Genomic DNA, 144,179 nt, shown 5'->3' with positions numbered 1-144,179 from the left:
GGTGTACGCGTGCAGCTAGTTTTGTGTATGGGGTGTGGGTGTGTCGGGTGTGGCTTGTGCGTGTGTATGTCACTCTTGTTTTCCACTCTCCCTCCCTCCGCCGTGTGCTAGGCGGCTGTACTCACCGTCATCGTCTTCGTCAGAGTTGGTGTTCCAGGTGGAGTATAACGTAGAAGATCATTGGGAAGACTTGCAGTTCGGGTTACATGGAGACAGGGGGGCATATTTATACTCCGTTTGCGCCAAATTTGCGTCGTTTTTTTCGACGCAAATTCGGCACAAAACTAACGCCATATTTATACTTTGGCGTTAGACGCGTCTAGCGCCAAAGTATGAGGAAAGAGCGTCATTTTTTTGCGTGAACGCCTTCCTTGCGTTAATGAGATGCAAGGTAGGCGTTCCCGTCCAAAAAAATGACTGCGACACAAATGCGTTGTATTTATACTCCTGGGCAAAAATCACGCCCGGGAGTGGGTGGGGCAAAAAACCCCGCATTTGCGCCTGTTTTTAACGCCTGGTCAGGGCAGGCGTTAAGGGACCTGTGGGCTCAAAATGAGCCCACAGCTGCCCTCCCATGCCCCCAGGGACCCCCCCTGCCACCCTTGCCCACCCCAGGAGGACACCCAAGGATGGAGGGACCCATCCCAGGGACATTCAGGTATGTTCAGGTAAGTATAATTATTTTTATTTTTTTATTTTTTTTTGTCATAGGGGGGCCTGATTTGTGCCCCCCTATATGCCTCAATGCCCAATGACCATGCCCAGGGGACATAAGTCCCCTGGGCATGGCCATTGGGCAAGGGGGCATGACTCTTGTCTTTACTAAGACAAGAGTCATGTAAATGGCGTCTGGGCATCGTTAAAAATGGCGCAAATCGGGTGGAGGCGATTTTTTTGCGTCAACCTGACTTGCACCATTTTAAGACGCCCTAACGCCATTTTCCCCAACGCCGGCGCTGCCTGGTGTACGTGGTTTTTTTCCACGCACACCAGGCAGCGCCGGTCTGCTAGCGCCGGCTAACGCCATTCAATAAATACGGCGCCCGCATGGCGCTTCAGAATGGCGTTAGCCGGCGCTAAACTTTTTGACGCTAAACTGCGTTAACGCAGTTTAGCGTCAAAAAGTATAAATACGGGCCCGGGTTCTTCCATGTGTTTCAAATGGTGAGTCCTTTCACTTCTGAGCTCGGTTTCTGCCAGGCTTTTGTTGGCGTTGGTACTGCCCCGGAAAAGGTGGTGGATTGCAGTATCATCATATAATGGGTGGTACTTTGTCTCCACTCTGGCTGTTGGCGGCTACCGCCGTGGTGGCTGTTGTTTCCGCCTTTGCGGTTGGTGTGGTACATTGGCTGTCTATGGGAGTTATCACCACCATGGTCATAATTTGGCAGTACTTACCGCCAGCCTGTTGGCAGTATTACTGCCACTTTATCACCCACCGTCAGGGTCATAATGTGGGCCATAGTTACTTCCTCTCAATAATATGAAGTGAGTGCTTCTTTATTTGGTACAGATGTGTCATATTCCTCTTTATCACAAATGCATGTGGGGCCTTTTGATAAGCTGTCCATCAAATTGGAAAAAGGCGGGAAGACCGATGCATGCCACGAAGGTATACCGGAAGGGGCCAAACAAATGGAGCTTTAAGGTCATTTTGTGTATTTGCATACTGGTAGTAATTGAAGGGATGAAGGATGGACTCTGCTCTCACCAGGAGAGCACAGGAAAGATCCCGCTCATCACAGTCACCACAGAAGAGATTGTGCTCCAATAGAACAAGGATGCATGAGCTTCAGTGCCAGAATCGATACCCAACTGATTATTTATCCACAAAGAGTCCACAGTTGTGTGCAAAACTGTGGACTCTTATATACCACAGGGGGGCCTCAATTCCACAGTAGTTCCATTGAAACTGAAGAAATACTGCTGTCTGTGTGTTTGACAGCGGGCAGGAAAGCAGATTAAAAGTCCGTTCCTAGCAGGCGGGAGCAGTTCTCCTGCTCTCGCCTACTGGCAGCAGACTTACAGTTTGATCTTGCTTGGCAGGAGCTGTCATAGCTCCCGCCAAGCGACAGCACACTACTATGTCCCAAGGTTGTGCACCACAGGACATAGGAAGCTGGTCATTAGGGGAAGAGGTCCCCATGGCCATTAATGGATCCAGGAGAGTTGTGGCGTGGCCCGCTCCTTTGCTATCCCAGGGCCTGCACTAGAGAGGTGGTGGTACCTGGGTCAAGAACGGCCCAGAAGGGGGTCTACCTTGCCCACCCTCCCCTTTCAAAATATGGCCAAGCCCTGGGGAGGTGGTGGTCACCGGGGCCATAAATGGCCCAGGAGGGGGGCTGCATGGCCTCCCTCAAACTTTATCTTCAATGAGCCTCACCCCAATGAGGCAGAGGTCCCCGGGGTCATAAAGGGCCAAGAAGGGGGGCCGGGTTTCCCCCTCCTAAATGTTAAATTTCTTTGCCGTGCCCCCGGGAGGTAGTGGTCCTCAAGGCCTTAAAAGGTCCACAGAGGAGGCCATGCAGGCCCCCTTCTTATAATTGCATGTTGGCCTGGACCTGGCAAGGTGGGGCTCCTGCAGGGCCCATATTGGACGGGAGCGAGTTATGGTTACCTTAGGGCACAAGTTATAGTTACTTGAAATAGTGCTATCTATAACAGCTGAATTCCAATGGTTTTGTGTGTGTACATTCTGAATCTAACAATAACATCCTTATAATCTTTATTTTTTTTAGGTAAATTTCTAAGGTTTTTTAAATGTTAATTCCTAACTATAACGTCCCTGTAACCTTATTTTTTCTCAGTGAAATAGAACCTTAGAAATTCATTGAAAAAAGCAAAGGTTAAAATAACGTTATAGTTAGGTGAATATGTCAGTAACAATACTAATGTTTTGAACTAAAAAAACACAGAACGTCAGAAGTTAGCAGAGCTAACTATAACTTGCACCATGCCATGCACTGTCTATGATGTCACATATTACATCACTCATGACATATTTAATGACATCATTTGTGACATAACAATTGACATCTCAAATGGCATAATTGATGACACAATTGATGGCATCATTGATTACATCATCCAAGTTCTTTTGTACATATCACTCTATATATAAGAGGTCCGTAGAGCTATGAAAGTAAGTGCAAAATAGTTTAGAATAATATGAAACATCATTACCGCTATTATGCATACAACCCATGTAGGTAAAGCAAGCTTTTGTTATGTTCAACATTCCCCCTAAACTATACACTTCATGGGTAGCAAAGTTCATGTTGACTGTGAACCACAGATGAAGGGGTAACCTATCCTGCACATGCTGTTCAATTTGTATACAACCATTCAGTGAAAAACAATTTCTTCCACATACTCAAGCCCTGTTACATAACAAGTGCCCTCCTATAGACAGTCTTTACCTGTATCAACTCCAAAATCAATGGACCTACATTCAGAAAATACGTTGATATAAGTTGAAAAGTAGGTACTCTAAACAGGGCTCACTCTGTAGAGTTAGTTTACTCTGTACCACACTGTTTGCAGACAGTGAAACTCCCATGAGAAATATACTACAGAGTATTATAAAGTATCTACTAACAACAGTGTACACTCTATGCAACACTTGGCAAAAAAGACACTATTCACTTAAAATTGCCAAGGTCTAAAGGTGTTAATGATGATACTGACTGCAGCCTTCACATGGTGTTGAATTTTTTACAGATAGCCCATCGTCTGAAGCAAAAGAAGCACAGGTAGATAGGTTAATACCTTGTGCACACAGTCTTCTGTCTTACCTACAAACTGTCATGCTTCGAAACCGGCACCATCCTCTGACCCCATGGCACTGATCGCGACACTCCAAAGCCGACGCCTCGCATCTTGACCTGCTGGATTCATCGACCTTGCCTTGTTGTAAGGAACCAGCAAGTCGCCGCCAGCGCCTCATCACCTCCTCTGCAATAATAAGGAACCAATGCAGAGGGTAGCAATAGGGAACCGATGCCTCACCTCCCCGGTGGCAATAAGGAACTGGCACCGCACCAGCTCCAGTGACGCCTCACCTCCCTGACTTTGTGCAACATCTTTATTTCCTCATCATTTTTGAAGGTACTGTAACCAGGGTCTACACAGGAGTTATCTTAACTGTGTGTATCCCTTACTTTGACTAGAGTGAGGGTCCCTACTTGGACGAGGTGGAAGCCACTGACAACTAGAGACCCCATTCCTAACATTGGTGATCAACGGTGAGGATTGTATTTGTTCTTTACATACAGTGATTGATCACACTACTTCCATATCGCAGACCATCACACCCATCGTACTGGTTTAATTTTTTTCTCTTTTCAACTTTTGAGTTTTATTCTCAATCATGTCTCAGCCTGGTGTGCCATCAGTTGGAGCTGCAGATTTGAGCCCGGATTTATACTTTTTGACGCAAACATGTTCAAATGCAGTTTTGTGTCAAAAGGTTTAGTGCTGGCTTGCACCATTTTTTAGCGCCATCCGGGTGTCATATTTATATTATGATGCACGATGGCGCTAAGAAATGGTTAGAGTCCAAAAATTTGACATAAACTCTTGCACCGTGTTGTAATGCAAATCGACGTTAATGCAAGACTGACTCTATCCCGTTTTTCAGCACACGGATGTGCACCATTTTAGCCCCACATTTGCGTCAACTTCAGATGCTAAAGCAGGAAATGTTTCAAAGCAGAGGGAAGATTGAAGCACCAGGCCAGGAGAGACCCCAGGGTGACCCCATATATCCAAGAACCAGCCAGGAGGAGTCACAGAAGTCTCAGGGGAAGGAAAAGAAAAAGCGCAAGTGTCGGTTTACAAGGGAGATGAGATCCTTGTGAGAGAAGGTGATGGAGCACCAATACCAGCTATTTGTCACCTCCAAATTGCCGATTGACAAGAGAGAGGCAATATGGCAGCAAATAGTGGACAAAGTCAACGGTCTGGCAGAGGTAAAGCAAACTGTCACCGAGTGCAAGAAACTCTGGCATGACTGTAAGCAAAGAACTAAAGAGAAAATAGCCCGGAACAGAAAGGCGGCACTGCAAACTGGAGGTGGAAGTCCTGCACCACAGGAGGACCTGGATCAGATGGAGTAGGTAGTTGCAGTAAGTTGTATGGGGGAAATAGCTGCAAATTTTACAGATGCTGGAAGAAGGAGGCACATTGGACACAGTCAGTACATTTGCAATACATACACAATCTGGACATACGTCAATCACCAGGGCTATTTACCAAGATGTATATATGGAGCACATAGGATGGAAGGCATGTCTAATTACTGTCCCCTTTGCTGTGCAATTCCAACACCTCCTGCAGACATTCAGACCCACCCTTCCCACACAACTGAGACATCAAAGACTAGGAAGTCAGTCAATACCACTCCTGGAGTAACATCATGGTGGTGTCTCTTGAAGAAACACTTCACAACTGCCATGTCCCATTGCCAAAACACATGTGTACTGCAACTTACAGCACACATTAAAATGGCACCTTAGCTAAAATTACTCCGACATGCGCAGGAACCAACACCACCCTGCACATAAACATCAAAACATCAAATCCTCATAAGGCAGCCACTTCTCCATCATGCAGCAAGAATGCTTGTCTGGGTGCAGGGAAAACTAATCTGTGCAGCTGCTGGGGGAATTGCAGGGTGGTCCTGTATCACAAGAATCATGGCACTACCCTGTGTAACTAACCTGGTGCAGTGTGGAGCCACACATATTGACGCTGATCAGAACTGTGCCACTAGAGAACATATGCACTACAGATTGCAATCTGTAGAACACATAGAGGCTAAGCCCACAACAACTCTGATACAATCATATGAGCCCCATAGGAATGGGGAAACAATCACACAAACACAACATATGGTGTGTGTCTGTGAACATCACGGTGCAGAGTGTCATATTGAAGGGCGGGGATGGGGGATGGGCAAGTCTGGCGTTGGTAAGACTGCTAGTGCAGTTTACCCTCTGTGGTTGGCAGTATGAGTTACACGCTGGGATGGCGAGTGGAAATCTGTCTCCTCATGTCAGCTCTGTGGGGCAGTTACCACAAAATTGTTTCTGAATCAAATAGAGCCAGCACCAACCTTGGGGTGCAATGGGTGTGACAGCACACATTGCACTTGTCACTGCAAATCAGGCTGTGGAAAGTGCAAAGGGTCTGGTCATGGAGCCCCCTGCACTGCCCATGCCAGCTGCATGGGATGTGCAGGGGCACCCAGGGGCACACCACACCACATAACCAATAACCTTTGCATGGGGGTTGGACCGCCATGCAAAGGCTGGCTGAAAAGTGGTAACATACCTGGAGGGTAGCGTTTATTATAATGCTGGGCTGTTGTCACAAGACAGGTGGCATTGCCAGTCTGTATCTGCCAGCAACCTGCCAGTGCCAGGCCATTGCCCCAGGGGGCATTCCCCATGGTCAACATGTTCCACTTCCACCTGCGCTGTTGGTGGTCATATTGCCAATGGCAGTCTGGTGGTCAGAGGACTGTCAGACTTGTAATGAGGGTCCATGCATGCACCAGTACAACTAGCTGCATCAAACTAGCTTGAGGCCCTGATCAAAGTTGAAAACAAGTCAACTGGCTGTGTCCATAATTTGGTGGCATCAGGCACTGTCATGTAGAAAATGATGTTCAGATCAACAAATTATACCCCTGCTGGCCATCCCTGGGTTCACCCTTCTGCGAGTGTTAAATTAGCTGCACTGCCACAATGCTACATCCCTTGCACCATAGTGCAAGTTTGGCTGCATTGAGGGGGAGACATTAGTAATGTCGGAGGAGCACCTTCCAGCAAAACCAGAAACTCAAATGGCAATCTGCTAGGTCCATGTGTGCTGTGGAGTGTAGCACACATACCCATGCATCAACATGAGGAGCAATCAAAGGAAACTACAATATTGTGCCTTGGTAATGCCATCCCTTGGGTGGTATAAGGTTTTTGTGCCACCCTGGTGTATGAGAAACACGTACAACTGGGACAGAGGCAAATACAATGTGTGTTGGTGTGGCATGACAACTGCAGCACCCATTTCAAGGCCCTACCATGCAAATTGATGCATAGGAAGGGGCTACAATAACAAGATGGTATAAAGCCACCAAAAAGAAATACATCACACCTTGTAAATATGACGCAGCCAATTGTACCACCTCCGCTTCCCTTTACGTGACACTCAGGTGGGGCAAAGGGCTGATAAATTGTACCCATAATGTAGAAGAACACTATTTGGGATGTAAGTTGTCACTGAGCCTCCAATAGCAATTCAATGACATGACGTGCCAACTGCCACAACATAGAAGACTGATTTTACACAATCTCATTGCAGAGGATAATGAATCTCCTGCTGATCTGCCTGTTCTCCTATGACCTTGATGGCCAGATGACAACGATCAGCCAACAGACTCTCCAGGTTGTCCTGGTAACCCTCCAGAAAACCACCTCCAGTTGCAAGGAGGACAACCAATGTAGCAGCCATCCCATGTGACCCACCCAACACCCAAAATGTACAACCTGCCAGTACAGATGCAGCCCAGAACTCTGAGGACCCAGGGACACGCTTCCAGAGGACAGTGGTAGGAGTCTGGCGGGAGCTGGCCAAGCAGGTGCGGGTGGGGATGGAGACTGTGTCAGCCAGCTTACAGGGAATGCGCACGTGCCTGTCAACCGAGGCACACACTCTCCTCTGTGTGGAGTCCACCAGTGTCTGATGGACATAGCTGCTGCCATGAGGGAGATGCTACAATAACTGCCTTCTGAAACTGTCAACAGCATGATACAAGCTGGACTCCATTCAGCGTGACGTGGCCTCTCTCAGGAAAGACACAGCTGCCTACCACCGGGATGTTGCTGCTATCATTTAAAATCAACAGTTCTTCCATGCTGCAGTGATGCCATATGTTATGCAACAAATGGCAACTTCCGGGAATTGGGACTCCACATCTTCAACCACTTAAGTGTGTGTGGCGCCTCTACCTCCCCACCACCACCACCAATGGCACAGGAGACACCACACACATCGGAGGATGAAGATGTGGAACAGATCACCTTTACTCCAAAGATTACCCGGTAGCACCAGTATATGCCACATAGGCAGTGTTCTCCTTAGTTCTGTACTAAATATCATGCCAGTGTTGTCGAATGATAACTCTTCCGGTTTCTGCACACCTGTTCACTCCTGTGGGGGGGACCAAAGCCACATGGGTCCCATCAATGGCACCTATGATGTTGGGGATATGTCGCAGGGCATAGAAATCACCTTTCACTGTAGGTAAATCCTCCACCTGAGGGAAAACGATGTAGCTCCGCATGTGTTTCAGCAGGGCAACACTCTGGACAACACGTTGGAAAACATAGGCTGGGACATCCCTGATGCTATGGCCACTGTTGTTTGAAATGACCCACTTGCAAAGAAATGGAGCACTGACAGCACCTGCACTTGAGTGGGGATTCCTGTGGGATGGCGGATAGCTGACATCAGGTCTGGCTCCAGCTGGGTACACAGTTCCTGGATTGTGGCACGGTCAAGCCTGTAGGTGATGATCACATGTCTTTCCTCCATTGTCGACAGGTCCACCAATGGTGTGTACACCGGAGGATGCCGCCATCTCCTCACATGTCCTAGCGGACGGTGCCTATGAAGGACAACAGCGAGCACAGAGTCAAACAACTCAGAGGTACGTACCCACAGCTTACATAGAACACCAATCATAATCCAAAAATTGGCCTGTATGTGTGTTGAGTCTAGGCCTAGGTATGTGTGATGCAGTTAAAAATGAAGCCATGTGGGCCCATGAAATGGCGGCTGCCTGAACTGTAAAGTGGGGCAATGGGATTTGAGGTAACTGCGCTGGCGTTGTACACCGTCGCGGTAGGCGGTCGAAGACAGCGGCGCAATGCTGCATCGGTTAACATTGGACCCTATGGGTCCCAGGAGCCAATGACGATGTACGCCAACGGTAGCTGTAATGCATCCACTCAACATGTCTTTCTTCTGTCGTTCCCTCCCTTTTTGTGGTCTCCCTGTTCTTGTGTGCATTAGCATCATCAGGCGGAGGAGCAGTGGCACCGGAGCAGGAGGGAGCTGCATCCCACATGGTACTGGAGGGCGAAACTACGGACTCGGAGTTCACCAGTGAGACGGAGGGCGAGGGGAGCTCCACAGCGGGGACAGGAGCTGACACCAGCAACACAGACTCGTCCTCTGATGGGAGCTCCCTTGTGGTGGCGGCAACATCTGTGCCCCCTGCATCTACAGGTATAGCCTCCACCCCCCCTACAAGCACCGCCCTCCCAGCAGCCTCTCAGCCTTTGCCCCGTGCCCGCTCACCCAGGAGGGTGGGCATCACCTTCGCCCCAGGCACCTCAGGCCCTGCCCCAGTCACCCCTGCTGCCCTCAGTGAGGAGGCCATTGACCTCCTCAGCTCCCTCACTGTTGGGCAGACTACCATTTTGAATGCCATCTAAGGTGTAGAAAGGCAGTTGCAACAAACAAATGCATTCCTGGAGGGCATTCATTCTGGTCAGACGGCCCTTCAGCGAGCTTTTCAGACTCTGGCCTCAGCACTGATGGCAGCCATTGTCCTTGTGTCCAGCCTCCCCTCTCCAACTTCCACTACATGACCCAATCCCCTCTACCTCACCCTATCCCAAGCGCACCTTCAGAGCATCATGCACACACCTCAACACACAAGGGAAGCTCAGGCAGACATAAGCACCACACATCCCACAGGCACTCACGCAAGCATCACACACATTCAGACACACCAACATCCACTGCCTCCACTGTGTCCCCCTCCTTCTCATCTCCCTCTTCCCTCCCAGTCTCATCTCTACTCACACCTGCATGCACTACATCTACAGCCACTACTGCCATCACCAGCACACGCACCAACACACCCCGCTCAGGTGCAGTCACCACCCCCATTACCATTCACACGTCCCCTGTGTCCTCTCCCAGTGTGTCGGTGACGCCACCTCCCAAGTTACTCAAACGCAGGCACACACCCACCCAACAGCCATCCACCTCACGACAGCCTCCAGCGCATGCACCTTCACCCAAAGTCGCCAAACGAACACCTCTTACAACCACAGCCTCTTCCTCCACTCCCAAACCCCCTCCAGCTCCCCGTCCCAGTGTCTCCAAAAATCTTTTCCTGTCCAACCTTGACCTCTTTCCCACACCTCCCCCACCCCGTCCGTCTCCTAGGTCCCGAACTAGTACCTCAGCCACAACATCTCCGGGACCAGTGGTGCCTGTAGTCACCGGAATCTGTAGTGCACCGGCCACCAGGGCAGCCAGTGTGGCACGGAGCCACAGCACTGACAGTCCCCCACCTGTGAAGCATCAAAAGTTGGCCAGTGCCCAGCGGGAGAGGGGGAAGACTCCAGCCACCAAAGCCGCTCCCAGGGGTCCCGGTGGGAGTGTGGAGTCAGCTGCGACACCTTCCAAGGTCGGGAAGGGCCACAAGAAACAAGGAAAGTCTGGGAAGAGCAGCACGGCAGAGGAGACCGCCATCATCCCCGCTGCCCAGGAGGCCACAGCCGTCATCCCCGCTGCCCAGGAGGCCACAGCCATCATCCCCGCTGCCCAGGAGGCCACCGCCATCATCCCTGCTGGGACAGAGAGTACTGCCAGCACAACCCCCGCTGCGCCAGAGAGGACCGCCAGCATAAGCCCCGCTGGGCTAGAGAGGACCGCCAGCACAAGCCCAGCTGGGCCAGAGAGGACCGCCAGCACAAGCCCCGCTGGGCTAGAGAGGACCGCCAGCACAATCCCCACTGGGACAGAGAGAACCGCCAGCACAAGCCCCCCTGGGACAGAGAGGACTGCCAGCACAAGCCCTGCGGGGCTAGAGAGGACCGCCAGCACAAGCCCCCCTGGGACAGAGAGGACCGCCAGCACAAGCCCCGCTGGGACAGAGAGGACCACCAGCACAAGCCCTGCTGGGCCAGAGAGGACCGCCAGCACAAGCCCCGCTGGGCCAGAGAGGACCGCCAGCACAAGCCCCTCTGGGCTAGTGAGGAGCACCAGCACAAGCCCCGCTGGGCTAGAGAGGACCGCCAGCACAATCCCCACTGGGACAGAGAGAACCGCCAGCACAAGCCCCGCTGGGACAGAGAGGACTGCCAGCACAAGCCCTGCGGGGCTAGAGAGGACCGCCAGCACAAGCCCCCCTGGGACAGAGAGGACCGCCAGCACAAGCCCCGCTGGGACAGAGAGGACCACCAGCACAAGCCCTGCTGGGCCAGAGAGGACCGCCAGCACAAGCCCCGCTGGGCCAGAGAGGACCGCCAGCACAAGCCCCTCTGGGCTAGTGAGGAGCACCAGCACAAGCCCCGCTGGGCTAGAGAGGACCGCCAGCACAATCCCCACTGGGACAGAGAGAACCGCCAGCACAAGCCCCGCTGGGACAGAGAGGACTGCCAGCACAAGCCCTGCGGGGCTAGAGAGGACCGCCAGCACAAGCCCCCCTGGGACAGAGAGGACCGCCAGCACAAGCCCCGCTGGGACAGAGAGGACCACCAGCACAAGCCCCGCTGGGACAGAGAGGACCGCCAGCAGCTGAGTCACTGCAAAGGAGCCCGCCGCCTCAAGAACCGCTGAACAGGGCACCGCTGCCACAAGCACCGCTGAACAGGGCACCGCCGCTCCAAGCACCACTGAACAGGGCACCGCCGCTCCAAGCACCGCTGCCTCAAGCACCGCTGAACAGGGCACCGCTGCTCCAAGCACCGCTGAACAGGGCACTGCCTCCTCAAGCACTGCTGAACAGGGCACCGCCACTCCAAGCACCACTGAACAGGGCACTGCAGTTCCAAGCACCGCTGAACAGGGCACAGCCGCCTCAAGCACAGCTGAAGAGGGCACCGCCACTCCAAGCACCGCTGAACAGGGCACCGCCGCCTCAAGCACCGCTGAACAGGGCCCCGCCGCCTCAAGCACCGCTGAGCAGGGCACCACCGCTCCAAGCACCGCTGAACAGGACACCGCCACCTCAAGCACCGCTGGCCCATGAGCACCAAGGGCACTGACACTACTGAGTCCGTCACGGGCAGGGTGAAGCACTCTGGGCACAAAGCCCCCTCCAGAACCAGTGGAGAGATAGATCCACTACCTCTGTCCTTAGCAGGATGAAGCACTCTGGGCACAAAACCGCTCCAGAACCAGTGGAGAGATACATCCACTACCTCAGTCCTTGGCAGGATGAAGTACTCTGGGCACAATGCCTCCTCCAGAACCAGTGGAGAGATAGATCCACTACGTCTGTCCTTACCAGGATGAAGCACTCTGGGCACAAAGCCCCCTCCAGAACCAGTGGAGAGATACATCCACTACCTCAGTCCTTAGCAGGATGAAGTACTCTGGGCACAATGCCTCCTCCAGAACCAGTAGAGACTGTTATCCACTTGAGAGACTGTGGCTTTGCACTCCCCATGATTGAACAGTGGGCAACCCACCCACTGTAGAGACTTGAGAGACTGTGGCTTTGCACTCCCCAGGATGGAACAGTGGGCAAACCACCCACTGTAGAGACTTCAGAGACTGTGGCTTTGTACTCCCCAGGATGGCACAGTGGGCAAACCACCCACTGTAGAGACTTGAGAGACTGTGGCTTTGCACTCCCCAGGATGGAAAAGTGGGCAACCCACCCACTGTAGAGACTTGAGAGACTGTGGCTTTGCACTCCCCAGGATTGAACAGTGGGCAAGCCACCCACTGTAGAGACTTGAGAGACTGTGGCTTTGCACTCCCCAGGATGTAACAGTGGGCATGTGGCCCTCTCGTGGATATGGCATTTTGCACTCAACCGGCTGAGGTGTCCCCCCTTCCCCCCTGAGGTGCCTGTTTTCTTGCTCTCTGATACCCCTGCAGTGTTCTCTCCATCATGGTCGGGGATCTTGTGTGGGCCTCGCCCATACCGTGTGGGCCCAGTGTTCCACTGACTTATTTGGAGCACTACCTGGACTACTATGCTTGGTGCATATTTTGTTTATGGTGTATATATATATTTATGCCTACTTGATTTTAATATATTACAATGGTTACACTCATTTCCTTTTGTTTTTGCATTCTTCCGGTGGGGGTTGGGGGGGTGTAACTATCATGTATTAATATGTATTAGTGTGTGTGTTGTAGTGGGTGATGGTGGGGGTGTTGCATGTGTGTGTCCCTGTTGTTTTCCTCCCCCCTCCCCTGTGTCGTAGGTGCAGTACTCACTGTGGTCTTTGCCGCCGGCGTTCGTGCTCCTGGTAGAGGAGCAGGAAGACTATCGCAGGGAGAATTTGGAGTTCCGTCTCCATGGTGTCCTAGTTTCTCGTGGGGTGTGTAGAGGTGAGCGTTTTCCCTTCGGAATCCTGTTTCCGCCGTGTTGTTATCTGCGGTGAATCCGCCCCGGAAAAGGTTGCGGATTGGCCTGTTGTGATACTGTGGGCGGTACTTTGTCCTCCGCCTGTCTGTTGGCGGTGACCGCCACGCTGTTTGTACTGCCGTGGCTGTCGGAGTGTTAAAGTGGCTGTCTTTGTTGGCAGTTTCCGCCACGGTCGTAATTGCAATTTTTTTACTGCCGGCCTGTTGGCGGTCTTACCGCTGCTTTAACATCGACCGCCAGGGTTGTAATGGCCACCTATCTTTGCTGTGCTGTGTGTAAACTCACCCAAATAGGATCACTTACGATGCCTAAAGAATAGTGAATGGTCCATTCTTGACTCAAATGTGAGGTACACTAACACTTATCCATAGGCCTCTTACAAAGCAACATATACCTTTGAATACTGCTAGACAATACCTACATCATCTATTCAACTCATCATAATGGTAACAACTCTTAAAGATGAAATGATGAAAAACCGGTGACAATATAAATAAATGTAGTACTATAAAATCCATCTAAGCAACCTACAACTACCTAGCCTACACTAACTAACCTCAACACTAGAGTAAAATATTTTAACTCATCTTAAACTATTATAAGCACTATACATAAATGTATATTGTTTTGATATTTTTGCTTTTTATTTTTTTATAAACTAAAAGTCAACACCCCACCCACCTAAAAACCTCAAACTAATAAAACAAATTTATAAAAAAAAGAACCTATTAAAATATGTAAAAACTAAAACCTCATTACACTATACCTATACAAAAACTGAAGTAACATTATGCTTAATAACAATCCAATAAAAACAACAGAAAAAAGGGAAGGGTAATGTACAGAGGGAGAGTTCACACTAGTTCGGAAACCTGCACCATGGCATCTTGGATGTTCAGTACAAGTTCTCTTAGGCTGGCCTGCTCCTGTTGTATGTTGTCGATCCTCTTATTGATTTTCCTGTATTCTCCCAGAATGAAATATTTCAACACTAATCGTCGGGCTCTTTTTGGTCTCCTGGGCTGTGCAGATGGTAGCTGGAAAGCAGCAGATGTCCCTGGTGTGGCCTGGGGTTGGGATGGTGGCTGATGTAAAAGTGAAGTTACATTGAAATCCCTGGATGCTGTCTGTGGGCTTGCCTGTCACCCTTCCAGGACCCCACCGCCTTGGCCCTCTGGTGGTTTGCTCATCTCTCGGAAGGCCTTGGAACTGTGTCTAATGTGGTGATAGCAAACCTCACAAATTTCAAAAGTTTTCACCTGGTCAGCTGCCATGTTATCAAGAGAGGTATATTAAAAAATGTTTAGCTCAATCTGTAAATGTACATGATGTGTGTAAAAAAAGGCAGACATTGTTAAACAATCATCTGTTTCTGTCCAGACAACCCTCAAAATGATGAGAAAGAGATATGGACAATATACCTTCAGTACAAAGACATCCCCTACTCAGTCAAGTGTGGTCAGTGTAGGAGCACAATATGGAAATTTAGTCACAATATGATCACAACCATATCATTCAGACCAATGAGTCACACTAATGACGATGTGTTTATTTGAAATCAGACACATAGCACACAAACTGAAATTTTGGGTCTTGGTATTGCATCATACAAGTGGGCTGAAATTTGCATTTCATAATTCATCATGAGTCACACAAGAAAGCACACATTGTAGACATTACTTACTCAGTGTCAGGTAACCAAAACATGGATAGGAGTCGTGGTTTATCTTGTACAAAAAATTACTTGCATACATTTCACCAATTTAGCCTCAGGCAAGTGGTTTATATCTGACATTGGGCTTCTGGTATACACTTGTACCAAATCATGTGACTTTTACTTATTCATATTTCAGTACGCCGATTCTCCCAGGGATGCCTTCATCTGCACACATTTTAAATAAAACAATGCATCTCAGTAGTGTGTGTATGCATGCTGGAGTACTCACTTATCTGTACAAGAACTTTGTGGCATATAATGCAGGGAACCTTGCACCATGATGCAGTTTGACTAGATTTGTGCTTTCCAGTCTAACGTAGCCGACCAGTATGTGAACTCTTGCATGTGAACTTTTGCACAGTGCAGCAACATTACGATATATCCCTTGCATGAATCCCTCCAAGAAATTGGACATAAGGGACATACAGGACATGAGTTTGGCATTACAATCCCAGTCCATGTGTAGATTAGTGCATTTGGCCATCTGGCAACGCAATGCCAATTAGACTGAATCAATGATTTACAGCCTACTGACACTCCCTAGGTTTTACAGCAACGTCAATAGAAGAAAGTGCTTAAAAAATACACACTGCACAGAGCTCTGAAGGCTGACATACAGTTAAGACCTGCCAAACAATTTCACCAAAAACCTGTCATCTGTACATCCACACTCACAATGTGCATCAGTCAGTCATTCTGGTAATAATTTAGACAACACCATGGTTACCTGGAGTAGCAGGCCTACAACTGTACAGTCTCATGGGCATATGTGTAAATGTTCCTTTCTCCCCCATTTCACATAGTGATGATATGACCTACTCCAAGGGAGGCCCAATCACCCCTGAGGCTGGATTACAACAGTCATATCCTGGTTTAGTTTGAGAATTTGAATTTTTTTAAGTTTGTAAGATAATGTACTAAACCCTTACAGAACACGCTGCCATGCATTTATTTTCTGTCATTGCTCAAATCTATGATTTGGATTAATTTAGCCTTATCACAACAACATTTTCAGCATTTATCATAGACCAAGTGAATTGAGTTTGATGGCTACCCTGTTGACAATGTCCCGCATGATTTTATAATTAGGTTTTTGATTTGACACACAGCTACAGGGGCAGGTCTGTCTCTAAGTGTCAGTGTTCCACACCAGGTATCTTTAGCCACACCTATGGTCAGTCACACTAGAATAATGTTGCAGGAGAGGTCAAATTAATGCAGCACTTATGAGCTTAGTATGCTGCAAGATGAAGGAATATATGTGGCATATTAACTCACATTTTGTATTAGTCTGATTTTGTGATATCTTCCTTTTCACACTTGCTAATCATATTTATGTATTAATATTGCACATCATCAGCACCTGTTCATGCCATTTGTGGTACAACCCAATTTGTATGTGTTGACCCCTGCAGAGTATGCACCAGTTGATAGTTCCTGTGCCAAAAGCATCAAGACTATGGATGTGCTAGCATCACCACAGATGTAAAGATGTTTGTATGTTGTGGGCCTTCTTACATTGACTCTATATTCACAATGGCATGCATCTTTGTTCATTCCGAATGATTATGTGGCCAAATTCTGTTGTGTTGCCGCAGTGACTGTAAATTGGTTGTAGGTAACTGATACATCCCAAAACACATCACAATCTTACAATTCACATAGCTCACACACAGAGGTCAAAAAGCTACATACTTGTGCTTTTTACACTTACTGGTAGCATTGGGGTCCCTGAAGCTGTCCTTCTCACCCTGATTGTATGAGACCACTTAAAAGGCCACTTAGAAGGCAAAAGTTGGAACATTGCATTGTGAATAGTAGACTTACACAGAGTCAAAATTAAATGTCAAAACTATGTCATCCAAGTATTTCAGATATATCCAACACGCTTGACACACATATGTATGCATTGTATCAATATAGGATGAAGCTAGTCAGCTTGCAGGGCTGAGGTGGCTCGATGATGAAGGCCAGAGGTATTTATAATCACATTCCTGAAGCATGCCTCAGGTATGTGATGTTTTCAGTATTGCTGGTCAGCATCATGTCAGGCCCTATTATCCCATGACACATGGGTGATATGAATGGCCCTGGGCAGAACAAAGTAGTGCTGTGATGGGACAGGTATACAACCCAGGTGAAATTGCAAATGCCATATTAGATTTTTAAAGGCACTGGGCCACTGAGTGCTGACAAGCAGCAATGCATGCTACCTTGCAACATGGTGCAAGGGTTCAAGGCTTGTAAGCTGGTTTATTTTGTGTTTTCTTGTGTTAATATTGGAGTAATCGATGTTTATGCACAAAACAATACTTTCATATACAGGAACAAAGTTGCATCACCATAATCAGATTTCCCTGTCAGGAACACTCTGTCAATCCCATCTACAAGGTATGTGGTCAGGCAGGCTCTGAGACCTGGGCCTGAGGTGACTGACTGGCAAGTCACAGGTGGGGTGACACGTAGCTGGCAGGCACACGTGCTAACAGGAACCTTAGATCAAATCCCATTGATAGGCACAGCAACACCACAACAGTCCCAGGAGATTGGCACCAATAAAACACACATGTCCAGAGGTGTGCGTGCATTCCTTAAAACACCATAAAGATGGATGCCTCTTGTAGTTAGGAACACTTAGCCAATCAGAACACAACACACACAGCACACGCAGTGACCACATCCCCTCAAGCCTGACATCTGGACACATACTCACTGGCTCACATTGTGTCCACGCAAGGTCAAGGCCCACCTGCGTTTGTTATATGGACCTTATTTATCACTTCATGACAAGTGTTAGCATTCTTAACCAAGAAAGGAATGTTTTCTAATGGTCCACAGAGAGATGTATAAAACCTCACTGCAAACTGATGTACATTGAGAAACAGTCTTCAGACCCCGGTTCTGTAACTGCTCTCCCAGCCATAATGTTTAATTAAACATACTTTTCCTTTTTTGCCAGGTGAATTCATGTTCAAGCAACACTTGGAAGGCCTGCATTTCTGCTCATTTACATTTGTCTGAGGCATATAAAACTATGTACAAGTGCAGCACAAAATATCACACATGGAATGTTTAACGTAAATGGATATTAAACATATATTTTCTACTTAGTCGTCAGCGGTGGAACTCTGGCATTTTGGGAGCATTCTATTGTCATTGACGTATGTTAAATAGGGGAATGCTCATAACGCAATGCATTTTCATTGTATACAACCACCCACAACCATTTGATCAGACTCTTGTGCCCAAGTGTGGCAAAGCCGCAAAAGCCTCTGTGGTGCTTTACGCTGGCATAATGTAGCTACTCTGATGCACACAAAGTTCCCATAGGAAGCTTAATTTCTTTACATTAATTCATCACAATGCACATGTTGAATGATGAAATGTGAAAATACAACAATTCAAAAAATGGCCCTTAAATGTTTACATTTGGGATGACTGCTATTGCTACATTACTACATGCAGATGGTACACACATACATACCTACTGGATCTCCAATCTCCAGTCAAAGCAGGTCCACAAGATATACCTCCTTTACCCCACCATCAGCCCAACAATGTTAACCGCCTGATCCTAGCCAAAGAACTTATTGATTTGCCAGCACACATGATCCCTCTTGTCCTTCCTGTTCTTGGGTGAGTACCTGTGGCTGACCCTACCCCCAGATGCCAGCATCCTGGGCAAATAGTGTACTGTGAGCCATAGGAGGCCACCCAACTCTTCCTCTGAAAAACCTTTCCCCCATCCCTTCCTGATATCCCTATCCATCCCTGACAAACAAAACACCAAAGAAACACCCCTGTACTTACCCCTAATTTATAAAAGCTCTAAAAAGATGTGCACCCAGTAATTCAAAGTTAAATATTTATACAATATAATATTAAAAGGCACAAATGATATACAAATCACATAAGACAGGGGTAGATCAAAAAACAAAATATGTTCAAAACCACAGACACTCTCAAAAACACTTCCATCACCAGCACTAACTAACAGACTGTAAAATAAAGTGAACCTAACTTGCACACTTCCTAGTATGTAGCCTGCCACACCCATTATGCAATTTTCTGGGTGTATCCTGCATCTTTCTAACAATTCCATTCATTTTTCTGACACATTGCTAGGCAAATGAACATTGTGTGATGGGTACACTGCACAGTAGCACTTCTGCAGTACAGTTAGTTACATGCATTGGTGGTGATGCATGGAATCAGACTTGCAGAACATGGGCAATGCGAGGGTTTCAACCCGCTCTACATGGGTGATGTGCAGGTTCAGCCCTGCACAACATGGGCGAGGCGCAAGTTTGGAGTTGTGCAACAGGGGAAATGCGAGGGTTTTGAGCCATGCAACAGGGAGAATGTGCTCGCTCTAGAGTAAAAGCATGGCATCTGCTTGATCATAAACCTCAGGACCAGTTCCATAGTTCCTGGACTAGGGTGGCCCAACTTGGTAGGTCAGAGTGACAGATGGCAGTGTCCAGGTGATGAAGGAGGGTGGTTTGTATTTCTCTCATATACGTGACACTAAGGGGAATATTTATAAGTGACTTTGCATTGCTCTTGCATGGCGCAAGATGGAGCAAGAGCAGCACCAGTCCTAAGAGAGATTCATGAAGGCACATAAGGCCACTGTGTGTGGCCCTGAGTGGTGACATAAATCAGGATAGATGCAATGTAGCGCAAATCTTGGTAATGCCTCTTTCTTCCCTGCAAAGGAGTTCCATTGGTGTTGCATGGTTATTCCCACACATCTCTCATGGTTATAGACACATTCCAAAATTACCCAGTACTGGTAGACCTGAAATGTGCAAGAAAATTATGCTTTCCAGGAGAGGTGTAAAAAGGAGTAATAATGTAAACATCCTTGTTACTTTCTCTATCAATGTGTGGTGCATTCAGCCGCACATGTAGCTCAAGAAATATGCCTATTGGGATTCTAAATATGCTTGAAGGTGGCACCTCATGCACAAAAAGCATTCCTGCATGCAAAACAAGCACCCTTGGACCATGGTGCACGGGTGTCTAAGTTTGCACTAGGCAGCCATAAAAGCACCAGGGGGAAAAGCAGGTATAGACAATAATATTTCAAATATAGTATATAGTGTACATTTATGATGAAGACAGGTGTTTTTGTGGCCAGCATAGGCCATGTAGATTGTAGTCATTAAAACAGCATCTTCCCTGTTCCCCTTTGGGTATATACCAGAGTTGGTGAGCCACACAACTATGCAATTCTAACCTCAGGGAAGGACAGGCATTGAGAAATGGACAGGTGTGGAGAAGGATGTATAGGTTTGGATATTGGTTTTGCGGACAAACGGAATGATGAAAGATAAAATGCTAGATGAAAGAATGAATGAATGACAGAATGTAAAGGTGACATTGTGGATATTAGCAGGTGGATGGAAGGATAAATAGATAAATGCCTTGATGGAAGAGACAAGAAAGCTCTTCTGGGGAGGGTTGTGTTGACTTGGTTTGTTTGCTTGGTGCCATAAGAGTGTTGGCTCAAAGTGGGGTATTTTAAATTCTCTGACAACTCCTGTGAGATCAAGGGTACAGTACTCTTAACATGCTGGGGTAATTACATACCCTGCATGTGTATGTTCACATGCATTTGTACTTGAATTTTGACATAGACCCTTCACACATTTACCTTCTCGTTATTCTTGAGGTGATGTAATGTTTGGCAAACATCTCTCTTGTCTTATTTCTCTGGTTAATGGAAGACATGGTTACTTCATCTGGGTATTGTGTTATGTCAGAAGCCTTGGAGCCTGATTGCATTGCTGAGCAAAGCATAGCAAATTAGTGTTTTGCCAACTGTGGTAAAATTATGGCCTTAACGTCAATCTGCCCTGGAAAGGTGTAACTTATTTAATGTTTAGTGGATCGCCAACCATATATGTATGCCTTCTTTACATATGACATTTTAACAGTGACACCTGGGACTACGCCTCTGTCCATGACAACTGTCACTCATGATCAGTGATGGTATCTGCGACAACATTTGCTTCTGCAAAGTGCTGATATTCTCCAAACTAGTCCTTTGGTGAGACAAAACATAATGAGGGTTTTGCCTCAGGCACTAATATTTTGAGAGATTTGTGTTCCATCATTCACAGAGTGGCATGTGAAACACACATTACTGCTGCAGAACACAGCAAGACTGCTAGCTGTGCTGTACCACACTGCTTACTTGCATAATGACAGAAATGGACCATTAATACGTAGCTATTTGGCAATCCTTCCCTGTCCCTTTCATGCAGCACACTGCATCACAATGGGTTGCTGCATTGATTAAATGATGAGAGTTACAATCCCCATATTGACCAATAGCTCAGGTAACAGGATTGCTACATGCTGAGGCCTGCATCTAGTTGAGGAGGTGTGAGTGACTTGATATTTACATTGACTTTCATATTGAGACTACACAGTGCAGTGAGCTCACAAATTTATGTGTATGTTGATAAGTTTACATAATTTCTTTCCTTTGCCATTTGGTGATTTGTTTAGCTAAAGAAATTAGCCATAATCTGGTCACGTCTTCGCTGACAGACCAATGTGTGCTGGATGTCACCTTTGTTCTCTTCATCCTCATCCATTTCCTAACCTGTGTAAATGACTGAGACATATGTGTACTTTGTACTGTTGGTTTTAAACATGTACCTGGAATTGGCATTTACACATAATTTTGGACTATACCTCCCGAGGTCAATAAGGAAAATGCACTGCCAGACACATGCTCTCTCCTCCTTTGCTGCCTGCGTGGTGGTGGCGGTCTCCTCACTACTCCCACTTGCAGAACAACAACCTCCATGTGTAGGTGCATTTGAGCTTGCCAACGTGTTTTGTGATGTTCAAGTTTTTACACCAGAGCCACTGTGTCATTTCCTACACCTGGTTTTCCGATAAGCAGTAATTCTGACGCATTTCAGGTTTTGTGTCGCGCTTCCCTGAGATGAGTGGCGCAGTGATCCTTGCCCACCAGGAAGTAAAAGTAGCCAAGGTAAAGGGCCTGTAGGTTTCCATATTCATCCACAAATTATGGATGTACGCAACAGAAAAAAATCAACATTTGTAGCTGTCAGCCCAGAAGCAGATAGGCCATTGGAAAGGAGTTACAGATAGCAGGGCTGACTGAGGCTTCACTGTCTGTAACTTGGCAACTACTTCACCTTTAATAAGTCAGGGGAGCTGTGAGTGTGGTGGAACAGGATAGCTGCCACTTTACGGCACAAGCCCCATTCTGTTGCACTCTAAATAGGACTCAATGGGGGTTATTCTAACTTTGGAGGAGGTGTTAATCCGTCCCAAAAGTGACGGAAAAGTGACGGATTTACCACCAGCCGTATTACGAGTCCATTATATCCTATGGAACTCGTATTACGGCTGGTGGTATATCCGTCACTTTACCGTCACTTTTGGGACGGATTAACACTCCTCCAAAGTTAGAATAACCCCCAATGTCTTGAGTTCAAAATGTACTACAACAACATAAACTGTGATCTGTCTGTTTCTAATAATTCTGGGATGATCTAAAGTACAGGAACAGTCTTTCCACACTCCACCACTCAGTCTGTTCCTCACAATCTATCTTCTTGTAAAAATGTATTGCTATATTCCATGGTAAAAAAAAAAAAAAAGGAAATATTTGTTTTTCAGTAGAAACCAGAAAACATGGGATTTTGGTGAGATTTCACTGCTTTGGCATCCTGCGATGTCAAACAGTATAAATGCAGACCCTACGTCTAACTACTTTTCTGTGATGGTTGATCCGGCTATGGCCAACTTGAGACATGGTAAGACACTAAGGCCTTCATTACGAAGATCAGACCGCCGGGCGGCCACCAATGCAACCGCACCCCTGCCGCGGCCATTTGGAGATCCCCGCTAGGCTGGCGGGAACCTAGTTTCCGCCGGCCGGCCCAGCGGGGATCTCGGGCGCAACACAGGAGCCAGCTCCAAATGGAGCCGACGGTGTTGCAGCCGTGTGACGCATAGCAGACAGTGAAAAGCTGCACGGGCCCTGTCAGGGGGCCTGCGACTCCCCGTACTGCCAGCCTTTTCCTGGCAGTTCAAACCGCCAGGAAACAGCTGGCGGTAGGGGGACTCGTAATCCCCTGGGAAGCGCTGCAAGCAGTGCTGCCCTGGCGGATTACCACCGCCAGGGTCATTGTGGCGGGAAACCCATGGGAAGCACCGCCAGCCTGTTGGCGGTGCTTCCTCCGAAACAGCCCTGGCGGTCTTGGACCACCAGGGTTGTAATGAGGGCCTTGATATGCCCTTCTGGACATCTGCAAGAACCTCTGGGACTGGCTTCCACTTCCAGTTTGGAAGATTAGTTCACATCAAATAGCTTCAAATCTCTGTTCACTGAATGTTGATGGATAGGTGCCGGAAGGTCTACTGCTGAACTCTCAGCAATATCTCAGTGCATTCTTTCATACAAAAATGTTCAGAGCCATATCAACTTCCATTCCTACTGCTTCTATGTCAAAAACAATCTTGATACTTATGGTGCCGAAACATAGTTTGACCTGTGGAAACATCACCTATGTGAAATACAAGGACAACCTCTAATGGAAACATATTGAATTATGCTTGTTCTTTCTCCCAAGATCTAAAATGCACTGTAACGATGCACACTGCACAATATGCAAAAGTAAAGTACCTTGAGCAACTGTCACAAATCCACAGCAGGAAAGGAACGCGATCCTCGCACTACTTTATAAAACAAAGATCTACTTACATGCTTGGTGAAAATTAATGCTTACAGGTGCTCAAATGAACAAAGTTCCACAGATATGGCCCAACAATCTAAAATGAACTGCACATGGAAATAACCTAAGGCATCCTGTAGGTAATGAAGAATTTTGACTGCCTTAGCAGCTTCTTTATTCAGTAGCACAGTTTGCAGTAACCAAAGACCCTACAGCTAACAGTATGGATGTAATAATTTCTTAGCCCACTTCTCGCCTGTGACTAGGTAGTGCAGGAATCAGCCCGAGAAGACAGTAACAATACATATGTTATCTCAGTTGTTTCTTGACATCTATAGGCAAAGAACATTACAGAACGACATTGGATTGAGCACGGGTACCCCACAATCTCAAATCTAGAGGGTCATTACAACCCTGGCGGTCCAAGACCGCCAGGGCTGTTCTGACGGAAGCACCGCCAACAGGCTGGCGGTGCTTCCCATGGTATCACGACCGCGGCGGAAGTGCCGCGGTCGCACCGCCGGGGCCGGCGGTTTCCCGCCACAATGGCCCCGGCGGTTGTAATCCGCCAGGGCAGTGCTGCTTGCAGGCTGCCCAGGGGATTACGAGTCCCCCCACCGCCAGCCTTTTCCTGGCAGTTTGAACCGCCAGGAAAAGGCTGGCGGAACGGGGAGTCGTGGGGCCCCTGGAGGCCCCGTGCAGCTTTTCACTGTCTGCTATGTAGACAGTGAAAAGCGCGACGGTACAACTGCACCCGTCGCACAGCCGCAATACCGCCGGCTCCATTGGGAGCCGGCTCCTGTGTTGCGGCCGAGATCCCCACTGGGCTGGAAACTTCAGCCGCCCGCCAAGGTCATAATGAGGGCCCTAATGTCCTAAGTAAAAACTCTTAATTCAGCAAATCTTTGCTGTTTATACAAAGAACAGAACAGCAGGAAGGTGTGTTCAATGTCCACCATTGTATCTGTGCTGCTACAATCAATTATTAATTAGATGTAAACACACCCTCATTTTGCACTCTCTTGATAATTTGGTGGTAATGGACTGAATCAAAGAATAAAAACTGGGATTTTAGACAGGGAGGGAGGTGATGGGAATAATGAAAGATTACTTAAAGAGCAAATGTTAAGAAAGGGTACAACTATGAAAGATAGGAATGGGAAAACATGTAGGAATAATTGACATGAAGAATGAATGGAGAAAGGAAGGATATTAAACAAGATTTCCCTGTAAGCACTGGAAAAACACCATCCCCATGATTATGTCCAGAATAAAAATCAATAAACACTGATACATATTGACTTTTATAATTGTTAAAAATAACACTGTAAATCATTGAAAAAACCTACCAGAATTTGCAACAATACATACTGAAAACAGGAAAGCCTGCTACGTTCCTAATTTAAAGAATATTTTAGCTGATGCCTTGCCTTGTCGTGGTGCTCCTATTTGGAGCTGTTTTTCTTACTTAGACTGGATTAAAATGCTATGGATCCATAGGAGTTAGAGGATCTTCATCTTAAAACACCCCTAGTTTTACAAAAATTAATTGTATTTCAGTAACTAAGCTATTTTTGTCCCTACTAATGAACTGATTGAAGTGGTGAGACTATGTCAGTAGTCATCTGTTTGTGGTCATGAAGGAGCTATATTTACTTTAGATATAGTTTCATTATCTTTTTCATGGTCAAATTTGTTCTACTTTTGTAGGAATTTTGCCTTTTCTGGTAGTCTCCCCAGATCTTTCACCTTTTTCTGGACCCTGTTATGCTGGCATTAGATGCCAGTGCACTTTACCCCTACTAACCAGGAGTAAAGTGCCTATGCTTCTCCTTTAACACATGTAAAAATGGCTTAATCCTGTTTGGTGCCATAACCTTTCTTATAAGGTCACATTTTCCCATTGCATATGGTGCAGAAATACCTTGGCATGGAATGTTAAACGCTACAAATAAATTACAGCATCTATTGTGGCATCCACTACAGTTGCAGAGAAAACTGTTGCTCGATTGTAAATTTACCCTGAAAAAGCAAAAGACAAGAGGTGTTTGGCAAAACCGGAACAGTTGGTTTAATTAAACACTACAGCTGGGAGAAAAGTTACAGAAAAGGGGTCTGAGGACTGTCTCAAAGACCAGTCGATCTGAATGGTGTTTTATACATTGCTCCAGGCACCATAAAACAATTTCAGCATTTCCTTTTAGGTAAAGAATGTGGGCCTTTGTCTTGGAGTTGTAAGTAAAGTCCCTGTTAACAAATGCAGGTGGGTCTCAACCTTGCGAAGACACAATGGGGACCAGAAGATAAAGTGTCCAGATTTCCGCCCTGAGGGACGCATGATTGCTGCGTGCTCTGTTCTGATTGGCTGAGTGTTCCTAATTTCATGTGGCATCCGACTTTATGGTGGTTTGGGAATGCCCATGCCCCTCTGGCCATGTGTTCTTTATTAGGGTCAATTTCCTTGGACCATTGTGGTGCCACGGCGCCTATCTGCAGGATTGATCTGTGTTTACTGGTTGCAACCTGTCAATCAGTAACTTCAGGTCTAGGTCTCAGAGCCTGCCTGACCACATATTTCTGAGTCGGGTTGATGGAGACTTCATGATGGTTGAATTTGATATTAGTGGTGCAATTTTGTTTGTATACATGAACGTATATCATTGGGCACATTGACATCAACTTTTTCAATATTAACATTTCAAGGCTTCAGGCCTATCATCTGCAGCCAGATAAAAGCAGCTCGAACCCTGCTGCCTATGCCTGTCAAAAACACCCTTTAGACAGGTAGGAAAACATGATATTAAATATTAAATAAGCTATACCTAAGTGCACCTTTCTGCCCACAATGTAGTGTGTATAATATTTAATAGTGGTAAATGGATGACATTAAAATGGCATGTTCCTCCACTGATGGTCTAAAACAACATTGAAAGTGGTAAGTCTGTAAATGGCAGAAGGTAAAAGACATAGGGGGTCATTATGACCCCGGAGGTAAAAACTGCCTACTGCCGCGGCGACGGCCACCAGAAGACCATTGCCGCGGCTACCAGCCTTCTGCCGGATTATGACCACAGCCAGACTTCCACCAGAAGGATGGCGGAAATCTGGCTGTGGCCATGCAGGCGGATGGGGGTAAGGTGCGAGGCTGCCAAACCGCCGCCGGCCGTATTATGAGAATAATACTGCCTGGCGGTGTTCTGCTGGTGGTCGCTGCTGCTGACAGGTAAGTCAGGTGCTCCAACAGGGGAGGGGGTGGAGGGTGTTGTGTGTGTGTTTGGGAGGGTGTGTGTGTATGTCTGTGCGTGCATGAATGCAGGTGTGTGTTGCGTTTTGTATGTGTGTGCATGGTTGGCGGTGTGAGTGCATGTATGTTGAGTTGTGTGAATGCGTGTGTGCATGTATGTATGTAAGTGTGTGCGGTGTGTGTGAATGGATGTATGCATGCGTGGATGAATGTTGGAATGGGTGTGTGTATGAGGGTGTGTGTGTGTGAAGGGGGTGTGTATGGAGGGGATTTGGAGAGGAAGGGGGCATGGGGGAACCTGGGGAGGGGGCAGGGAAGACCCCTATCAGTGACAGGGAAAGGATTCCCTGTCACTGATAGTGCCTACCACCATGGTTTTCGTGGTGGTAAGGATGCCACGAAAACCATGGTGGTAAGTGGGGGTCATAATCCCACAGGCAGGCAAGTGACGGCCACTGGGCTGGAGATTGAAATATCCAGCCTGGAAGTCATTACCGCTGTGGTGGTCGGTGTGGTACATTGGCTGTTTGGCTTCAGCCAAACCACCAATGTCATAATATGGAGGAGAGTACCGCCAGCCTGTTGGCAGTACTTTCCTCCATATTAACGCCGACCGCCGGGGTCATAATGACCCCCATAGTATAGATTATATGATTTAGTCTACAACTTTTGACCTGTACCAGCTAGACACCAAAGAATTATTTTTATATTTAATAGAAATCTAATCGAATGGTAAACCTTATTGCCAAAACATGGTTTGGCTACCTAAGATTATGTAGTATAATGTACAAAATAAATGAACCAATGAAAGAACCAATAAAATAATGTACAATAAAGTAAGTGTAATAATACATTTCTTGACTATACTATACCAATACTATTCTAAATCATTCACAAAAGAACTTTGGAATATAACGTGAGGATGATAGCATTCTTACACAAAAGTGATTTGTTCACTATGGAGTCATGGGCACAACATATATCCTCTTGTTCTAAGGTTTGTCAATATATACACTCATTACCAGTGTCTTCTGAACTGTGGCACATTAGTTCTATAAATTCTGTAGAAGTTTTTTGTCTTCAGAAGGATACTATGTAATAATGGTTATAGGGGACACTTTTACTAACATTTTCTCCTTTATGCAGAAACCTCATCTGGCCCAATATCTCCTCTGAAACTGGAGCAATTGCACACCTTTCATTAGTTTCAAAATCAGCATTCCCAAAAATCCTCTGTGGCACTATTCCGGTAATGCCAAGCTCAGGGCATGATTCTATGGGTTTCCATTTTCTTGGCAACCACAACAGTTCTCCTGCTGCTCCTATGCATCTGAATCCCAGTAATCCTGTGAGATTTCAAGCAAGAGCTCAGTTCTTATGTGAAACTGTGGCCATTTTGGGTTCAGCTCTAATTGGAATGTACCCAGGGGCTCATTGAGCACCTTATCAATATCAAAATCCAAAGGTAAGTAACTGAAAAGGGAAAAAAATGTCCTTTCTTTACAATAAGAAGAGAAGAAGCCTTTGCATCCTTTTCAGTTACTAATGTTTGAGTTCTGATCTTGAATCCTTGTTCACCAATGGAGCTCTTCAATCTCAGAACTTTAAACTCTACACCAGTCACCCAGTTATGGGAAGGGACAGTTGATCTTCTCTTCATATCCTATCACACTGTATAGGAACAGTAGAATTAATAAATATGTACTGCTTTTGATCTAGAACCATAAGACCATAGTTGTAGATGAATGCAAAGCACTTGTATCCCAAATTGTAACACACGTATTTTGGTTACCTGTTCTATTTTTTGGTATTGTAGGAACTATCCCTCTGTGAGTGCAGTCGCAGTGGAGGTGGCATTGACTATGACATGGACAACCCTCTTTAAATGCATCATATTTCATCTCTTCCCTTCCCTGTGTTTCGCTACTGTAGTGGATCATTGCCATAGAAAGGTAGTCCACAGCACAAAGGGAGAAATTAACAGGGTACAAGGCATTCCAGCAGGAGTCCAGGATTTCACAGGTTAGTTGTACTTGAGAGAAAGCTAAGTCCAGGAAAGACTTGTTGTGTGAAGGACAGAGATCAAGTTTCAGATAACTAAATCAATATGGAAGTCTTGACCAATTTCCTCAGCAATAGAGTTTCATTCCTACATGATATATACATATATTCTGTATATTCTGGTTGTAATTAAGGTTACATAATATATGATTAGGCAATTGAGTCTCCAGCTTAGAACTGAGATAAAAAGAAATTGGACTTGTTAGGATCATTGGCCTGGCTGCCACCTAGGGAACTCTGAAACCAAAAACTATTCTACAGCCCACATATTTTGAAGTCCCTACCATTTTTCCCATCTTGTCTACTACTTCAGAGCTCCCTAGACTTCTACTCATAGCAGTCACTGTTCTGGCCCCCACACCTGTGCCCCTGGCTCCCACAGAAAGGCTTCTGGATATAGTTCAAATTTATTGATATTCATGAACTAATGTCATCTATAATTTTTTATGTCACCAAACAGCATTTCTAGATTATTCTTACAAGGTAGTGTTTATATTTCAGTACCAAGGGAGTCCATGCCTCCATGTGAATCATTCTGTTAGATGACAGAAACATCACTGTTTTGTATAACCTCCCAACTTTTTTTGATAGCCGAATATTATTGAGTTTATTGCAAGAGAGGAATAATAACAAAAGAAAAAAAACGTCACATGCACATTACTATTCCGGCCAGGTAAAAGTTAACAGGCAATAGCAAAACAAGAATGAGAGACATTTTTCTGCCACTAAGACACCGATATATTTTAATAAGAGCACCACCTCACCCAGATCTTTTCATGTTTTTGTTGGCATCACTGTGCCTAATACACCAGTTCCTCCGGATTGATATACCAGTCCATTGCTGCTATCCATTCACCTTGCGAGGAGGCTTGGGTAGACTTCCAGCTCTTAGCAATGTCTTGTTTGGCCACAGTAATCCCAGTATTCATTAATATTTGTTCTTCTTTGAGCACTCCCCAATCATCCAGAATCCCCAGAAGTGTTACTTATGAAGAGCAACCAACTGGGAGTTCTATGATCCTAGATAATGTGCAGAAGATATTTGTCCAGTAACATGCACTGATAGAGAATTTCTGAGACCATTTGGAAGAATCTGCATTCTTCGGCTGAGCATCTGGTCAAGTGGCCCTCATAAGTATCCCCTTATTTTTAAGGTGCCGAGGAGTAGAGAAGGCATTATGGAGGTACTTCAATGCAATGAGATGGAGGTGGAAAGACATGAGCAGTTCTTTCAAAGCTATCTTCACATCCCACCCAGTCCTCCCATCACACCATGGGACGACAATGATGTTTGGAGCATTAGTTATTAGAGATCTATAGATCAAGGAGATGGCTTTCTGGCCCAATGAGCAAAAGTAATTTTAGGTTCTGTGGGGTTGTGTTCTTGTAGGTTGGTCAGTGTGGGCCAATCTGTCATTATTGTGCACCGTAGTTGTAGGTATTTGAAAAATTGGGATCTGTGGAGTATAAATTTCACCTGTAGTTCTGTTAAGGATTTCATTTGAGAGTCAGACAACATATCTCCCAGTTTCGAAATGGCAAAAAAATTCCAGCGGCTGAAGCCCTCTAGTTGGGCTTTTTTTGTCAAAGTCCATTTGCCATGCCACCACTGGGAGAGTGGCAAGGGGGAGATCATTCATGAGGAGGTGAGTAGGTTTGCATTGGGCATGCTCCGCTTGATATGGTCATTCAAACCATTCCTAATCCAGGCCATCACTGTGAATTCAGCCATGTGGGCCATGGGGAAGGTGGGTGTATGCAAGGCTGAGAGGAGGGAGCTCCTTCAGTCCATCAGTGGTGTCTTTAATGTGGCCCAGCTAGGCCCTGTGGGCTCTGTGTATGTGTTGCTGTATGTGTGTAATGTGTGGGATTTGTGAACAATAACTTAGAATACAGTAACATTGAATTCAAACAACCAAAACAATTCATAATGCTCCCCAACTTCCCCCACCCCACACTTCCCACCCTTGAGGCATCTGTCACCCAAACAAACCCTAGCAATATAGTTATGAAACAAAAGTACAGGAAGTGGAAGGGAAGGGATCCTTTATTATCCTGGCTCCTCTGAGAATAGGATCTCTCATTCTGCTCGAGGATCTTGGTGATGACAAGCACCATTTGCTTCACAGAAAAAATATGGCCCAAACTTCATGTATCCTACCTTTCTGCTCATGATTACTCTTACCCATAAGTATTACTGGTACATGCTAGAGAAGTGGGCATCATTTAAACATAATCTTATTGTTCCTCTGTGGTGTAGTGGTCAAACCTTAAAATAAAGGCGAAAGTCACTGAGGGGCATATTTATACTCTGTTTGCGCCGGAATTGCGTCGTTTTTTTTGACGCAATTCCGAAGCAAAACTAACTCCATATTTATACTTTGGCGTTAGACGCGTCTAGCACCAAAGTCCATGGAGTTTGCGTCATTTTTTAGCTTGGACACCTACTTTGCGTTAATGATATGCAAGGCAGGCGTTCACGTCTAAAAAATTGACTCCGAGGCATGTGCGCCGTATTTACACTCCCGGGCAAAATTCACGCCCGGGAGTGGGCGGGTCAAAAAAAATTACCTACGGCCGCTTTTGCGCAGTTTTTTAGCGCCTGCAAAAGGCAGGCGTTAAGGGTCCTGTGGGCTCTGAAGGAGCCCAGAGGTGCCCTCCCATGCCCCCTGGGACACCCCCTGTCACCCTTGCCCACCCCAGGAGGACACCCAAGGCTGGAGGGACCCATCCCAGGGACATTAAGGTAGGTTCAGGTAAGTAATTATTTTTTTTTTTTATGTGGCATAGGGGGGCCTGATTTGTGCCCCCCTACATTCCACTATGCCCAATGGCCATGCCCAGGGGACATAAGTCCCCTGGGCATGGCCATTGGGCAAGGGGGCATGACTCCTGTCTTTGCTAAGACAGGAGTCATTTCTATGGGGGTTGGGAGTCGAAAAAAATGGCGCAAATCGGGTTGAGGCGAAAAATTTGCCTCAACCTGACTTGCCCCATTTTTTGACGCCCAAGCCCCATATCCCCCTACGCCGGCGTTGCCTGGTGTACGTCGTTTTTTTCCACGCACACCAGGCAGCGCCGGCGGCTAACGCCGGCTAACGTCATTGATTAAATACGGCGCCCGCATGGCGCTTCAGAATGGCGTTAGCCGGCGCTAATTTTTTTGACGCAAAACTGCGTTAGCACAGTTTTGCGTCAAAAAGTATAAATATGGCCCTGAGTGTATTAATGCTTCTCTGTGATCACCCGTACATTGTACCCTTGTAATGTACAGAATTCTTAGTAACCCTTGTGCATGTCATCAGACATGGATTGCCACTAGAAGTGTCTTTTTGCTCTTTGGTAAGTTTTAAGGAATCCAGGTTGTGTGGTTAACAGAGTATCGTGAATCAATCTTATTGTTGTTGTTTATAATTCTTCACTTGGTACAAAAATTTGGGGCCAGATGTACGACCCTGAGTTTTGCGACTCGCAATATGCAACTCATTTGCGAGTCTCAAATTGCGATCCACCAAACCGTATGTACAAAAGTTTACTTTACACTGTTTGCGATTCGCAATAGGGTCACAAATTACCTATCTCATGAATATTCATGAGTTTGCAACCCCATTGGGAATGGCTGCCCTCACAGGGATGGTGGCCTGCTGGAGACAGCAGACCAACATGTCTGTGACTGCTTTTAAATAAAAGCATTTTTTTTTTTTTTAATGCATCCCATTTTCCTTAAAGGAAAATGAGATGCATTTAAAAAAAAAAAAAAAAAGGTTATCTTTTTATTGCACCCCCACAGCAATACCCATTGCACGCGCAGTCCACACACAGTACTGGGTGGGAAGGGGCCGTATTTACAAGGTGACGTTAAGCCACAAAAAGTGGCTTAACGTCACCTTGTAAAATTGGTGCAGAGCTTAGTGCCACAGGAAGGTCAGTTGTGCTCCCGTGGCCCTGGGGGCATATAAATACACCCCTCAATGTCTGATACGTCATATCTAGGGGCTGGGTTCTCTGTTTGCATGGAGGCCAACATGGTAGCAATGTCCTAAAGAGCAGTGGTTTATGCCTCCATATCCATCTGGGTGAGAGACAGGGAAGAGTACCTGGTTTGAAGAAGAAACCCACCACACCAGAGGAGGTATATATGAATGCTGGAGGTGGCTGAGATATCCTGAAACCTAGACAGTTCCAAGTCCAGTCACGATGTAGCACTGACTACCCTCCAGAATGGGTGGATGGTGGGGCAATCACAGAGGATCTAGGCCAGTTGCAGTGTTTATTGTCACATCCCCAGCAGTTGGAATGGGGGTAACAGTCCAGCCATCCGTAGCTTCATTGGGGTCCAGTGCTGTTCGTGGAGGGACTTAATGAGGCAATGTTTTGGCTGTGCTTCCCTGGCCCCTCGGTCCAATGCTTCCAGCTGTTCCACCCAGTCTTCCGGCTCATACTCCACCTGTCAGCAGGTCTGACAATTGACATGAAGACTGTCCACCAGGGGCAGAGAGTAGAGGTGATGCACCAACAGGCAGAAGAAGCCAGACATCACCCTTCGGTAGCGGTCACTAGTCCTCAAGGAGAAGGGGGTTTGGCAAGAGAAAAAGAGAAAATATCAGCTTCTGCTTCGTGGACCGCAGAATCAGACTGCTCGACCCTGGACTGGATGTCGTGTTGGGCGTCAGGACTTCTGATTTCTTTAAATACTGTTTTTTTTTTTGGATTTTGGGCTGCAAAAGAATTACTTCCTTAATATATTGAATTTGCATAAACTATTGTGGAATTGCACATTGCACAATGTTAGTTATTGTTGACACATAGTGCGTTCTTTACATGTGTTTCTATAAGGCTGAACAAGTCTCTTGCTCTTTTTACAATAGTTTCGCAGAGTCTCTGAAGCAATATCCAAACTCAGAAGCAATCAACTCGACTAAAGGGCATTTTTGTGTTCTAGCATAATCTCCTGCCAATGATAGTTTAATAAACTTGATCTATTTCGGGTCTCCTAAGTGTCAGGGGAGTGCCTGGTACAGGAAATACATCTTTCCTTAATGCCTGTGTAGTGGTATCTTGGATTCCCACCCAAACAATAAATCATGCTAGTTCTCGTTGTCATAAATGATTTAAAAGACAGAGCTCTGTTTTGTTTCATTGATTTTCGTGCAGCGCTCATTAATCTTTCTTTACCTTCAAGTGAAGTTACTTGCTTGAAAACTTCAGAAGAAACCAAACTGTGTTTTTTCACCTTTCTTATTTTCTCTCTTTTACAGGAAATACATGATCATTGGCAAAAGATAAAAGAGGGAGACGGGACTCAGCAGGAAGCTGACCAGAAGAGAAGGATCGCCGGAAGTCGACTGGAGGCTGTCCGGAGGACAAGAAATGCTGGAACTCGACTGGAAGCTGGTCAGATTACGAGGAACACTGGAACTTGACTGGAGGCAGGCTGGAGGAAAAGCAACTTGACTTGCACTGGAACTCGATTAGAGGCAGGAACTTGACTTGACCGGAGACAGGTGATCAGAGCATAGGTACGAAGCCAAGCAAGCCCTCAGACTCACAAGCATCCTCAAATAATCAAATGTGCACATGTGCTTTTTGGCAGTTGATTTCTTGTTAAGGAAATTAGCGATTATCCTCCTGATTGTGGCACATGTTCAGTACAGATCACATTATGAAGAGCACATGTTTTGTCAGTTACAGTTGGAGCAGGTGGAAAGGCAGTTGGTTGCTTGTTAAGTAATTGAGAAATTATCCTCCTGATTGTAGCACATGTTCAATACAGATCACATTGTGAACAGCACTTGTTTGGCAGTTACAGTTGGCACAAATTTAGAAGGTGGGATACAATGTGCTTAATCACCAAGCATTGATTATAAGAAATGAGACATGTAAGAAGCATTGGTTAATGCAAACTTGATATTTAAGGATGTAATGAACATATCCAAATAAGTCTGAATGTTGCAAGCAACAGCACTTTACTGTAATCAAGCTCTTAGACGTGCTAGTGCACCGACAACAGAACTTGACATCCCTGTTAAGAAGGGATATGGGCTGCAACTACCACAGAGGAGAGGATCCTTCCTGGGTTTGAGGAGAAAAGTGATCAGTGCCTTATTAGAAATAGAGCTGAGGGACCAGGTTTATTCTGTTTCCTGGATGTCCTCATGGAGTGAGTCCACCATCTCCTCACCTGCCCACTTGTAGAATTCCGCTGGGAAATCATCCTCCCCTGGGTTTTTTTGGTACAGAAGTCTCAAGATGGCCTGCTCTGTCTCTGTCCTGGTAATCTCCCCCCGATGAGTTCCCTGCCCAATGTGTATGCCATCAAACAAGACAACCAAGTGAGCAGGGTCCGTTGCCACCTCTGCTGCAGTACAGATTCTAATAGAAGGTTGCAAGCTCATTAACTATGACCTGCCGTTGTCTAAGAAGGATGCCTTCTGCAGACCAGATGGCTGGGATGGCCAAAGCCACCTCCAATTGCTTCAGCTGGGCCGCCAATAGCCTCCACACCATTTTGCCCTGCTCGTAGTTGTGGCCGGTTAGACCTTGCATCCTTGCAGTGGTTTCCCCTGACTTTATGCCTTCTGACCTCCTATTTTTCAGACTTCATTTTTGCTGTCTTTAGGATTCTGTGCACTGTACCACTGTGACCAGTACTACCGTGTAGGTACTCTGTACTCTAAACATGGTAAAATTGGCTTATCCACAATTGGCATATATAATTTACTTGTGAGTCCCTAGTAAAGTGCACTATCTGTGCCCAGGGCCTATAAATGAAATGCTACTAGTGAGCCTGCAGCAAAGATTGTGCCACCCACTACATAGCCCTGTAAACATCTCACATATAGGTCACCCTCATTGTAGGCCATAGTTATCACTAAGGGCATGGATTAGTACATTTAGGGCCTGATTTTAACCTTGGCGGACGGCGGAGGCCGTCCGCCAAGGTTCCGCCGCCAAATGACCGCCCCGCGGTCACAAGACCGCGGCGGCCATTCTAACATTTCCTCTGGGCCGGCGGGCGCTCTCCAAAAGAGCGCCCGCCGGCCCAGAGGAAATGCCCCTGCAACGAGGACGCCGGCTCAGAATTGAGCCGGCGTAGTTGCAGGGGTGCGACGGGTGCAGTTTGCACCCGTTGCGTATTTCAGTGTCTGCATGGCAGACACTGAAATACTTTGCGGGGCCCTCTTACGGGGGCCCCTGCCGTGCCCATGCCATTGGCATGGGCACGGCAGGGGCCCCCAGGGGCCCCGCGGCACCCCCTACCGCCATCCTGTTCATGGCGGGTTTCCCGCCATGAACAGGATGGCGGTAGGGGCTGTCAGAATCCTCATGGCGGCGGAGCGCGCTCCGCCGCCATGAAGGATTCCCCCGAGCAGCGGTAAGCCGGCGGGAGCCCGCCGACTTGCCGCTTCTGACCGCGGCTGAACCGCCGCGGTCAGAATGCTCGTGGGAGCACCGCCAGCCTGTTGGCGGTGCTCCCGTGGTCGGTGGCCCTGGCGGCCACCGGCCGCCAGGGTCAGAATGACCCCCTTAAAAATTTGTACACGTACTTTTAAGTTTCACATGGCCAGGTAGTGAAAATTGCTGAATTTGTTTTTCACTACTGCAAGGCCTAGCCCTCCCACTGGTTAACATTGGGGTTACCGTAAGCATCTTTTAAGTGTAACTCTCAATTAGGAAAAGATAGAAATGTGGAGTTTGATGTCTCTGGCCTCACAATTTAAAATCACAACTTATTGTGAAGTCCGATTATAAGTTGTAAGTCTGAAAATGCCACTTTTAGAAAGTTGGCATTTTCTTACTTCAACCATTCTGTGCATCTACCTGTCTCAGAATGCATGTCTGGTGTGCATGAAAGAAGGGCTCTGTGCATTCCCTGTAGACAGTCATACACAAAGAAAGCCTGGGTGTGACATTCACATCCTGATGGCTGATCACCAGACTGATGGATCCTACAGGGTTAAATGGGTGGGAGGAGCTGACATTTACACCTGAATAGGGCTGTGCCTCTCCTCACACAAAGGGCTGCATACCCCCAAGTACAGTGTCTGGAGCAAAGGAAGGAAGGGCAGGGAACTTGTGATCTTCAAAGGCCTCTTTTGAAGTCTCTTCCACTTCAAATGCACATTTGGGTACGGGACCCCAAACCCAACAAAACAAGAACTCTATTGGAATTCTGCCAGGAAGAAGTACTGCTGTGCTGCTAGGAGGGGCTGTCAGGGGGGACTGTCATTCTGCAACTGTACTACTCTCCCTTAGGTGCTGGGAGTAGGCAGTGTGCAATGAGATGAGTCATAGAAAGCACATTTTGCAGACTTTAAAGAACACACATTGAAGTAATAACATTATACACTTCTTCTGCATTACCTTATACATGAAATCCAAAGATTATATAGAGAATGCCCAAAACATAAATGTTCCCTAGACTAATATAGAAATGTTCATCAGGCTTATACAGAAAGGTGCAAGCCCTGCGATCAATTAAGGGCACCTAGAGGGTTGCAAATAGTGCAGGATGAGCGTGTTGTAACAGAGGGCCACAGAAGAGGAGGCAGGCAGGTGGTCAAGTTCTGGGGTCCCTCACCAACAGCAGGGGTGGATGTGTCTCCTCCCCAGGACCAAGATGGGAAGTTGTAAAGTTGAGTCTTCCAGCTTTATTGCAATTCCATCTTTTTATTTCATGAGTAAATATCCAGCACCTCCAGCACAGCTCCTACTCCTGCTACTTCTCTCCTCCTCTCTTTTCCCCAGACTCTCCACATTCCATCAGAAGTCACCACCTACTTCATCACATTCTAATATTGACAATTCTTATCTTGCACAAAGGAATCAAGCTATCTTCACACTTCTCCCCCCTATACAGTAGAGAACGAACAACAATAAGTATTAAAAAAAACATTAATATCCACAAAAGAATATTGTAACACTGGTTACAGTTAATTTGTAATCAACATATATATTTTTTTCCTTCTTTTTGAACTGGACTATAAAGAATAATCAAATAAGCTTCTTATTTTAACGATGAATTTTACACACACTTCCCATACTCCAAGAAGAACCATCGTTAGAATAATCAAATACGTTTCTTATTCTAACGATGAATTTTACACACAGTTCCCATACTCCAAGAAGAACCATCCTCCAAAATTACTACATTTCCTTCACCAATTGAGGAGTAGAATACTTCCTGTCCCCTTTCACAACTACTCCACTTTTCCTTGTCACTACCCAATCCCCTCTGTTTATGTGACAAAATTTCACACTCATTCTTTTGTTATAATGTTGGATGTTTTTCTTCTGCATCTCCTCTACTTTCTCTCTCACTACCTCCCTGTCCACTCTCACATCCCTTTCAGTTTTTACCCACTCTGGACATTCTTTCACACCTGGCATTCTCCCTTTCAGCGATACAAATGGCGCCACACCAGTGACCGAATGTGGAGTTGTGCGATACGTCCACATCATCTTACTTAATTCTTTTCTCCAAGAGAGGTGGTTAGCCAATGATAATTGAATATTTTCCATTACCACGCGATTCACTCTCTCAACCAATCCATTGACTTGTGGGTGAAACAGAGCAACTCTTTCATGACTAATCCCCATGTTCCGTAAGTACTCTACCATTTCACGTGACACAAATTGTACACCATTGTCAGATACAATAGTCTTAGGAAGCCCTTCTTCTAAGAAGATTTCTTCAAAAAACTCTATGACTCTTGCAGTATTCACCTGGTCAACAGTTTTGACGACAAACCACTTTGAGTGATAATTGACAAGCACAATTGTGAACTTACTCCTTGCACCCAACCTGGAGATAGGACCAATAAAATCCACAGCTAGTTTCTCCCAAGGTCTTCCTGGAAACTTCATGGGAGCCAATGGAGTTTGCCTTAGAATCTTAGCTTTATCACTATTGCCACAAGGTACACAATTCTTCTCTGTTTCCTCTACTTGTTTATCCATCCCTGGCCACCAAAACAATTGTCTTACTTTCCTCTTCTTCACCCCTCAACCCAAATGTCCTTGATGCGTGATGTCAATGATGTGCTTCCTAACACCCTCAGGAGGAACAATTTGATTTCTCCTAAATAACCTACCATCCTGTACACTTAGCTGATCCTTAACCTTGAAGTAGCAAAACACATCACTACTGTGTTCGTCCTCATTCATCCACCCATTAATTATTTTACTTTCCACATTATTCATAATGGGATCATTTGCCTTTGCATTTTCCCATTCACTTTCACTCAAGGCCAGTTCGCCTAAGATTGTTCCTACAAAATCCTCAACCCTTTCACCTACAATCTTATCCACGACCATTGGCATTCTTGAGAGACAATCCGCAACCACATTTCTACTACCTTTTACAAATTCTACATCAAAATAATACTCCATTACAGATAACAACCATCTTGAAACACTTAGTGCTACATTACCTTCTAAACCATGTCCCCCTTTGAAGATATAAACTAATGGTTTATGGTCTGTCCTCAACTTGAAAGATACTCCCCATAAGTAAAACCTGAATTGATTGATCCCCGGGCAACAAGCTAAGGCCTCTCTTTCTATTACAGAATATGATAGTTCCGCGCCCTGAAATTGTTTTGAAGAGAATCATACTACATATTCATCACCGTTCTTTACTTGTGTCAATACTGCTCCCACCCCTACATTGCTCACATCCGAAGTTACGTATGTCTTTGCTGTTACATCAAAGACATCCAAAGTGGGAGCTTCTAAAATCCACTTCTTCACGCTCTCAAAGGCACGTTTGCACTCTTCACTCCACACATACACTACTCCTTTTTTCATCAGTTTTCTCAAGGGTTCTACAATCTCTGTGAAATTTCTTAGGAACTTAGCACAATATTCTGCAAGACCTGAGAAAGACCTTAACTCATCCTTGCAGCTCGGTTCAGGTGCATTCTTAATTGTGGCCACTATGCTTTTCTTAGGTCTAATACCATCACAACTAATAGTGTGTCCCAGATATGTTACCTCAGATTTTCGAATTTGACATTTTTCCTCTTTAATGGTTAAGCCTCTCTTTTCTCACCTAGACATTACTTCTTCAAATAAAAAGTCATGCTCACTTTCATTCAAGGCTAGTTCGCCAAAGATTGTTCCTACAAAATCCTCAACCCTTTCACCTACAATCTCATCCACAACCACTGGCATTCTTGACAGACAATCAGCAACCACATTTCTACTACCTTTTACAAACTCTACAACAAAATTATACTCCATTACAGATAACAACCATCTTGAGACACGTGGTGTTACATTACCTTCTAAACCACGTCCCACGTCCCACCAAGAAGTGTAACAAGATTTTGTGTGGTTCAATCCAGGAAGGCCTCTCCTAGGCCAAAGTCAGAGCCAGAGCCAGACCCCAAGCATGCAACAGGTCAGGGAGAAATCAGCTGATCACAGTCCCCCAGGGTGGTAAGAAGGCCCCAATGTGAGCAAAATAGAGTGAGATAGATATGGGCCCACAATGCGGCAGAAAGTCCTGCCCCTAGTCTTCGGCCACCCTTCCAGCTTTTACTACATGCACACCACATAAAGGTTGTCTGTGGACTGGGCAATGGGGAATTATCTCATCGGTCGCAGGATCCCCACAGTCAGTCCATAATGCAGTGGGGAAGGGTCCTATGCTACAGAGGTCCACACCCCTGCTGGGCAGCGGTCATTGCGGATTCCAGGAATCCTCTGTTGTGGTAAGGGAGGCAAGGTATTAATCTAGTCTACAGGTCCTGAGTTTATCCAAGGAGTGCCCCCACCACCAACAGGTTTGGTAAGATGGGTGGGGGGGCACAAGCCACTCCCCAGGTACAGGGCACATCTGCCAAGTTCAGGCCTGCCCTCCCAGCGAGGCCCATAATAGAAATCAAGGTCTCACCAGGCTGGGCTGGGGGAGATTGCCCCGGGATGCAGGTTCCTGGCACGGCATCGGCAACCACAGGGCAGTTTGTGGCCCCAAGGGGCCCACCATGGGGCAAGAAAGCCTGGTGCATTTCGAGGCACAGGCCACTCCTTAGCCATCCAACCCATGTCATCCTCAGGTTGGTGGGACCTGCCTGAGCAGAGCTCTGGAGCTGCAGGTTGGTGAGCTTGACAGCCGAGTCCCTTGCATGGGGGGCAGGACCTAGCAGGGTCAGAGCCGGCTCCTCTCTTGGGTGCGGAACAGTTAGGGACAGTCCTTGAACCTCTGAGGCTTCCCCGCACTGCAGAGCACTCTTAGCAGGTGGGCATCATTGTCAGTGGCCTTAACCCACCTGAGGCTTGTTCATATTCAATCAACCTTGAAGTAAAACTGAACCATCAACTGGGTGAAACAAAGATGACAAATCTAAAGGCAATAGCAATGTATTCATTATCCAGCAACATAAGGAAAAACAGTGGTACACATGTGTCAAATGGCACATAACCCATAGATATGCCAAGACGTGGACCTCATTCACACAATGTCACTGGAACCAAAATACATCTGGTTATTGAGTCCTAACTTGAGTAAACTGGTCTTAGGTTGCTTGTGTTAAGGGGAGACCTGGCCTGACAGTTCGGACTGGACTGTTCCCCATTGGAACAGGGTCAAGACCAATTTCCATATGGCTGGGTCCAAACTGAGGTGCCATGGTGTGCAAAAACACGATGGACTGGGATGTAGCCCAGAGTAATTACCAGTGGCTGAGATTAATTCGAGCATTACATCCATCACTTTTTTGTATACATCAGTAAGCAGTGAGCATTTAAAATTATGGAGGGACATGCTTTAATTAAGTGGAGATGTAGAAAAGTTTGCCCAATAAGTCAACTGTCTTGGAAGTAGAAACCAACTGTCGGCCGTCTTTTGAAGAGAAAACGTACAACAGGCTGCAATAAGGAGCCACAGGATGTGGCTGTACTATGGGATGTCTGGAACAGCTTTGGAAACAAACAAGCCTGTTAAGCAGGTAGAATCCAAATTGAAGATCAATGGCCTAATACGTCCGCTGCAGGCAAAAACTATTTTGGAGAGGTGAAAAGTGTAATGAGCTGCAACAAAAAAAAGTGATACATGACCGACTGCAACAAGAAAAAACAGCTTCATGATTAAGGTTGGCCTTGGGGTCTCAAATTTTCGAAAATGATAAATGTAAGAAATTGGGTTGTTAGTTGACTGAGGTATGAGCCGTGGTGGAGCAGCAAACTCAATCCTTGTCAGGGTGAGGGACAAGCCCAACCCAAATTAACCTGTGCTCAACCTTCTTGTACCTTGGCACAGAGCAGTCAGGGTTAACTTAAAGGCAATGTGTAAAGTATTTGTAAATAGTAATAAAATGAAAAAAACACCATATAAAAAGGATCCCACACCAAGTTAGAAAAACAGAACAACATTTGATGAATAAAACAAGACAAAAACAGCAAAAATCCATCAGTGGAACTGGAGTTATAATTTGAGAAGACTTTAGTGAAAATAGCACCATAATCACAAAGCACAAGCTATGGATATTTGGTAATGTTGGGCTGTGTCAAATTCACACTTTCTGGCTGACTGTGATGGAGTGCAGGTAGGCTACAGTCACCAGGGTAGGTCTGCTGAAGTTTACCTTCTAAAATCTGTGACAAAAGTCTTGTTCACGGTGGAGGGGGCCATGGAGAGAGAGTAATGAGAGGTGGCTGTGTAGCGCAAAAAGCAAGCCAGGGTTTGCTGGCGGGCTTTGCTGGAGCCTTGCATTGTTGGTCCCAAACTAGCAGTCAATGCTGTAGAAGAGGTGGCTACCAAAGCTTTGCATTGTGAGTAGCAAGGTCTCCATTCAAACAGGCCAGTTTATGGTTGCAAACAGCCCAAAAGCTTTAATTCAGCACCCTAAGCCCTATCAAGGGTCCAGGACCTGAGGGGCACAACCTGATGACCTGTAACTCACTTCAGCTTGGTCCATGGACTGGAGCAGGATGTTCGCAAGCCTTTTATGTTCCTGAGGCTCAGATGAGGAGGCCAGTAGATTAGCCCTTGGGGTACCTCTGGTGTCCTGGGTTCAAAGGTTAGTCGGTCAGTCAGTTAACAATCTTTATTCAATCAAAAACATGACCATGAAAGCACAAAGTACAAATACATTTGTAAGCATTCATAAACATAATCAAAAATTCATTATATGCAGTCAGAAAGGAATAAATAGTAATTTAAAAGATAGCAGGCAATCTTATCATGCTCATTTAAAAATGGATGGTTTTCATTATAAGGCATATTTAGTACTTAATTTTATGGCAGAGGAAATATAATTAAGCAATTAAGCACAGCAAAACAGATTGTGGTGGAAGGTAGACATTGTAAGAAAAGCAGCCCTACTTGATGTGAAGCAAAGTGCATATGAGATAAAATTAGCTGTAAAAAACAGCGGTACAGGATGTAGACAAGCATAAAGTGCGCCGTGGATTGGTAAGAACCAGCATCCAATGGACAACATGGGAGAGGGGAGATCCAAGTGCTTCTCAAGGGAAATGCAACTAGGAAGTGAACCATGTTTAATCGTAACCTAGTTAAATGCAATCTAAATTCAGTAATCTTAACCCATGTCAAGTACGATTCCATCCCTGAAGTGGTAGAAAATGGCATATATCTGAAAACAGAGGCCAGATCAATTCTGGTCTCCTCTCTCTAGGACAATAATATTTGTTTGACCAGGTCCTTGGTTTGGGGACCAAAAAGGCTCAGACCCAGGTCATAAAAGGTATTCTTAACATATGCCACTCAAAGAATGACAATCACATTGTTTAAATTTAGACAGTCCTCCAGCAGTCTCCTAGAAAAAACAGTTGCTGGAGTGTCCCATAGTTTCAGCCACAGCAATAAAGAGGCCATTCTAACTTGGTCCTGCAAGAAGCCCATACCCCATTCTAGATGTGAAATGAAGGTTGGAGTGGTTTTGAGCATTGCTAAAAGCCAGCACAGAAGAGTATTTTCATCTGCTTGCAGTTCCCCATATATCCCCATACACCTGCTCCATATGCTCCAACTGAAAGGCACTACCTCTGGTATTACTGGGTCATCTCTCTAAGTAGCTTATGGCCTACATTTTTGGCAGCACTATAAATTGATTCACAAGATGCCCCCATCTTCTGTATTCTCTGATTAATGAGCCTGTCTCACATCAGGTTAGCATCAAACAAAATACCTAAATAATTAAAATGGGATATCTGGGCAATTGGGGTTCCCCCAAATAAAAAGAAAACATTTAGATTTGGTGTTTTTAAGACCACAAGTCAGGATAAACGATTTCTGGTGAATAACCTTCAAGTTTAAATTCTTCCTAAAATAATTTAAACCAGTTAAAAGATTCTGTAGACTGCTAGCTGTTTGTGCTATACGAACTGTATCGTCCGCCCATAAGAGTATTGGATCTACACAGGAACCAACTTTGGGAACATCATTGCTACCAGAGCCTAAAACTACATCTAAAGTATTAATATAAAATAATAACAAAAAAGATGCCAATATACAGCCCTGCCTCACCCCTCCGGAGACGTTAATAGAGTGCATGCAGTCCCCAGATTGTGTGTAGTGTACTTTTGTAGCTGTATCTCAGTGTAGGCACCTAACAAGGTCCAATAGTGGGGAATTGCTCCATCAAGTCCTACAATACAGAAAACCATATCAGCCCACTGAAAAAAGGGTTTGCCTCTCCCCAAGCCTCCAATTTTCCCAAAATTACATGCCCTATGATTTTTACAGTGGCATCTAGTAGTGACATTGGGCGGCATTAGGCTGGGAGGCTCCTGTCATCTTTTATTTGTAAATCGGCACTATGATGGATTCTCTCCAAGAATCAAGTAGGCCCTCCTTGACCATGGTTCTATGGACATTAGTAATTAATGGGGCCTAGAATGCTAGATCATGTTTGGATAGATCTATAAGAATCTAATCAGGGCCTGGTGTCTTCCTAGCTGCTGCACTCAAATAGCTCAAGAGACAGCTGTGAGATCAAAGAACTCACCAAGCCATCTTTCATCGAAAAAATGAGGGTCAACACTACTTTTCAAGGAGGAGACCGCTACCAGATTACACAGATTAAATATAAGGGAGAAGTTAGCAATACAATCTTGCTCAGGGATAAGGAATTCTATTCTATTGGCTGGACCATCTTAAAAATAAGAGTGGCTTATAACTTCCCAAAATACTCTATTATCTTTCGACTAGGCTGCTTTTTCCAGATTTTCCCAAGATTTGTGTCTGATTTCCTGTTTCCTGGCTTCTATAGCCTATTTATAATCTTTCCTGGCTGCCCTGTTTTGAGGGCTTTTAGTGCTAATGTACAATCTGAGTTTAACCATAAATGAAGTGAGCGAAGTTAAAGTAGCTTATTTTTGGTTATCATGCGAGAAGCTGTTCCCAAGAGTACTGTAAAACTTCCTTTAATTTTAACGTGCTCCTCATCGGTAGAAAGGCAACTAGCAACATCATTATGTCAAATCTATGAAAAAAATATTTGGATCAACATGTTACCATTTCATAGGGGGGCCCTTATTCGCAGAGTAATGTATAAGGAGCCTAGTCATTCGCCCTGAGCTAGAATGCAGAGGAATAGAGAAATATAAAAACATTGGGTTATGGTCACTGAGAGGCAAGGTACTCACATCATAACTCACCAATTTCATTGCCAGGTCTGCGGATAGTAGCACAAAATCTATTATGCTACCCTTACCTCTTCCTACAAATTTGTGAAGGTTAGCAGTGCTCTGGCTATATATGTCTGATGAGAAGGACAGGTTCTGGGTGAGAACTATTTGATTTAAGGGTGCCCAATAAGCTGAGTGCATAAAATGACTAATACCTCCCCCTTGGCATCCATAACCCCACATGTGTGGTCCCCACTATGAATACATTCCATAATATTAAAATTACTAGCCCACAAGAGTGATGTGTAAATTCTCTTACTGTCCGCAAGTTCCATAACAGTTTCCCGAACTTTTCAATGATGCCTACCAGTTACACTGAAAAGAAATAAAAATAAAAATTGATTAATCTTATGTTAATTAATCTTGGCTGACAAAGCTTTAAAATCTGATAACATGGTTTGGATGTTAGGACCTTGACATTCAGGTGACTGATGGCAACAGAAATAACAATTCCTAGACCCCTCTTTTCTCTTTCTATGACTGATGGGTATGCAAAAATACAGTAGGATTTAAAACCAGCAATTGGGATGGGATCAGTGGCCCAAGTCTCCTGACAACATATTATGTTGAAGTTCTGGATACAGGACAGCTAATCCTCATTGGACAGTTTCTGGTGAATTCTAGCGGTATTACAAGATAAAAGCAGAAGGTTTTGGCGCCGCTTATCTGCATTCTGGGCCATGTTTGAATTTTATGCCAGCTGGGAACAAGTAGAGGATTTAGCGATGGTATCTAAATGGCCAGTTTCTCCACTGAGGTGGCTACCATGTACCATCAGTCATTTTCTGAGAAGCTAGCTATTGCTTCAAAGTGGTTAGTAAGGATGACTGGGGCCATGTATGCTGTTCCTTGTGTATTTCCACAGCTTGACTGACCCATGCATCGGGGGCATTAGTACAAGTGAGAGGAAAAAGCAGCCTAATAGGTGGGCATGGACTTTAGATTGCTGGAATGCAAGATGGCTCACACATGACAGCAAAAATGAACACAGTCTGGATCTTTAAAGTTGAGAACCACACAGTCTCCCCTGAGGATTTAGGTGTAGTGCCTACCCAATTTACCCTACGAGCCTGTAATGCTATATATATTTAACAATCTGACTCCATTTTGACCACTTACTCAGTTTTGTGCTTAGCTTAGTTTCAGATGCTGTCACATTGGTGGTGCAGGTATTTTTCCACGCACAGCTTGTTTTCTACACAGAATGTTTTTATGCTCTTCTTCCTAGCACAAGGTTACACCGTGTTGGAACAAAACATAGGCGATGAGGAAGGTACATGATAAGAGAAGGCTTCAGCCTGGGAATGTTTCCATCAAGGAAAAGTAGTTTCTCTGTATCTGGAATGCGCATTGAGCTAGGCCCGTTCCTTTGTGTGTTTGAAGCACTTGAATTTCATAACTTACGCGAAGGGAGGGGGAGGTTGTCAGAACCTTCCTCTTTGGTTTGTGTAAGGTATATAAGTTGGGAAGGCTTGGCACTGAGCTAGAAGGAGTTCTCCTGAACGTGGATGCACAGTTTAGGGTCAAATATCCCATGTTAGAAGCATCTCCTACAGCCTTAGCAGTCCAGGACTCCTCAGCTTGATGTTGGCAATGATGAAGAAGTCAACCCCCTTAGTGATGCATTTTAGTTCTCAATTATTTTGCTTTGCTGTGTGTATGCATAAATATATATATATATATATATATATATATACATATATATATATATATATATATATATATATATATAATATATATATTCACTGCATACATATTCATTGTTGATGTATTGCACTTTTTCTCCCTATTATTGTTTAACTGCTTTAAGTTAAATCCTTATGTTCATATTTTTGTGTACTTTAGTTTGAGATCCGGGAAGTGCCTTAATAAATTCATTACTCAGACTAAGAGTGCTGCATTCTTTGGCTTCGTTCCCGCTTACTTTGAAGCTAAGCAGAACAGAGCTATAAGAATTTTGTTGACTACTTCAAATTGACAGCCTGCATTTATCTTGCACCAATGTGCTGCTTTATTTATGAGGCTTTCACAATGCTCTTGGGCTCCTTCTTTCAGTGGTGAAACCCCCTCCAAAATAGCAGTGTAAGGGGTACTTTAAAGGGGTAAGTGTAGATTTTCCAATTGACCCTTGGGTTCCGGATGTAAAGGTCACTGAGTGCGAGTGGTAGTATACACGTCCCTAGGAGGGGGAAGGTGTAGGCACTCCTGGTTATGTATAAATTGATCTTTAGTTACTATGGCCCTCATTACAACCCTGGCGGTCAGTGTTAAAGCAGCGGTAATACCGCCAACAGGCCGGCGGTAACAAAAATGGAATCATGACCGCGGCGGTAACCGCAACCAGATACAGCCACTTTAACACTCCGACTGCCACGGCGGTAGCAACAAACACTGCAGCAGTAACTGCCAACAGCCAGGCGGAAGGCAATGTACCACCCACACCATTACAACCCGCCCCTCCACCAGCTTTTCCGGGGCTGTACCAACGCCATCAAAAGCATGGTGGAAACAGTACTTTGAAGGGAAACCACTCACCTCTCGACACTCAAGGAAGACAAGCAGGACACCATGGAGCCCGAGCTGCAGGCCCTCCCCATGCTGGTGTATCTGCTCACATACCAGGAGTAGCAACAGCGGCGAGGATGACCATGGTGAGTACTGCACTTAGCACATAGGGGAATGGGTGGAGGGAAAACAGAGTAACACACACACACAACACGCAACATGCAACACACCCACCCTCACCCCCAACACCATACACACAAACACATGCAACAACATTACACATACAGCCCGTAACTGTTGCGCCGCGGCAGCCCGCGGCGTCCCCTGGCCGGGCCGCGGGGGAAGCCACGGCCCGTGTCAAAGGTCACGAGGCCCGCGGTGGCCCTTTTCTCCAGCCACGCGCTGTTGTCTGGATGCCGCGAGGCCGGAGGCCCAGAATTGGGCCTCGGTCCTCGCTGCGCATGGTGCGCGGTGCGAGTATTGTTGTGGGGTGTCTGCGCCCCCCCCAGCATCACTTACAGGTTACACGCTTTCAGGTCCTTCCTTTTCCTCCTGCATGGTTTTTGAGCCATGCCTTCTCCTTCCCAGCATGCCTTTCACCTCCCTTTTCCCTGCATGCATCTGTTCCCTTTGTACTATGGTATATTTTCCTATCTCTTGCTATAGCCCCTTCCCAATCCAAAATGGTGGTGTTACTTCTTCCTGTCCATCACTTCCTGTCTAGGGGTATATAAGGGGAATAATTTCTTCTTCTCATTGCGTTGCAACACTTCTGCTGTGGTGGTCACGTTCCGGCTGGTCTTCGCTTGGACGCCAGTTGTTCCTGTTCTGTCTCCAGCCTTCCAGTATTTCCAGGATCCTGAGTACTAATTCCTTGTGTCCTCCTTCTGTTCCAGGGAGTTCCTGTTGGAGGTTTTTTCCCCTTGGGGTTTTTCCTCTGGGACTCCTTCTGGAGGGCACGGACTGTGGTGGCGTACTATTGTCAGCAGCACCGTGGCTACCGGAAGGGGTTGCCCCTACCTCGGTCAGAGCAGGACTTGCAGGAACTGGGGCCGCACACCATCCCTCTCCGATACAGACGGTAAGCCCAGGGTGAATCGTGACACGTAACCCTCAGGAATAACACAAGGACAAAAATAATTGAGCCAAATGAGTGTTATATTAGAAATAGTTAGAAATACATTAATAATTCAAAAACAGTATTTGCAAAATGTACAATATTCACAAAAGGCGGGACAATGTCCACTCAAAATGTCCGTGGCCCACTGGGATAAAACACATAGGCCAAGCCCACACTTGACTCCTGCCTCAATACGGAGAGGACACTGCAGGGGCATCAGGTTGAAAAAACACACAGGCACCTCAGGGGGGCGGGGAAGGGGGGGCACCTCAGCCAGAAGATGGGACAACGCCACTGCTCCTGGAGGGGGCTCCATGCCCACTGCTTGGTCCTGGGAGTGCAAAACCACAGTCTCTCAAGTCTCTCAAGTGGGTGGTTTGCCCACTGCTTGGTCCTGGGGAGTGCAAGGCCACAGTCTCTCAAGTGGGTGGTTTGCCCACTGCTTGGTCCTGGGGAGTGCAAGGCCACAGTCTCTCATTGGGTGGTTTGCTCACTGCTTGGTCCTGGGGAGTGCAAGGCCACAGTCTCTCAAGTGGGTGGTTTTATCACAGCTTGGTCCTGTGGAGTGCAAAGCCACTGTCTCTCGAGTGGGTAACAGTTTTCCACTGGTTCTGAAGGGGACTTTGTGCCCAGTGTGCTTCATCTTGCCAAGGATAGGGTGAGTGGATGCCTTCTTCCACTGGTTCTGGAGGGGGCTTGGTGCCCAGTGTGCTTCATCCTGTCAAGGATAGGGTGAGTGGATGCCTTCTTCCACTGGTTCTGGAGGGGGCTTGGTGCCCAGTGTGCTTCATCCTGCCAAGGATAAGATTAGTGGGTGGCCAGTGATGCAGCACATGGGGTGTGCAAGGTCACAGTCACTCACCTGGGAGTCAGATCCATAAGATTTTCTGTGGGCAGGATGCATGACACACCATAGATGCATGACTACAGTCCATCTGTCGACGGGGATGGCTGTAGAGTGTTTGCTGTGCTGGTGGCGGTGCTGCCATTGGTGGGGCGAGGCTCCAGCCCTTCCCCCTGCAGCCTTGGATGGCTGCCCATTGGTGCTGCTGCTGTTTGTGTCGGGGCTGCTTGAGGCAGTGCTTGGGACGGTGCAGGTGGCGGTGGTGGCCACGGCGCAATTGGTGGTGCTGCCAGTGGAGGGGGGAGGCTCCAGCCCTTCCCCTGCAGCCTTGGACGGCTGCCCATTGGGGCTGTTGGTGGAGGTGTTGCTTGAGGCGGTGCTTGCGACGGTGCAGGTGGCGGTGCTGGCCATGGGTGCAGCTGGCCATACTGGCCGCGGGGCAGGTGGCGGTGCTGGCCGCGGGGCAGGTGGGGGTGCTGGCTGCGGGACAGGTGGTGGTGCTGGCTGCAGTGCACGGGGAGGTGCTGGCCGCGGTGCAGGTGGCGGTGCTGCCAGTGGAGGGGGGAGGCTCCAGCTCTTCTCCTGCAGCCTCGGACAGCTGAAGTGCCCTGGCTGGTGTTCTGTGCACCTTCCTGCCCTTGGCAGATGGTGGTGCCTCCTTGCTTCTACCTGCTGGAGTCTTTGCCTTGGCCTTGCTGGCTGGTTGTGCCTCCTTCTCCTGATAGATGCTCTCCCCTTTTTGCACTTTCCTGGTGGCGGAACCTTCTTGTCCTTGGCAGGTGTTGATGGCACACTGGCTGGGCTGACGGGTGCCTCCTTAGAGTCTCTCAGAGCTGCAAAAAACCACAGCGGATGTGGACTTGGCGGCTGAGGTGCTTGGCTGGGTTCAGGCAACCCTAGTCCGAGGTGAAGGACGGGAGGAAGGGGTAGGGAAGATGTCAATGTTGGCGAGGAAAAGCTTCCTAGGGACACTGGGGCGGGAAGAGGGTGAAGGTTTGGGAGTGGAGGAAGAGGGAGTGGTTGTAGGAGGTGTCAGTCTGCTGTGTTTGGGTGCAGGTGCATGAGCTGGATGCTGTTGTGAGGTGGATGGCTGTTGGGTGGGTGTGTGCTTGCGTTTGTGTACTTTGGGAGGAGGGGTCACAGACACAGTGGGAGAGGACACAGGGAATGTGTGCATGGATGTGGAGGTGGTGACTGCCAGTGAGGGGCGCGTAGTGATAGGCATGCTGGTGATGGAGGTAGTGGATGAGGATGTAGTGCATGCAGGTGTGAGTGGAGACACTTCTGGGAGGGAGGTGGATGACAAGGAGGAGGGGGACACAGTGGAGGCAGTGGATGTTGGTGTGTCTGCTTCTGGATGGTGCTTGTGTGAGTGTCTGTGGGATGATGTGTGGTGCTTGTATTTCCCTGAGCCACTTCTGTGTGTTGATTTAGGTGAATGCTGGTCTGAAGGTGTGCTTGGGATTGGTTGGGGTTTAAGGGATTGGGACTGGTTTGAGGAATTTGAAGGGTGGAGGCTGGAGACAGGACAATGGCTGCAATCAGTGCTGAGGCCAGAGCCTGAAAGACTCCCTGTTGGGCTGCCACGCCAGAGTGAATGCCCTCCAGGTATGCATTTGTTTGTTGCAAATGCCTCTCAACACCCTGGGTGGCATTCAGAATGGTTGACTGCGCAACAGTGAGGGATCTCAGGAGGTCAATAGCCTTCTCACTCAGGGCAGCAGGGCTGACTGGGGCAGGGCCCGAGGTGCCTGGGGCGAAGGAGATGCCCACCCTCCTGGGTGAGTTGGCACGGAAAACACACTGAGGGGCTGCTGGGAAGCGGTGGGGCTGGTACAGGGTGGTGGCTGTACCTGTTGTTGGGGTTGGCACAGAGGAGCTTCCATCGTTGGTGGAGTCACTGTCTGAAGTGTCCCCTCCTAGCTCCGTCGTGTTGCTCCCCTCCATCCCACTGGTGCCCACACCATCTGTGGATTCGGCCTCCAGGCCCATGTGGGATGCAGATCCCTCCATCGCCGGTGCCTCTGGTCCTCCGCCAGATGATGCTAATGCACACAAGGACAGGGTGGCAAAACAAAAAAGGGTGGGAGAGACTTGGTCAGTGCCAGCAACAACACTACCGTTGGCGTACACAACACACAGGGATCAGCCCTATGCACTAGGCCATGCACTACCAGTTACGAAGCTAGTCAAAAGCCCATGGAGTACATTGCCTAATGCCATCAGCTGCACACCTGAAACCAACTGGACCCTGTCCAGTAGTAGATGCCCACTAACATTATTGGGGTTGGAGTGCTTCAGAGCCTGACCAACAAGGGACCTAACCCTGCCAGTTTGCCCTGGCCTATGGGCACCCACAGCTCACATCCCCCACCCAGGTACAACCTTAATGAGCACAAAGTAATGAATCTGATTCTGTACTCACCCCCTTGTGGCTGCTGTGATGCCTTCAAGCGCCCATCCAACTCCGGATGGGCCACCGCCAGGATGCAGAACATCAGGGGGGTCAGGGTACGATGGGCACCACTTCCTCGTTGGGAGGCCAGCCCCAGCTGGGCCTCCGCCGACTTCATTGCCCAGCGGCGCAGGTCCTCCCACCGTTTGCAGCAGTGGGTGCTCCGCCTGTCAAAGACCCAAAGCGTTCGCACCTTCTTGGCGATGGCAGGCCAAAAACCCTTTTTCTAATGGGTGCTGACCTGCAGGGAAATATGCATAGAAAAAAAAGATTAGTAATACCGTCCGGACTGTTACACTCAAGTCCCACAATATCCGTCCCATCCTCTTACGCACAGACATTGACCACCAGACATGCAGCACTCTTCCCAGGACCCCTCAGCCCCCCCAGACGAGGCTTACACACACAGCACTCCATACATTCATGATCCAAGCATCATGATTACAGTGTACTCACCTGTTTGTCTGGAGGACCATAGAGTGAAGTAAACTGGGGTAGGACCCCATCCACCAGTCTCTCCAACTCCTCCGACTTGAAGGCGGGGGCCCTTTCCCCAGACACTCGATCCATTGTTGCTTCCAGACACAGGTCGCAGCAGCACTTGCAGTATAGGTTCTCTCCTGTTGAAGGTCAGGTAGCAAGTGATTGTACAGTTAGAAAATGGCGGTCTCGTCCACGGCGGTGCGTACCGTCACCGCTGACGTACATCGCCATTGGCTCCTGAAACCCATAGGGCCCAATGCTAACCAATGCGAAGTTGCGCAGCGGTCATCGACCGCCGACCACAACGGCGCACAACGCCAGCGGAATTACCTCATCTCCACTTGTCTCTCCTCAGAGGTCAGGCAGCCGCCATTTCAGGGGGGCATAGACCATGGCACATAATTGCGTCACAGCAGACACTGGCACATCAACTGACTTTCGAATTCACATACTGTTTCTGTAAAGGAAGAAATGCATTTTTATTGTAACATGTGTGTGAATATGACCCTCTGTTCACCGTTTTCCACCCTAGAGTTCAACCGCTGAGGATGAATAGGAGATGGAGACATCCCCCCATGTCCAGACCTATTGTGGACCTGACGACTATGGAGGAAAGGCACATAGGGGGTCATTCCAACCCTGGCGGTCGGTGTTAAAGCAGCGGCTGGCGGTTTAAAAACTGGAATTCTGACCCTGGCGGAAACCGCCAACAGAGACCGCCACATTAACACTCCGACCACCACGGCGGGACAAACAAACAGCGCGGCGGTCACCGCCAACAGACAGGCGGGAGTCAATGTACCGCCCACCCTATCACAACCCACCAATCTGCCACCTTATCCGGGGCGGTAGCCCCGCAGATAAAAACACGGCGGAAACAGACATTTCAAACGGAAAACGCTCACCTCCATACACCCCACGAGGAATCTGGACAGCATGGAACCCGAACTACACATCCTACCAGCTATTGTATTCCTACTCCTCTACCAGGAGCACGAACGCCGGCGCAGAAGACTAAGGTGAGTACTGCACCTACGACACAGGGGAGGAGAAAATATTACGGGCAAACATATGCTACACACCCACCACCACCCTCACCCACTACAACACACACATCAATGCAGAGCAATACATCACTGTTACAACCCCCAAACCCCCCGGAAGAATGCAAAGACAAAATGAAATGATCATAAACAGTCGAATATATTGTATTATCGGCATATAAAAATATCACACATTTAAAACTAATATATACATAAATATTAAAAGTCCGATAATTTTAGCAGTCATTGTCTGTGGACCACTGGGCCCAAATCACATGGGCAAGGCCCACACAGGATACCTGACACCAATGGAGAGAACACTGCAGGGGCATCAGATAGAAAAACTACAGGCACCTCAGGGGGAAGGGAAGGGGGGGCACCTCAACCACATGAGTACACGACGCCAGATCCACGAGGGGCCTCCATGGCCACTGTCCCATCCTGGGGAGTGCAAAGCCACAGTCTCTCAAGTCCATACAGTGGGTGGTTTGCCCACTGTACCATCCTGGGGAGTGCAAAGCCACAGTCTCTCAAGTCCATACAGTGGGTGGCTTGCCCACTGTACCGTCCTGGGGAGTGCAAAGCCACAGTCTCTCAAGTCCATACAGTGGGTGGCTTGCCCACTGTACCGTCCTGGGGAGTGCAAAGCCACAGTCTCTCAAGTCCATACAGTGGGTGGCTTGCCCACTGTACCATCCTGGGGAGTGCAAAGCCACAGTCTCTCAAGTCTCTACAGTGGGTGGTTTGCCCACTGTTACATCCTGGGGAGTGCAAAGCCACAGTCTCTAAAGTGGATGACAGTCTCCACTGGTTCTGGAGGGGGACTGGTGCCCAGAGTGCTTTGTGCAGCCCTGCCCGACACAGATGCGGCACTGCCCCTTCTGCCAATGGGCCAGCGGTGTTTGAGATGAAGGGCCCAGTTCAGCGGTGCTTGAGATGAAGGGCCCTGTTCAGCGGTGCTTGAGATGAAGGGCCCAGTTCAGCGGTGCTTGAGACGGCGGTGCCCTGTTCAGCGGTGCTTGAGAGGGCGGTGCCCAGCGGAGCGATGCTTGAGATGAAGGGCCCAGTGCAGCGGTGCTTGAGATGAAGGGCCCAGTGCAGCGGTGCTTGAGATGAAGGGCCCTGTTCAGCGGTGCTTGAGATGAAGGGCCCAGTGCAGCGGTGCTTGAGACGGCGGTGCCCTGTTCAGCGGTGCATGAGATGGCGGTGCCCAGCGGAGCGGTGCTTGAGATGAAGGGCCCAGTTCAGCGGTGCTTGCCCTGTTCAGCGGTGCTTGCCTTGGCGGTCCTTGCCATGTTCAGCGGTGCTTGCCTTGGCGGTCCTTGCCCTGTTCAGCGGTGCTTGCCTTGGTGGTCCTTGCCCTGTTCAGCGGTCCTTGCCCTGTTCAGCAGTGATTGCCCTGTTCAGCGGTGCTTGCCTTGGCGGTCCTTGCCCTGTTCAGCGGTGCTTGCCTTGGCGGTCCTTGCCCTGTTCAGCGGTCCTTGCCCTGTTCAGCGGTGCTTGCCCTGTTCAGCGGTGCATGCCTTGGCGGTCCTTGCCCTGTTCAGCGGTGCTTGCCTTGGCAGTCCTTGCCATGTTCAGCGGTGCTTGCCCTGTTCAGCGGTGCTTGCCTTGGCGGTCCTTGCCCTGTTCAGCGGTGCTTGCCCTGTTCAGCGATGCTTGCCTTGGCGGTCCTTGCCCTGTTCAGCGGTCCTTGCCCTGTTCAGCGGTGCTTGCCCTGTTCAGCGGTGCTTGCCTTGGCGGTCCTTGCCCTGTTCAGCGGTGCTTGCCTTGGCAGTCCTTGCCATGTTCAGCGGTGCTTGAGTTTGTGCTCCTTCATTGCCCAGCTGGGCTGTGGCTGGCGCTCCTTCATTGCCCAGCTGGGCTGTGGCTGGCGGGGCCCTCCTGGGCAGCTGGGCTGTGGCTGGCGGGGCCCTCCTGGGCAGCTGGGCTGTGGCTGGTGAGGCCCTCCTGGGCAGCTGGGCTGTGGCTGGCAGGGCCCTCCTGGGCAGCTGGGCTGTGGCTGGCGGGGCCCTCCAGGGCTGCCGTAACGGGCCTCTGGGTGTCCTCCTGCACACCTGGGATGGGGCTGGTGGGGCCCTCCTGGGCAGCTGGCCTGCTGCCGGACTTGTCGGCGTGCTGCCCTTCCCACCCTTCCCTGGTCATCTGTGGCCCTTTCCCACCTTTGGCGGTGTGCCAGGTGGCACCCCACTTCCAGCCGGAGCCAGGGTAGGGATTTTGGTCCCTGGTGTCCTTGGCCTCTCGCGCCGGGCACTGGTAATCTTTGGGTGTTTTTCCAGGGGTGGGCTGGCCGTGCCTTGGCTCCTAGCAGAACTAGTTGCCCTTGAGGGTGGGGGACTCCACAGTCCTTGGACAACAGTCTTGATAGGTCCTGGTTTGGTGGTGGCTGAGGTGCTGATTGCAGTCTTATGAGATGGACGGGGTGGGGGAGTTGTTGGAAAGAGGTCAAGTTTGGAAAGGAAAATCAATTTGGAAAGAGAGGGACGGCTAGGTGTAGTGGGTATGGGAGTGGAGGAAGAGGATGTGGTTGTAGGAGTGTGAAGTCTGGTGTTTTTGGGTGCAGGTGCTTGGGCTGGAGGCTGTCGTGAGGTAGATGGCTGTTGTGTGGGTGGCTGCCTGCGTTTGTGTGGTTTGGAAGAGGGGGTGACAGACACACTGGGAGAGGACACAGGGGACGTGTAAATGGTAGTGGGAGTGGTGACTGCACGTGTGCGGAGTGTTCTGGTGGGTGTGCTGGTGATGGACGTAGTGGCTGAAGATGTCGTGCATGCAAGTGTGAGTGGAGACGTCACAGGGAGGGAGGAGGGAGATGAGGAGGAGGGGGACACAGTGGAGGCAGTGGGTGTTGGTGTGTCTGCATGTGGATGTTGCTTGTGTGAATGCTTGTGTGATGTGTGGTGCTTATGTCTGGATGAGCTTCCCTTGGGTGGTGAGGTGTTTGCAGGCTGGTCTGTAGGTGTGTCTGGGATAGGCAGATGTACAGGGGATTGGGTCTGGGTGGAGGAAGTTGGAGGGGGGAGGCTAGAGACAGGGACAATTGCTGCCGTCAGTGCTGAGGCCAGAGCGTTGAACGATCGCTGATGGGCAGCCTGACCCGAATGAATGCCCTCCAGGTATGCATTACTCCGGTGCACCTCCCTTTCTACACCCTGGATGGCATTCAAAAGGGTAGACTGCCCAACAATGATGGTCCTCAGGAGGTCAATGACCTCCTCACTGAGGGCAGCAGGGGTGACAGGGGCAGGGCCTGAGGTGCCTGGGGCGAAGGAGATGCCCCCCTTCCTGGGTGAGCGGACACGGGGCAAACGCTGAGGGGCTGCTGGGAGGGCGGTGCTGGTGCGCTGGGTGGCGGCTGTACCTGTTGTTGCGGGGGGCACGGATGTTGCCACCACCACAAGGGAGCTCCCTTCGTCCCCGCTGTGGAGCTCCCCTCGCCCTCCGTCCCACTGGTGTACTCAGAGTCCATTGCATGGCCCTCCAGGGCCATGTGGGATGCAGCTCCCTCGTGCTCCGATGCCACTTCTCCTCCGCCTGATGATGCTAATGCACACATGAACAGGAAGACCACAAAAAAGGGGGGGGGAAAGAAAGACATGCTGAGTGCATGGATTACCTCTACCGTTGGCGGAGAGGACAGACACAGAAGCCCCCTGCACTACGCTGCGCACTTGGGGTCCACTACTCAATCAGTGGGACATGGCCTACAAGCCTATGGACGACAACTGCACACATAGATGACACAGGGCCATGAATAGCTGTACTTGGCACCCTACAGAGGTGGGGGGCGGGGGCACAGGGCCATGCCTTACGGAGGGGCCTAGCCTACAGAAATTGCCCTGGCCTAGAGATACCCACAGCCCACCACCCCCACCCAGACACCTCCACTGCGCGCAAAGTCACCAGAATGAGAGTGTACTCACCCCCTTGTGTCTGCTGTGATGTCCTCACGCGCCCATCCAAATTGGGGTAGGCCACCGCCAAGATCTGGGACATCAGGGGGGTCAATTGACGACTGACACCCCTCCTACGTTGGGAGGCCATCCCCAGCAGAGCCTCCGCCGTCTTCCTGCTCCCGCGTCGGATGTCCTCCCACCTCCTCCGGCAGTGGGTGCCCCGTCTGTTGTGGACCCCCAGGGTCCGGACGTCCTTGGCGATGGCACGCCAAATAGCGATTTTCTGGTGGGCGCTGACCTATGTGACATGTACAGGGGGAGAAAAAAAATCATCACCTTCTGCATGCTTGATGTGAGTGGCCCCCATCCCCACCCTTCCCATGTGGCCAATGCTCTCATCTGTCGTCTGATGCATGCCTCAATCGCTCCCCTCCCCACCATCTTTCATCCACCCGACTCAACCCAGGCATTGCCCACAAAGCATGGTCCCAGTGTACTTACCTCTTGGTCTGGAGGACCGTTGAGTAGCGCATACTGGGAGAGGACCCCATCCACGAGTTTCTCCAATTCTTCAGAAGTGAAGGCAGGGGCCCTTTCCCCAGTCGCAGCAGCCATTGTCGCTTCCAGACCGAGGTCACAGCAGCACTTGCAGTGTAGGTCCTCTCCTGTGGAAGATCAGGTATCGAATGATTAAGTAGATAGAAAATGGCGGTCACGCCCGCGGCGGTGCGGTCCGCGGCGGTGCGTACCGCGACCGCCGGCGCACATCGTCATTGGCTCGTGAAACCCATAGGGTTCTATGTTAACCAATGCGGCTTTGCGCCGCGGTCTTCGACCGCCTACCGCCACGGTGTGCCACGCCAGCGCATTGACCTCACATCCCATTGTCACACTTCACAGGTCAGGCAGCCGCCGTTTCAAGGGCCCACATGGCTTAATTTCTACTGCGTCGCACATACCTAGGCCTTTCCTCAACACTCATACAAACCATCCAATGCATAGTGAATCGTGTTGTGTGCAAGCTGTGGGAATGTACCTGTGGGTTGATTGACTCTGTGCTCGCTGTTGTCCTTCCTAGGCACCGTCCGCTGGGCAATGCGAGGAGATGGAGGAATCTTCCCGTGTACAGACCGCTGGTGGACCTGTCGACAATGGAGGAACGACATGTCATTCTGACATACAGGCTTGACCGAGCCACTATACATGAACTGTGTGCCCAGCTGGAGGCAGACCTGATGTCACCCATCCGCCAACCCACAGGGATCCCCCCTCTAGTGCAGGTGCTGTCAGTACTCCATTTCTTAGCAAGTGGGTAATTTCAAACAACAGTGGCAATATCATCAGGGATGTCTCAACCTATGTTTTCCAAGGTGTTGTCCAGAGTGTTGTCTGCCCTGCTGGAACACATGCGGAGCTACATCGTTTTCCCTGAGGTGGGGGATTTGCCTACAGTGAAGGGTGATTTCTATGCCCTTGGACATATCCCCAACATCATTGGTGCCATTGATGGGACACATGTTGCTTTGGTCCCCCCCAGCAGGAGTGAACAGGTGTACAGGAAGAGGAAAAGTTATCATTCGATGAATGTACAGATGGTCTGTTTGGCAGACCAGTACATCTCCCATGTTAATGCCAAGTTCCCTGGGTCAGTGCATGACGCGTACATCATGCGGAATAGCAGCATCCCTTACGTGATGGGTCAACTCCAGAGGCACCGGGTGTGGCTATTAGGGGACTCTGGTTACCCCAACCTGTCCTGGCTACTGACCCCAGTGAGGAATCCCAGGACCAGGGCAGAGGAACGGTACAATGAGGCCCATGGGCGGACTAGGAGGGTGATCGAACGCACCTTTGGCCTCCTGAAGGCCAGGTTCAGGTGCCTCCATATGACAGGTGGATCCCTAATGTACTCTCCAAAGAAGGTGTGCCAGATCATCGTGGCCTGCTGTATGCTTCACAACCTGGCTTTGCGCCGCCAGGTGCCTTTTCTGCAGGAGGATGGTCCAAATGGTGGTGTTGTAGCAGCTGTGGAGCCTGTGGAGAGTGAAGAAGAGGAAGCCGAAGAGGACGACATAGACAACAGGAACACAGTAATAGAGCAATATTTTCAGTGACACGCAGGTAAGAGTACACACTGGCATATTACATTTACTTAAAGACTCCTACCTCTCTACTGTCTGACTTTTTTCCCCCAGTGTATGGTAACTGTGTTGTGACTTTCCCTTCCGTTTTCAGAGCTGTGGGCCCCACTGCGTGACATCTGCTTTGTTTCCCCATGGACTACAGCTGTGTGACAGCGGTTAGTTGGCATCACAATGTGAATAACAATTTTGGCACTGTCATGTCGAATACATTTGTTAAAATCACAGACAGACTCCAGATTGTTTATGTGCAATAAGTGTGTTTATTCAAGTGCTCTAATTTGGATGGGTGGTTGCAAATCGGTGAGGGGTGATGGTGGAGGATTGTCCATGGCAGAGTCCAGACTATCAGTATCACAGGTGCATTGTCCAAATGCCTGTGGGAAGTGGAGCAGGAGCAGTTTAAGGTTGGACAGGGTGACAATGTGGGACAGTGGGATGACAATCAGGGCGGTATCCTTTGCTGGCGGGGGTCTTGACATGTTACTCTGTCTTCTTCCTGGATCTCAGGGCCCACTTGCGGGGTGGTTCTGGTGGCCTGTTGGTCTTGTGTCGGGGCCTCCTGTCCACTAGCGCTGGTGGAGGTGGTAGCCAGTTCTTGGTCCATGCTAGTGTCAGGGGCCCTTTGAGGTGCCACAGTGGTCCGCAATGTGGTGATTAACTCATTCAGGGCCACTACGATGGTACCCATGGCAGAACTGATGTTTCTTAGTTCCTCCCGGAACCCCATATACTGTTGCTCCTGCAGAAGCTGGATTTCCTGAAACCTGGCCAGGACCGTCGCCATCGTCTCCTGGGAGCGGTGGTATGCTCCCATGATGGAGGAGAGGGCCTCGTGGAGAGTGGGTTCCCTTGGCCTGTCCCCCCCGTTGCACAGCAGCCCTCCCAGTTCCCCTGTTTCCCTGGGCCTCCGTCCCCTGGACCGTGTGCCCACTACCACTGCCCCCAGGTCCCTGTTGTTGTTAGGGTGGTGGGTTAGCCTGGGTTCCCTGTAGTGGTGGACACACCGCTGATTGACGTGTCCTGGGGACAGAGGTATGGGCCCGCTGGGTGGGTGCTGTGCTGGTGTTCCCAGAGGGGGGAAGGTCTGCTGTGGCCTGTGCCTGTCTGAGGGGAACCGACTGTCCCGAGGTCCCCGATGGACCGGGCTGGTCATCTAGATCCAGGGAGACAGAGCTGCTGTCATCACTGTGGGCCTCTTCTGGGGGTGGAGTGGACATTTGTGGACCCTCCTGCGCGGTGACCTGGCGTTCGTGTCCTGCAGGGGTAGAAAAGTATGGTTATTGCTTCTGTGTGTGCCAATGGCGTGCAATTGGTGGGTGCCCGTGTAACCCAGTGCTGGCATTCCTTTGTGGGGGCTGTTGTGACGGTGTTTTGGGGAGGGAGGGTGATGGGTATGTGCATTGGGCATGCTTTGGTGATGGGTGTCCATGCTTTGGGGCCGCATGCAGGGATAAGTTTTGGGATGGGTGGGTTGTGATAGTGAGACATTTGCAAGGGGTAGTTGTGATGGGGGTGAGGGTGAGGGTGGGGGTATGAGTTGGCATGCAGGTGGGGTGGGGGGGATGAAGTAGTGAAGATGAGACTTACCAGAGTCCATTCCTCCACCGACTCCTGCGAGGCCCTCAGGATGCAGGATGTTCAAGACTTGCTCCTCCCATGTTGTAAATTCTGGGGGAGGAGGTGGGGGTCCGCCGCCAGTCCGCTGTACCGCGATGTTGTGCCTGGATACCATGGAACGCACCTTCCCCCGTAGGTCGTTCCACCACTTCCTGATGTCGTCCCTATTTCTTGGGTGCTGCCCCCACAGCGTTGACCCTGTCGACTATTCTGCTCCATAGCTCCATCTTCCTGGCAATGGTGATGTGCTGCACCTGTGTCCCGAACAGCTGGGGCTCTACTCGTACGATTTCCTCCACCATGACCCTGAGTTCATCATCTGAGAACCTGGGGAGTCTTTGAGGTGCCATGGGGTGGTGTGGATGATGTGTGGGGTGGAGTGTGTAGTGATAGGTGGGGTGCTATTTAGTGGTGTGTTGTGTGAGGTGCGTGGAAGTTCTGTGGGTATTGGTATTGTGTGCCTGTGGATGCTTGGTAGTTGACTGTGGTATCTCTCTCTGGCCTTCTCTCAGAATTTCCGGTCGTAGGGGTTTGTGGGTGATGTGGGTGTGTGTTTTATATTGTATTGGGTGTGTGGGAGTGGTGTGTGTATGTGTATCAGGTGTGTGAATTTCAAATTGGCCAATGTGGTAGTGTTTTGTACGAGTATGTGTATTTCGACCACATCGGTGTGTACCGCCAATAGAATACCGCGGTTGAAAGACCGCCGCGTGGATTCGTGGGTCGTAATGGCATGGGCGTATTTCTGTTGGCGTGACGGTGGAGGTTTGGTCATCACCAGTTTATCGCTGACCTTTGGTGTGGCGGACTTTTGTGGATGTCGGTATTTTGGCGGTTTGCCTGTTGTGGGTCAGAATGACCGTGGCGGTTTACTGCGACGGTGTTATGGCGGTCTTCTGACTGGCGGTAATCGCCTTTTACCGCTGAGGTCGTAATGACCACCATAATCCTTACCTACAGACTTGATCGGGCCACAATCCAAGAACTGTGTGCCCAATTGGAGCCAGACCTGATTTCAGCTATCCGCCACCCCACCGGTATCCCCCCCCTATAGTGCAGGTCCTGTCAGTGCTCCATTTCCTGGCAAGTGGTTCCTTCCAAACAACAGTGGCCATGGCATCAGGGATGTCTCAGCCAATGTTCACCAACGTGTTGTCCAGAGTGTTGTCTGCCCTGCTGAAAGACATGCGCAGCTACAGCATATTCCCCCAGGTGGAGGATTTGGCCACAGTGAAGGCTGACTTTTATGCCCTGGGACATATCCCCAACATCATTGGTGCCATTGATGGTACCCATGTAGCATTTGTCTCCCCCCCCCCCGGAGAAATGAACAAGTGTTCAAGAATAGAAAAAGCTAATGCCAAGTATCATGGCTCTGTGCTTGATGCTTTTATCTTGAGGAATATCAGCATCCCATATGTGATGGCTCAACTCCAGAGGCACCGGGTGTGGCTAATAGATGAGCCCAAGGTCCCCACCCAGTATATGTTGGTGTATGGGTATGGGGTTATCCCTAAGGGTGAGTGTGTGGCTAATAGATATCCCTCGATATTTGCAGGAGACTCTGGTTACCCCAACCTCTCATGGCTACTGACCCCAGTGAGGAATGCCAGGACAAGGGCAGAGGAAAGTTACAATGAGGCACATGGGCAAACAAAATGGGGGTGTTACTTCTTCCTGTCCATCACTTCCTGTCTAGGGGTATATAAGGGGAATCATTTCTTCTTCTCATTGCGTTGCAACACTTCTGCTGTGGTGGTCACGTTCCGGCTGGGCTTCGCTTGGACGCCAGTTGTTCCTTTTCTGTCTTCAGCCTTCCAGTATTTCCAGGATCCTGAGTACTAATTCCTTGTGTCCTCCTTCTGTTCCAGGGAGTTCCTGTTGGAGGTTTTTTCCCCTTGGGGTTTTTCCTCTGGGACTCCTTCTGGAGGGCACGGACTGTGGTGGCGTACTATTGTCAGCAGCACCGTGGCTACCGGAAGGGGTTGCCCCTACCTCGGTCAGAGCAGGACTTGCAGGAACTGGGGCCGCACACCATCCCTCTCCGATACAGACAGTAAGCCCAGGGTGAATCGTGACACGTAACCTCCTTGGTGCCTTTTCTGCAGGAGGTTGATACTGGAGATAGTCTTGTGGCAGCGGTGGAGTCTGTGGATAGTGAGGAAGAGGAGGCAGAGGATGAATATGTGGACAACAGAAGTTCTCTCATTCAGCTGTACTTCCAGTGACATACAAGTAAGGCACTGTAACTTCACTCTACATTGAAGTTTTGTGTTGGACATTGGATATTGGACATGGCAGCATGATTTACCTATGTCTATGGCCACTTACTGTACCCTTTGGCATCTCTATTTTCAGATCTCTGTGTCCCACTCTGGCTCCTGGTGTGTTTATTGCTGCCCAATACAGGTCATACCAGTGTGTATATATAACTGTACATATGAATTGCAATGTTTGAAGCTTGTTGAACTAATACATATTTCAATCAATTGACAGACTCCATAGTTGTATTTGTTCCAAGGTTGTTTATTTAAGTGCTAAGAGGTGGAGGGGGATGTGCAATGGCCTGGGGTGATGGTGAAGGTATGTCCAGTTAGAGTCCAGTCTCTTTGTATCACAGGTGCATTTTCCAAGGGGGCATAGGAAGGGGAGTAATGGCAGTTCAAGGTGGACATGGTGACATAGTGGGACAGAAGGGTGACATTCAGGAGAGCCCTATTTCCTGGCGGGGGTCTTGGCAATGTTCTCTGGCTTCTGCCTGGATCGCAGGGACAGTTTGCGGGGTGGTTCTCCTTCTGCAGGGGGTGGGGTGCTGGTGGCTTGTTGTTCCAGTGGCAGGGCCTCCTGTCCACTAGCGCCGGCAGAGGTGGAGGGCTGTTCTTTGGTGTGGCTAGTGTCAGGGGCCCGTTGGTGTGCCACTGCCTCCCTCATGGTGCTAGCCATGTCAGCCAGCATGCCTCGAATGGTGACCAGGATGGTGTGGATGTGTTTGAGGTCCTCCCTGGTCCCCAGGTACTGTCCCTCCTGCAGCCGCTGGGTCTCCTGCAACTTGGCCAGTATCTGGCCCAAAATCTCCTGGGAATGGTGGTATGTTCCCAGGATCCCTGCAAGTGCCTCGTGGAGAGTGGGTTTCCTGGGCCTGTCCTCCCCCTGTCACACAGCAGTCCTCCCAGCTTCCCTGTTATCCTGTGCCTCTGTCCCCTGAACCGTGTGCCCATTGCCACTGACCCCAGGTCCCTGATTGTCTTGGGTTTGTGGGGTTGCCTGGGGTCCCTGTAGTGGTGGACACACTGCTGATTGACGTGTCCTGGGGACGGTGGTATGGGCCTGCTGGGTGAGTACTGTGCTGGTGTTTCATGAGGGGGGAGGGTCTGTGGTGGTATGGGACTGTTGAAGAGTAACCGACTGTCCAGAGGTCCCTGATGGGCCAGGTTGGTCATCGTGATCCAGGTGTGCAGTGCTGCTGTCATCACTGTGGGCCTCTTCTGTGGGGGCCTGGATGTTGGTGGCACCTCCTCTCCGTTGACGTTGAGTGGGGGTCCTGTGGGGATGTAAATGCAGTGTTATTGTATCTGCGTGTGCCATCTTGTGCATGGGTGTGTTTCCCTGTATGGTTGTAATAGCCCTGTCAGCTTTGCCTTGTGTGCGTGGTGATTTTGTGGGCTAGTGGATTCTCTCTAATGGGCATGCTTTAGTGATGGGTGTCCATGCAGGTCTGTGATGGGTGTCCATGCATTGGTGTTGCATGCAGGGCTTGTATTGGGATGGGTGGGTTGTGATAGTTGGGTATATGTGAGGTGGTGGAGTGATGGGGCTGAGTTTGTGATGGCATGCAGGTAGGTTGGGGGATAAATTAGTAAAGATTTGACTCACCAGAGTCCAGTCCTCCTGCTACTCCTGCGAGGCCCTCTGGATGCATGATCGCCAAGACTTGCTCCTCCCATGTTGTTAGTTGTGGGGGAGAAGGTTGGGGTCCACCACCAGTCTTCTGTACAGCTTCCTGGTGTCTTGCAACCACAGAACGCACCTTCCCCCTTAGGTCATTCCACCTGTTCCTGATGTCATCCCTTGTTCTGGGGTGCTGTTCCACGGCGTTGACCCTGTCCATGACTTTCTGACATAGCTCCATCTTCCTAGCAATGGACGTTTGGTGCACCTGTGATCCGAATAGCTGTGGCTCTACCCGGTTGATTTCCTCCACCATGACCCTTAGCTCCTCCTCTGAAAACCTGGGGTGCCATGGATGTGGTGTGAGTAGTATGTGTGAGGATGTGTGGGGTGATGTGTTTTGGTGTGTGCTGTGAGGTGCGTGTATAGTGTATGGGTGGTGGTGTTCTGTGGCTCAGATTGAGTGGGTGTTCCTGGCTTGTCTCTCTCTCTGTTAGCAATATTTTTTGTTGTTGAAAGGGTTGTGGGTAATGTGGGTGTGTGTTTTATAGTGTTGTGGGTGTGGTGTGTGTATGTGGGTCAGGTGTGTGCAGTTTGAATTGTCCAATGTGGTGTAGTTTTGTAAGTGTGTGTGTATTTTGAGCGCAGCGGTTTACCGCAGTTGAAAGACTGCTTCGATTTGTGGGTGCTGATACTGTGGGCGTATTTCTGTTGGCGTAACGGTGTGGGTTTTGGTACTGCAAGTTTATCACTGACCTTTGCTCTGGCGGGCTTGTGTGGGTGTCTGAACAGTGGCAGATTTCTCTGTGTGGGTCATAATACCCGTAGCGGTATACCTCTGCGGTCAAGATATCTTGGCGGCCGTCAGCACAGCGGTAGGTGGCATTTAGCGCCAATGATGTAATGAGGGCCTATATCCTGAGCAATCAGTTGTCCACTAAAGGCGTTATTAGCAAGCTGTTGGGTTATTTGAGTTTGTAAGTAAACTGCATGATGTTCTCCTCCGTTACTTAGTACATCTCTGTGAAGTGCCTCAGCCAAAAATGTAATTTTATCTGATAAAAGTTTTACCTGGCCCATCATTTCTTCCTGAAAAGAAGCTACATAGTCTCCACAGAACCAACAATAGATTAACAAATCAATTTAAAAGCACCATTGATATTGTCCTTGGTTATGCGATTATTAACTGCTTGTTGTAGAAGGCCAGAGGGTGGAAAGGTTTTGATCCATTCAGTGGAAATCCAAAGGCATACAGGGCCTCATTTATGAGGTTTTGGCGCAGGGAAGTGCCACAAGGATTCTTGAGGTGCTGCCCTGCATGGCACTCTCCTGTCCTTTTCCCCTGCGCTGGTGCACAATGGGCTGCCATGCGCCAATGCAGGCACCCTTGCACCATAGTTGCAGGGATGATTGTTTTTGTGCAGGAAGGAACACCTTTCTGCACAAAAACAATCACAAGAGGTGTTTCACTCTTTCTATTATTCTTTCCTAAGTTCTTCCAACCCAGTCTACCTAAAAATTAGAAAAATCCATTCTTGGCATGTGGCACATCTTTACGACCATGTGAAGTGATTCCAAAGTATATTTAATGGTTTTCCATAACAGATTTACTTTATGCCTGTTCAGATTTGTCTCTTTAGGCTTTCTTCTATTACAGTGACTGAATAAGCCAAAGCTTAGGCACATGAAGAATCGATGATCGGTGACCGCCCTCCAGTCTTTAGCTAAAAACTTTAAATACCCGCCTAATCTCTCTACCTTATCCTACAGTAGAGTAAGTCAAGTTTCCTTTCCTTAATGCCCAGCAAATGAATTTGTTGGAAATAATTTGTGGTGGTGGGCGAGGGCAGTAAACAAAATGGGACTAAGGGGGTCATTCTGATCCTGGCGGTAAAATCCGCCAGGGCCAACGACCGCGGGAGCACCGCCAACAGGCTGGCGGTGCTCCCTTGGGCATTCTGACCGCGGCGGTACAGCCGCGGTCAGAAACGGAAAACCGGCGGTGTACCGCCGGTTCTCCGCTGCCCTGGGGAATCCTCCATGGCGGCACAGCTTGCTGCGCCGCCATGGGGATTCTGACCCCCATACCGCCATCCTGTTCCTGGTGGTTTTGGCCGCCAGGCAGAGGATGGCGGTATGGTGTGTCGCGGGGCCCCCGTAACAGGGCCCCACCAAGATTTTCAGTGTCTGCCATGCAGACACTGAAAATCGCGACGGGTGCTACTGCACCCGTCGCACCCCTTCCACTCCGCCGGCTCCATTCGGAGCCGGCATCCTCATGGAAGGGTGTTTCCCGCTGGGCTGGCGGGCGGCCTTCTGGCGGTCGCCCGCCAGCCCAGCGGGAAACCCAGAATAACCGCGGCGGTCTTTTGACCGCGTAGCGGTATTCTGCCGGCGGGACTTTGGCGGGCGGCCCTAAGTGCCTGATTTGATTTCAAGTTTGGCTTAAGGGATGCACTATAACAAACGTGACAAATACAATCTATGTAGCCCGTTTCTTTCCCTATAGAGTAGTGCATCATTTTCGCCACCATTTACTAACAACAGTCAAGATAATAATATCCACATTTTATACATGATTTTTGTGACATAGTATCTTATTTATTATCCATCTGGCTCTTTGTCATCAGGGTAGAAATTAAAAGGCATTTAAAGAAGAGTAGGGCCATTGGAATTAAAGATAGATAATTGTCAACCACAGTTATCCTAGCTGCAGTAAGTAGAAAAGTACCCGAAGCGCTGGCTAGCATGCCTCCATTTCTTTAGCACAACAAGTTGTATTCCAGATTGCATATTTCCTTATTCATAAATGAAAGGACATTTATTTTTATTTTTCCACTCAAAGTGTCAGTTTAGTTACTAGAAAAACCTTCAAAAGAAAAAAAATAAAATCACTGTTTTGTTAATCTTTGTTAATCTTTGTTATTCGGCCTTAACTCTTCTACCAGACAGTCAGTGCTTTTTATGTGAGGCATGTGCCATTAAACCAAGAAAATTGTCCCTGTGCCTCTCCTAATCACAACCACATCAAATTCCAGTGTCCCAATGGGACCAGCAATATACTGCTACTGCGCCACACACTACTTAATTTTAAACAAGTGTTTGCACAGAGCACTGTTTACAGTTTGTCTTGTTTCTTTTTGTTTATCTTGATATATCTATTACTGCTGGTACACCAGCACCACCCACCAGGCAGGAGATAGAGGCCCGTTTGGTGTGGCAGAGGATGGAGACTAAACAGGCAGAATAGCGGCAGCTGGTGATTCTGGAGGATGAAGTGGCGGAAATAGCTGCCTCTGCCCCGGCCCTAGTTCAGCAGCATTCCAGCCCTAGCCTCCAGACTCCTGGCCATTACAACGCCAGTGCCACTGCGAGTTGTCAGGGGCCCTGACTAGACCTGCTGCCACTACCATCCTTCTCTGCCAGGGCATTTCTTGAGTGTATGCTGCAGCATATGGTCATGATGGGGAGCAGGATAGAGCAGAGCCTGGACCAGCTCCGGACCCAGATAAACAATGACCTCTTCTGAGCCCTTTTTAATTTTTGATTTTGGTGGGAGGGTCCTGGATTAGGTGGAGAGGGTGGGAAAGGAGTTGGGATTGGGTTTCTCTTTGGACTTTCATTGGTCTTTTTGGGGACTGGGCCATTTGTTTGGGGTGAGAGGTGGGCATGTTGTGGGTGGAAAGGGTGGGTTTTCTGTTTGTAAAAAATAAAAGGGGATGACTTAATTTACTTAATTTATGCCTCAAATTTTTATTTTGGTGTTTTAGCTTGCCCTGCTGTCTTTTAGTGTAGCCTGCTCTTTACATCTGCTAAAAAAGTTTATGTCACTACTTATACCCTTGCTGTACTGCCCTCTGTAACTATACTGACCACTGGGGGATGATTGCCACTGCCTATTTTGCCTACAATAACCTAGATACACACAAACAACATCTTCTTCAGGAGAACTAAACAAGTTCACTCCAATCCATAGTTCTTCTCTTACCTGAATAGGTAAAGCACAGACTGAGTAACTCAGTCTTTTTACTGCAGTGTTTTCCCAAGGTATCATCTTATCCTAACGGGGTGGTAGAAGTAGAAGCAGGTTAGCAGGAAAGACACAATGTGCCACTCCCACCTATGCAAACTCCAACTGCAGAATTAATCAAAGGGTTATCTATGACTGTCAACTAGATTGAAAGAAAACAGAGAGTGGGTCATATATTATATCATAATTTTAGGAAGACGGAGACCAGACTACCACAATGACAGTATTTGACACACAACCAAGGAGACCTGATATGATAATAAAAACTAGCAACATCAACTTCCTCTGAGCAATGGAGAACTAGTATTTAATGAACACTAAGCTTAGGAAATGAAATCCTCGAGTGAGGAGAAGTGGGCTCAGAATCACAAGTGTTTGGACAGGATTCAACATTTACACAACACAAGGCCTTGATGATGATGTTGATAAAGCTGGTGTGGAATATTTCTCAAGTAACAGAAGGTCATGCAGTGAGTTGGTCCTAGCAAGTCTGTGATCCATTTATGGGTGACATTAAGTCACACCTCAATAAATCACACAGCCATGGGGAAGAGATTTAGGGGCTCAATAAATGGGTGAGAAAAGGGATTTGGGGAAAGCTGTGCCAAAGACCAACATTACACAAAAGAAACCAGAACAAAATTAATCTGGGCGCTGAGCAGCACACCATCATCAATCTATTGTTGAAAGAAATGATAAAGGGATAGACATGATACAGTTCAGTTATATGCATTGCAAACAGTCCTTCTGCCCCAGAACGACCCAAGATATTATATTGCTAAATGTCATGCCTTCTAGGTTTGAAAAATACAAATTGTGGAGGATTGAAGCTAACCCATCCAGTTCTAAAATTATGATTGTTAAAAGGAAAATGATACTGTATTGCTAAATTGGGATAATGCAGAGGTGATTCCCCACAAAAAATGTTAATCAACTCATAAGTACATTACTTCAAAAAATTGTTTAATTGTGAAGGAGAGTTCCAGAAATATTTAGTTCATTTGAGGTAAAGATGAACTTGAAGTTGAGGTAATTTTCATTGATCAACAAGTTGGATGCAAAATCAGATAGGAGTATACGTTGATGCAACAGCCAACACGTGTTTCGCCCCTTTGGCGCGTAAGCGGGGGCTTTCTCAAGGCTGTAGAGAATATATATAGGCGATGTAAGTCGTAAGTCAGAAATATGGTGTCAGGTGTGAAGGCATGCTGCTGATGCAGATTGTGCGTTACCTTATGTGCTTCTTCTAAAGAAACCAGTGAACTAAAACAAACCCATACCACTTTCCCAAGTGTGGGACAAAGGTTTAAAACTGATAAGAACAAGTACTTGTAGTGTTTTAAAGAAAACAAAGTTATAATGCTAGTGAGTGCTAAGTTAATTGATAAGCGGAGCAGAAGAAAAAGCCAAGAAGAAAGTGTACTGGCACTCACATGCTATTAATGGTGATTGAGAAAAAACATGCATAAGAAAAATTATATGGGACATTGTATAGTATATGTTAGTAAGGGAAATTTTTAGTAAGGAAGAAAAGACATACCTAATTCAGAGCATATTACAAAAAACTTCAGACATTGAATTGTCACAGTTGTAGATAGAACCCTAGACATAAAATTATATACAATATGTTTTTGTTGTTTGAAAACAATCAAAGAAAAGAAAAAATGTATATCAGATAATACAGATAAAAGCAACCAATGAGCCAAAGAATCAAGTTTGCCACCTTTAACAATATGACTAGGCTGTAGACCAACAATATAGGTAAACATCAAGCGAAGTTGAAAGATATCGTGGTGTATCTAAGAAATAATTTTTACACAGAATAGCAAGTGCATAATGAGCTCCAAACTATCTCAAAAACTTAAACGGTGCTCATTATCTAGCCAACGTACTGAAACATACTAAATCAGGTGCTGGGAACCTGTCTCCCCGAAAGGGGAAAGCAGAAGCTACAAACGAGCAAAAATAATTTTTACCTTGTTCGGTGTTAAGAGAAGGAGAAAAATGCCGGTAACTCGCCGGCGCGTCCCGCGGTAAATCGCTGCATCTCCATCAAGCGGCAGCGTGTTTTAAACGTTACACGTTCCTTCTCTGCCTCGCGTTCAACGAAACAGAGGAGGGACACTCCATATTTTGGGAAACCGAAATGTGGCGGCCATCTTAAAACGGATAAACAAAGTCTAGTAATGATGATTCAACTCAACAGAAACGAGCAAACTACAAGCCAAAACAGGTCAATAATATCCAAGTACCACACAAGTACAGTAAGAAAGAAAGAATATGAGAAAAAGATATTAATACACATAAGAAGATTGAGGAGGTGATAATAACCTGAGAAAAAATATTAATAAATAAAATAAAGTTAGATATAAATCAGAGAAAGACCAAAAGGATATTCTCCACAAAGAAAAAAAAAAAGGCATTATTTGAAAAAGATCTATGATGACAGCAACCAGTACAAGGCTCAGTGTAGGGACAAAGTTAGAAAATGGTTATTAGTCTATTAAAGTAGAAATGGAGAACACATAGGTGGTCATTCTGACCTCGGCGGTAAAAGGCGCCTACCGCCGGTCAGAAATCCTCCATAATCCCGCCGCGGTCGCGGAAACCCGCCACGGTCATTCTGACCCGCAGCAGCCAAACCTCCGAAAATCCGACAGCCACAACAGACCGCCAGACCAGCGGTCGGCGGAAAACGCCAACAGAAATACGCCCATGCCATTACGACCCACGAATCCACGCGGCGGTCTTTCAAACGCGGTTTTCCATTGGCGGGACACACCGCCGCGGTCAGAATACACACAAACGAACAAAACTCAGCCACATTGGCCGATTTGAATTCCACACACCTGATACACATACACACACCACTCCCACACACACAATACAATATAAAACACACACCCACATCACCCACAAACCCCTACGACCAAAAATTCAGAAAGAAGGCCAGAGCGAGACACCACCATCCACAAACTAGCAGCCACAGCCACTCAACACCATCACCCACACAATATCCACACACAAAACAACACACACCACCACACTCAACACACTTAACTACACATACTCCACCCCACACATCATACACACCACCCCATGGCACCCCAAAGACACCCCCGCTTCTCAGACGAAGAACTCAGGGTCATGGTGGAGGAAATCGTTCGGGTAGAGCCCCAGCTGTTCGGCACACAGATCCAATACACCAGCATTGCCCGGAGGACGGAGCTATGGCAGAGGATTGTCGACAGGGTCAACGCTGTGGGACAGCACCCCAGAAATCGGGAAGACATCAGGAAGCGATGGAACGACCTACGGGGGAAGGTGCATTCCATGGTATCCAGGCACAACATCGCCGTGCAGAAGACTGGCGGAGGACCCCCACCTCAACCCCCACAATTTACAACATGGGAGGAGGAAGTCTTGAACATCCTGCATCCTGACGGCCTCGCAGGAGTCGGCGGAGGAATGGATACTGGTAAGTTGAAGCTTCACTACTGCTTCCCCCCCACCTGCATGCCAAATCATACCCCAACCCTCACCCCCATCCTCGAACCCCACCCTCACCCCCACCCCCATCCTCACCCCCACCCTCACCCCCACCACCATCCTCACCCCCACCACCATCCTCACCCCCACCCCCAGCACACCTATTCCCTGCCAATGTCTCACCATCACAACCCACACATCCCAAAACCTAGGCCTGCATGCGTCCACTAAGCATGGACACCCATCACCAAAGCATGCCCAATGCATATACACATCCCCCCCACAAGCCACCCTCACCAAAGCCCCCACACACGAATGCCAGCACTTGGGGACACGGGAACCCACAGATACACCCATATGCCACACATTGAAACTATAACCATACCTCTATACCCCTGCAGGACCCGACCGTCAACACACCGCCGCGGAGGGCCCAGAATTCTCCACACCCCCCACCCAAGAGGCCGTCAGCGATGACAGCAGCTCTGTCGACCTGGACACCGATGACCAGCCCGGACCATCGGGGACCTCTGGACAGTCGGTTCCCCTCACACAGGCACAGGCCACTACAGACCCAAACCCCTCTGGGAACACCAGCACAGCTCCCACCCAGCGGGCCCATGCCTCTGTCTCCAGGGCGCGTCAATCTGCGGTGTGTCTACCACTACAGGGCACCCAGGATAACCCACCACCCCAACAACAACAGGGACCTGGGGGCAGTGGTAGTGGGCACACCGGCCAGGGGGCAGAGGCCCAGGGAAACAGGGCAACTCGGAGGGCAGCTGTGCGACAGGGGGGGACGGGCCCAGGGAACCCACTCTCCACGAGGCCCTCACCACCATCATGGGAGCATACAACCGCTCCCAGGAGACGATGGCGACGGTACTGGCCCGGTTCCAGGAGATCCAGGTACTGCAGGAGGAACACTATCGGGGGTACAGGGAGGACATCAGAGCCCTCACCTCCACCCTGGTTACCATGGTAGGGCTGCTGCAGGACCTCATCAACACCAGGACGGACACTCAACAACAACAAAGGGCCCCTGCCACTAGCCTGGACCAAGAACAGCCAACCACCTCCGCCGGCGCTAGTGGACAGGAGGCCCCCGCACAACAGCAGCCCACCAGACCCCCACCTCCTGCAGGAGAAGAACCACCCCGCAAGAGGGCCCTGAGATCTCGCAAGAAGACAGAGTAGGATGTCAAGACCCCGGCCAGCAAAGGATACCACCTGATGTCATCCCACTGTCCCACATTGTCACCCTGTCCATCCTTGAACTGCCCATGCTCCATCTCTCCACAGGCCTCTGGACAATGCACCTGTGTGACTGTTACTCTGGACTCTGCCATGGACATTCCTTCACCATAGCCCCCACCCACTTGAAACCACCCATCCCATTTTGAGCACTTAAATAAACACCTATTTTGCACAAAACTATCTGGAGTCTGGCTGTGATTTCAAAATATTGTAATTGACATGACAGTGCAAATATGTCCTTGTACATAGTGAAGTCAACAAACAGCTGCCACAAAGCTGTAGTCCATGGGGAAACGAAGCACAGGACTCGTAGTGGGGACCCCAGATCTGAAATAGGGAGGGAAAAGCCACAACTCAGTCATCATACACTGGGGCAAATAGACAGGCAGCAGAGATGCAGGAGAGTAGTTCAGATTTACTAAATTATCTTTGAATTGTTACCTGTGTCCTATTGGAAGTACTGTTCAATGATTCTGTCCCTGTTGTCTGTTTCAGCCCCGTCGTCTTCCTCCTCGTCACTCTCCACAGGTTCCACCGCTGCCACAACACCACCGTCTCGACCATCCTCCTGCAGGAAAGGCACCTGGCGGCGCAAAGCCAGGTTGTGAAGCATGCAGCAGGCCACGATGATGTGACACACCTTCTTAGGTGAGTACATTAGGGATCCACCTGTCATATGCAGGCACCTAAACCTGGCCTTTAGGAGGCCAAAGGTGCGTTCGATCACCCTCCTAGTACGCCCATGGGCCTCATTGTACCGTTCCTCTGCCCTGGTCCGGGGATTCCTTACTGGGGTCAGTAGTCACGACAGGTTGGGGTACCCAGAGTCCCCCAATAGCCATACACGGTGTCTCTCTAGCTGTTCCATCACGTAAGGGATGCTGCTATTCCTCAGGATGTAGGCGTCATGCACTGACCCTGGGAATTTGGCATTTACATGCGAGATGTACTGGTCAGCCAAACACACCACCTGGATGTTCATGGAACGGTAACTTTTTCTGTTCCTGTACACCTGCTCCCTGTCTCTTGGGGGAACCAAAGCCACATGGGTCCCATCAATGGCACCAATGACGTTGGGAATATGTCCAAGGGTGTAGAAATCACCCTTCACTGTAGCCAATTCGCCCACCTCAGGGAAAATGATGTAGCTCCTCACGTATTTCATCAGGGCAGACAACACTCTGGATAACACCTTCGAAAACATGGGCTGAGACATCCCAGAAGCAATTCCCACTGTTGTCTGAAATGACCCACTTGCCAAGAAATGGAGTACTGACAGGACCTGCACCAGAGGGGGAATCCCTGTGGGTTGGCGGATAGGGGACATCAGGTCGGGCTCCAGCTGGGCACACAGTTCATGTATAGTGGCACGGTCAAGACGGTAGGTCAGGATAATGTGGCGTTCTTCCATTGTCGACAGGTCCACCAGCGGTCGGTACACGCGAGGATTCATCCGTCTCCTCGCCAAACCCAGCGGACGGTGCCTAGGAAGGACAACATGGAGCACACAGTCAAGCAACCCACAGGTACGTACTCACAGCTAGCACAGTAAACGATTCTCTATGCAGTGAATGGCGTGTCTGAGTGGCTATGCAAGGCCTAGGCCTGTGTGACGCAGTTGAAATTGAGCCATGTGGACCCTCGAAATGGCGGCTGCCTGACCAGTGAAGTGTGACAATGGGATGTGAGGTCAATGCGCTGGCGTGGCACACCGCGGCGGTCAGCGGTCGAAGACCGCGGCGCGAAGCCGCATTGGTTAACATTGAAGCCTATGGGTTTCAGGAGCCAATGGCGAAGGGCGCCGGTGGTGGCGGTACGCACCGCCGCGGTACGCACCGCCGCGGACGTGACCGCCATTTTCTATCTACTTATCCACTTGCGACTTGAACTTTCACAGGAGAGGACCTATACTGCAAGTGTTGCTGTGACCTCGGTCTGGAAGGGACAATGGCTGCTGCGCCTGGGGAAAGGGCCCCTGCCTTCACTGGAGAGGAGTTGGAGAAACTTGTGGATGGGGTCCTCCCCCAGTATGCGCTACTCTACGGTCCTCCAGACCAACAAGTGAGTTTAATTCAATCTGGATTTGGGGCCACTGGCTGGCTTGGGGGCCTGGCGGGGGGCCTGGCGGGGATGGGGGGCATGTTGGGGCTGGCGGGGGGCCTGGCGGGGATGGGGGGCATGTTGGGGCTGGCGGGGGGCCTGGCGGGGGGCCTGGCGGGGATGGGGGGCATGTTGGGGCTGGCGGGGGGCCTGGCGGGGGGCCTGGCGGGGATGGGGGGCATGTTGGGGCTGGCGGGGGGCCTGGCGGGGGGCCTGGCGGGGATGGGGGGCATGTTGGGGCTGGCGGGGGGCCTGGCGGGGGCCTGGCGGGGATGGGGGGCATGTTGGGGCTGGCGGGGGGCCTGGTGGGGGGCCTGGCGGGGATGGGGGGCATGTTGGGGCTGGCGGGGGGCCTGGCAGGGGGGCCTGGCGGGGATGGGGGGCGTTGGCCCACTGGCAACGAAAATGCAGACAAACTTGAACGTGGTATTTCTCCCTCCCTGTACGTGTCACATAGGTCCGCGCCCATGAGAAGATCGGGATTTGGCGTGCCATCGCCAAGGAAGTCCGGACCCTGGGGGTCCACCATCGACGGGGCACCCACTGCCGCAAGAGGTGGGAGGACATCCGCCGCGGGACCAAGAAGACCGCTGAGTCTCTGCTGGGGATGGCCTCCCAACGTAGGCGGGGTGCCTGCCGTCAACTGACCCCCCTGATGTTCCGGATCCTGGCGGTGGCCTACCCTGATTTGGATGGGCGCGTGAGGGCAGCACAGCAGACACAAGGGGGTGAGTCCAAGCATTATCTACTCTGTTGTCGCGCAGTGGAGGTGTCTGGGTGGGGGAGGAGGGCTGTGGGTCCCCCTAGGCCAGGGCGATATCTGTAGGCTGGGCACCCCCGTAAGCCCCTGTGTCCCCAGCCAACACCCTCAGTAGTGTGTCAGTACAGCCATCCCTGGTCCGTGTCATCCATGGGTGCAGTTGTCAACTCTAGGCGTGTAGGGCATGTTCCACGGAATGCGTAGCGGACCCCAAGTGCGCAACTTAGTGCAGGGGGCATCTGTGTCTGTCATGTCCGCTAACTGTACCGGAGATCCATGTACTCAATATCCCTTTATTTCTCTCTCCCCCCCCTTTTTGTTTGTCTTTCTGTGCTTGTGTGCATCAGCATCATCAGGCGGAGGAGAAGTGGCATCGGGGCAGGAGGGAGCTGCATCTCACATGGCCCAGGAGGGCCATGCCACAGAGTCTGACTGGACCAGTGAGACGGAGGGCGAGGGGTGCTCCACAACGGGGATGACTGGACCCTGCAGCGACACGGACATGTCCTCGGAAGGGAGCTCCCTTGCGGGGGTGGCACCATCCGTGCCCCCCGCCATTACAGGTACAGCCGCCACCCAGCGCACCATCACCGCCCTCCCAGCAGCCCCTCAGCGTTCGCCCCGTGCCCGCTCTGCCAGGAAGCCGGGCATCTCCTTCGCCCCAGGCACCTCAGGCCCTGCCCCTGTTACCCCCGCTGCCCTCAGTGCGGAGCTCATTGACCTCGTGAGGACGCTCATTGTTGGGCAGACTACCCTTTTGAATGCCATCCAGGGGGTGGAGAGGGAGGTTCATCGCAGCAATGCGTACCTGGAGGGCATTTATTCGGGTCAGGCTGCCCATCAGCGATCGTTCCAGGCTCTGGCCTCAGCACTGACGGCAGCCATTGTCCCTGTCTCCTGCCTCCCTCTACTAACTCCCTCCTCCCAGTCTCCTGTTCCTCTGCCTGTCCCACCCACACCATCAGACCAGCCTGCACACACCTCAACACCCAAGAGAAGCTCATCCAAACATAAGCACCACAGATCACGCAGACATTCACACACGCAACATTCCGATGCAGACATGCCAACAGTCACTACCACCTCTGTGACCCCCACCTCTTCGTCTCCCTCCTCCCTCCCTGTGACGTCTACACTCACACCTCCATTCACCTCACCATCAGCCAGTGTTTCCATCACCAGCACACCCTCCAGTCCAGTCCGCACACTTGCAGTCACCACCCCCACGTCCCCTGTGTCCTCTCCCACTGTGTCTGTCACCCCCTCTTCCACACCACACAAACGCAGCCACCCACCCACCCAACAGCCATCCACCTCACGACAGCCTATCCCTCCTGCACCTGCACCCAAAGACAGCAAACGTGACTCACCTACAACCACATCCTCTCCCTCCACTCCCATTCCCACTGTACCTACCACTCTCCATTGTCCCAAGAAACTCTTCCTCGCCACTGCTAACTTCTTTCCTGACCCTGAGCCCCCCCCTCCTTCTCGTCGGGGTAAGAAGAGCACCTCAGCCACCACCAGCCCTGCAGCCCCCTTGACAAGGGTGCAGGGGTATTGGAGCCCACCAGCCCGCATGTCTGGATCTTCGCCCAGCAGCAAGGGGACAGCCAGCCCACCCCCTGGGAAGAGGAGCAGAAGGCGGAAGGGGCGCCGCAGGAGCCCGGCTTCTACATCCCCCCCGCACACCACCCAGACACAGTCACCAGCCACAGCTCCAAAGGGAGGAAAGGGCCACAGACTCCCGACTAAGGAGGGCAAGGGCAGCAAGTCGGAGAGGTCAGGCTGCAGGCCTGCTGCCCAGGAGGAGCCCACCACCCCCATAGCCGCTGGCCAGGGAGGACCCAGCCCAGCTGGCCAGGAGGGCCCCACCACCCACAGCCCAGGTGGGCATTGAAGGAGCACCATCCCCGCTGCCCAGGAGGGCACCACCAGGCAATGAGCAGTTGGCCATAGACCGGCCGCCGTCTCAAGAACCGCTGAACTGGGCCCCGCCGTCTCAAGAACCGCTGAACTGGGCCCCGCCGTCTCAAGAACCGCTGAACTGGGCCCCGCCGTCTCAAGCACCGCTGAACTGGGCCCCGCCGTCTCAAGAACCGCTGAACTGGGCCCCGCCGTCTCAAGCACCGCTGAACTGGGCCCCGCCGTCTCAAGCACCGCTGAACTGGGCCCCGCCGTCTCAAGCACCGCTGAACTGGGCCCCGCCGTCTCAAGAACCGCTGAACTGGGCCACGCCGTCTCAAGAACCGCTGAACTGGGCCCCGCCGTCTCAAGCACCGCTGAACTGGGCCCCGCCGTCTCAAGCACCGCTGAACTGGGCCCCGCCGTCTCAAGAACCGCTGAACTGGGCCCCGCCGTCTCAAGAACCGCTGAACTGGGCCCCGCCGTCTCAAGCACCGCTGAACTGGGCCCCGCCGTCTCAAGCACCGCTGAACTGGGCCCCGCCGTCTCAAGAACCGCTGAACTGGGCCCCGCCGTCTCAAGCACCGCTGAACTGGGCCCCGCCGTCTCAAGCACCGCTGAACTGGGCCCCGCCGTCTCAAGCACCGCTGAACTGGGCCCCGCCGTCTCAAGCACCGCTGAACTGGGCCCCGCCGTCTCAAGAACCGCTGAACTGGGCCCCGCCGTCTCAAGCACCGCTGAACTGGGCCCCGCCGTCTCAAGAACCGCTGAACTGGGCCCCGCCGTCTCAAGCACCGCTGAACTGGGCCCCGCCGTCTCAAGCACCGCTGAACTGGGCCCCGCCGTCTCAAGCACCGCTGAACTGGGCCCGCCGTCTCAAGCACCGCTGAACTGGGCCCCGCCGTCTCAAGAACCGCTGAACTGGGCCCCGCCGTCTCAAGCACCGCTGAACTGGGCCCCGCCGTCTCAAGAACCGCTGAACTGGGCCCCGCCGTCTCCAGCACCGCTCCGCTGGGGACCGCCGTCTCAAGAACCGCTGAACTGGGCCCTTCAAGGCAAGACCCGCTGAACTGGGCCCTTCAAGGCAAGAACCGCTGAACTGGGCCCTTCAAGGCAAGACCCGCTGAACTGGGCCCTTCAAGGCAAGAAGCGCTGAACTGGGCCCTTCAAGGCAAGAAGCGCTGAACTGGGCCCTTCAAGGCAAGAAGCGCTGAACTGGGCCCTTCCAGGCAAGAACCGCTGGCCCTTTGGCAGACGTGGCAGGGCAGGATCTGTCTCGGGCAGGGCTGCAGGATGTCCTCTGGCCAACATGCCTCCTCCAGTGGCAGTGGAGTCTGTTATGGACTGTTTGGACTGTGGCTTTGCTCTCCCCAGGATGGCCCAGTGGGCAGGCCACCCACTGTATGGACTGTATGGACTGTGGCTTTGCTCTCCCCAGGATGGCCCAGTGGGCAGGCCACCCACTGTATGGACTGTCTGGACTGTGGCTTTGCACTCCCCAGGATGGCCAAGTGGGCAGGCCACCCACTGTATGGACTGTATGGACTGTGGCTTTGCACTCCCCAGGATGGCCCAGTGGGCAGGCCACCCACTGTATGGACTGTATGGACTGTGGCTTTGCTCTCCCCAGGATGGCCCAGTGGGCAGGCCACCCACTGTATGGACTGTTTGGACTGTGGCTTTGCTCTCCCCAGGATGGCCCAGTGGGCAGGCCACCCACTGTATGGACTGTATGGACTGTGGCTTTACACTCCCCAGGATGGCCCAGTGGGCAGGCCACCCACTGTATGGACTGTATGGACTGTGGCTTTGCTCTCCCCAGGATGGCCCAGTGGGCAGGCCACCCACTGTATGGACTGTATGGACTGTGGCTTTGCTCTCCCCTCCCCAGGATGGCCCAGTGGGCAGGCCACCCACTGTATGGACTGTATGGACTGTGGCTTTGCACTCCCCAGGATGGCCCAGTGGGCAGGCCACCCACTGTATGGACTGTGGCTTTGCTCTCCCCAGGATGGGCCAGTGGTCATGGAGTCCCCTCGTGGATCTGGCGTCGTGTACTCAAGTGGCTGAGGTGCCCCCCCTTCCCTTCCCCCTGAGGTGCCTGTCCTATTTTCTTTCTGATGCCCCTGCAGTGTTCTCTCCGTGGAGTTCTTGTCGTGGGACTGGGCCTTGCCCCTTTGCACAGGACCCCTGTGGTCCACGGACAGTAGTTGGACTACATTTAGTAGCTGTATATATTTTGTACATAGTTTATTTATTTATTGGGATTACTGGTGTCCATATTTCAATATATCTGCCCGTTTATGATCTTTTCTTTTGGTCTTTGCATTATTTCGGAGGGGGGGGTTTGTGGGTTGTGACAGTGATCTGTGGGAATGCATTGATGTGTGTGTTGTAGTGGGTGTGGGTGGGTGGGTGTGTGCCGGTAATCTTTTCCCTCCCCTGTGTCGTAGGTGCAGTACTCACCGATGTCTTCCGCGCCGCCGGGCGTGCTCCTGGTACAGGAGCAGGTATAGGAGTGCGGGGATGACCTGCAACTCGGGTTCCATACTGCCGGAATCTCACGTGGAGTGCGTAGAGGTGAGCGTTTTCCCGTTCGTAGTCTGTTTCCGCCGTGTTTTTATCGGCGGTGCTCCCGCCCCGGAAAAGGTGGCGGATTGGTGGGTCGTGATAGGGTGGGCGGTACATTGTCTGCCGCCTGGCTGTTGGCGGGGACCGCCGCGCTGTTTGTTTGTTCCGCCGTGGCGGGCGGAGTGTTAATGCGGCGGGCCGTGTTGGCGGTTCCCGCCAGGGTCAGAATTGCATATTTTGGACCGCCGGCCTGTTGGCGGCTTGGCCGCCGCATTATCACCGACCGCCAGGGTCAGAATGAGGGCCATAGTGTGGACCAAAGGTTTAAAAAAAGGAGAGAAGACAAAAACTGTAGTGGCTTGAATAAAATTAGAGCTATCATACATCAAAGAAACAGCTTTAGTCAAGCAGCATTTATAGTAACCAGTAGTGCCATTCATGGTCCTGATTCAGACCATTATTCACCGTATCATACTGGATAATCATCTTGCTTTCTTGTTGTCGTAGGCGTAGATGTAGATTACCACCTCGTGGAGACGGGGATATGCGGTGTATTCCGATGAATTTAAAGGCACGTGCATTAAGGTGAAAAGTTTTGTAGTGCTCCACGAGAGGTGCTTTAGTCTCAAGTTTCAAGATATTTCGAAAATGTTCTTGGATTCGTTGTTTTAAGTGACGAATCGTACTACCAATATAAGCTTTTTGGCATGGGCAGAGTATCAAATACACCACGTTCCTGCTTTCACAGTTGATGAAGTCCTGAATTGTGTGTTCTTGGTCATTGATGTGCAGAGTAGAAGTTCGGTTGAGACCCAATTTGCATATTGAACATTTAGTGCAGATGAAAAATCCTTTAGGTTTGGGAAAGTAAGGTTCAGGGACTAGTTGTTGAAAAAACGAAGGACAAAGTTTATCATGGAGGTTAGGGGCCCGTCGGAACCCTATTTGTGGGTACTGAAAAATAAATGGTTGGATAGATGGATTGTTGCTAATGAGGTGCCAATGTTTACGAAGTTGTTTCCGTATATGGTAGTGACCATTATGAAATTGGGTTATAAATCGAATAGAAGAGTCTATTTTGCAGCGCTGTGGTGAATTAATCATCTTATGTCGATCCATTTTGCTCAAATTGTTATGCGAAGAGGTTAGCAAGCGTTGTTTATAGCCCCTGACCAAAAGTCTCTGAGTAATTTGAGAAGAAAAAGAGTCATAATCGCTAGATTTTGAGCAGTTAACTTTGGCTCTTCTATATTCACCTTGTGGATGTTTTTGATTATGCTTGGGGGGTGACAACTAGAGGCGTGTAAGATAGAATTGGCCGCTGTAGATTTTCGGTAGAATTTCGTCTGTAATTTGTTGTTATCCACATAGATTAGTAAGTCAAGATATTCAACTTGTGTATCCGAAATATTGTAAGTGATGTCAATGTCCCATTTGTTTGGTACTAGGGACTGGAGAAATTGAGTTAAAAGTGTATTATTTCCTTGCCAGATCAACAAAATATCATCAATATAGCGACCCCAGAAGATGATATTATGAGAAAAATCTTCATTATGATTGTTCCACAACCATTCCCGTTCCACTGCCCCCATTAGGATGCAGGCGTAGGGAGGCGCGAATTTGGCCCCCATCACCGTACCTTGGAGCTGTAGGTAGAACTGTCCATACCCATACCTCCCTCATGCACCCCACAACATACACCCTACCACATTACTCAACACACTCTCACCAACACACACCACACAACACACAACACCCATGTCCCCACAAAGGCACTGTTTCACTGAGGAGTTAAGGGCCATGGTAGAGGAAATTGTTAGGGTAGAACCACATCTGTTTGGAGCACAGGTACAGTAAATATCCATTGCAAGGAAGATGGAGCTATGGCGGAGAGTCATGGACAGGGTGAACGCCATGGGATAGCATCCAAAAACAAGGGACCACATCAGGAAGAGGTGGAATGACCTACGGGGGAAGGTATGTTCCATAGCAGCAAGGCACCAGTTCACCATCCAGAGGACTAGCGGTAGACACCCACCTCCTCCCCCCATAGCTCATAGCATGGGTGGAGCAAGTCTTGGCATTGCTGCATCCTGAGCGACTCACTGGAGTAGCTGGAGGACTGGCACTGGTGAGTCAAGATTTAGTACAGATAAACCCCCATACCTGCATGCCATCACACTCCCTCACGCTCACTCCCATCACTCCACTACATCCCACACACTGCACCTACACATATGACTAACCACAATGCCAAGCCCTGCATGCTAGACCAATGCATGGACAGCCCTCCCAGCCCTGCATGGACACCCATCACCAAAGCATGCACAGCATAGGGGAACTAACAATTACACAATACATGACCATACACAAGCAAAAGGTGGCAGGGCAACATCATCGATAGAAGGAAAGCCAGGGATGTACAATATGTCACAGACATATACATCACCTACAATCCCACAGGTGCTCCAGGCAATCTCAGTGGAGAGGAGGTGCCACAGCTATCCAGTCCCCAAACAGAAGATGCCCCCATTGATGAAAGTAAGTCTGAACTTCAGGATCTAGACCAACAACCCCATCAGTATCCAACATCACAGCACCAACCCAGCGCACCCACACCACTGTCCCCAGGACACATCAATCAGCAGTGTACCCACCTGTACAGGGACCCCAGTTCATACCTCATACCCAAGACAATCAGGGACCTGGGGTCAGTGGCAGTGGGCACACGGTTCAGGGGACAGAGGCACAGGCCAACAGGGACACTTAGGGGACTGCTGTGCACCAGGGGGAGGACAGGACCTGGGAACCGACTCTCCAGGAGGCACTCTCTGAGATCCTGGGAGCCTACCAACATTCCCAGGACACGATGGGTCAGATCCTTGACAACGTGCAGGAGAACAGGCGGCTGCAGGAGGGACAGAATCAGGGGATCAGGGAGGACTTGCAGGCTATTAACACCACCCTGATCTCCAAAGCAGGGGTGCTGGCAGACATGGCCAACATCATGAGGGAGGCAACAGCACAGCAGCGGGCCCCTACCACTAGCCAGTCCATTGACCAGCCCTCCACCTCCACTGCAGCTAGTGGGCAGGAGGCCCCGCCACAGGACCCACAGGCAAACCAGCACCCCTCCCCCTGCAGAAAGTGAACCACCCCACAGACGTTCCCTGCGAACTAGACAGAAGCCAGAGACACTTGCCAAGACCACTGCCCGGAAATGAGACTCTCCTGACTGTCCCCCTTGTGTCCCATACTGCCACCTTGTCCACTTGGAACTGCCTTTGCTCCCATGCCTATGGCCACTTGGACACTGGACTTGTGCTACAAACAGACAGGAACAATACCCTGGACCTTCCTCCATCATCACCTCATTCCATTGCACTTCCCCCTCAATTGCTTAGCACTACAAAAAAAAACCTTTAACACAACTTGAATACTAGTGTTTTTTACATTTTGAAAATGTGCATTTATGGAAACAGTCACATCTAGTGCAAATGTTCTGAACACTTTGAGAGCATAGAAAACAGGACCTGTAGCTGTCTGTAGTCAGCACCTCAATACACAGTTGTCATATCATCAACATCTGTAAAATTTCAAGCCATAAGTGACAGTAAGTTAAGATCACACTACAGCCACACAGAATACCCCAATAGTCATAGGAATGGTCAGTTGCTCTGTCTCACCTGTGTGTCATTGGAAGTATTGACGGATAACTGATGTTCTTTTGTCTCCATCCTCATCCTCATCCTCACTGTCCTCAGGGTCTACTGCTGCAACAGGGGCATCTCCAGTCTCCTCCTCCTGTACATGTGGTCTCAGGGCCAAGTTGTGCAACATGCAGCATATCACTACTATCTGGCAGACCTTCTCGGGTGAGTAGCACAGGGATCCACCTGTCAGATGGAGGCACCTGAACCTGGCCTTCAGGAGCCCGAAGGTCCTCTCAATGATCCGTATGGTTCGCCCATGTGCCTCATTATAACTTTCCTCTGCCCCTGTCCTGGCATTCCTCACAGGGGTCAGCAGCCAAGATAGGTTTGAGCAGCCAGAGTCACCTGCAAGTATTGAGGGATCACATTTAGCCTCACACAATGATTTGGGGATGACACCTGAAGGCATACACGAACATACAGTGGGTGGGGACCAAGGCTCACCTATTAGCCACACCCTGTGCCTCTGTAGTTGGGCCATCACATTTGGGATGCTGCTATTCCTCAGAACAAAGGCATCATGCACCGACCCAGGATACTTAGCATTGACATAGGAGAAGTTCTGGTCTGCCACGCACACCATTTGCACATTCAGTGAGTGGAAACTCTTAAGATTCCTGAACACCTGTTCATTCTGGCAGGGGGACTAACGCAATATGTATACCGTCAATCGCCCCAATAATAATGGGGATATGTCCCATTGCATAGAATCCAGCCTTCACAGTGGCCAAGTCTTCCACCTGGGGGAAAACAATGTAGCTGCACATGTGTTTTACCAGGGCAGACAAGACCCTTGCCAGCACGATTGAGAACATTGGTTGTGACATTGCTGCTGCCAAGCCCACTGTCACTTGGAAAGAACCAGCTGCCAGGAAATGGAGCACTGATAGTATTCGCACAAGAGGGGGGATCCCAGTCAGATGATGGATAGCAGATATCAAGTCAGGCTCCAATTGGGCACACAGCTAGGTGTTTGTGGCCCTGTCCAGTCTATAGGTGAGGATAATGTGCCTTACCTTCAGTGCAGCCAAGTCCACCAGGGGTCTGTACACTGGGCTATGTCTCCACCTCCTATTCATCCACAGCAGTAGGTATCTAAGGGACAGAAGAGTGAGTAGACTGTCACAATTTGAACAATGGAACCACAACTTCAGTGTACATGGTTCATTTATGTGATGGGACAGTGGGAATGGCGAGGTATGTGCTAATATAGTCTGTGATGCAGTTAATGTCGATATGACCATTGTCCCCCCTGAAATGGCGACCGTGATAGAAACAGGTTTGGTGGGTCATATGTGTGACAAGCTGGACAGTTTGTTTAATGGTGTACTCCTGTCTGTATTGCCTCTGCAGGTCTGCGCCCATGAAAAGAAGAGATTTTGGTGTGCTGTCGCCAAGGACATGCAAACCCTCGGGGTCTATGGAAGGTGGAGCACCCATTGTCAAAAATGGTGTGAGGCCCTGAGACGCTGGGCATGGAAGACCGCGGAGGACCAGCTGGGGATGGCCTCCCAATGAGGAAGGGGTGCCTGTCGGAGCCTGACCCCCCTGATGGCCCGCATACTGGTGGTGGCCTACCTAGAGCTGGATGAGCTCTTGGGGGAATCACAGCAGACACAAGGGAGTGAGTACAGTGGGTATTATTCTAAAATTTGGCAGTTGTGGTGGGATCCGGGTGGTGGATGTGAGTTAGTCGGTGCCCCTAAGGCCAGGCCAGACATTGCAGCATGGGTCAACTCTCAGGTAATAGGTGCATGGCAAATGCAGAGAACCTAGCTTGTTAGCATTTCATTTCAGCAGGGTTTTGTGATTACCAGGAGTGGTGTAGCTGGCGGCGTGTGGCCCTCATCTTGCCGTAGCATCTAGCCAAATCACTGGCAGTGCAATGCATAGTGCTCAATCCTGATCCCTGTGTGTGACGGTGCTGTGTATGCCAACTGTGGTGTTGGTGCAGTAATTGACAGTGTGTTTCCCTTTTCTCTCTCCCCCCCCTTTTTTGTTCTGTCATCCTGTCCTGGGGCGCATTAGCATCATCTGGCAGAGGAGCAGGGGCACCGGCGACAGAGAGAGCTGCATACCTCAGGACCCTGGAGGCAGAGTCCACCGATGCCGAGGGAACCAGAGGGACAGAGGGCGAGGGGAGCACCATGGCGGAGGCAGGAGGTGAAAACACAGACTCAGATCCCTCCTCTGATGGGAGCTCCCTGCTGGTGGCAGACACCTTTGGGACCACCCGAGCTACAGGTACAGCCGGCACCCCTGAACCAGCACCGCCCTCCCATTAGCCCCTCAGTGAGTTGCCCATGCCTACTCACCCAGGAGAGTGGGCATCGCCTTTGCCCCAGGCACCTCAGGCCCTGCCCCAGTGAGGTCTGCTGCCATGAGTGAGGAGCCTATTGACCTCCTGAGATCCATCTCTGTAGGGCATTCAACCACTGTGAATGCCATCCAAGGGCTGGCATCCCAGGTGCAGCAATGCATTCCTGGAGGGCATCCATGGTGGACTGGCGGCCCAACAGAGATCGATTCAGGTTCTGGCCTCCTCTCTGATGGCAACCATTGTCCCTGTTCCTACCGTCCCCCCTCCAACTACCACTTCCCAGTCCCAGTCCCAGTCTCCTCAACCCCAACCCATCCCATGCACACATACAGATGAGCATGCACACAAGACATCACACGAGTGGCACAGTCAAACACAGGCACCACACACACTACCAGCATCACCACACTAAGCAGCACACACATCACTAGCAGACACCCCCACAACTTCCATCCACACGTCCCCTGTGTCCTCTCCCACCCTGTCTGTCCCCCCTTCTAAAGAACACAAACGCAAGTACTCAGACACCAAACAGCCATCCACCTCACACACGCACACTGCTCATGCACCTTCACCAGAGTCCAGCAAACATACACCTCCAACAACCACTCCCTCAACCTCCACTATCATTCCTCCTCCCTCTTCCCACCCCACTAAGAAGCTTTTCTTTGCCCAACTTGACCTCTTCCCTCCCACTCTCCCCTGTCCTGCCTGTAAGAGCAGGGTCCCAATGACCGAGCCCAGCACCTCAGCCAAACAGTCCACGGGGAGAGTGGAGACACCTCCTAGTCATGGAGGCAAGACAGTGAAGGATCCAACTCCACCAGCCAGGAAGGGGAAAGATCCCTTGCCTCCTGCCTTGAAGGGGAAGAAGCTCTCAACTCCTGCCAAAAAGGAGAAGAGGCCCTCAACTCCTGCAATGAAGGCGAAGGAGTACTCATGTCCTGCAATAAAGGGGAAGAAGCCATCAACTCCTGCCATGACGGGGAAGAAGCCCTTGACTCCTGCCATGATGGGGAAGGCGTCCTCACCTTCAGCAGAGGCTGGCAGGGTACACCACCACCAGTGGTCACGGAGCCCTCACCTCCAGCTGAGACAGTGCAGCCCTCTCCTCCTGCAGAGGCTGCACCTTCACCTGCTGAGACAGTACAGCCCTCACCTCCAGCTGAGACAGTGCAGCCCTCACCTCCAGCAGAGGCTGGCAAGGTAACACCACCACCAGTGGTCACGGAGCCCTGACCTCGAGCTGAGACAGAGCAGCCCTCTCCTCCTGCAGGAGCTGCACTATCACCTGCTGAGACAGTGAAGCCCTCACCTCCAGCAGAGGGCATGTAGGCCGCCCTCCAGGGACTGCTGTACAAGGAGCCACCTCCAGAACCAGTGTGCAAGTTCCTGACTTCGGCTGAGGTGCCCCCATCCCCATGAGTAGCCTGCCCACTTGCAAAATGATGCCCCTGCAGAGTTCTGTGTGGATGATGTCAGGAAACAAGTTGGGCCTTGGACTGTGCCTTGCAGCCATGTGGGCCCTTAGTAATTTGGACTGGGCATTGGCCCTTTATGGACATTTGTACATATCACTTTGTTATACAATTGGTTCATTTGGTGGCTCTTCCCATTCAATACGTTCTCATTACTGCCTTCTTGTTGTCCTTGCATTATTATGCCGTGTGTCGTGTGGCATTGTTTTTCGTCTGCAGCTGGTTGTGTGTATGGTGTGTGTGTGTCTGTTGTGTGTTGTGCGTTGGTGTGTCACTTTCCTTTTCCTCCCTTCCTCCCTTGTGTGCTAGGCGGCTGTACTCACCATCGTCGTCTTCATCGGCATTGGTGTTCCAGGTGGAGTATGGCGTAGAAGAGCATCGGGAAGACTTGCAGTTCTGGTTCTATGGCGGCGTTGTCCTTCTCTGTGCCTCTGATGGTGAGCCTTTCATCTTCTGTGCAATGTTTCCGCCAGGCTTTTGATGGCGTTGGTTTTGCCCTGGAAATCGTGGTGGTGTGCTGTGTCGTGATGTGGTGGGCGGTACTTTGTCTTCCGCCTCGCTGTTGATGGCTACCACCGCTGTGCGTGGTGTTAACGCCCTGGCGGATTATGTGGTACATTGGCTGACTATGAAAGGGATCACCACCATGGTCATAATTCGGCGGTAATTACCACCGGCCTGTTGGTGGTATTTCCACCACTTTATCACTCACCGCCAATGTCATAATGACCACCAATGTGTCTACTGCTGCTGCCAACCTGATGATGCATCTTGAGGCCTCAAGAATACTTACTGTACACACTGGGTAAGGTGTAATTCCTGTCCTCAATAGTTTCATCTTAGAGTTAGCAAGTCAAGATAGAGCTAGGTAGACAGAGCATGATCTGTGCTTGATCACTCCTAGGAGAGTACACTTCATTTGTGAGTTGACAAACGGATCTTTGGACAAGAGAACACTGTGCTGGTGGTTGGAGTTGCAGAAACAGGGCTTTCCTGGAGTTACAGTCAGGTCACTCTTTCTACTACACACACTATATAAATGTTATCCCCCCAGGTGAGTTGACAAACAGAGGTCTTTGGACACAGGAACACTGGGCTGGTGGTTGGGGCGGCTGGAACAGGGCCTGCTGGGAGTTGCAGTCAGGTCAATCCCTGTACTATTCACTATACAAATGTTATCCTCCCAGGTGAGTACACTTCAATTGAGTGTTAACAAACAGGGGTCTTTGGATAGGGGAACACTGGGCTATTAGCTGAAGTTGCTGAAACAGGACCTGCTGGGAGTTGCAGTCAAGCCATTCTCTATTACACACACTTGACCAATGTTATCCCCCCAGGGGAGTAAACTTCATTTGAGAGTTGATAAACAGATGTATTGGAGCATGTGGCCACTGTGGTGGTGGTTTGAGTTACAGAAACAGGGCCTGCTCGGAGTTGCAGTGAGGTCACACTATTTACTACGCACACTTGACCAATGTTATCATTCCAGGTGAGTAAACTTCATTTTGAGAGTTAACAAACAGATACGTTGGAGCACATGACCACTGTGTTGATGGTTGAAGTTACAAAAACAGGGCCTGCTGGGAGTTTTAGTCATGTCAGTCTCTATACTACACACACTTGACTAATGTTACCCCCAGGTGAGTAAACTTCATTTGAGAGTTGACAAACAGATGTATTGGAGCATGTGACCGCTGTGCTGGGGGTTGGAGTTACAGAAAAAGAACCTGCTGGGAATTGCAGTCAGGTCAATCCCTGTACTATCCACACTATAAAATTTTTACCACCCCAGGTGAGTATACTTCATTTGAGAGTTAACAACAAGGATCTTTGAACAAGGGAACACTGGGCTGGTGGTTGGAGATACTGAAACAGTGCCTCCTGGGAGATGCAGTCAGGTCACTCGCACTATTCACTAATACTTGACAACTGTTGTGTATTACACATCTGTATGCAGGCTACAATTAGGTTTAAGCATACATTTTCATTTTGAGACATACCATGGATCCTTGAATGTGTTTTTTGGTATTGTGAGATTTCCAGGCCCCAATGGCACATATGGCGTGTGATGGCCCTTGATAACAGTGATGTTGCCTTAAATGATACACATAGACAGTGATTAAACTCAGATAATGTGCATATTAGCTGTTTGTGAGGTACATGAACAAGACAGAAGGTGAAGGTGAGCTGTGAGCATGCATGGCATTGCATATTTGTGACATTTTTCATTTTGTAACCTACAGGACTCTACTTCCCCAGATATTCCTGTCAAGTCCTCAGGACACAGGATGGACAAGACCTTCTCCTCCTAGGGAAAGAGTATTAATGGGCCAATGGGAGGGCCTCAGCCATTCTTCTTGGTCTGCAGCTACTGCCTGGAGACCAGAAAATGAAACTTGCCCCTAAGGTCGTTTCACCTATTCCTAATGTCCTCCTTTGTGTGCAGGGTGGTATTCACTCTGTGGATGATCCTGTCCCTCAATTCCATTTTACGACTGAGAGGAGTGTGTTGGACTTGGGCTCTAAATAATTGTGGTTCTACTCTTATTATTTCATCCACCATGACTCTTAACTCACCTTCAGGAAATAGGGGATTTTGAAAACGTGACATGGTGAAAGAAAATAAGGGTGACAGGAACTTACTTAACAGAGGATGTGCAATAGGGTGTGAATGGACAAACAATGTGTGCAGGGTGTTCTAAGGGATGGTGAAAAAAGAGGGGCCTTCTCTATGTACAGTATGAAAAAAAAGGTGCTTGGGCTTTTTTGTCTTGCAGTGGAAAAACAAAGGATTGTAGTCTATGAAGGGATATGTTTTATAGTGTATTGTGCTGGTGTGTCCATTTTGCCAAATTGTGTCAGCTGTGTTTTTAATTCATCCAATTTGCAATTGACTGTTACTTTGCTGACCGCGAACCACTGTGGTCGACTGCTATTGGCTGACCGTCACAGGGGACGGCCACGGTCCGCTGGTGGTCTGTCTTTTTGCTTCATGATCAGCGGTCCTGCCGGCATAACTTGTAATACGGTGATCTGTTGGACCACGGACAAGGTCTTTTCAGAATATGACAGTCTGGTAGTCCAACCGCCAAACTCATAATGAGGACCTTAGTCCCTTTCTAGCTCTGCATGGATTGCACTGTGGTAATCCAATGCTTAAAAACTTTGCTAGAAAAATAGTAATTTGAGGTGAGTACATTTAGAGTGCTGTTTTTTTTTATTTATGTGTGTGTGTGTATATATATATATATATATATATATATATATATATATATTAGGGCCCGAGTTATAGTTACTTGAAATAACTACAACTGTGACAGCTGCATTTCTATGGTTTTATGTATGTAAAATCTTAGCCTAACTATAATGTCCCTGTAACCTTTGTTTCTTTAGTGAATTTCTAAGGTTATTTTAATTCTATTCCCTAACTATAATGCTTCTGTAACCTGTGTTTTTTTCAGTGAATTTCTGTGTTTTTTAACAATAAGTAAAATGCCCATTGCCATGCACAGTGGGGGTGGGTTGGATGCAGAGCCTGGTCTGGCATTGTGATGCCCCTCCAAGATTGCAGCTCCTGCCCCCTTCCTCCTTTGCCATCAATTGTCCGAGTCCATGCCCCTGCTCCCTCATTAAAATCCTGTGTGGCCGTTGACCTGCCACTTCCCTTCCTGCCTGCCATGAACAGTTAGCTTGCTGCCCCACCCACCTCCTCCCTGCCTTCTGTTGTCTGAGTCCATGCACCCCACCACCCTGCATGGTCCAATGGGCTGACACTGGCCTCCATTTAGCCTGGTATCCCTGCTCACGCCTCCTGCCCTCCATTGCCCAATTCCATGCCCCATCATTGCTCTCTTGCTAAGCCTCTGTGCTTAGCTTGCTGCTGCTACCCTCTGATCCCCTGTCCTCGATGCACATACCTCTGCTCCCTCCTTTTTGCCCACCATCTTCTGTGGACCTGCCACATCCCCTCCTATCTACTCTCAATGTTCTGTTGAGCTGCCACTGACCCTCCTATCTGCATAGCATGGTCATATAGTTGCTGCCTCGTCCTGCCACCTCCCCCCCTGGCTGTCCAACTTCCATGCCCCTATTCTCTCCCTCCTGTCCTTCATGGTCCCTTCTGCTGCCACTCCATTCTGGTCTTGCTGCCTGCCTTTTGTGGTCTGTTGTGAAGCCCCTTCCCCTGCCCTCTCTTGTCTATGTCCAACTCCTACCTCTGCCTTCGGTCCTCCACGGTCCTTTGTGTATGCACATGCCCCCTGTCTCTTGCCCACCATGTCCACTGTGCTGACACTAACCCTCTGCTTGCCATGCATGGTCTTCTATGTTGCCACAGCCCTTCCCACCTGCCCTGTGTGGTCTTCCTGCTGCCTCTAACCTCCTTCCACCTTAACACCTTTCTTCTGTTTTTTTGTGTGTTTGCCATTGTAGTCTCACTGTTGCCCTCAATGGTGTGTTGTGCTTCCAGTGCTCATCGAGCCTAGCCTCCATGGTCAGCCTGCTGCTTCTGCCCTGCCTCCTTGCCCCCTGCCCACTGTTTTCCATGTACTTGCTCCTATTCCCTTCCTCCTGCATTGTCTCGTCCGTTGTCATATCCCTGCACGTTCCCTCCTGCCCTTCATGGTCCATGAAGCTGCAACTGCCCCTCTTGTCGGTCCGGTATGATCAGCTTGCTGCCCTTGCCTCTTTCCCCTCTGCTCTCTTTTGTCCATGTGCATAGCCCTGTTCCCTCCCTATTGCATTCCATGGTCCATTGTGCTGCACTTTCATCCGCTTTACCAGGGGGTGTATTGTGCTTTTTCAATCCCTGACACCTGCCCTGTAAAGTGAGTTTGGTGCTGCTGCCCATCTTTCTCCAGCCGAGTCCCAAGATGGCTGGCAACATTTCCTGGGTGAGATATTCAAATTTGGATTGCCTTGAATTTCTCAAAAATTACTGAACAGATTTTCACCAAATAAGTGAAAGCACATTCTGTGTACCGAAAGCTAGCTTTCTGACAAATTCCGTCCAGTGGTTTGGGCTGTAGTCGTGTCTAAAGGTCCTATGGGAATTAACATGGGAAATGCAACTTTTTGACCCCTTTGTCTCAGCCCCTGCTTCACACATCTCCCCCAAAATGTGTGTGTAACAAGAATTACAGCAACACTTTGTTTTGGAAAATTTTGTGACGATTATTCAAATGGTGCCAAAGATATAGGCAAGTCAAAATAAGCCTTTTCTATGGAAACATGGCCCTTACTATAAGTACATAGTGGCAACCGCCACTAGGTAATATATATATATATATAGATTCAATGAAAAAAAACAAGGGTTACAGGGACGTTATAGTTAGGTTCTGAATTTTCACTAAGGTAACTACAACTTGCACCCCCACAATGCACAGTTTTCTCACCAATAATTGTACTGCAAATGTTACAGTAAGAATATCAATGATGCCATAGAAGGTGCCATCAATGATGTAATATGTGGAGTAATAAGCTGTGCATGACGAAGGCACAAGTTATAGTTACCTTAGGGTGCGAGTTAGAGTTACTTGAGTTAACCATAACTGTAACTGCTGAATTTCTATGGTTCTGTGTGAGGAACTTCAGAACATAACTCTAACACCCTTGTAACCTTTGTTTTTTTCAATGAATTTCTATTTTTGTTTAGCATGCACAGATGACAAACGTCATGCACAGCAGGGTTGGCCACAGGGCCCGGCATATGGCCTGGCCCGGCGGCCAAGTCTCCTGCATGCAATGAAACCCAAGCTGCGCATGGCCTTTGGGCCATGCACATCATGAGTTAGGATTCAGTGGGTCATTTTAAAAAAATCTGGATTCGCAGATCCACCAGTGCATTTATGAACCAGGGATCTGTGGATCCACCTGTGTATCCATGGGTTGGCAGGTCAGACAAAAGAAAAAAACTGGGCAATTTTTTGGTCCTAGGGAGTCAGGATAGCAGTATCCTGTCCCCTTATGTGTTTTTTCACTCTTATTTTCCCACCCGCAAGCCAATGCGTCAAACAAAATGGAGGCCACAACTTTTCTTTCAGGTTGCAGACAGCCAATCAGGGCCTTGCTTTTCCCCCCAAAACGCAAATCTGTGGTCCTAGATATCTATATTTTTTAAATTCCAATATCTCAGAAACTATTGAACAGATTTACACCAAATCACAATATGCACAACCTGTGGACTAAGATCTACCTTCCTGCCAACTATGGTTTAATTCCGTTCAGGGGTTTGGGCTGTAGGTGTGTCTAAAGACCCTATAGAAAAATGAATGGTGAAAATGCATTTTGGGACCCCACTTTTTCTTGACCACCGCTTGATGGATCACACAGAAACTTTCAATACAACATCTGAATTGTCCAATTTATAAATTTTGAAAATTTGTGAAGATTTGTCAAGCTGCACCCAAGTTATAGGCAAAACACAAAACTCTCTGTCCATGAAACTAGGTCCTACTTAGTGGTGACTGCCAAAGTAGTCACCATGCAGAAAAGAAAGCTAGAGACGAATAAGGACCTGAAAGGAAACACAGTGGGGAGTGTCACTATCTAGTCATCAATTGGGACAGATGACCAGACGTCCATGGATGGCACGCGAGAAGAAACAAAAAGCCAGATTTTGGGAAAAGTGGTGTTGAGTGGTGCTGTGCCAAAATTGCCAGTGCAGCACTGCGTCACTTTAGAAATGCAGGGATGCGATGTATTTAAGTGAATATGGCACACCACTGTGTTGTCCACTGTGCTGGCACTAAATTTAGCTGCCAACGCAGGCATCCTTGCACCATCGTGCAAGGATGTTTGCATTGAGGGTTGTGATTGTTTAGGTGCGGGAAGGTGTCCCTTCCTGCACATAGACTATCACTAGTGGCAATTCTGTGTGTGCTGTACAATTCAGCAAACACAGAAGTGCCAAAGCATCATTTTCAAATGATTGTTTATGTGCAGGATGCAACACCTTCCCACACATAAACAATCATTTCTGGCATTTTGCTCTTTCTATGCGTGCTGCATTCTGCAGCACGCATAGAAAAAGTAAAAAACGAGGAGGAATAAAAGTATTCCTCCTTATTGCGCCCTGCTAAGATTTTGGTACAGCCTCAGGTTTACAAAATTTCATAAATCTGAGGCAGCGTCCACGCCCACAGCAACACCCACTTCAAGCCCCTTCCACACACAGTGCTGTGTGTGGAAGGGGCCGTATTTAATGCCACCATGTAAATACGGCGCAGTGCTTAGCGCCAAAGGAGCACCACGAAAAGTGATGCTTCTGTGGTGCTAGGGGCCTATTAATACGCCCCAAAGACTCTTATGACTAGAATTAAAACCAACAGATGCATGATTAATTTGTAAAATATAATCTAAAAATGAACACATGTTCAGCATTTTTTATTTTAAATAATAAGGAAAACAGAATAATGGTTGGTGCCTATGTGAACCAGAATGCACAAGGATAGTAGTGAGTAGTGTGGAGAAACGTTGCTAAAAACTTTTAATGATGTGGTCAATTTAATTTAAGGGGGTACATAATGTGCACTGTGGTGTTTTAAGGAGCGAGGAAGGACTGTGTAATTATCTCTGAGCAAGGTCAAGGATGGACCGAAACCCGTGAGATAGGCTTAATTTGGACTGCTGTACAAATTTGTAGGAAGTTGGCTCTGTATGCACTATTTCAAAGTAAGAAATAGCATGCACAGAGTCCAAGGGTTCCCCTTAGAGGTAAGATAGTGGCAAAAAGAGATAATTCTAATGCTCTATTTTGTGGTAGTGTGGTCGAGCAGTAGGCTTATCAGAGGGTAGTGTTAAGCATTTGTTGTACACACACAGGCAATAAATGGGGAACACACACTCAAAGACAATTCCAGGCCAATAGGTTTTTATATAGAAAAATATATTTTCTTAGTTTATTTTAAGAACCACTGGTTCAAGATTTACAAACAATACTTTAAATGAAAGGTATTTCACTTAGGAACTTTAGGAACTTTGAATTAGCAAAATAGCATATACAGTTTTCACACAAATGGCAATAAGCTATTTTAAAACTGGACACTGCAATTGCCAACAGTTCCTGGGGGAGGTAAGTGTTTGTTAGTTTTGCAGGTAAGTAAACCACCTACAGGGTTCAAAGTTGGGTCCAAGGCAGCCCACCGTTGGGGGTTCAGAGCAACCCCAAAGTTACCACACCAGCAGCTCAGGGCCAGTCAGGTGCAGAGGTCAAAGTGGTGCCCAAAACGCAAAGGCTTCAATGCCCCGGGTCCAGTCTGCCAGCAGGTAAGTACCCGCGTCTTCGGAGGGCAGACCAGGGGGGTTTTGTAGGGCACCGGATTTTCACCTTTCATTTGCATTAGCCATCTGAGAGGTCTGTGGTCAGTTTGAACTACAAAGTGAGTACCAAAGAGGTATGGTCTCAGCTTCTTCAGGGACCAAACCACAGCAAAGGCCTCCCTCTCAATGGCACTCCAACGCTGCTCCCTGGGGAGTAACCTCCTGCAAATGAAAGCAACAGGCTGGTCAAGGCCATCATCATTTGTTTGGGACAAAACTGCTCCTATCCCATGTTCAGAGGCATCAGTCTACACAATGAACTGCTTGGAGTAATCTGGAGCTTTGAGAACTGGTGCTGTGCACATTGCTTGTTTCAGGGTGTCAAAGGCCTGTTGGCATTCTACAGTCCAGTTTACCTTCTTGGGCATTTTCTTGGAGGTAAGTTCTGTGAGGGGTGTCACTATGGATCCATATCCCTTCACAAACCTCCTATAGTACCCAGTCAAGCCAAGGAATGCCCTGACTTGAGTCTGGGTTTTTGGAGCTGCCCAGTCCAGAATAGTCTGGATCTTGGGCTGGAGTGGCTGAACTTGGCCTCCACCTACAAGGTGTCCCAAGTAAACCACAGTTCCCTGCCCTATCTGCATTTGGATGCCTTGATAGAGAGGCCTGCTGCTTGCAGGGCCTTCAAAACCTTCTTCAGGTGGACCAGGTGATCCTGCCAGTTGGAGCTAAAGACAGCAATATCGTCAAGATAAGCTGCACTAAAGGACTCCAACCCAGCAAGGACTTGATTCACCAACCTTTGGAAGGTGGCAGGGGCATTCTTTAAACCACAGGGCATCACAGTGAACTGATAGTGCCCATCAGGTGTGGAGAATGCTGTCTTTTCTTTTGCTCCTGGTGCCATTTTGATTTGCCAGTACCCTGCTGTCAAGTCAAATGTACTTAAGTATCTGGCAGCACCTAGCTTATCAATCAATTAATCTGCCCTTGGAATGGGATGGGCATCTGTCTTGGTGACTGAATTAAGTCCTCTGTAGTCCACACAGAACCTAATCTCTCTCTTTCCATCTTTGGTGTGAGGTTTGGGGACTAAGACCACTGGGCTAGCCCAGGGGCTGTCAGAGTGCTCAATGACTCCCAATTCCAGCATCTTGTGGACTTCCACCTTGATGCTTTCATTAACTTGGTCAGACTGTCTGATAATGTTGTTTTTGACAGGCATGCTGTCTCCTGTGTCCACATCACGGGTACACAGTTGTGTCTGACCAGGGGTTAGGGAAAATAGCTCAGCAAACTGTTGCAGGACCTTCCTACAGTCAGATTGCTGTTGGCCAGAGAGGGTGTCTGAATAGATCACTCCATCAACTGAGCCATCTTTAGAGTCTGTGGAGAGGAGATCAGGGAGAGGTTCACTCTCAGCTTCCTGGTCCTCATCTGTTACCATCAACAGATTCACATCTGCCCTGTCATGGAAGAGTTTGAGGCGGTTCACATGGATCACCCTTTTGGGGGTCCTGCTAGTGCCTAGGTCTACCAGGTAGGTGACCTGCCTCTTCCTCTCTAGCACTGGGTAAGGGCCACTCCATCTGTCCTGAAGTGCCCTGGGCACCACAGGCTCCAGAACCCAGACTTTCTGCCCTGGCTGAAACTCAACTATAGCAGCCTTTTGGTCATACCACATCTTCTGGAGTTGTTGGCTGGCCTCAAGGTTTTTACTTGCCTTTTCCATGTACTCTGCCATCCTTGAATGTAGGCCTAGTACATAGTCCACTAAATCTTGTTTAAGCTCATGAAGAGGTCTCTCCCAGCCTTCTTTTACAAGAGCTAGTGGTCCCCTGACAGGATGGCCAAACAGAAGTTCAAAGGGGGAAAACCCTACTCCCTTCTGAGGCACCTCTTTGTAGGTGAAAAGCAGACATGGCAAGGGGACATCCCATCCCCTTTTGAGTTTTTCAGGGAGCCCCATGATCATGCCTTTCAATGTCTTGTTAAATCTTTCTACAAGACCATTGGTTTGTGGATGGTATGGTGTGGTAAATTTGTAAGTCACCCCACACTCATTCCACATATGCTTCAGGAATGCTGACATGAAGTTGGTACCTCTGTCAGACACCACCTCCTTAGGAAATCCAACTCTGGTAAAAATACCAATGAGTGCTTTGGCTACTGCAGGGGCAGTAGTCGACCTAAGGGGAATTGCTTCAGGGTATCTAGTAGCATGATCCACTACTACTAGTATGTATTGGTTCCCTGAGGCTGTGGGAGGTTCAAGTGGACCCACTATGTCCACACCCACTCTTTCAAAGGGGACCCCCACCACTGGAAGTGGAATGAGGGGGGCCTTTGGGTGTCCACCTGTCTTACCACTGGCTTGACAGGTGGCACAGGAGACACAAAACTCCTTGACCTTCTGGGACATGTTGGGCCAATAGAAGTGGTTGACTAATCTCTCCCACTTCTTGGTCTGTCCCAAATGCCCAGCAAGAGGAATATCATGAGCTAAGGTCAGAATGAACTCCCTAAACTCCTGAGGCACTACCACTCTCCTAGTGGCACCAGGTTTGGGATCTCTTGCCTCAGTTTAAAGGAGTTCATCTTCCCAATAGACTCTATGGGGGTCATTCTGACCCTGGCGGTCATTGACCGCCAGGGCCAACGACCACGGAAGCACCGCTAACAGGCTGGCGGTGCTTCCTGGCCAATTCTGACCGCGGCGGTAAAGCCGCGGTCAGAAAAGGGAAACCGGCGGTTTCCTGCCGGTTTTCCCCTGGCCAAAGGAATCCTCCATGGCGGCGCTGCAAGCAGCGCCGCCATGGGGATTCCGACCCCCTTCGCGTCAGCCTGTTCCTGGCGGTTTACACTGCCAGGAAGAGGCTGGCGGGAACGGGTGTCGTCGGGCCCCTGCGGGCCCCTGCACTGCCCATGCCACTGGCATGGGCAGTGCAGGGGCCCCCTAACAGGGCCCCAGCAAGATTTTCAGTGTCTGCTTGGCAGACACTGAAAATTGCGACGGGTGCCACTGCACCCGTCGCTCCCCAGCAACTCCGCCGGCTCCATTCGGAGCCGGCTTCATCGTTGCTGGGTCTTTCCCGCTGGGACGGCGGGCGGCCTTTTGGCGGTCGCCCGCCGGCCTAGCGGGAAAGTCAGAATGACCGCTGCGGTCATTTGACCGCGGTGCGGTCTTCTGGCGGTCTCCACCCGGCGGGCGGTGCCCGCCGCCCGCCGGGGTCGGAATGACCCCCTATGTGTTCCAGTTATTTTTCCTTTGGACTCTTCAGCAGCTTGCTGCCTAAGGCCTTCAAGAGAGGGACATGTTTCTTGCCCCTTACACAACTGTTCTCTTGAGGGTCCCCCGGGGGCTAGGAGCTCAACTTTGATAAGGTTCTAACTCCATGGGCTCAGTTCCCTCAGAGGGCAGAACTTCTTCCTGAGAAGAGAGGTTCTCTTTCTCTTGTTGTGTGGAAGCTGGTTCCCCAGTCTTCTTTTCTTTTCTCTTGGAGGGTTGGGCCCTTTTTCCAGGCTCCAACACCACTTTTTCACCCTGAGCCTTGCACTGTGCCCTTGTCTTGACACACACCAGTTCAGGGATACCCAGCATGGCTGCATGGGTTTTGAGTTCTACCTCAGCCCATGCTGAGGACTCCAGGTAATTTCCATGCAAACAGTCTACAGGGATATTTTTTGGAGGAGACCACCACCTGTTACAGGCCAATGACCCCTCCCCACTCTAAAGTTACCAAAGCCATGGGATGTACTATAGTCTGATTGTCAGCGTTGGTGACTGGATAAGTTTGTCCAGCCAGGTATTGACCAGGGGAAACCAGTTTCTCTGTCACCATGGTGACACTGGCACCTGTATCCCTCAGGCCTTCTACACTTGTCCCATTAATTAAGAGTTGCTGCCTGTATTTTTGCATATTAGGGGGCCAGGCAGCCAGTGTGGCTAAATCCACCCCACCCTCAGAGACTAATGTAGCTTCAGTGTGGACCCTGATTTGCTCTGGGCACACTGTTGATCCCACTTGGAGACTGGCCATTCCAGTGTTAGCTGGAGTAGAGTTAGAAGTGGAACCTTTCTTGGGACAGGCCTTGTCTCCAGTTTTGTGTCCTGGCTGATTACAGCTACGACACCAGGCCTTTTTGGGATCAACGTTTTTACCCTTGTACCCAAAATTGGATTGTGAAGAGGCTCTGGGCCCTCCCACCTGAGCAGGTTTTTGGGGTCCTATAGAAGACTCTTGACTTTTTCCCTTGGATGTCTCAACACTCTTCCCCTGGGGAGTCTTTGTGACCCCTTTCTTTTGGTCTCCCCTGTGGAAGTCTTGGTCACCCTAGTCTTGACCCAATGGTCCGCCTTCTTACCCAATTCTTGGGGAGAAATTGGTCCTAGGTCTACCAGATGCTGATGCAGTTTATCATTGAAACAATTACTTAACAGGTGTTCTTTCACAAATAAATTGTACAGCCCATCATAATCATTTACACCACTGCCATGAATCCAACCATACAGTGTTTTCACTGAGTAGTCTACAAAATCAACCCAGGTCTGGCTCGAGGATTTGTGAGCCCCCTTGAACCTAATTCTATACTCCTCAGTGGAGAATCCAAAGCCCTCAATCAGGGTAGCCTTCATTAGGTCATAGGATTCTGCATCTTTTCCAGAGATTGTGAGGAGTCTATCCCTACACTTTCCAGTGAACATTTCCCAAAGGAGAGCACCCCAGTGAGATCTGTTTACTTTTTTGGTTGCACAAGCCCTCTCAAAAGCTGTGAACCATTTGGTGATGTCATCACCATCTTCATATTTAGTTACAATCCCTTTTGGGATTTTCAACATGTCAGGAGAATCTCTGACCCTATTTATGTTGTTGCCACCATTGATGGGACCTAGGCCCATCTCTTGTCTTTCCCTTTCTATGGCTAGGAGCTGTCTCTCTAAAGCCAATCTTTTGACCATCCTGGCTAACAGGAGGTCATCTTCATTGAGGCTGCCCTCAATGCTTCCAGAGTTGCTGGACTCTCCTGTGAGAGAAGCAGCATCTCTGACTATCACATTTGGAGTCAGGGTTTGAGAGACCCAGGGCTCCCTATCTAGGACTGGAGGTGGGAAATCCTCCATGTCACTAGGGTCCCCCTCTGTGAGGCCATCATCAGAGGGGTTGTTTTTAGCAAACTCTGCCAAAAGCTCCTGGAGCTGTACTTTTGTAGGGTTTGAACCAGTTTTAATATTTTTGATTTTGCAGAGAGACCTTAACTCTGACATCCTAAGATGCAGGTAATGGGGGGAGGTTGAGTTCCATCACAATCTCTTCTGCATTAGACATTATGGGCCAGATGTAGCAAGCAGTTTTGCCCATTCTGTGTCTATGGGAAAATGTGTTCGTACATATGGCCCTTTGTTTCTAAAAGTTGGAATACTTTTTAAGAATCTAAAACTATCTCTAGAACTTAATTCAAACATTTACAAAACTTTTAAACTCTAAAAGAAATGCTAACAGGGACTAACACAAGGCCCTAGCAGGACTTTTTAAAATTTAGAAAAATAGCTCAAATTTCAAAAATCTGTTTCTAATGAAAATTTTTGGAATTTAGTCGTGTGATCAGGTATTGGCTGAGTAGTCCAGCAAATGCAAAGTCTTGTACCCCACCGCTGATCCACCAATGTAGGAAGTTGGCTCTGTATGCACTATTTCAAAGTAAGAAATAGCATGCACAGAGTCCAAGGGTTCCCCTTAGAGGTAAGATAGTGGCAAAAAGAGATAATTCTAATGCTCTATTTTGTGGTAGTGTGGTCGAGCAGTAGGCTTATCAGAGGGTAGTGTTAAGCATTTGTTGTACACACACAGGCAATAAATGGGGAACACACACTCAAAGACAATTCTAGGCCAATAGGTTTTTATATAGAAAAATATATTTTCTTAGTTTATTTTAAGAACCACCGGTTCAAGATTTACAAACAATACTTTAAATGAAAGGTATTTCACTTAGGAACTTTAGGAACTTTGAATTAGCAAAATAGCATATACAGTTTTCACCCAATTGGCAATAAGCTATTTTAAAACTGGACACAGTGCAATTTTCAACAGTTCCTGGGGAGGTACGTGTTTGTTAGTTTTGCAGGTAAGTAAACCACCTACAGGGTTCAAAGCTGGGTCCAAGGTAGCCCACCATTGGGGGTTCAGAGCAACCCCAAAGTTACCACACCAGCAGCTCAGGGCCGGTCAGGTGCAGAGGTCAAAGTGGTGCCCAAAACGCAAAGGCTTCAATGGAGAAAGGGGTGCCCAGGGTACAGTCTGCCAACAGGTAAGTACGAGTGTCTTCGGAGGGCAGACCAGGGGGGTTTTGTAGGGCATCGGGGGGACACAAGTCTGTACAAAAAGTACACCCTCAGCGGCACGGGGGCGGCCGGGTGCAGTGTGCAAAAAGGCATCAGGTTTGCAATGTAGTTCAATGGGAGACCTAGGGGTCTCTTCAGCGATGCAGGCAGGCAAGGGGAGGGGCTCTTTGGGGTAGCCACCACCTGGGCAAGGGAGAGGGCCACCTGGGGGTCGCACCTGCACTGGAGGTCAGATCCTTCAGGTCCTGGGGGCTGCGGGTGGAGTGTCCTTACCAGGCGTCGGGTTCTTAGAAGCAGGCAGTCGAGGTCAGGGGGAGCCCCTGGATTCCCTCTGCAGGCGTCGCTGTGGGGCCTCAGGGGGCGCAACTCTTGCTACTCACGGGCTCACAGTCGCCGGGGAGTCGGGAGTCCTCCCTGTAGTGTTGGTTCTCCACAAGTCGAGCCGGGGGCGTCGGTGCAGAGTGCAAAGTCTCACCCTTCCGGCGGGAAACGTGAGTTCTTTCAAAGTTGCTTCTTTGTTGGAAAGATGTTTCTTCTTTGGAGCAGAGCCGCTGTCCTCAGGAGTTCTTGGTCCTTTTAGATGCAGGGTAGTCCTCTGAGGCTTCAGAGGTCGCTAGACCCTGTGGAACGCGTCGCTGTAGCAGTTCTTTTGAAGTGGGGAGACAGGCCGGTAGAGTTGGGGCCAAAGCAGTTGGTGTCTCCGTCTTCTCTGCAGGTTTTTCAGCTCAGCAGTCCTTCTTCATCTTAGGTTGCAGGAATCTAGTTACCTAGGTTCTGGGAGCCCCTAAATACTCGATTTAGGGGTGTGTTTAGGTCTGGGGGTTAGTAGCCAATGGCTACTAGCCCTGAGGGTGGCTACACCCTCTTTGTGCCTCCTCCCTGAGGGGAGGGGGGCACATCCCTAATCCTATTGGGGGAATCCTCCATCTGCAAGATGGAGGATTTCTAAAAGTCAGAGTCACCTCAGCTCAGGACACCTTAGGGGCTGTCCTGACTGGCCAGTGACTCCTCCTTGTTTTTCTCATTATCTCCTCCGGCCTTGCTGCCAAAAGTGGGGCCGTGGCTGGAGGGGGCTGGCAACTCCACTAGCTGGAGTGCCCTTGGGTGCTGTAACAAAGGGGGTGAGCCTTTGAGACTCACATCCAGGTGTTACAGTTCCTGCAGGGGGAGGTGAGAAGCACCTCCACCCAGTACAGGCTTTGTTACTAGCCGCAGAGTGACAATGGCACTCTCCCCATGTGGCCAGCAACATGTCTGGTGTGTGTCAGGCTGCTAAAACTAGTCAGCCCACACTGGTAGTCAGGTATGGTTTCAGGGGGCATCTGTAAGATGCCCTCTGGGGTGTATTTTACAATAAAATGTACACTGGCATCAGTGTGCATTTATTGTGCTGAGAAGATCGATACCAAACTTCCCAGTTTTCAGTGTAGCCATTATGGTGCTGTGGAGTTCGTGCATGACAGACTCCCAGACCATATACTCTTATGGCTACCCTGCACTTACAATGTCAAAGGTTTTGCTTAGACACTGTAGGGGCATAGTGCTCATGCACTTATGCCCTCACCTATGGTATAGTGCACCCTGCCTTAGGGCTGTAAGGCCTGATAGAGGGGTGACTTATCTATGCCATAGGCAGTGTGAGGTTGGCATGGCACCCTGAGGGGCGTGCCATGTTGACTTAGTCATTTTATCCCCACCAGCACACACAAGCTGGCAAGCAGTGTGTCCGTGCTGAGTGAGGGGTCTCCAGGGTGGCATAAGACATGCTGCGGCCCTTAGAGACCTTCCCTGGCATTAGGGCCCTTGGTACCATGGATACCAGTTACAAGGGACTTACCTGGATGCCAGGGTGTGCCAATTGTGGAAACAAATGTACAGGTTAGGTAAAGAACACTGGTGCTGGGGCCTGGTTAGCAGGCCTCAGCACACTTTCAAATCATAACTTGGCATCAGCAAAGGCAAAAAGTCAGGGGGTAACCATGCCAAGGAGGCATTTCCTTACAAAATTAAATAATTAATCATCAATAAAGTAAAGTTACTGTAACTTCTGCAACTAGAAGTTGGCTGTTTGGAACAATTTAAAGGGGAATATTTAGCAGTAAGTTCCAGCTGCTAGAGGACGCACCCTGTACGCTTAGAAGAGCACCAAAGTCCAAACGTGGACAAACAGGGGAAAAATATGTGTGTGTGTATATCCAAATGGACTCCTCCCATCCGGTGACTTGGCGGCAACACCATAAAGCAATTGATGACTCCTTCACAACATTCTTCAGTACTTCTCCCAAAAAAGGGAACAATCACATTGGTAGTGATGTTTTATTTTCCTTTATCTTGCTGTCCTTTCGCTTTGGAAACCATCGACATTCCTTAGCATGACATTCTTTCACTCTTTGCTTTCTTCAAGGCTGCGATGAGATAGAATTGCCAGCACAGGTGGTACACACTAAGATTTCACAGAAACCTATGGTTTTTTACATATTTGGAAGCTTTTCTCAGAATACTAGCGGTTTTCTAATAAAAACATATCTCTGTCCACTGTATTTTAGAGGGAGGTTCCAGTCAGATGACCGCTACCTCATGCTGTCTGACTTCGTTACAGCTTCGTTACAGCTGCTCACTGAGACTACTGGTTACCTGGCCTATATGGGGATGGTGTCTCAATAGAAAACAGGCTCCTTCACTACTGTCATACTCAGGTATGAGGAATGTTGTCTTCCACAGGGTTATGAAGGGCACATTAGGGCTTATCCTGCTGTGCTCTAACATAGAAAGAGAAGAACAAATGTGCCAACACTGGAGACATTAAATGATCAAATTATTTAAATATGTGTGGAAGTGTAAATTAATTATTGCTCTGCCCATCTAATTACAAAAAGTCACGAAATCTCAATCAATTATTTACATCAGATTGTCAACACAAAAAGACATACAAGCATTATGCAAAACCATATTCAGATACATTGGTGCTATCACAGATGTTTTTCTTGACAACAATCACACACAAACAGCGATACAAATTGTTAAAATATATTGCATCCAAGTTCTGACTATTTCTGGGGGGGGGGAAATAAGAACTGAAGTAGTTCTCAAGTTTTTTCAGCTCCTAATTATAAAGCTCGGCCAGACGCGCAGTCTGAGTGTTACATGTGGCCAATGCAGGGATGATGTACAATCTAAAGCTTCATTTGCAATTGTCTCTGATTGACCATCCCGCTTTAAATGCCTTCTCTGGATGTTCTATGTGGTCAACGCATTTTGACCCCACACAACTAAAGAGTTCCCCTTCAGGACACGGAACACTTGGATGACACTGAAAAGAAAAAAAGAAAAAAACACCCTTAACACTTCATGTGATGTAGTGCCTATTGCTCACCACTTCGTACACCCTACTACAAAAATACCTGACATGAAAAAAAGGATGAACGTCCTGATGAAACTTCTTCAAAGTGGACAGAAGCCTTTCATCCAGAATGATGCGATGGCAATGGAATTGCAGCAAATTATTCTAACAAGAAACCATCCCAGTAAAAGTGGGGCAGCTATGGCACCTTGGGACAGATCTCTATGCGAGACAAAGCCGACAGCAAGCACTAATTCAAACATATTCCCTGACAACAAGTAATAAAAGCAACAATGCTGTATTATCTTGAAAAATGATCTCTGCAGTCATACAAACAGGACCCGCTGGTTGAACAGGAGCCTTGCAAACAATGTATCGTTAGTTATATAAACAAAACTTAAAACAATGTGAAAATACTCTCGCTGCACCATTATCATAATGAAAAAAAACATAGTTCTTACTATGCACCATGTGGGACTTGGCAAAAGTAGTCCAGCGAATGCTTTTAAAGTTATTTTTCTGTGAAATAACAGAAATCACAAAAAAGTTGCGATAAGCAGCGGATGTGGTTGAACAATGAATTGTCCAGAGACAACTAGATACACGTATTATCTGAAATGAAGGAAACGCACCAAATGCGACTTCAAATTCACGCTTTCGAGCACCGGTACAGAAAAAAGTATGTCAGTGGCAATGGGCATGATTAAAAAGACCCAAGTGATGTAAAAAAAAAGGGCGACCCCCTCTACAACATCTACAATAGATTAAAGCCTGCATCGATGTGGTTCTCATGATGCTTTTAATTAATTAGTCAGGTGTGCATAGAATGCAAGGAATGCTGGGTCTTGTAGTCTCTGAAAATCAAGTCATAAATCATCACATCTACAGACCATGCGCTAGGGTCACAAAGTAACCCCTATTGTAACAAAAGTAGATACACTATGAGCAGAGAATAATACTCCGGCTGCTTGTGAATCGCTGGAGCCAAAGATTCAAACACCGCCCTGAAATACGGGAGTCTCCACGGATGAGTAAAGAGTGCCTGGCCTTGCAGTACAAAGAGGCTAAGTCGTACTGCCAGATCTAACAACAACTCGCGTCGCACAAAGTGGAGAGATATTTAGACGTGGGTGGAAATGTGAAAGGCACATCACTGTTGGTGTTCAAACTGTGACTAACATCAAAATATTAGCACACACCAAAGAGATTGCGTGCTTTGACTGAGCAAAGGTGAGACCACACATCCAAATTGGTTGTGTGGTTGGGGTGAATCACTGGCCGCCGCTCCTAACATAGGTCGTAGCTATAAAACATTGTCAAGAGACATTGGGAAAAGGATGTTAAAGAACAACACTCTGCTGTACCACCATGAGGCAAGCTTCACTAGGTGTCTTCTTAATAGCTCCAAATAAATGTTACAATAATGTGTGCACCTCGCATGGTGTTGACCATCAAAATTAAATGTCTCTTTCCTCATTATTAGTCTGTCCAAGCCCCCACCTCTCTGTCCATTTGTCACCACTGCCAGAACTGTACATTTTACCTCAGCTTCCGAGTGATGGTTATCTAAAAAATGACTCGCCACAGGTGCAGATGTGACCTTACGTCTGATTAAGGACTTATGTTGGATAATACACAGCTGCACCTCTTGGTTCTTTTTACCAATGTACAACTTATTGCAAGGACATAAGATTCCATACACCACATTCTTAGTTTAACAATTGGACAATTTAGCATGATTACATTTAATATCTTTATACATAAACTATTTTCCCTCAATAGTGGAACTTCAATAGGCACACTTACCACACTTGAAATGTTCTTCCAAAGAAGCCAAGTTCCAAACTTGGAGCAGATCTCATTGGGCTGAAACTGGTGCTGTACATGCTCGAACCATTTGGCCACCAAAGCTGAGATCCTTTTTTTAAGACAAATAGAGGTCTCTCAAATGATTATCAAGTTTTGCAATCAAATGGCAGTTCTGCTACATTATTTTCTTAAAGTTGTTGTTTGGGAACAAAATGTGGATACACAAACCAATCTCTCAGAAGTTAATTTGTTTGGTTTCCTCCAAAAAGGCTTCACGGGGAGTCCACTGAGCCTTTTCATAGAGTTTTTATGATTCTTTTGGGGCAACCTCATTCTCTGAGCTGGTCACACAGTTAAAAAGCATGGTCATCATATGCTTCTCTGTCTGAGCAGTTCTGTTGAATTCTTAAGAACTGCCCAAAAGATGAATTGTCATGAAGACTCCGAGGGTGGTGGCTTGATTATGCAAGGCCTTTTTGCAATCAGTGCTCTAACGTAGAACATTAGTGGCGTAGGTCCCCATTGTCACCATTTTGCTTCTAGTATGTTTTTTCATCCTAATTATTGCAGTTCATGTTATTATATTCAGGATGCAGCTGATTCAAAAAATCATATAGAACCATTCACTGCTTCTGTTTGTTTTTGCATGTGTGAGACAAATGCAACTGAGAGAAAAGGATGAGATCTGATCCACCATGATTTCCTTGTCACAGTACCAGGCATCCGGTTGCCGCAAATCATCCCTGCTCTTGGGCAGAGGTAAGGCGCTGCTAGCTGGCCAGAAATGGATTAGGCTGACATTTGTCACATGGTGTGGCATTGAATATATATATATATATATATGCATATATATATATATATATATATATATATATATATATATATATATATATATGTATATATATATATATATATATATATTTATTTTATTTTTTTCACTAAAAAAACAAAGGTTGCAGGGATGTTACTGTTAGGAAATAGAATTTTTTAAAAAAACATAGAAATTAACTTAAAAACAAAGGTTATAGGGATGTTATAGTTAGGCTCACAATTTAAACCATGGAAATTCACCGGTTATAGTTGGAATTACCTCAAGTAGCTATAACTCATGCCCCAAGATAATTATAACTCGCACCCCCACCACACACAGTTTTTTAAATAAAATATGTGACTGCAAATTTTAAATTGATATTATCAATGATGTTATCAAAGATGTCATGAGTGCCGTAATTTGTGGGTTAATTAGCAGTGCATGGTGAGGACGCCAGTTATAGTTACCTTTGGGCACAAGTTATAGTTACTCAGTTTTTCAGTGAATTTCTATGTTTTTGTAGTGTATAGTGATTTTCATTACTATACATTAATCCAACCAATCCCTGAGGCCAACCCCCTATAAGCACCCAACCTTACAACCTTGCGCCATGCACAACCTTCACCCATTCACAGCAAAGGTTGCCGGCAAGAACTGGCCTGCAGTCAGACCCTGCAGCCAACCCCCCTAATCACCCTACCCCATGCTGTGCATGGCCCTTTGGCTGCGTATGGCGGGATTTAACCATGGCCTCTCTGGGTATGAGAATAGATGTGAGAGGGTGTATCTGTGGGTGAGAGTGGCTGTGAGAGTGTCTGCCTGAGTGTTAGAGTGCATATATCAGTGTTTTAGTGGGTGTGTCAGTGTGTGTGTGGATCTGTGAGTGGGTGCACAAGTCTGTGAGTGGGTCTGTGAGTGGGTTTGTGAGAATCTGAGTGTATCTGTGAGTGGGTGTGTAACTATCTGAGTGGATCTGTGAGTGGGTGCATGAGGGTCTGACGGGCTGTGAGTGGGTGCACGAGGGTCTGAGTGGGTCTGTGAGTGGGTACACAAGTGTGTGACTAGGTGTGTGAGTGGGAGATAGACTGAAAGAAAGAGAGCAAGAGAAATTGACAGATAGCAAGTTTTTTAGACTTTGATGCATGATATACTTAGAATAAGATATTTCTGCACAATTTAAAAAAGGAAAATGTGTTTGTTATTCAAAAAGAGTAAGATCACATTTCAGTCTTAAACATTTTCACTTAAAAAAAATAGGTAAACAAGTCCAGCGGAACTGAAACCCTGAACGCTCAGCTTGAAGGTCAGTGACCTTCACACTGAGCTATTCAAGTTGTTTTTTCCATTTCTTTCCAGCCTATTATGGGCTATCTGGGATTGTGGTGACGGGAGCCCATAAGTGCTCCCCCGTGGTGCCTACATGTTTTTTGTTTTTTTACTTTTTTTTTATTTTAGAAAAGCTGTTTATCGGCTATCTGGGACTGCGGGCAAAGCATAAAGATCTCTTCTGCGGTCCCATTGCTTCAGCAGTCATGGAGCTGGTCTAAATAACAGCTCCTTGTTTGCTGAAGCAAACCATTCATCTCTGTTCCCTGCACGCAGACCTGTGTGCAGGAACCAGAGATGAAAGCTCCACTTTTTGACAGCGGGACCTGTTTTACAGATCCCGCTGTCAAAAAGTGGAGTGTTTGCTGCAACTTGGATGCAGATTCAAAGCTGCAGCCAAGCCACAACAACCAGCTTTGTCCTGGGGTGGGCACCCTGGGACATAGCAGGAGCTAGTCCTGGGGGTTGGTGGCCCCCAGGACCATCAGTGGATCCCTCCATGTGCTCCTAGTCCCGGGAAGGTGGTGATCCCTAGGGTTAATGGGGGTCTGATACAGTTCCCCTTTATATTATTTATCATGTGCCCTGGGGAGCTGGTAATCCCCGAGGCATGGGGTGCCACACGGCCCCCGCTCATAATTCATTGTATCCCCGGGGAGGTGGTGGACCTTGGGGCTGGAGGCAGTGGGGGAGACCACCAGCCTCCCTCGCATTGGAAAAACATTTTTGTGCCACGAATGGTGGTCCCTGGGGCACGGGGGCCATGCAGCCCCTCTGCCATAATTCATTATAGCCCCCGGGAGGTGGTGGTCCCTGGGGATATGAGGGTCCAGGACTCCCCCTGTATTAAAAAGAAATGAGTGCCCCCAGGACTTGGGCCACCCAGGTTTTTTTGAATTTTTTTCTGTGGATTTGGGACCCTGTCATAAGTCTGTAGTATTTTTTTTTTCAAGAATGCTTTTTAACCCAGTGGTGGGTCCCTTTGGGATGCCAGCAACAGAGCTAAAGGGTCAGCGTGTTCTTTTTTAGTCCAAAGATGTCTGCCAACACTTCTTGGTTTGAAGTGTTGGCAGTCTATCAGATCTCAGCACTAGATCGGAAGGGGTTGCGAATCCATTACATCCCTAGATATACAAATTTGGATTTCCTTACATTTCTTAAAAACTACTGAACATATTTACACCAAATAACAAAAAGGACTGTTTTTGGACCAAGAGCTAGCATTCTGCCAAATTTGGTGCAATTCTGTCTAGTGGTTTTTGCGCTATGGCTGTTCAATTTTTCCATGGGATTTAACATTGGAAACGCTCTAAATTTTATCTCAGCCTCCACTTCACAGATCACCCAGAAACTTTCCAGACAGCAGCTCACATGACTGTTAAATTGTTTTGGGCAGGCTGTCGCCAGGGCAAAAAGCATTTATTTATAAAAATGATGCAGCAAATTAGCAAAGTCGCAAATTTGTGGCAACATGTAAAAAAAAAAACACAGTCTAAAACATTCGTTTTAATAAAGCTCTCTGGTGGGCCAGGTCCCAGGAGCATACAACAAATAAAGGAGGGAGCAATGTCCTGGGCTTATTTACTGCCCTGGGGACCGCCACCTCCCCAGGGCTACCATTCAATGAATGCGAGGGGCTGTGCATACCTCACGCAGTCCCAGGGACCGCCATCTCCCCAGGACTATTTATTTGAATTAAGGTTGGCCACGCCCCCCCCAACCCTGGGGCCCACCACCTCCCTGAGGCTGAACTAAATTAATGAAAGGGGTCCACAGGGCTGTTTACAAATGTCAGAGGGGGCCGCTCTGCCCCCCCATCTTGTAAAGCAAATAACTGTCCTAGGACCCCCCCCAGGGCCACCTACTGCTATGGCCAGGGGTGCCCACCCCAGGACATAGCTGTTACTCTGACTTGGCAGGAGCTTTGACAGTGTGTGTGTGTGTGTGAGGAGAGTATTACTTTATTCTTTATATGTTAGAGAAGCATTCAGTGTGTGTCTACTTCCATCTAGTCAGCTGACAGGGCTGCAGCACATTTTTAAAGTAGTAAAAGTAGCATAACAGAGACAAGTTGTGTACTATTTATTTGACTCGTGGACAATTTTGGTAGCCCTATAAATCATACATGAGGTCAGTCATATGGCCCTTGGAGTTAATGCAGAGGTCCTGGACTGCAGGCAAGTAGGTACGTTTCAGACTGCATTTCTGTCTTTCTTCTGGTCTTCACAGCACCACTATTGATGTGATTTTACTTTTTAGGATGCCATTCATATATGCAGGAGCAACCTATGGGTGAGTAAGAAGTACCTTTGTCCATGCAAAACCTATCTGGTGAGTTCACTTCTCTTTCATAGGTTTTTGTCCTGCATGAGTAGTGAAACAGCCCTGAGGGGAGGCCTCCTGTTATCTTCCTTTGTGTGTGCAATGTTCAGTGCCATTTGAATGACAATTGGGACAGGTATCAGTTCCACCTCTCTCATCCTGGCAGCATACTCCACCCCTCTCAATCCCCAGTCGCTATTCTCCAATGTCTGATACAGATATAGTTTCCATGTTGATGGAAAATCACACCCCAGGAGCAACAGGAAATTTCCAACCAGGCCTCTAAAAGTTTCTTCTGCACAATGTCAATAGTTCTAAAGGTGTTATCTTCAGGTTTTTAGATTACAAATCAAGTTTTACATTACAGAGGTTGTAACATTATTACAGTAAAAAATATATTTAAGCATCCTTCTTTCTGACTTTAACCATCATTATGATTAATGAAGTTACCCAGTGTTAGTATATGGGAGTGGTAGGCCTACGCCAAAGAAAATAGTTAATGTGTTATATTTAGTAGACAAAGGAAAAGGTATGTTTACACTTAGAATGTTGTTTACAAGAAACAAGTGCTCTCTCCCAACCACAATGCATGGCATTATTTCTGCCACAATGCAACAGCCATAGCAAAAATGTTTTTTGTAATCTGACAAACAGAGTCAACATCATATTTGTGTCATAGTAAAACATCTTCAACATATGTTAAGAAATACGAAAGTAGATAGAAAAATCTGAAGGATTTGTTGCTACAATAAATTAAAATATATTTATTTTTCTTCTTAGTGTCCTCCTGAGCTAGCAAAGAAGATGTTTGCCAAGAAGATGGGAAAGGGGGTGTCTGCTGGGAATATGAAGGTACCAGCACTGAGACGGAAGGCACTGTGTCACAGAGATTAGGGCAAACATTTTATAGATTAGATGCTTCTACATCAGACCAGCCCCAAGTGGTGGTAGACCCTAGGGAATCTAAGAGACATATTACCTTGTCCATTACCACCAGATCCATAAGCACCTTCCCTCCTGATCCCTCTAGTGTAGGCCAAGACCCAGCCCACAAAAGGCTGGGGTCCCCTTTGTCCCTCAGCTTCTGCCCCTGTCTACCCAGCAGTGGTATGTGAGAAGGCTCTTAATCAGTTGTGAAGCCTTTCTGCAGGACAGGTTGCACTATTTTGTGCCATCCAGGGAGTAAGCCAGCAATCCATGCAGTAAGTAGCATTCCTTGATGTATACACTGTGCTGTGTTTGAAATGCAGAGAGGCTTGGGTTGGAACAGAGCCTGATCTGAGAGTACTGCCTCCCACCCAACACCACTTCTCTCTCCATCTCTGGACCCTTCTTTCCAAATCAATCCTCCAACCACTTTTCCCCCACCAACATCCTCTCTCAAAGCAACCCTAACCCCAGACTCCAGCCCGAACTCCACAGCCCACCACACACACAAAGCAAAACACAAAAACTCATTCATAGCCTCACCAACCCACAAAAAAGAGCACTCACAAAAAAACACAAAACAAACACACAAACAAAACAGAAAAAAACACAACCACCAGCACACACCCAACCAACATGCAGGTAGACTCACAGGTACCCCAGCACTCACGGGAAATCACCACCGTTACAACTACCACCACAGACCCAACCAACACGCAGTCAGACTCACCCACACCCATACACCCTCCACAAATCACAGCAATCAAAACCACCATCACAGTCACCAGCACCACAGACACAAGTCGCCCACACACTAAACTATACCTATAACACCTTCACCCTCAAACAAGCACCCTGCCAAAGCTACTTCTCAACAAAACAGCAACTTCAACCTACACTCTAACCCAACCATACACACAAAAAACCCACCCCAAAACAAGCACCCAAACCCACACCCTTACCCAAGCAGACTTCCAAAAACACCCTCATCCAAATAACCACCCAAGGCCACACCCTCACCCAAACGCACACCCAAAGACCCATCACAAATCACCACACTACTCACCCTCACACTGACACACAACACCCAGTACCTCTCAAACACCAATGTCACCCATCTTCTCTCTCCTTTCACCTCAAAGATGCCAATTCCTACAACCAACCCCCATCAAAAAGACCCCCCCCCCATAAATATTTGATGTGTCTAAGCTCATGGAATAAGAGTAGTGCTTTCAGGAGGTGGAATCTCTATTACAATGCTTATTTGGAGGCAGGATTGTTTTGCAGAACAAAACTGTGAAATATTCTATATGATTAAAGATATATATTATTGTTATACATATATTGAAAATGGATGCTTGTTTATGTCACTGACTGAAAGTTATACAAAGAAATACATTTTTTGCTTTGTTTTTAACCACTTGATTTTAGTTATCTTTTTTCACATACACAAAGTTGAAATGTATTAGGTTTGGTTTGTGTACTGGGAACTAAACCTACAATTTCATCATTGAAGTAACATTATACTTTTGTCTTTGTCTATTCAATTAAATGTAAGTACCATGGGATGTGATCAAACAGAGATAAAGGCAGAAAAATAAGGAATTAAGGAAAGGTAAGCTAAGGAGAAAGCAGAGAAGGGCTTACATTTTTGCCTATTGATTTCAAGTAGACTAAAATTCAAATATGTTAATTTATGATATGTTAAGATTATGAAAAAGATATGGCAGCAATGTTGTACTAATATAAGTATGAGCAATGTATAATAATATGAGGTTAAATATACCTATTTTAGCAGTAACCTAAATGTATAGGAAACATTTCCCATTCGGTTTGCATTTCAATTATATTGACAGTGGTGTACATCAAACTGACAATGGAAAATATTGCAGGAAAAATAGAAGGTTGTTTTAAAGAATGTTTTTAATTGTAACTGCTATTGAAAAATAATTTAAAGGAATAAAAACACACAATCAACACAATAAATATATTTAGTTAGAAATATCTAAATAAATAATGATGGTTTAAGTAAAAACAACTTGATTAGGTCACTGTTGTTGTGACTCATAATCCATTTCAATCACCAGGTAAGCAAAGCTTTGCAACATCCGATTCATGGTGAAAGACTGTTTTGGAAATGCAGGCGAGCTGTGTTACCCCCTTTAATTTGTATAGGACCACCAGGTCAGGTGTGGAGGTTTAACTGCCACAGATATGGTGACGGAAAGCAAAATCGTAATCTGGCTGGTGCAGTTCTGGCTGAACCTCCTCCATCAGACACTCCTTTGAAAGATATGGAGGAGGTTCGACAGCGTTTCATCCATCATATCTCTAGCATATAAATCAGGTGTTGGATAGTCACAATAGCGGGCAGATGCAATGTTGATTTTCGATGGTCAGTTCAAACCCTCCAAGATATGAATCAGCCGTTCATTTTTTAACACACTTTAGCAAATGCATAGTATATCATACTGGTTATAGGACCCGATTTCAAATTTGGTGGAAGAAAAACTCCATCTGCCAAACTCTCAACAGGGTGGCCACCACCCATGTGTTGACCTCCCTGCCAGAGTTAATAATAGTTTCCCGCTAGGTCAGTGGGCAGATTTCCGCCCAATGGCCTAGTGGGAAACAGGCTACAGGATTGTCTCCAGTGCGTAATTGAGCTGGGGTCAATGCTGTAGCCAGCACCCTTGCAATGTTCACTGACTGCAAAGCAAGTGCAAGTACATGGCAGTGCATGGTCCCCCCTGGGGCCTCCTGCACATGTTCTCTGCCAGCAGTGGTACCACCATCAAACCGCTTATGAATAAGTGGTGCGTAATCCCCAGGCTGGATTAGGACCGCCACCACCTCCAGACTGCTGGGATCTCTGATCCTGGCAGAGCTGGCCATTCCCATTCCTCGTAATGACCATCATAGTGATTTGCAAAATGGGACTTCATTGCAATTTATCACAAAACAAGCACTTTGCATGAGCAATTTAACAGGAAGTGGGAGGAGGTGTTCATCAGTTGTTAACTATAAAATGAGCCCCGTAATGGAACACATTCTTTCAAAATGACAACCCTTCATGACATGTTGAGGAGATTGTAGATCGTTAGAGTGTAGAAGAGAAGGAGGAAAAGTGAGTAGATTTTCTGAAAGCGTGTCACACAATTTGAAGAGGATAAGAAAGGAACATATGTTAAAAACAGGGCAAGCAGTCATGCCATATACTTGACGGATGAACTGAATTCTGTAATAAGCAGGTATTGGTAATGTCAGCCAAGCCCACAGATGTGCAAGCCTTGTGCTCCATAAATCTACTACAATCAGATGATTACCAGAGAATAACAGCTGTTGCGGGTAGAATATCACAGAGTGTACTCTCTAGGGTATACATGTAGTTTTAAGATTCATAGCTTTCTATAATTGCGACAAATAATGGTGGGTTTTTGTTGCATGGGACAATTCCCAAAAGTGTGTACTCTCTAGGGTATACATGTAGTTTTAAGATTCATAGCTTTCTATGATTGCAAACAAATAATGGTGGGTTTTTGTTGCATAGGACAATTCCCAAAAGTATTAGACTGTGTAGACGGCACCTATATATTGATATACCCCTTAGCAGGTGGGGATCATCTCCACAATAACAGAAGCATTAGAATGAATTAAAAGAAATGTGATATACGATTCCAATAACAGAATTACAGATGTTGTTCCAGAGAGGACCTTGGGCTTGGGTGTTAGGTAAGTTGTAAGTACTTATTAAGGCTGGCTGAAACTTGCTTAATTTCCTTGCAGATAATATGTGACCTAACTGAAAAATTACTTGAAATAACAATATTATTATTATCTCACATTCTAAGTTGATGCAAAGGTACATTGTTCACTAGAAAGTAGAGTGAAAGTGGCATGATGTGACATACATGAGTAGCCATTTTAATTAGGGTGTGGTACTCCGGCCCGCTCTTGCCCTCTGGTCACTAGAGTTTCACTGCCCAAACACTCAATTTAAAATGTCATATGTTGCTGATAAAACACATCAAGCCAGATTTGGCATATTTGTTTAACATTCATAAACTAATTCTAGCAGCAATCTTAGAAGTACAAAGGACCTGAGTCACAAGGGTAACTTACACTTTGGAGTGTGGTTACACTTTTGAGGTAGTCTACTACATTTTGGTAAACAAAAGCTGCCCTTTTGTAGTAACTTACACTTTTGTAGTAACTTACACTTGTGTAGTAAATCCAGCAATACACATGGCCAGCCACTGGTACTGTTAATCCCTCACATGGAAAATAATGGAGGTAGGGACCTAACTCAAAAAGCAAGTAAAGTATGTTACTACCAAAGTGTAGTCTGTGAATACAGAAAAGTAGTAATTGTATTCAAAGGTGTAAAATATTACAAAAGTGCAGTTTAGGAATAGCACTTTGTAGTATGTTTTGTAATACTATCTAGTATGTGAAAACACACTGCAAAATGCAGTTTAGGAATCAGGCCCATAATGTTTGCCCCATTCTTATTGTCGATAACCTCTGTGGGCATGCCAAACCAATTATTTTCCATATACAATGGAGAGTACAATCATGAATATGCATCAAATAGTTGTATTTATTTTATTTTTAAAGGCCGTGCATTTAGTGCAACAATAGAAATCAGGTTTTCTTTTCAAATATGTGTCACCAATGTTGACTATTGAGTGTACTCAACACCAGTCTGTGTCTTTGTAATCTGACTTTTATAAAAGTAATATCTAGTCTATTCAGTGAATCTATGCCAGTAATTGGTTCAGTTTTTGTGACCTCCCTTAGGGTTAGGATTTGGTGAATCTTAGCATCTTCAGTGCTAAATGTGGGGATATGTCTGGTTTGTGAATTCATTTTATTAAGTTTCATTTGAGTCACAAACAACAGGCTCTCCCTTTTTGGCATTGCACCTTAAAAACTCCTTCCGATAGTACTTTATCGAGATAAACTCTCTCTGAAATGTGTTAATATGTACTGCAAAATCTTTTAACTAAAAGGTAAATTCCATTATTTGAGTATAGGGATGGAAAATATTCACATGCTATTCCTGTGAGTTTTCTGTGTACTCACAACATAATCTGCTCATTATATACTGTTGGCATAATTTCTTAGAATTCATTTTCCCCTTTCCTGAAGTGTGAGTGAATGTCATATTCAACCTATTAATGTTGAAAATCATAATGAATTGTAAAGTGTCTTCATCCTTTCCTTTCCAAATAAACAAATGTTCAATTAATCTTAGCGAAACAATTAGTTTTTGGTAAATTGTAGCAAATTGTCTCCATGGAACACTGGCTCCTTCCACCAGACTATATGCAAATTAGATTGGATGAACCAGGTGCCTATGTCTGTAGCTCTCCATTTACAAAATTATATTGTTGAAAAGAAATATGCTTTCATTTAAACACCACTGAATCATAGTTAATAACATCTTTGTGTGTTGACACAGTCACAAGGTTCTGTATAGCAAGCCTCTAATTCCATCAAAAATGTGATGACTTATATGTAATGATGTTACATCTTGTGTTACCAATAAACAATATATTTGTCTGCCTAGCATCAAATATCCTTTCCCAAAAGTTGCTAGTGTCCTTAGTAAAAGAGAGTAGAGTCTTTACCAAAGGAAGTAAGCATTATCACTATAAATTGATGTATTTTCAAACAGACTGTAATTAGCAGAAATGATAAGCCTTCGGCGGGATTAGTGTTACTTTATGAATTTTAGTCAATAGATCAATTGCTGAAATACAAGGATGTTTGTTTTTCCAAAGCAGCCATTCATCCCTCTCCATTCGGCTGGAATCCCAAGTGGAACATAATTCAGAATGGACCAATATAGAGAAAGTATTTTAATGTGGTGATTTCATAATATTTCCTAGCACTAAAATGCCTCAATGCTTCTTAGGCCATAAAATCACAGTGTTACCCTTACCACAGTGGATATATCAACATTACATTTCATACCATATGAACCATGATCTTAATTCTACTTGTATTGGTTGATAGCCTTCTCATTTTTAAGCTTTCTTTTTAAAGACCTGAACCTACCAGAATAAATAAGGCATCAATGGGATCCGGAGGCAACAGTGGTGCAACTTTTGATGTTAACTTGTGCATTATCACCAGCAAACAGCCCTAATGTGTCCATTATTTCCTCAATATTTTTCTCCTCTTCAACATTGTCTTTTTGTTCATTAGAGCAATGAATTTCAACATTTTAGTTTTATGAATATATTTGAGTAAATCAATGTGAATTTGCAGATAGTTGAATGAGGTTTGAGGGCAAAAATGATATTCCTACATGTAATAATTGCATTTGCTCAAATAGTTCTACATACATTAGATTAATTACCATATTGTAATTACAACTAATTATTGATTCTTCACTTTCCCTGTTCTCCATTGTCTTTCTATGCTGTCCTTTTTTACCTTGGTAACCACGTCTTAGTTTTCTCTTCCTTCGTTTTTCTCCTTCTTTTACAGTTTAATTTCTTCTGTCTGCTGGCCTAACAGGAGACAACGTTCCTGTAAAAAAAACTGTAATTTTTTTTATTTTGCTGCTGAAATGTCACTGAAGAAACCCTCTTCTGATCGTATCTCAGGCCCTGTGCTCAAATCAGAGCTTGCATCTGTGCTTTGCTGTTTTCTGAAAGAGTCTGTTCTCTTTCTTGGTTTCAGCTTGTTGAGGATTATACACATGAGCAAACGTATTCACCTGAAAACCATCATAATCTGGCTTCTCGCTGGGATATGTCTAAGCTTTCTTTTTCTTAATGGTTTCTAGCCTTTTGAGAATCTATCTTTCATTTTCTTCAGAAATTTAGTTATTGCATCCCGGTTGAAGAGTGTATTCAATTTATCATAAAATCCTTGATTGTCTCCAAGGTTCTACTTCAGTCTCAAATATCTCTTTTATAAAAATTTGGAGGAGACAAGCTGAAGTCTCTTTACTACTCTTTGCCCACTCCTCTGTCATAGCGGGTTAGGCTTTTCACAGCAGTATCCCTAGGCCCTGCGGAATACATTGGAAGATTGCGTGCAACACCAGTAATTTTGTGTACTGTAATAACACAAAATGACACATAATTATACAAAATGCGTCTCACTCTCAAAAAATTACCCAAACACTCTATATGAGTACAAACTTCAACATCACCATAAAAACTTAATTTAGAATCAGTAGCAGGAAAACCCTGAGTTCCCTGCACCCTTTTTTGAATAATCTATGTGGCATTACATGCATTAAAGGCAATTGTTATCACATACCGGGTGCTCACTTGTGTCTGGACAAAGCTATGTCTCTCTGACAAGCTCTTTTAAGAGTGAAACATATGTCAGTGTCTGCTTTTATTCATTCAATATTGGCTTGAATGGTATTTGACCAATCCTAAGCTATAATACTGTGCTTGGAATGTTACAAGGTTTTTGTCATTTTTCAGCAAGAATGTCACTTGCTAGTCGTATTGCTTAAATAATTAACTGTAAAAATAGCAAAAAAGGTTGGTAATTTTTCTAGCAAGATGTAGATGGCCCGCCCTAAACCTACCCTTCAAAATTTTCAATAGGAAGAGAGGTCTTTGTTTCAATAATAACTTGTGTGCCAATTGATGAATCTTTATAAAACTTTCCAAAAAAATCTTATCCACCAGAGCCCCTTCTTGGAAGGTTTCGGGGTGATTTGTGAAACAGGGGCAACGAAAAAGTGTGGGTCCCTAAATAGCATTATCTCCTGCATTTTCAATGGAGATTCTTGACCAGCGTTATAGCCAAAACCTCTGAATGGATTCACCTTCACTGGTTTGCTCCTGCCTGCTGGGAGCAGCTTTTGGTTTTGTTCCCACCAGGTGAGAGCAATCCTGCACTCTCTGCCCGCGAGAGCAGGAGGAGAGAGATAGCTTTGCGTTCCTGCCCTGCAGGACCCTTTCTACTCCCACTAGGTGAGACAGTGAAGTGTTCCCTGCCAAAAAACAAAGTGAACTGGGAATGGGATCCCAGGAACACTGTCTTGCATTAGGCCCAAAGGATTGGGTCCCTGTGGCCATACCCCCTCTCCAAATAAATAAATATGCAACAGACCCCATGGGGCTGGGTTCCTCGAGGGCCATTATTTGGCTCAGGGAGGTGGACACACATAAGACCCCTTACTCCTTTCATAAATTAATTTTATTAATAAACAATGTGTCACTTGTGTGTTGGCCCACCTGGGCAGCCCATTGTTTTTAAACTACATTTTTTACCACTGTAACTTGGTACCATTGTTTTCATTTTTGGCCCTGGAGGGGTCCTTTCTGGACCTCCCACAAGACCTAGGGGTCTAAGCTATCTCTACTGAGTCCGTGAGTCCTAAAGTGGCTGTCAAACATCTTTGTAAATGTTGATGGCGGCCAATCAGCTCTTATCTTTTGACCTGTGGTCCTGAGGAACTACTGTAGCTGGAAATATCTATAATTATTTAATCTTAATTTCTCAAAAACTACTGACTGAATTTATATCAGATCACAAAAAGCACACATTCTAGGTAAAGATTTAGGTTTCTGCCAAGTTTGGTGTAATTCCACTCATCTTTTTTGACTGTAGTGTTGTTTCGAAATTTGTCTGGATTATTGTATGGGGTAATTGTGTTTTGGGCTACCATCTTTTTTTTCTTTGCCCCTGCTTGACGGATCATTTCAAAATCTTCCAGCAAGGGGCTGAGGTGGATTCACATTTTTTTGGGAAGTGTTGTTAAGTTTTGTCAAATGGCCAAAATTATTATCAAACTCACTAACAATAGCTACACAGTGGTGGCTGACACTGTGCAATATATCTGTATATATAGATAATTCGCAATGCCCACCGATGAACCTTGGAGCATCCTTATGTTGGGGGCCTGGGGGAGACACAGGGTACTGTGGCTGCAACTGCTCACTGCTATCACAGGAGCATGTATCACTTTTTTAATGATTCTTTAAAATGTAATAGTGTGGTTCCCCAGTGCCTTCAAGAAGGCTTGGGGGGGGGGCCTAATGCACCCATTCTCTTTTATTTAAGTATTAGCCCCAAGGATGGGGTCCATAGGGCTTCAAGGAGGATTGTAGAGGAGGCTGCATTCCCGCATGCATTTAATTTACATATCACCCCTAGGAGATGGGGTCACTAAAGCCTCAATGAAATTCAGGGGGGATCTGCTCCCCCGTCGCTTATAAAACATTATGCACCACCCTCAGCCCTGGAAGTGTTCTCAAGGATCCACTGTGAGTTTGCTGTAAAAGTTTTAAAAAAATATGTTTTTTTGCACTGGGGTTTCACTCTCCACCAGGCCTGGGGGGGTGGGTATGCTTACCCTGCCCTCTTACATCTTTTTTTAACTTATTTCCAGAACAGGAGAATTAGTCCCTGAATCCAAAAATGGCTGGCATCACATTTTTATTGATGGGGTAGCAGTCAATCAGATCTAGATCTGTCACGTGCTGATCGTGTGCTGCAAATAATTTTACACAAATACAAAAAAAACACTTTCTTAACCAAGATGTTGCTTCCTGCCAAACTTGGTGTAATTCCATTCAGGCATTTTGGCTGTAGTTGTGTCAAACTTCCCTATGGAAAATGAATGGGGAAAATATGTTTTTGTAACCCCCTTCTTTTTCTCAGCCCCTGCTTGAAACATTTCAGGAGGGAGCTGAGGTTGAAGAGACTTTGCTTTGAAAGGTGTTGTGAAGATTCATCAAATGTTGCCAAAGTTATAGGCAAATCAAACATCTGTAGGTATGTGGGTGCTTGTATTTGAATGCCCCTCCCTAAATACCTCTTTACCCCAACCATACAAGTGTGCCACTAGAAATAATGAAGCAATAGAAACTGAGTGAGAGCATAACCCCCTTCCCGCCACCCCCTCTGTTACCTATCTTCCTATCCTCTCACTCTACCTCTCACCCTCACCCACCTCTACAACCCCCCCTCCCCTATCTTCCCAACCTTACTCCTATCTCTCTCCCTAATCTCCTAAACTTCCTAACACTCACCCCCCTCCACCCTTAAACCCCCCTCCCCCAGCTCTTCTCACTCTACCTGTCCCCCCCTCCCGCTTTTACGCCGCGACCTCCTGCACGCCCCCGCCCCCCAGCTCCCATTCGCCCCCAGCTGACCCCTCCCCCCTCCTCCCTCTTATGGCGGCCGCTGCGCGACAGTGGTAGCGACCCTTGACCCAAGGGTAGGTCGCTCCCCCTGCCGCTGCAGCTCCTCCAGCTCCTCCAGGTTCCTGAGACCTACCTCGCAGTAAGTACCCCCCACCTCCCAGCCCCTCGCCCTGCCCCGCGCTACTCACCCTCTCTCCTGCTCCTGCTTCTTTTCTTCCTCTCTGTTCTTCCTCCTCGCTCCTCTTCTGTAATCTTCTTCTGTACTCTTCTTTTCCCTGTCTTCTCTCTTCATCTGTGTGCTTCTCAGCCTCTCCTGTCGCCTCTCTTCTTCTTCATCTTCTTCTGTGGGCTTCTGCCTTCTGTTCTTCGTCTTCTGTATCTTCTTCTGTGATCTTCTGTCTTCTGCTTCTTCGTCCTCTGTCTTCTGTCTTCTGTTCTTCATCTTCTGTTCTTCTGTTCTTCTGTCTTCTGTTCTTCTGCTTTCTTCGTCCTCCGTCTTCTGTTCTTCCCGCGCCTGCCCTCCTGCTCCTGTCTCATCTCCCTCCCTCACTCGCCTCCCCCTCTCTCTCACCCCTATCTACCCCGTTAGCTATCTGCCTCCCTCACTCGTCCTATCTACCTATCTCTCTATCTCACTATCTATCTCCCTCACTCACCACCTCCTCCTATCTACCTATTTCTCTATCTCTCCACCTATTTCTCTATCTCTCCCCCCCTTCCCGCCACCCCCTCTGTTACCTATCTTCCTATCCTCTCACTCTACCTCTCACCCTCACCCACCTCTACAACCCCCCTCCCCTATCTTCCCAACCCTACTCCTCTCTCCCTAATCTCCTAAACTTCCTAACACTCACCCCCCTCCACCCTTAAACCCCCCTCCCCAGCTCTTCTCACTCTACCTGTCCCCCCTCCCTCCCGCTTTCCCGCCGTGACCTCCTGCACGCCCACGCCCCCCAGCTCCCATTCACCCCCAGCTGACCCCTCCCCCCCATCCTCCCTCTTATGGCGGCCGCTGCGCGACCGCGCCAGAGGCAAGCCCGTCTGCGCCCGTCTGCGCCAGGCCCGCGCCCAGCGCCATGACCCCTGGTCCCCAGCTCTCCCAAACCCCGCTGCTCCGCTACGACCCCACCACCCTCCACGCCCTCAACCCAGGGCGCTCCAACACCTGCTTCCAAGCTCACCCCAAACGCACCCATGGACCCTTCGCCTGCAACTCCTGCAAACCCATCTTCCACCACGCAACTACCATGACCACCAGCCCACGCGCCATCAACCACCTCAAGTGCATCCTGGTCAACGCTCGATCTGTCCACAAGCACGCCGTTGAACTCTGGGATCTCCTGGACTCCTCAGCACCGGACGTCGCCTTCATCACGGAGACCTGGATGATCGCCTCTTCGGCCCCAGACATCGCCACTGCCATCCCCGAAGGCTACAAGATTTCCAGAAAAGACCGCACCAACCAAGTAGGAGGAGGTATCGCCATTGTCTTCAAAGACTCCATCAGCGTCACCACCTCCACCAAAGACACCCCCCTCGCCGCTGAACACCTGCATTTCCAGATTCGCACCGACCCCAGGACCACCCTCAGAGGATCCCTCGTCTACCGTCCCCCCAGACCTCGCGCCACTTTCAGCGACTCCATCGCCAACTTCGTCTCCCCGCACGCCCTCGCCTCACCGGACTACATCCTCCTAGGCGACCTCAACTTCCATCTGGAACAAAACAACGACCCCAACACCACCGCCCTGCTCGACAACCTCGCCAACCTCGGCCTCAAGCAACTGGTGAACACCGCCACCCACATCGCCGGACACACGCTTGACCCTATCTACTCTGCCAGCAAACACGTCTTCTTCAGCCACACCTCCGCTCTACACTGGACCGACCACAGCTGTGTACATTTCACATTCCGACGCGAGACCCGCCACCTCCGCACTCAACCCATCCCTCGTCGACAGTGGAACAAAATCCCCGAAGAGCAACTCTTCTCCGCACTCGCCGTCAACCAACCTACCCTCACCACCGACCCCAACGACGCAGCCCTCAGCCTCTCGAACTGGATCTCCAACTGCGCAGACAACCTTGCTCCCCTCAGACGCACGCATCAACAGGCCACCACCAAAAAACCTCTCTGGTTCTCTGACACCCTCAAAGAATCGAAGAAAACATGTCGCACCCTCGAGAAGGCCTGGCGCAAGGACCACACCGCCGACAACATGACCGCCCTCAAAAACGCAACCCGCGAACACCACCAACTGATCCGCGCAGCCAAAAGGAACTTTTTCACCGACAGACTGGACAAAAACAGGCACAACAGCAGACAACTTTTCAGCATCGTCAAAGAGTTCTCCAACCCCAACGCCAACGCCGTCATGCCCTCACAAGACTTGTGCAACTCCCTCGCCACATTCTTCCATCGCAAGATCAGCGACCTCCATGACAGCTTCGGACACCAGACCCAACCAAGCATCACCGAACCCACACCCCCGGCCATCACCCTCAACGACTGGACCCACATCAACACTGAAGAAACCAAAACCACCATGAACTCTATCCACTCCGGCGCCCCATCGGACCCCTGCCCTCACTTCATCTTCAATAAAGCCGACGACATCATCGCCCGCACCTCCAGGCCGTCATCAACTGTTCTTTTTCTTCTGCTACCTTCCCCGAAAGCTGGAAACACGCCGATGTCAACGCCCTACTAAAGAAACCTACGGCTGACCCTAGCGACCTGAAGAACTTCCGCCCCATCTCGCTCCTCCCCTTCCCTGCCAAGGTAATAGAGAAGACCGTCAACAAACAGCTTACCACCTTCCTGGAAGACAACAACCTGCTCGACCCTTCACAAACCGGATTCCGAACCAACCACAGCACTGAAACCGCCCTCATCTCAGTCACAGACGACATCAGAACCCTGATGGACAACGGTGAAACAGTCGCCCTCATCCTCCTCGACCTCTCGGCTGCCTTCGACACCGTCTGTCACCGCACCCTAATAACCCGCCTCCGCTCCACCGGGATCCAAGGCCAGGCCCTGGACTGGATTGCCTCCTTCCTCTCAAACCGATCTCAAAGAGTTTACCTCCCACTGTTTCACTCAGACCCCACCGAGATCATCTGCGGCGTACATCAAGGCTCATCGCTCAGCCCAACACTCTTCAATGTCTACATGAGCCCCCTCGCCGACATCGTACGCAAGCACGACATCATCATCACCTCCTACGCCGACGAAACCCAACTTATACTCTCCCTCACCATGGACCCCGCCAGCGCCAAGACCAACCTACAAGAGGGCATGAAGGACGTCGCAGATTAGATGAGGCTCAGCCGCCTAAAGCTGAACTCTGACAAAACGGAAGTCCTCATCCTCGGCAATACCCCGTCCGCTTGGGACGACTCCTGGTGGCCCACGGCCCTCGGCACCGACCCCTTCAGACCACGCCCGCAACCTTGGCTTCATATTGGACCCTCTTCCACCATGACCAAGCAAGTCAACGCCGTGTCCTCCGCCTGCTTCCTCACCCTCCGCATGCTCCGCAAGATCTTCCGCTGGATCCCCGCTGACACTAGAAAAACCGTGACCCACACCCTCGTCATGAGCCGCCTGGACTACGGCAACACCCTCTATGCTGGGACCACCGCTAAACTCCAAAAACGCCTGCAACGTATTCAAAACGCCTCGGCCCGCCTCATCCTCGACGTACCCCGCAACAGCCACATCTCCGCACACCTGAGACACCTGCATTGGCTCCCAGTCAGCAAAAGGATCACCTTCCGACTTCTCACCCACGCACACAAAGCCCTCCACAACAAGGGACCGGAATACCTCAACCGTCGTCTCAGCTTCTACGCCCCCACCCATCTCCTCCGTTCCTCTGGCCCCGCGCTCGCTGCCGTCCCTCGCATCCGCCGCTCCACGGCGGGTGGGAGGTCCTTCTCCTTTTTGGCAGCCAAGACCTGGAACACCCTCCCCACCAGCCTCAGGACCACCCAGGACCACTCCGCATTCCGGAGACTCCTCAAAACCTGGCTTTTCGAGCAGCAGTAACCCCCTCTTCCCCCTAGCGCCTTGAGACCCGCACGGGTGAGTAGCGCGCTTTATAAATGTTAATGATTTGATTTGATACCTACCTGCCTTCAAGGAAAGAAATAAACACAATGAACACAGTAAATGACTTTAAACACCCCTTTACCAGCTCTCCAGTTACTCCTGGGGCAATAATCAAAGTAAGTGATGCCCCTAAATCCCACCTCAAGTAGTATGAAAAAAAGGTTTCAATTTGTGAGGAAATTGGTGTAATATATGGTGTGATTACGCAACCTCACTGTGTAATACACTTACCAACCCCTTTACGATCAGTAGGTTTTGTTTGTCAAACCTTCAGCTCAATCTTGGTTACTTGAGACTCTGAATAGCAAGGCTTACACAAAGGAACAAGTGTAAATTCCTTAAACAGCACCAAAACAATTGAAGAAGAAATAGACAATGCACTCAAGAAATCCAACATACATGTTTAGTAATAGATGGTATTTTTATGTATTTTCAGACACTACAATAAAAGAGATCCACACGAGGGTTCTGGAGGTATAGAATTTACATTGTGTGGTCAATCAAAGCATTTCAGTCAACCATGAACAAGCACTGGCAAATTCAATTTGGAAACTTTGTCATCAAAAGATTTGGCTAGTTGCATTACATTCACTTAAAGTCACTTTAGATGATTAACTATAGTAGGGAGGCAGTCAAGGGGAACAGCTAGGTCCTCAGAAGCAGTTATCTCAGCAGGTGAAGCAGTTCTCAGGCAAGTCAAGGCATGTACTTTTATCCATTTCAGTGGTTTTCTATGAAAGTGATCCTGATGCAAGAATGCTGAAGAAGCTCAAGGATGCTTTGGATTTGATACAGTAGATTGAGGTCCTCCTACAGCTACTTCCTAGTCCACAAAGGAGATGAGATGGTCCTTGTCACAGGGTAGATGCCCCTCGAAGACCTCTCATTGCTGGTAAAATGCCAGTCACCACTGGTAGCCTAGTCTTGTAGTTACAGCCAAGATCTTCACTGGCTGATACCTCAGCTTATGGACAACCAAACTGCACTCCAAGGACTCTTTTGGGTTCAGTGTACTGGGCTGCAATTTTGAGCATCGAGTTCTGGTCTGTGGTGCTGGAACGGCAGCAATTGGCAGCAGAGCCTAAAAACTGTGGCCTACCAACTTGCCCCAGATGGCCTCTCTGCATTTGTGGCTCTGTGCTGTGAGCAGGAGGCTGGACAACTAACCCTTTGAGTCTCTCAGTTTGGACCACTTCCAGAGAAAACCTCTACATAAGCATGACACAGTAGACCCACTCCCTTCTCCTTCCCTAGCCACCAGGTTCAGCAGGTGCAGTCCACTCTAGTGCAGTATTGCTTTGCCAGTTCTAACCTGCAGCAGGACAGTCCTTCTTTGATCCTCCTTCCAGTCCTATGGATGCCCTATTTATGTTCGGAAAGTGCCCTCAGGGTAGATGCGGTCATTATTCAATGGGATAGTTGGTTCCTGCTCTTCTGATAAGCACTTCCTGGAAAGTGTGGCATCCGGCTAATCCAAGATAAACCATTCTGTCCACTTCCGACATGGCAGAACTCCTCGCTCAGCATCCAGAACTCCCAGGCCCAAACCAGAGGTGTGGCAACCAAGAGATCTTCCCCTATTGAAAAACTGGCTGACAATAGGCTTTGTACTCCTACCAGGGTGCCACCTAGTTTACCTAAACAATGGGGCTGCCCCTCAACTAAGTGTTTTGAATTTCCTCTTCAAAAGCAGCTTCAGCTGTGAAGATCACGTGGGCCAATACCCATGTGGCTTCTTGCAGGAGGAGGTAACACTTCTCTCCAGTGCACGCCCCTCTCGTCTCCTCTCCTGGGAGTCTTTAGCATATCTCCCTAAGAGAACAGAATGCTGTCTCAGGTTCAAATTCCTTGTGTAATACACACAAGATTGAAGACAACAAAGTTTAAACTTTGTAAAAGTTGCACACCACAACTTGGAAGAATAATTTCATCAAGAAAATGTAGTTGAGGTCAATGTAACAAGTTGTTGACAAATGAAGGGTCCTCGACTAACCCTGTGCTTGCCAATGAGGCGCCCAAGCCTTTCCACAGTGAAACAACTGTTTCCTCATTTTTCCTGCCAGTACATGTGAAATACAGGTCACATGTTCTGCCCGTCAAATATTCTGCACCCTACCTTAGGGCTCAGGAGGGGTGACTTACACATATTGCAGACATTGACTTTGCTGTTGTTCAAAATGCCAGAGTTGGGTTAGTAGTTTACAAGTGCTCTTCCAGTCTGAAAGAGTGGAATGGCAGACTTGTTTTACCTTTGCCATACCTAGTGCTGCAATCCCTGGTGTGACCTTCTAACCTACATGTCCTATTTACCGGGAGCACCATAAGCTAGCTTATGCCAATAGGCCATAAGACAATGTAGTATACACCTTTTTTAGTCAGGGCATTGACACTGAGGTCTGGTTTGCTGGCCTTAGTGCACTCTAAACATTGAAAAAACTGCAGATTCCGTCCAAATACTTGAGATTACCCTACCAAAAGAAGCATTCACTTACACAAATCTCAGTCATAAACTCCAAACCTACAATATGTAGGAAAAGGAAAGAAAAGTGACAAGCCACAGCAGCATCAAAAACCATTTCTGAAATTGACATTGCCCCATCCTACTCTAATACATACTGATGAAAAATGTATCCTCTATGATAATTTGAATGATACTAACAGAATAATACCATTGTGCCCTGCAAACCATGTATGAAAAGGAATCTAATCACCCATTTTGCTAACTGATGGGACTTTTAAATCATGCCCTATCTCCCCCATAACTCTCTTTAACAACATGTACACAGTATATAAACAATACCATGACAACAATATTCACTTAAGGTAAGTCTTCCTATGGACAATCAGTCTTCAAAATCCAAAAATAATGTTTGTAACCTTTCACAAAAGTAATCAAAACATACCTGCTAAAATAATAATGGCGTTAGAGCATGCTATGATGCACACCATCATAGAACTCTACTCTGAATCTCAGATTCAAGACTGCTACTTTAATTCTAATAAAGCAATTTGGTGACACTTAAAAAGAGCATCTCTGAGTACTGAATACATCACTAGCACCCAAAAGTTTTATTAAAACATCATAATACGGTCAAGCTGATCCTTTTCAGAGACTATTTCAAATAAGCCAGTCAGAACACAGGGGCTAAGCTAGGGTCCACATTTTATGGTGAGATGTCTATGAAAGTACCTTAAACAATGAGCTTAAACAAATAATGCAACTGGAAGGTGGCACAATTTCCTGTAAGGTAAATTAGGAAAACATTATTCCACCCTCCACCAATTTATTGAAATGTTACAGACACTAACATAGCTGCCAAGACCTTAGATAGAAATTGTACCTAGCCTAAACTTCACATCCTAAAATATCCAGACAAAGTGAACTGGAGGAAGACATACAAAGAACTAAACATACAAAGCCACAATTACTTAGAATCTTTAGTCTATACACTAATCTAACCAAAACTCTGAAATCAACACTAAATTAGTTAATAATAGGAAATCACAACACTACATTGAAAAACAGAACTGTGACATGTAAAACCTTATTTTAGCAAAGCTATGTAGTATATCATTTTCTTTCAAGCTCTTTAACTTTGTTTTTAAATAAACTGAAACTACATGTGCTAGCTTGCAACGAAGAACTGATATCCTAGAAAATCTACTTATAAATTAAATAACTGAATAACTAAGAAATGCCACATACACTGAAAAACCTGCACACCTTAAAATGTATAATGAATACATTTATTAAAAAATAATTTTGGTAATCAACTACAAGGATAAACATTTTGTAAAAGCAATAACGTTAAACAGTTTCTCCTAAAATTATGAATGTTATGTCATACATTGCACACACTCATATAAACATTTCAATACACATATTGCACATAAAAACCCAGTTTGCTTAAACCAGGGTCATTATTACCAAATAATATAATTTATATAATAACTCAAAGTTCGTCAGTTGAAAAAATTCAAAAGTTGAAAATCTTCCTCCACAGCAGTCAAAATGATAGTTCAAAATAAAATACTAACATGGATTTTTCAAAGAATATTTTACATTTAAAGCTATCTCTCACATTTCTTGATATCCTTCAAAACCCTAAAAACATGATTTTGCATATCTTTTAAAGAGAAAAAAAAGAAAAGTGTTAGAAATTAAATTAAACCTATTTGCCTTCAAAAATATAAAACACAAAATTAAATGAACATCACTCCCAAAATAAAAGTTTTCAATGACGATCTTGTGAAGGAAAAGGTAACATAACAGCACCACTAACTACAAAACATGCACTACCTACTATTTTATGGTAGCCAGTACTTAAATAGCTAGGAATCATGGTTTGAAAACACAAAAGCATGCTCACCAAACCCATTTTTAGTGTAAACATATACTATGGAGGTTTGCTTTCCTGATCTGAAGAAATGAGAACACGCTATTGTCTTCAATGTCCTCTAAGCAAATGATGGAAAAATACAATGTACAGTAATTATAATGTGAAAACAAAATGGTTGAGGAATTAAACTTAAAACAAAATTAAACACATTGGACCTGGCAACGACTTCAGCGGAGAGGATTACTCCGTCCCAAATGTGACGGACATCCCACCGGCCGTATTACGAGTTCAATAGGATATAATGGACTCGTAATTGGGCGGGCGGGATGTCTGTCACATTTGGGACGGAGTAATCTCCTCCGCCGAAGTCATAATCAGGCCCATTGTATTCAATGGAAAAGTGTATTATGATGTATGTTTTCATTTAAAAATGTAAATAAAAATATCTGCAGATTGTATCATTTTTAATGTGCTTACTATATATATATATAAATATCCATTTAAAGAAAAATGTGTCAACAAATAAGTTGTCTATAGTGTTTAATGATAACTAAGCTAATCGCTATTCTTTATATTTTGTTGATCTTTCAATAAAAGGTTTACAAATCTATATTACATGAATTTCTTTCCTATATGTATTTTTTTTTTATTGCTGAAACCTTTTCATATGTTCTGTTGTTGTTAGATTGATTTAATTTATGCTGCACACAAATCACCACAGGAGGGGTATCTTGGAGCCCCGCAGATCACTGACAGGAGGTCGAACTGTTAGACCACAAACAACTCGGTTTTGAGAAATTTCCTAATTTTAAAGTTGTCCTTACAGTGCCATACCTGGGATGAAAGCTTATTCCGAAGCAGAGGAGCTAAGTATGAGAAGGATATTCCTCCTGATGTTGTCTTCCTAATTCGTGGGACTGTGAGAAAGGCTTTGTCACTAGATTTTAAGGATCTACCTGATCGATGAACGAGATTAGTGGATAAATAGCTTAAGACTTTCCCATTCAGGAACTTGTGATTTAAACAGCAAAGTTTAAAGAAAATTCTCCTATGTTTAGACAGCTAGTGGAGAGAGCACAGAAGGGAGAAGGAGGCCGCCCTAGCTGGAAAATTGTAGATGAGACTTGGTGTTGTATTTTGAACAACTTGCAGTTTATTCAAGACTGCCTCATTTTAAGAGGCCAATAAAGCATTACAATAATCCAGGTGACTAGTAAGCAGTGTTTGGACCAGGGCCTCCCTCACCGAGTATAGGAGAAGGGGAAAGACTCTCCTTAAAAGGCAGAGCATATGAAAACAGGTGTCAATTTTTGTCCTGATCTTTCATAGCAAGAGATTGGTCAAGGGGAACTCCCAAGTTTTTTACAACTAATTTGGGAGTGGGAGCTGGGCCTAGTTTGGAGAGCCACCAGTTGGTAGTCAGACGCTGTTGGGCTTTGCCAAACAGCATAATTTCTGTTTTATTGGCACTCAGCTGGAGACAGTTGTTGTCATCCAAGCTGCAATAGTTGTCGCGCCTGCTGAGATGCGAGCTTTAACACTATTCAGATCATTAGCAAGAGCGATGATTAGTTGTGTATCATCAGCTTTTGACAATGGTTTGAAGTCATACATTTTAACCACATTGGCAAGGGGTCGACATAGATGTTGAAAAGTGTAGGGCTTAGACACAAGCCCTGGGGCACTCCCTGGTCATGTTTCAGGGAGCAAGATTTATAGGCACCGTGATTGATAGTCTGGGTACGGTTAGATTAAAAATCCCTGAACCATGCTAATGCTGTGCTGAGTATGCCTATATACAATAATCAGAGCACTATTAATTGTAGTTTCATCCATTTATTTTTTATACATTTGTGTAAATATGTTGAATGAATGGACTACTCAAAAATGTGTTGTAATTTTTTTTTTAATTATAGTAAAATGTTTAATTAATAATATATTTATTTATAAATATTACTACCAATATCCTTACTATTGTTTATTATATTATTTTAAATAATGATCCAAACGTAATATAGTTCCACTGCTCACATTTCCTTTACCACAAAAATGCCTATTTTGGGTGTATCAGATTTACTCTTTTAGAGGCACTTCCAAAAACTTTAGGGAAAGTGTGTATATTGGGATGGTCAGATTTACTATTCTAACTTCAGATCCACAACAAACACTTGGGAAAGTTCTAAAATAAAGGAGGACAGGTTTACTATTCTAACTCCAATACTAAAACAACTGGGGAAAGTGCATTTACTGGAGGGAATTATATTTAAGGGGAGAGGGTAGTTAACTATTGTACCTCATTTCCTTCAAACACTTTGATAAGTACTTATATTTGGAGAGTCAAATTTACTTTACTATACTAACCCCATTCTTACAGACATTTAAGAAAATATGAAAATAAATGGTGATCATATTTAGCGTTGTAACTCCAGTTCCACGACCACTGAGAAATATGCTTTTTTTGGTGGGGTGGGGTGCTATTTACTATTTAAAATTCAGCTACATGAACATTGGGATAGGTAGATATATTTGGTAGGTCAGATTAACTATTCTAACTCTAGTTTTGCAAACATAAGGGATAGTGCAAATGTTTGGGGAGAGTACAGTTTACTGTTCTAATTTCAGTACCACAAACATTTTGAGAGTACATGTGTGGTGAGGATAAACATTACTATTTTACCTCCACTCCCCAAAACATTGGGGAATGATAGGAGACAGATCTACTATTCTAACTCAGTTCCAACAAACATTGGGAAAAATGTATACATTTTTTGGGGGGAGGTCAAAGTTACTATTGTGAATTGAGTCCGTAAACACTGGAAAAGTGCATTTATTTCTGAGGTCCAATTTAGTATCCTACCTCCAATCCAATAAACATTGTTGTTAACCTTTGTTATAATTAGGGTGGGAACACAAAATACACTTTGAAAAATGCAATTCTTATTTTTTATTCTTTTCCTAATTTTATATAATGACTAACTCAAGGACTGTTTTTTTATTTCTAATAGCTATTTATTTATTTTTTTGGCGGGGAGGGTCAGACACAGTATTGTAGCACATAAATTGTAATCCAAAACAATATATATTCTTTCATATAAAGAAAGCCCGGGCATGAAAATCCCAATAAACAAGATATACTTCCTAACAAAAATATAAACATTTAAATATTTCATTAACTTTAAAAGACATGGCAATCTAAAATGTTAAAATAATGGGTTTTCATGATTATCTTTTATCAGATAAAAATCAAACATATTATTTTCTCTTGTACCTCCAAGTTGTTATAATATTTTCAAAATCCTGTAACATTACCCACTGGTCCAACAATAAAACCCACAATCCATACAAAAAATGCACAGTGCAAAGCTAAATATATGAGCCCCAAAAATAATACAAAAACAAATAATCTACTTTAAAAAAATGACTAAAAACATAGCTATACATTTTAAAGACATCACTATCCACCCCACAATAAACCTCACAAATCATCAGATAAATTCAAGAATGCATTAAAACCCATGAAAAAAATAAACTCTGATATTTTAAAACTCAACATAGACCTTATGTAAAAAATATGAATTAAAAGAAAATATAACATATTTATATCTAACAAACGTACACAATATGCTAATAACATAAAATAATTATTTTGTGCTCATAATTTTTTAATATCAATATCTTTTACAAAATATTAAAAATAATGTACTTACCTTTGATATCACATCCTATGATATTTTACAGTCATAATATTTGACCTCAATGTACAGTGCCCAATGAAGAGTTCAGACACTTTTGATCTGTTAATTAGCTATGATTTAAGCATGCTTCCTGGATTTCAGCATTCATGTCTGTTTGGGTTTCAAATTTGGGGTACCAAAACCACAATTTTTCATCAAGAAGTAGCCCTACAGATCTGTATTCAAGATGTGATATTATTGATTTCTTTGTGCCTCTTTCAGGTGCCCTTTAAAACCGAAGACATAAAATGTTAATATAGATGTTAATAGTTTGGAGTTCCTCTTTTTACAACTACCCTCTTAAAAGCCATGATTAGAGATAATTATGTAAGCATGAATTGGAACAATCATAAAAAGTTACTTTTTAAATGTATTTAGAACACCACAACCTCCCTAATGTTAATTACAATGTAGGAGCCGAAGGACTACCATCACAACTTCACTAATGCTAGTTCAAATATAATGATGAAATAACAACAACCAATGTTAAACAACCACAGGCAAATATTTGAAAAATGTTCATAACAGGGATTTCTTTATCCACATTGTATTGTTTATTTGTGTCCTATTAGCAGGTAAACTCTCCAAAACTCTTTTAAAAAGTGTGTCTTCTTTTTAATACACATAAACATACATTTAATCTTACCCAGTGCTTTGTGTTGGAGACAAACCATAAAAACACTTTCCAATATCATTCGCAAACACCATTACGATTACTAACACCAACTGGGGAGAGACACTGAGAGTTAGATTGCAGAATGTGGTATGGAGAGGAACCAGAGATCAGGGAGGAAATATGCGCATCTTATTCAGACTTAAAAATAGCTTTGTGACAGAGGTGCAGTGCTTAAAAAAGACTTTTATGAGCTATAGGTGACAAATGTGTATGAAAATAGGCAAACATATTTTAAGTCCCAAAACTTTGCTGCGTTTTGTACCCCCTGTAGCTTCTGTAGTGCATATTTTGGGAGACCAATTAGCAACGAGTTGCAATAGTAAAGTCTTGAGCTTGATCTATACTTTTCCTAGAGGAAGACAGAAAGAATAGAAGATGTTTCATTATAGTAGTTTACAGATGGAAACAGGTGGTGGTAAGAGTATAAATACATTTCTCAAAGGAACATTTAAAGTCTAAAATGATCCCAAGATTATAAGCTCCAAAGAGGGAGCTGGGAGTTCCAAACTATCCCAGTCATCGTTCTTTCATTGAATATTGAATAGTTTTGCCAAGAATGACAACCTCTGTTTTGTTTCAGTTTAAAAGAAAAGAGTGTAATTCCATCTGCTCTGGCATCCCCTTAAGGCATTGGAAGAACTGTTGAGATCATTTCTCATTATTCTTGTCTAGCCTTGGGATGAGTTGGGTGATATTGGTATAGGCATACAACTTAAAGCAATAAGCTTCTGAGGCCCTCGTTATGAGTTTGGTGGTCGGACAAGTATACAGCCAAACTCACAAGGAGGATACCACCACCAACCGTATTACAATGTTCCCGCCGAGCTGACCGGCGGAAACATTGTATTATGAGGTTCTCGCTGAGCTGCCTGGTGGGAACAGTGCTATGATATTGGTCTTGGCTCACTTAAGGGAGCCAATGCCAATACCATAGCACACCAGCACCCTTGGAATGAGCACTTTCTGCAAAGCAGATAGTGTGCATTCTGAGGTTGATGGGCAGGGGGCCCCCAGCACTGGATTACTGCCAGCCTTTCTTTGGCAGTCAGACTACCATGGAAAGGCTGCTGGTAAGTAGAGTTGTAATCAGCTAGGCAGATCTGAACTCATAACCGCCCTGGCTGAGTACAACTCAGACTGCCATCAGACCATCGGGAACCATGTTCCCAGTGGGGACAGCGGTCCACCGGTGGGTCTGCTTGCCAGGTTTGTAATGTGGCAGTCAGACTGCCACAGTTGCAGTGGTCCGGCTGTCACCGTGAGGCTGGATGTCCTTGGACCGCCAGCCTCGTAATGAGGCCCTGATTCTGATTACTGGCACCACATACAAATGGAATAAAAGTTGATCCCTGACTTAGGCTAGTGATGGAAGGTTTACCTGGGGAGTGGTAGTTTGCCAGGTAGAGTGTTTGGTGTGGTCCTGCAAGAAGGAGTCAAATAATTTATAGACTGTATCTGTGTCACTGAAGCGATCAACTAAAATATCATGTGAGATCATGTCAAAAGCAGCCAATATGTCTAACAAAATCAGGGCTGCCACAGATTCTTTGGCCAAAATGAGATGGATATCGTTTGTAGCTTTTGCCAAAACTGTTTCATGCTGAGAATATTTCAAAATTCAGATTAGGCAACAGGTGCGAGACAGTACTCTTCAAAAAAACTCATCAATTGCTTATTGACCACTGGATTAGGCATTTGTGCAAACAGAGACAATAAGGAAATAGCACAATAGTTGGATAGACTTGTTGGATAAAGTGTGGGTTTGTTCACTAATGGGCAATTGATTAATTAATACCTTTATCCAGGTGGCAGAATTATTCTTGAATGTAAGGAAGAGTTGCACAGATCAGTCAGAATGAGAGTAGTGGGGATTTTCTTTAGTTGGTGTATTGGACAAACACCCAAAGGAAAAGGAAAAGTAAGAAAGGCCAGGATGCAGTCATACAGCTCAGCCAATGTATGTTTAAGGGAGGACCAGGATGGATTATTGAAGTCACTATGAGTCACTCTATTCACTGTTTTTCCTTGCTATAAACTATTCGCCAGAGTGATGATTTTGTCATGAAAGATGTTACACAGCTCTTGGGAGGGAGCAATAAGGTGGGCCTCCGCTGATGCATGTGCCATATTTAGAAACAGTAGAGTGGATTTTTTAGAATTTAAAATGAAGACATTATAGTAAGCAGCTTTTGCATTTTTGACCAGTTTTCTATATTGCTATTTTGTACTCTAAGCCATATTTCTGATTGTATTATTGCCTTCAGGTTTTTTGTATACACTTGCGGCATCTAGGGTTGACGGGAACGGTATAAACGAGGTATGCAGAGATGAAGATAACCATTCATTAACCCAGTTGGGATTAAATTCATGGTCTGAGTCAGCTAGTCATGGACTGGAATTGCGTAGAACAATGTCCCAGGATTCTGTATTCGTTTTAGTCTAAGAACTGCTGTGCACTGAAGACAGAGATTTACAGGAGGAAATGTTTTTCCTGAAACAAATCTGAAATAGAATTCATTTTTGTCAGACCACATAAGTACAGTATTTTAAAATTGGATCAGGGATGGACCAAAATGAGTTCCAGCATATGTCCTGCTGAGTTGGTGGAGTCAGAAGGAAGTAATGACATGTCCATGTCAGCACAGAAAATGAGCAATTGTTGGGCCTCCTTATTAAGTATATCATCAACATCCATTTTAAAATAACCCAAAATCACTGTGATGTACGTGTTGGAAAGGCATGTGGTCATTGTTTCCAAGAGAGATGCGATAATATTGTACATAGTGGCTTGGGTCTGTAAATTGAAATACATTTAAAAGAAATTCAAGCAGAAACAATGACTGTGAGAGCTAAGTGTTCGCACCATTAACGGTAGGAATGTTATTTATGGGTATTGTGATTTTCTTTCAGTAATAAATGTTGAGCCCCATTCACACACACACACTCGTCTATCGTTACGATCTAAGTGTTTTTTAGTAACATATTGGTGAGGCCTGAAGCCCTCCCGTGGCCATGTTTCAATACTAAGAGGACGGTCTACACTTTGTTCCAGATTCAGTTAATTTACTTCTAAACAATGTGTGACAAGAAAACGGGCATTTATGAGCGTGCACAGTAGATGATTTCTCTTCTTTATAAAGTACAGTAAGCAATCATGTGAAACGCGGTTTGGCAAATTCTGCAAAGTTTCGCTGCTGTTAGGATTCAGCATATTTGTGCTGGAAACCGTTTTTCTTACATCAGCAGATTGTGCAGCACATGATGTTTTGTGAAAAACTGAAGTAAATCCCAAATATTATGACAAGACGCTAAAGGCAATGTTACACACGCTCCTTTTATTTCTACCATGTACAGCGGCAACAAAAAGAACATTCCTGCGGAAATTATTTCATCATTCGAGAACAGGCACAAAACGCTGGTTCTGGCACCACCTTTCTTTCTTTGTTACTGCTCATGCACATATAATATTATTAAGCTTTTGAAGACAGTGTGCGTGTCCAGGTTTTGTTAATGTTTTACTTTTACGCTAGCAGAGAAAGAGAGAAGAGTTGAAGGATTTTGAAATCTGACTCATGTGAAAGATATTTGTAGGCATCATATAGTTGGGTGATTTTAGTACTTTCTATGCTTTGATTTATGAATGGGCTTCCAAATTAATTTCCTTAAATGTTTATGGTGTGTGGGACTTTGAAATTCTGTCTTTTTATGGTAAGACGATGCTACAAGTTGTATTCATTCTAAGCTTGTAGAAAGTCAATTACTTTTTTGTTTTCTTCTTACAATTTATTTTATGAAGATAACTTTGATGTGCTTTCAGGGAACTATGGTGGTCATTTAGACATAGACGGTAAAAGCCCCATACCGCCTCGGTGACGGCCGCCAAAATACCACCACCGCAGCTACCATCCGTTCGCCAGACTATGAGCCCTGCCGGACTTCTGCCGCAAGAAGGGCAGAAATCCGGCAGTTATCAGACTGGCGGACGGTGGTAAGGTGCCGCTGCTACCATCAGCACTGCTCTGCCAGTTGAACGCCTCCAGCCGTATCATGACCTGTGATACGGCCTGGCGGTGTTCAGCTGGCAAGGCGGTGCTGGTGGTAGCAGGGCCCCTTCCCATTCCCTGGCAGACAACCTCCCTGGAGCAGGTAAGGTGATCGTCCGACAGGGGAGGGGGGTTTGGAGGATGGGGGTGTGTTGTGCGTGTGTGTGTGTGTGTGTATGTCTGGAAGAATGCGTGTATGAATGTGTGTATGCCAGTGTGTGTATGAATGCACGTATGGATGAGTGTAAGTTAATGGGTATATGCGTGTATGGGGGTGTGATTTGTGTGGATGAATCGGAGGGGGTGTGGGCTTAGTGTGCGTATGGGGAGTGGGTGGGGGGCTGAGTTTGGATGGAGAGGCGGTGGGGGTGTCAGGTGAGTGTTAGGGGGTGGGGAAGGAGCCTACCTGTGACAGGTCACCGGTAGGGCCTACCTAATGCCACAGAAAACATGGAGGTAGGCTGGCTCAGAATGGCAGGGGTGTACTCTGTCAGCCGTCGGGCTGGAGATTCACATCCCCGGCCCGGCGGCTCATCCCGCCAATGTGATATGAATGGTAAATTGGCGGGTTGGTTTGGCGGTATGTACCGCCAGCCTATTGGCGGTACTACCGCCAAAGCCAGGGACATAATGAGGGCCTATATCTTCTTGCTTGTATTCATTCGCCTCGGTTTGGCTCCCTTTTGAATGCTGGCATTTCAAAATTGAAACTGTCTCTACTCTGCACTGTTTGCTACTGCTGATAGCAGCTTCATATATCTTTCTGAGAATGGCTCTGCCATAACTTTTTAATCGGATTGGCATATTTTATTTTCAGCTCTGTCAACCAACTGTTAGATCCACCATATCCTACCACCCACCCAAATCTGTGAAGACCTCTACCACGACCTCCTTCTCTCATGTTTCTACTTGCTGCACCTTTTCCAACCAATTGCTGCAACAACTCATTTATCTTATTGGAATCCATACCCTAGCTCTCTTCTTCTCTGAGCGACCCTTCCTACTTCAACTGATATCTCCTCCCTTGCATAGCCATCACTCCTAGTACACCAACCATTTCCCCTTTGCATACTCCCCTGTAAACATTCTCAGTTCACCCTCTGACTCTGAATATTCACTTTTGCACAGAGCTTTGTTGCTTTGCAGCTCAGTTTGCACTCCAGGCTCTACATATTTTACTGATGCACAGGTGACTTGCAATGTCGATCATAGGTGGGGCAGGAACACACACTATCATGCTCTCTTTCACACGCACTCACACCTACTCACACCCTCCATACATACACTCACATGCCCATTTACAGAATGCACACAGGCATAGATACACAAACATTCACATACACACACACACAGCCACCCAACAATTAGAAAAAAAACTTACCTGGTTGCTGCATTCATGGTGGTTGGTGAGAGAGAAGCCTCTGTTGTTCCCTGGAGTTTTGGGATTTTTCTGGATTCTCTGCTGTTTTAGAAAGACATCCATGCTGCCAGGTGCCCATTGTAAGTAGTTGCCATTCCTTTCATTGTAAGTCCTTTCCAATAGATCCATCATTTTGGGAGTGGGAATTAAGTAGCAGAAGGAAATAATGCATAATTATTATACCTTTTGACAATTATACCTGTTCTATAGAATAGTAATAATTTGCTGTAATAGTAGAGATTTAAATAGTATAGGCGGATAGATCCAATTTGGAATATTAAATTGAAGAAAAGTAAAGCATAGTTTTCAAAATAATAAAGTTTTTGCAATCACAAATGAAATCAGCCTGCTGTAGATACAAGCTATAGTGCTTCATACAAATACACACTACATGACCTGTGTCACACTATTTACTACAGCCTTATCCATTCTCAGTGTCCTCAACGGAGTGCAAGAATGCTTAGGTTACCCTTGAGAACAAACACTACAGTGAAGAGGGATAATCACAATACCCATTTGAAATGTGTTGTTTTGTCATTCAAGGAGAATACAGAAAAGTAAGAATATTGGATTACAGACCAGTGTATGACACATACTGTTTCGTAAATGAAAGGATATATATATTTTTTCAAATACTTATGTTTGTGTAATAATAATGAAGCATTATGTTTTTTGCTACCAGTCCTGTAGTCTTGATCTTTAAGGTGACAAATATTCTATTTTGCTCATTTATCACTAATCTGTATCATAGAACGTCCTCTACCGGATAATGCCTTTACACATCTGTATGAAAGCAATATGTCTTCTGAGCCTAAATATATTATTGGTACTATATAACCATGCTCTTTTTTTAATACTGGGGAAATGTTAGTTCGTGGAAGCTTAACTAAGGAAATAGATTATTCTTGTCTGCAGAAACAACAGAGTGCTTTGCCTTTCGCAAGATGGGCAAATGACACAGTATTTAACAATGCGGCAAACTGATGTGAGACGTAATTCATCAAACAGACATTTGCCATGACGTTCTTAACATTTAGCACATATAACGCATTATAGGAAAGTTCCTTATAGCAAGGTTTGGAATTTAGAGGAAAACATGAAGAACCCAGAGGAGCAGAATCTCATGGAATCACAATATGATCTGGCAGTGTTAGACCT

Source organism: Pleurodeles waltl, chromosome 3_1 (genome assembly GCF_031143425.1).
Source record: "Pleurodeles waltl isolate 20211129_DDA chromosome 3_1, aPleWal1.hap1.20221129, whole genome shotgun sequence".
Taxonomy (NCBI): domain Eukaryota; kingdom Metazoa; phylum Chordata; class Amphibia; order Caudata; family Salamandridae; genus Pleurodeles; species Pleurodeles waltl.
The sequence above is the reverse complement of the archived record's forward strand: the minus strand, read 5'-3'. Positions refer to the sequence as shown.